This window comes from Melospiza georgiana, chromosome 5 (assembly GCF_028018845.1).
Source record: "Melospiza georgiana isolate bMelGeo1 chromosome 5, bMelGeo1.pri, whole genome shotgun sequence".
In the NCBI taxonomy this organism is placed as follows: domain Eukaryota; kingdom Metazoa; phylum Chordata; class Aves; order Passeriformes; family Passerellidae; genus Melospiza; species Melospiza georgiana.
Window position 1 is genome coordinate 46,952,983 of NC_080434.1, and position 144,179 is coordinate 47,097,161.

The 144,179-nt window shown below is 39.7% G+C and overlaps 4 protein-coding genes across 7 annotated transcripts; 2 read left to right on the plus strand and 2 right to left on the minus strand.

Moving 5' to 3' along the window:
- Positions 1–5,067: 5,067 nt before the first annotated feature.
- NMU (neuromedin U) lies at positions 5,068–19,046 on the plus strand. Of its 2 annotated transcripts, XM_058025283.1 has the most exons (10): positions 5,068–5,321; positions 8,381–8,439; positions 11,707–11,754; positions 11,851–11,910; positions 12,464–12,493; positions 12,601–12,651; positions 14,690–14,764; positions 16,813–16,866; positions 18,228–18,267; positions 18,860–19,046. In XM_058025283.1, exons 1-9 carry the CDS (start codon positions 5,180–5,182, stop codon positions 18,261–18,263), a joined length of 555 nt encoding a protein of 184 aa, XP_057881266.1. In that variant the 5' UTR covers positions 5,068–5,179; the 3' UTR covers positions 18,264–18,267; positions 18,860–19,046. The 2 variants fall into 2 exon arrangements, with proteins under 2 accessions (XP_057881266.1, XP_057881265.1); XM_058025282.1 differs by lacking the exon at positions 14,690–14,764.
- Positions 19,047–28,370: 9,324 nt separating this feature from the next.
- Positions 28,371–92,776, plus strand: CLOCK (clock circadian regulator). 3 transcript variants are annotated; one of them, XM_058024052.1, is made up of 24 exons: positions 28,371–28,439; positions 38,569–38,664; positions 40,783–40,860; positions 57,515–57,625; positions 59,855–59,945; positions 61,623–61,682; positions 62,086–62,234; positions 66,341–66,432; positions 67,756–67,845; positions 69,139–69,259; positions 70,853–70,966; positions 73,390–73,508; positions 77,240–77,322; positions 77,543–77,649; positions 78,100–78,247; positions 78,454–78,529; positions 79,402–79,543; positions 79,913–80,013; positions 80,926–81,015; positions 82,176–82,334; positions 83,673–83,879; positions 84,911–85,119; positions 85,416–85,692; positions 87,264–92,776. In XM_058024052.1, the coding sequence occupies exons 5-24, from the start codon at positions 59,899–59,901 to the stop codon at positions 87,447–87,449; spliced, it is 2,577 nt and encodes an 858-aa protein (XP_057880035.1). In that variant the 5' UTR covers positions 28,371–28,439; positions 38,569–38,664; positions 40,783–40,860; positions 57,515–57,625; positions 59,855–59,898; the 3' UTR covers positions 87,450–92,776. The 3 variants fall into 3 exon arrangements, with proteins under 3 accessions (XP_057880035.1, XP_057880038.1, XP_057880037.1); XM_058024055.1 differs by having other exon boundaries at positions 82,188–82,334; XM_058024054.1 differs by having other exon boundaries at positions 28,422–28,439; positions 38,572–38,664.
- Positions 92,777–96,816: 4,040 nt separating this feature from the next.
- TMEM165 (transmembrane protein 165) lies at positions 96,817–106,740 on the minus strand. The gene is made up of 6 exons (XM_058024398.1): positions 106,576–106,740; positions 104,770–104,995; positions 102,038–102,213; positions 101,201–101,383; positions 98,989–99,094; positions 96,817–97,717 (listed from the first exon to the last, which is right to left on the minus strand). Exons 1-6 carry the CDS (start codon positions 106,738–106,740, stop codon positions 97,641–97,643), a joined length of 933 nt encoding a protein of 310 aa, XP_057880381.1. The 3' UTR covers positions 96,817–97,640.
- A 1,119-nt stretch (positions 106,741–107,859) lies between these two features.
- Positions 107,860–115,302, minus strand: SRD5A3 (steroid 5 alpha-reductase 3). Its single transcript, XM_058025123.1, is given in 6 exon segments — positions 107,860–109,216; positions 109,666–109,788; positions 110,960–111,154; positions 111,545–111,696; positions 114,705–115,030; positions 115,033–115,302. Coding segments are annotated over 6 exon segments (1,326 nt in total). The 3' UTR covers positions 107,860–108,956.
- Positions 115,303–144,179: the final 28,877 nt, after the last annotated feature.

A 144,179-nucleotide genomic window follows, 5' to 3' on the forward strand; every position in this document is an offset into this window, starting at 1 on the left:
TGGTCTTAGGAAGGCAATGAGCAGATAAACAGGACAAACAACAGACCACAGGGATCCCATTGCTTTACAGTTTGGGCTGAGAATCTCTGAACCATTCAAACTGGAAGGCACTCAGTATTTTAGTCCATTCTTCCAAATTATTTCCTTATGGTCTTTTCCTTCAAATTTTCAAGCAAGTGCTTTCATGCTGCATCCATGCGAAGAAATTTCCTGCAGCTGGCAGGAAATTAGTTGTACCTCACTAGGAAGCTGGGAGGAGACTTTTGGTGAAGCACTAGAGTTTTGACAGTGTATTTAGCCCTGGAATATATATACTTTTTTTCTGAAGCCAGTGCCAATTCAAAACTTTTGGCAAAATATGAACTTTATAAACCAAATTTTCAGGATTCCTTCCTTTCTGCTGGATTTATGTGCATATTGTGAAAAAATTATGGAAAAGCATTGTAAGGTCATGATATGAGTTTGTGTCTCATTACAAGAGAATGATCCCATTGTAAAACCAACTCATCTCAGAGGGGTGAGAAAGAACAAAATTTTGGAAGACAGAATTACATTTTCTAAGTGTCCTTACTCATCTACCTTGACTCCTCTATTTTCTTGTTTAAGGTCTTTTAAGTTAATAAAACCTGTATATTCTGAAAGCAATATTGAGGAGAGGAAAGTGAGATGAGAGTATCTTGAAGAGTAGCCTTTTTCAAAAAAATTCATGCAATCATACTGTAGATAATTATTGCTTTCCTTTGAACAGAAATTTTTTTTCTACAATCATCAGGACTTCATAAAACAATAATCTCTTCTGTTTCCAGTTCCATGTTTGTATAGAATAAATGGTGAATGCTGGTGGAAAATATGGAAAATGATGTGAGTTTGGTGGAGAAAGGTTTATTCTCTGCGACCTGTTCCACTTCTTAAACAAACTCAAGTCCATAAAAATTACACATTTCTTCTGGGTATTCACAGGTAGCCACCATTTTGGAAAGATTATCACGTTTTTCATTAATTTAGTTACTGTCATCAGATTTTCTTTAGTCATTAAAAGGTTCAGTCATCTCTCTTTTACACAAGGAATTTTTTATGCAAAATATTCTGTAACTCTCAAAGAGAGCCCTGAACACTTGCTGCAATCAGTCCCATGACTGTTCCCTAGTGGAGTCTCTCTTAGCACAGGGGCTGGGTCTTCTGTCCTCATTTCCAGTAGTTCAGGCAAGATCTAGTTCATTAGAGGGTCATTTATGTTTTACTTATTCATAAAGGAAGAGCTGAGGCATCATCTTAGACAATATAAAAAAAGGATTTTTTTTAGAAAATACAGGCTCTATCATGCCCAATATGACTTGAGTTTTGTTGTTTGCTTTCTATTTGTAGGGAGACATCCCTAAAGACTATTACTGAGTGATTATCTCTTTGTGTTACGCCAATACTGTAATAAAAGTCCATTTACTGATGCTTATTCTTGAATTGAGACTCCAGTGACTTCTCTTTATGGATCTTTTTTCTGTTCTGACACAAACTTTGTATTCATATTAGCAATAAAAGGACAGAATACCTTGAAGAATCACAGTATCTGATCAGCCATTAATTAATTTTGAGACTTGCCTACAGAAAATTTAATTCTCTAGAACATAAACAAGTAAGAACAAAATCCATGTGCACAACTTTCCCATCTTACAGAAGGATTAACAGGTTATTAACGGACCATCTGAAGTTGTGAGAAACATCCTCATGCACACAGCGAGCCATTTCAAGCACTGCAGTAAGTGTGGAATTGAAAGCGAAGAAAGTGCAGTATGGATGAAAGCACTCCTAGTGCTTGTGTTCAGATGCAGGAGGGATGATTTCTCATAATCTTTATTGAATTGGAGTTGCAGAAGAAGCAGCATGCACTGACCTTGTCAGCGGCTGCATGTGCGTGAACGCAGCGAGTGGATGCAGTGACGCACCTCCCGACCCTGCCTTTGCACACACAGACACGATGATGCTTGCACATACTCTGCTCTTTGGTTTCCTTTCCACTAGCCATAATTAACATTTATTCAAGCAACATTAGGAAGAACATAAATATTTCAAAGAAGCTAATTACAGCATCCAAAACATCCTCCAACCTATTCGTTTAATGTGTTTTGTTCCTGCAATAGTGTAACATTAATTTCATCAAGCTATTAAACAAAACAAAACCAGATACGATAGAGAAAGACGTATTTTTTTCTCCTGTTTACAAGAATGCTTACTTGAATTTCAGTGACTTCCTTGAATAAAGACGACTGTCATAAACCATGCAAGCTTCCTATAAACTCAGATTCAAGCTTGGTGAACTTGCTCTGTCAAAATTTGCACCAATTTCAGTAGAAATATTATTTTGGTATAATATATATCTGACCTTAGTGCAAATGTACATTTTTGTTAGAAGTTATATTGTCTTTTCTAGTATATTACAAGGAGGATTATAACTATGCCCAAATCAGATTACCTTACTTATCAGGAAATGCAAAACTACCCTGATGCTCTTAGCAAAAAGGCATAGTCAAAAATTAAATGGAGTCCATACTGGGTTGGAAGTACTGGAGGAGGGTAGCCTGTAGGATTCAGACACTGTAACTCATGGCACAAACAGGGTTGAATGTGTAATGGCTACTGCTTTTGTCCATTAGCAGGAGTCTGCTGAAAATAAAATTCACATTTCAGATGAAGGATTTTCAAGCAATACAAATCCAAGCAAGAGAGAAGTTTTTTTTAATGGTAAATGGAAGACCAGAAATTTTCTACCTGAAAATTTTTTCTCATAATCTTCAAAATCTGATAGGTTTCTGTGCAAGTGGGCTCAGCAAATTTTTTCAGTTTGCAGTACTAAAACACACTGTGCACAAATGCAGCTTCTGGGCTAATCAGAGCCCTTTCACCTGAAACTAAAGTTTAAGTCAAGATGTATCTTTTTTTCAGTACTCTTAAAGCACTCTGAACCTTTCAACAGGTGCAGAATATTTACAGGTATCCAGTGCTCAAATAATAATAGACTGTAATTTATTTTATTTCACCATCTATTAAATATTTAACAAGACTGTAATAATTAAAATGCATAACAAATCAAATCTTTCCTTAGGCTAAAGCTTGGGACACTGATTCATGCAGCTGAAGCAAGATAGATTAGGGACATATCTTTCATCACTGACGACTCCCCATTTATGATAATTTCTCCAAATAAATGTGTTCTGCTTTTATTAATGAAAAAACAGAGCTAAATGCAATCCCTCAATTAAGACTGTTTAAAAAACCCTCTTTTAATTAGGCAGATATAAATACAATCATACATACAAAATATAAGCTTCTTTAGTTTATATACTGGTTTGACAACTGGCTCTCCATTGACATGAGAATTATTTCTGTCCCCAGACATATAAAGAAAAGCTTTGCTCCTGAATCTGATAAAGAAGATGCTTCTATTACTAAAAGAACTCTACAGCATCTTAGCATTCTGCTTGGCAAAGCTTTTGCAAATTTGATGGCCTATCAAAGTATCCAGGGTGGCAGAGCCCACTTTATTTCCCATACATCTGATAGAGGTGAATGCAAAGAGCAAACACCAATGCTGTGGCTATAAATTAAACTTTTGCTTTGTTTCACAGTAACAGCCACTCCTCTTGTGAGGCAGATTTACTCCACCATATACTATTTAGCCCCCAGTCAAAACCCACTGAAATGGTAAAAAAAGAGCTGAAAGTTGTTTTGGAAAACGGCAATCTACTACTGTGTTATTGTGCATTCCTTAGGAAAAACGCAGCCAAGAGAAAAAAATATGAGTGAACGTAAAAAGAAGGGGAAAAGAAACATTAAGGCAGACTCTAAATTGAGATCTCCCGTGGGAAACCATTTCTGTAGCATCAGAGCAGCACCTCATCTGTGCAGGATATTCCTGGAGCAAATGGGGAGAAAGCAGAGACAGACAGACATGTGCCACACTTCAAAGTCAGCCCTTGCTGCTGGGCTCGGTGTGAGGAGCAGGTCAGCCCTGGCCTGAGCATCTTGCTCGCTCTTGGCACTGGTGATCATCACTTGCTGGATCTGACAGCAGGAGGAACGGCAGACTTTGGGCAGCCACTGTGGTAAGCCAGACCTTGCTGTGCTTCAGGGATGGCCGGACTAAACTGCCCAAGTGCCTGAACAGATCTGCAGTCTGCGTACTTTTGACTGTCATAGAATGTAGTTGCTTTCATTATTTACAGGCACAAATGACAAGTGGGACCGAGGTCTGTAGCTGTGTTATAAGTAAAATACCTTGCTAAGCACAGTATTGGGGTTTTTAATTGCTAAACATTACCCTATCGTTGAGTTCTGTTTCGTGGTGTGGCACTACGCGTGTATTTAAGGCACAGGAAAAGTCTGGAGGCGGTCACACCTCTGCAGCCAGGGACTGCTCAGAAAATTCAGCGACCAGTCGGCGGGTGCCGAGGCAGAGGGGTGTCCGTCTGTCCATCCCCAGAGCCACCGACGGCTTCTCCCACACGCCAGCTCGACGAGATTTCCTCCCACGTTCGGCTAGCGGGGGGGGCAGGTCAGCCAGTGGCTCGGATTGCCCCGCTGTGAATCACGCCTCTCATCCCGGCGCTCCTGTTGGGACGGTGTGCGAGCCCCGGGGCCGGGACGGTGTGCGAGTGGGACAGTGTGCGAGCCCCGGGGCCGGGACAGTGTGCGAGTGGGACGGTGTGCGAGTCCCGGGGCCGCGACGGTGTGCGAGTGGGACGGTGTGCGAGTCCCAGGGCTGGGGCAGTGTGCGAGTGGGACGGTGTGCGAGTGGGACGGTGTGCGAGTCCCAGGGCTGGGGCAGTGTGCGAGCCCCGCTCCTCGGCCGGCCCCGTCCCAGCGCTCGCAGCATCCGCGGCCGCGCAGCGAGGGAGCGCTACCGTCGCTCCAACCACCGCGGCTGCTGCCGGGATCCGGGGCACTAAAACACGGGGGGTTTTGTAAAGGACGGGGTTTAACAAGGGGCCTGGAGCCCGGCCAGCGCCTCGCCTCCGTGCCTCGCAGGGACTCCCCCGCGCCGGGGCGGAGCGGCTGAGTCACCCGCGGAGCGGGGCTGCCCTCCCGAGCCGGGCTGCGGAGCCCCACGTGCCGGGGATTTAAAGAGTTGGGGCGGCGAGCGAGGGCATGCCCAGCAGAGCGGCTGACAGAGCGGAGCTCGGCGGACATGGGACACCCGTGCCACCCGCAGCGCCCCGCGGGCACCCCCGAGCGGGGCCCGAGGAGGGCAGGAGACGGCGCGGGGCTGCCCGGGGCCCCGCTGCTCCTCCTCTTCGTCCTCATCGCCTCCTCCATTTCTGCTTGCAAAGGTGAGGCTGGTCCCGCTCGCAATCCCTGCCCGTTGTCGCCGAGCAGGGTGCCCGCAGCCTTGTGGGCTCGGCTGGGCACGGCTGGGCACGGCTGGGCACGGCTCCGGGACTTGGTCTGGGCTCCTCCCGTATCCCAGCAGGATTATTCTGTCCTGGCAAAACACTCCAGCAACTTGGGGAATAGGCTTTTGTTAAAAGAGCTTTCATTTTAAGTGTCGTTTACTCTGATTTTAAAAGGTAAGAAAAGACGTGAAACAACATGTGTCACAAAATTGCAGGGCAGATTAGGATCCTCTGGCAGTCATTCCAACCTGTAGCAGTATTTATCGGGTGAGGAATCCTGAATGTTGCTATTTTTGTAGCAGGGGGCTCTTGTGAAACATCTAGCGGACTGTTTAACAAACCAGACTGTCTTTTTGACTCTATATTCCTACCTCAGATAGATAGATTAGCTGCTTAAACCTTGTAAAGTAACGTTACAAAATGCTGTGCAAGGACCATTTCTATTTTGTTTGTATTTTATTTGTGGGATTTGTTCTAGTTGTGAGGAGTTTTTTTCTGCTTTGTTTTGTTTTTTCAATATCAATAACCAAAGAAATCTAATGGCAGCATACTTAATATGTTAAAAATAAGTTCTGAGGATGTGGAAGAGGGGAGGGAAGGAAGAGGAGCACAATGGAGGGCAGTGGCACACAGTATTTCATCACTGTTCTTTCACAAATGATTGCCAGGAGCTTGTTTAGGGATGCAGTAGAGGGAAGAGAAGACATAAGATGTGAGTCCCAAGATGTGCATCTGGCATTCTACTGCCTTGAAAGAAGTTGCATTTCCTAAAGAGGGCAGAATTGAAGGGTAGGAGAGCAAATGTGCTGTGGACAGTGTCGATTTTGTAGAATGATTTCCACCTCCGTGTTCCCTTTAAATAGTACTCTTTTCTTCAATAGCACATGCTTCTTTCTTTCTTTCTTTCTTTCTTTCTTTCTTTCTTTCTTTCTTTCTTTCTTTCTTTCTTTCTTTCTTTCTTTCTTTCCTTCTTTCCTTCTTTCCTTCTTTCCTTCTTTCCTTCTTTCCTTCTTTCCTTCTTTCCTTCTTTCCTTCTTTCCTTCTTTCCTTCTTTCCTTCTTTCCTTCTTTCCTTCTTTCCTTCTTTCCTTCCTTCTTTCCTTCTTTCCTTCTTTCCTTCTTTCCTTCTTTCCTTCTTTCCTTCTTTCCTTCTTTCCTTCTTTCCTTCTCTCTCTCTCTCCTCTCTCTCTCTTGCCTTCTTTTTTTTTTCCCCTTCCCCCTATGGTTATGGTGTATATTAAAAAAAAAACTTACCGTTTCACTGTGTATGCTGTTGTGGAAATGAATGAAGTCCTGTAGGACTGCAGCCCTGTTCTGGATGGCGTGATGAAGGAACACTGCTCAGCCTTTGGAGGAACATAGTCCTAGGTGCACCAAACAAATGGGATTGCACGTGAAAGAAACATTTCTGAATATGTAGAGAAGGGTAAAGGAAAGTGAGGAGTGGGAAACAATTTATCTTCTCTGTCCAGAAGTTTATGCCACAGGCCAAAAATAAAGGAAAAAAATATAATATTCAGGCTTTCCTTCTTGTTGCACTAAGTTTTACTAATGCATGCAAGTGAATTTCTTTAGGTCTCCCTGAAAAGCCCTGGGAACCAGTCAATGGCAGAAGCAGTGTTCAGAGATGGGCAGGCAATGCTTTGGTGGGGAAGGTGTTCTAATTTGAAATGTTGCCCTGTTCCACCCTTTTAACTAGGATACTAATCCCAGGTAACACCCCAGTTTGAATACAATAATTTAAGAGCAGAAGACAACATAAGACAACTGTAGCACCTTTAATTTATTTGGCATTTTTCTTTGAAATGAAACAAAAAATTGGAAATCAGTTTCCTTGTAATGTGAACAATTCAAACATATTTTTAAAATCCCACTTCTATAGTGTGAAATTAAGAGCCTCTCTAATTCTTTTTGGGGCAAAGCAAGCATCCATAGTAATTAGTCACCTTACATCAGTGCCAGTACAAAAATGTGGTTTTGAAATCCATCCCATTCCATTAATGCCTGGAAATAAGTACTGTTGTGATTATTGTTATTAGGAGCAAATGTAAAACAATTAACATGATGGCATTTATTCCCTGCTCACTGGACATTGTGTCTAGGTCTAGATGTCCAGCACCAGTTTTCCTCCCATGGGAGTTACAGCACATCCCCTCACTGACACCATTGCGTGGTGTCTGACACACTCACGGTTTGGGGATGCTCATTTCTGCTATTGACAGAGACTCTAACAATGCACTGCTGTCAGAAATACACTGCCAGGTAAAATAACAATGGGGTAAGAGGGATATTCTGGACATTGAGCTGGAAGGGATGCTGGGACAGTGACTTCCATGCCTGCAGCCTGGGTGGGTAGAGATAGAGAAAGGAGCTCCCCCAAGTTAAGCACAGCTTCACTGCATCGTTATGCAATTAAGAACACATTTAATCTACTGAGGGACAAGCTTTTCCACATCACATATGCAAGACAGAGGAAACAAATCCAGTTACAGATGTACTGTCTATCACCTTGTCAAAACAACATGTTTGTACCATGGGCACTATTTATATGCAACCACACATTACGTAGTGCATGTTCAATTCTGCAGCTGTAGCACGTGGGAAGGCAAGAAGTAGAGTCCAGATCCTCAACTCACAGTGCATGCACTGAAGGTGAGCAGAATTCTCAGAAAACTCGAGGTTGTAGGAACTGGACTGTGATTTTCTGAGGAGGTCTCAGTGAGACCTGAGTAACTTCCACACTGTTTATTGTTCAGACATGTGAGTGTTCATATCTGCTGTGAACTTGTGATAAAGCATCCTGCTGTGTTGCTGAAAGAGAGCAGGGAAAAATCTACCAGACAAACCACAGAGCACCCAGGGTCACAGACTTCCTTGGACCAAGCAGCTCTCAGCCTTTGCAAAGGTGGAAATGTGCTAGGTATGTCTGACCTGGGACACTTACACAAATGACCTTTGCTAAGGTACAGCATTGCTGAGCACAGTTTGTGCTTCCAGGTGCACCAATGCCATCCCAAGCACTCGAATCAGATGAGGATCTGCAGCTGTTGAAAGAGGTAAGCATCATCTGCCATGTGGTATTTTCCCATTTCTTCTGTGCCCATCCTTGCTACAGTCCCACCTCACTATCCAGGGTTTCTCTTGCACAGAGTTCAGCTGTGTTTTCTTCCAGTACATCTTCCTGTATGTCTCCTATCCTGGCATCAGCAAAGAGATGAAATATCCAATTTTCCAGGTAATCTGAACAGCTGCTTCAGGAGGATGTTGAGACTAAGTGCTGAGATGTCATTCTGAGAAGATATTGTCTTGTCTCAATGGAGAGCCATGTTTGAGAACTGTCAATGACCCGGCAGACACTGTCCCTGGAAGCATCACAGTGCTCCTCACATCTGGTAGATTTATAGTCTGTACATGATACTCAGGAATTGTTTCAACTCATCCTGGCTTGCTTCTTGCATCCTCTGCTGTACACACAAGGCTGGGACACTGTTCAATCCTATTCTAGCCTCTCAATTGACTAGTCAAAGGACATTGTACTGTGTCAATTAGCCCCTCTAATATGTGGCTGCTGATTGGTATCATAACTTCCACCCTCATCTCTGAAATGAGCGTTTGTTTTGACTCTGGAGTGTGACGCATGTGTTAGCACAGGCTCTTCCCTGCCCTTTGGGAACAGATGGAGTGGCAGGGCATGACATGTGGAGAGGGTTTATCCTGCAACTTGCATGCCCTGGTGTTGCTGCAACTGTCAACTATTGTGTTGACATTTAATTTAGTAGCTTTTGATAACATTGGAAAATAAGTGACTCATCACAGGGGCAGATGCAGAGAGTAAATTTCTTCTGACTGAGACCATTACAGGAGACATTCTGCTTACTGTCATCTCCCCACAGTTCATATTGGACATAAGTTGGACATAGTGACTCAAAACCTAACCTGTTCTAGACTGGCACTTGAATGAGCCCTAGTGATGTCGTTCACCTGGGAAAAAATGGTCTCTTGGGAAGCAAGAACCTGACAACTATAAGGAGTTTTTGAAAGTTAGTTATTTACATTCTGGATTTAAAAAGCTGTTTTATACATTTCTGCATGTCTTGATAAGATTTGTTACCTTTAAGATTTGTCCCTGTAATGCCTGGAAACCAAGACAAAGGTCCTGTTGATTTCAATTAAGAAAACGGTATGCATAAGATACTAAATATTGTAAAATTTTGTAATAGAAGTAATATAAAAGTTATCATTAGAACTAGAATTATGCTGGACTGGAAAGGGTCTAAAGAAAGAGAATTAGATCTATATTTATATACCCTAAATTGACCTAGTTACTCACTCATACTAGGTCACTGAGGTTTCATAAAGTGCAAGTAAGTAATAATTCTTCCCTCTTTGCTACTTTACTAGTGGACCATTCAGGAGAGACCCTGCCTCTAAGTAAACCTGGTGTATTCCAGGAATGGCTCTGAGTTTGTAAATTTGAGAACTTTGTCACTAAGTATTTTGTTTCATTACTTGTCTCTTACTTCCTTTGTTTCTTTATGTTAATTAACCAACCCCAAGCAACTTCTAATCTACCCTTAGGCCACATTTCTAAGACAGGGGAGAAAATTTTGGAGAAGAAACATAAAATATAGAAACTATTAAATTTTTAAAAATGAATTAACAGAAATGGTAGCTTTTCCTCCATCCTTGCTTTGTCTGCAAAGGTTTTAGCTGAAAGATACAGTTGTGTTGAACAATTGCAAAGCAGTCTCTGGCTTGTTCTGCTACTGAACTGTGGTAGTTCTCTGTGTCAAGTAAATAAACAAATAAAACCCAAGCACAAACAGCCCCCAAGAGGAAACAGCCCTTTCTTTAACATAAGCTTCCAAAATTACTTCAGCTTGATTTTATCTCATTCATTGCTGACTTCTTCCTCTGTACTTTCTTACTTTGAAGTAACACTTACTCTAACACATTCAAACACGTGTAAGATGAAGGAAAAAGAGAACAGATTGGATGTGTTACTAACAAAACCTATTTGAAAAGGGAATCCTGTGAGCTATTAGTTTTTCCACTATATCTGCTAATGCTTTTTCATAGACTGTCTCTGGAGAAATGAATCATCTCTTGTTCTGAAGTGCTCAATAAGCACTATTTTTTTAAATTTCTTTTTTCCTTTAATGTTTTCTTTGCTAATGCATGTTGCTTAGGGCTTTTTCTCTATAAAAAATTTGCAAGAACAATTGCATTGCCTGCTCTATCAAAAAAAAAACCCCAAAACCACTATGTTTTTGAAAGCCTGTGAACAACATTGGCAAAAATATTTTTTTGTCTAACACTAAGAAATATTACATGGAAAAAAATAGCATATACTCATTGAGATTACTAGGATACAACTTTGAAGTTACTTAATAAAATTGTAAGTTGCTTTTTGCCATCATTATTAAACTGTGCAACTTCATTTGCAGTACTGGAGACTTTTCCTTACAGAATACTCCAAGCTTTCAGCGCTGGTAATATTATTTCTCTGAACTCAAATACCTGTTATTCCATTTCTTATTCCTTCTCTATTAATAACTTCAGTAAAAATTAATCAGCTCTTTCATCTTGGAAAAGAGACAGAAGGAGGATGTAATTAATACAAGGTTATGAACCTTAGGGAGAGGATGGGCAGGAATCACTTGTTTGGTACTTCCAAGATGATGACAGCATGGAATGAAGACAGCTTTGAAAAGACTGGTGTAGACAAACAGTAATGGTGCTTCACACAGTGTTTAGGAAACTTCTGGCACAAATTGAGTGGCGTGCATAACGTGTGCCAGCACATATCATAATCACTCAAGGGATGCATGTGTCATACACCTGTAGGGATGCAGTAATCCAATTGAAAGAGTTGTGTTTGAGGATTGATCCTTGAATCCCTTGCCTTAGTTCTGTTATTTTCTTCACAGTTTTGTATAATTCAAAGATATTGCAGAAGAGATTCAAGTTCATAGTTCATGCTGCATATGCTTACAATTATAACTTAAAATATGACTTAGTCTGAGAAGTTTGCAGTTAGGAGAAGTATGTGCTGGGTACAGAATAAGAGTCACAGATACGTATGTTTGTTCAGATCATACAAATATAAGTTTGTTGCTGCTGTTGTTTTCTTTTTTTTTAATATGGTTAAGACCCTTTCCCCCTTTAAATGCAAGGTATTTAATGAATGGACCTATAAGGATGTCTTACAATAGGCAAGCATGCCATGCCATCAGCTGCACTTACCCTTTTCTGAAAATATGCATATTTCACTTGTTTTTATTACTCTGACTTCCTAAAAAAACCTGTGTGAACTCTTACAGATAGATGAGGCATGTTCTGCTTACCTGTCCACAGACTCTCAGCCTCAGGTGAGTCAGACAGAGGTAACTACTATTTGGATACTGTTTGTTATATGTAGTAGAATTGGAAGTGTGATACCTGAGTTCCTGTTTTCTTTGTATTAGGTATCCAGTACACTGGAAGAACTTTGTTTTTTGATCATGGGATTTCTCCAGAAACCACAGGTAACACACACAAAAGGCTGCTTAGCATTTTTGAAGCCTGATCTCTTACTGTGCCATTGTCTACAATGAATTCTGAGGACCTAAAATGCAAAGTGTCATTCAGCACTGGAAGTACTTCTATCAGTTTTTACTGTGAAATGCCATGTGCCAGAATGTAACACCTTGTAAAGACAACAGGGATACATCAATGTTTGGAAAATTTTCTCCAGGTTCAGTACAAACTGTTAGGTGTTTTTATGGCTCTAGACTAGAAAAACTAGGAATTCTCAACAGACAAAGAAATTTACTTAGGAGAGTGAATCTCCTAAGTAAAGGAGATGAACAAGGGAACATCTGGTAAACACATCTGACTCTTCTAGGGCAGAGTAATCAATGCTCTCTACAGAGTTTGAAATTATTAGTTAGATTGATAAGCAAAGGCATAAAATACATCTGCCAAGGAAGAAGGATATTTCAACCCAGTACTGAAAAGATTATGTATTTAATCAAAATTATCAATTGTTCTTTTTATTTTTATGAATAAAAGCCTTTCCACCAACTATTATTCCCACAGGGTTTCGATGAGAAAGACAACACCAAAAGGGTAAGATGTCTATATATGTCCTACAATCCCACTAAAAAAGGCAAGAAAATCTTAAAACTCTTGCCCTGCTTTGTAGTAAAACCCCACTTTTAATTTTTTTTGAACAGTTCTTATTTCATTATTCTAAGACTCATGACTCGGGCAACTCAGACATCATGGTAAGTTGCATAGCCCCTCCTTATGAGTGAGTACATGTGTGCTTGTATGCAAAACCAAGGCAATATTCCTTTTTGCAGTATAGCAAAAGGAATATTGCCAACTGTATAGCAAGCTCAGGACTGGGAGTTGCATGTTTACAGCACAGAAGGGGTTTTAATAATATGGGAGAGGATGATCAGTACTGTACAGTTGTGGAAAAAAAATCTAAAAAACTCACCTGAACATTCATGGAAACCCAACTGAATCTTAATCTTGCAGTTTCAAATTTTAAGAATGAGAACAAATACTTTTTTTGGGTATTGGGACATAACACATGCAGTGATACAATGTGGACTTACAGGACCTGAGAACATGACCATAACTATTAGATACTCTTGAAAGCATTTTTATTAATTTTTAATTACACTGTATTAAGTCATTTGCACATGTCATAAATATGTAGAGCCAAAATAGTATTTAAGTCTCACTTGGACTTTGGAATATATTTTGAATGAAAAACATAGTTTAAACCATGGCCAAGAATTGTTGCTCTAAAAGTATTCTCATAAACCAACAAGCCAAGTACATGATCCAGTCTTGCTTTTGAGATGCAAACATGCTCTGTTATCTGTTATCTCTACATCTATGCACCACAGGATTTTGAGTTAAACATATTCATATTTTCTTGTTTCTTAACAATCATTCTTATATGCCAATGTCCATTTTTGCCTTGTTCTTTACATTTCTTCAGAAGCATGTGGTGTGTTTCCTAGAAAGTGACATTACTCATATTGGTGTCAGTGTTTTCATGCTACAGCAGCTTTGGAGGCTTTAATGGCAATTAATGCACAGTGAAATGAGCTATTTCTGCTGCTGCCCCTGCTTAAAAGGTTACTGCACTCCACTGCACCACCATCCTGAATACCATTGCTGCTGCTCCCAGAGATCGCTGCTCTCTCACTTTTGGTTTAGCTGTTCAGATGACAATTTTCTAGCCATTCTCAGAGGTGCTTACTTAGGTGAGATCCATCATTCTCACCTTTATAAGCTCTCTCCACTGGCTGCAAGACAGAGCCCAAGTGGTTAGCTGGGATGTTCATTAACTACTTCAATCACAGCAGATTCCTACTTTTTTTAGGTATTATGATCCTATATTGCTTACCTTAGGCAGATAGCACAAAATTGGCTACAAATAAGCAAATTCTTTTTACCTATTAAGTAAAACAGCACGTTGGTAACTCTGGTTACTTCATATATTATAATTCTCTTAATTGCATTACTTTTCAAAGTAGTATTGTAGCAAAAATGCATTGCTTTTTAAATTACATTTATATGAGTGGAAGGTTTAAATTGGTTAATGGAACACAGGTTTTTTACACTTTAATTTTTCCTGTGGACCTCTCTCCAAAATCCCACATAGCTGTGTTTTTCCAGGGCAAGTACTTAGGCTGCACACAATGACACTGTGCATAATTAGGCTGTCTGCAAGCTAAAAGTCTTGTTGAACACAAGGAATTTCATGATCAGAGCTTAGATAGAGTGACCAGTGCCATGGTTACAAATGTCCCTTGAGAATGGATTTCTACTGTACACAGTTCTTTAGCAAAAAATAAATTTTTTTGTTGCCATTTATTTTGAAGTAAAATGAACTTCTCAGTACAACAGAGGTTGAAGCTGCTAACTTCTATAGTAGAAAATTGCAGAGGTGTTAGTAGGAATACTGTATGGCAATATTCTCAGTACCACTCATAGAGACTGAACAAAATTTGAATAATTCCAGGAGTCTGTAAATGGTTCTTAACTTTCAGTTAGCAAAGGTGAAGATACACAGCTTTTCCCTCCATCACTCTGTGTAGTGTAAATATAAATGTTGATTTCTGTTTGTTGTCAAGTCAAAATGTTTAAAAAATAAGTTTTTCAATTAATCAATTTCTCAGTCTTCAGTCCTTTATTGGTGCATGTTTGGTCCATGAGTCAATACTGCAGAAAGAGACTTTTTGTGCATCATAAGGGCCAAATTCCACTGTTGCTCATGTGTGTGTGTTCGTGTCCTCTCAGTCATCTGTCCTGCATCCTTTACTGCAACTCGTTCCTCAGCTTAATGAGAGAAGACTGAAGAGATACAAACTGGACGTATGTAAACTGAAACTCTGCATGCTTATGTTCTTACACTTTGTGATTCATTATCTGTTCCAAAAATGCCCTTGTAGACCTTTCTGCTTCTATATTTTGGTTGGTCTACCCAAATCTTGATGTCAGAGAATGTTCTTCAGGAAGGGTTATCTTGCTGTCATCTTTTTTCTTCCTCATATTGGGAAGAGCAACAGAACCTGCTGTACATAAACACATCCACCTCTCTCCCTGGCTAGATAAGGAATTGAAAATGTACGTGAGTGAAGGAGGAAACATGCTCTATTAAATTCATTCTTTCTCCCCAGTTTGAAACAGCACCAGACTTTTTCACAGCTTTGATTCCTCTTGAGCCACAGCCTGCCTGATAGGATATGATCTAAGAAAGAAGACTCAAGCATTATTTTGGCTAGTCAATATAAGAGACTGAGCAAAATACCTTCTAGAGGGCAGTCATTCAAATAAAACTCTAAGTAATCATACATCTTCATGGATACATATTTTTCTGTGTACATATATACATGCAAGTTTGTGAATAAACTTGCATATTTATTATTTATTAACTCAAACAAGAACATGTAATCTTTAAGGAGGGTCTGGTTGTAAGAGAAAAATCACATTAACATAAATCACAGTTTCTCACTAGTAATTTTACTTTTTCTGTTCTGGATGAATTTCTTAATCTTGCAACAGCTGCCAATTTTGTTCCTGTTTTCAGTTTTTTTCACACATCGAATAGAAAAAGTAGAAAATATTACATATGAATACCATTAGACTCAAATGGCAATGTACAGAAAAATTTTTACCCTTTTGAAATATAAAAAATTATAGTAGTGATCAGATTATAAATCCAAGATGGGTGTTTCAAACGCAGATAATGCTAGAATTACAATAGAAATAAAAATCATACAGATTTTTTATGTACAGTAAGAAACTGAATACAATGCTATATGTGATGAATTGAAGTCAGAATTAGAATTAAGACACAAAAATTATGTGTAGTTTTAACTCTACTTCCTTTGAAAGCTTCCCTGGATTGAATCTACTTCTGTAGTTTGGAAATGATGGGAGTCATCCTGTTTTACACAATTCTCACAGCATTAGAAGAGAACAGGTGTGATTCCTTTCTATGACACTTCACCTTATGATCACTTCACCAAGAGATTACAGCAACCCAGTTTTTAGTTGGGAAATACCCCTATTGCTAGATAAAAGCCATCTTAATTTTAATGTTCTGGTAAGCATAACACTACAATGTTTTTGTTTCTCAAGTTTACTGTCTCCCCACCAGCAGGGCAGACACGTCACTTCTCTCTGATGCCAACAGAAGCAAGTAAAACACTGTGATTAAGCTTATGTGTTCTCTAATCATGAAGGTCTCATTAAAGCAACTGGATACTTCATGTTTTTTACTTATTGTATTTTAATAGAATTTCTATTGTCTTCATCATTTGTTAGCCTCCTTGCTATGTGGATCAGCAGGCAGCTGTTTCACCCTGTGTGCAGCGTGGACAGGATAGACTATCACATGTACTGCTCTTTGGCACTTAATGTGAGAGGGGTGGTTATGGCACATCTTTGGGAACAGTCTGGGGTCTTATTCCTGGCAGAAGCCCAAGCATTTCTGATATTTAAACTTTGTATTTAAACTTTGCATTTCCAATATTTAAACTTTGTATTTTTGTCCTCCTGCAAGATGCAAAAAGCAACTCTCTCTGTAGAGACCGCTGTCATGAAGACAGTCTTGTTGTGCCTGGGTAGTGAGCCCTGGAAAATCAGAGGCAAAGGCTGTTCCTCATTTCTAGTGCCATTAAGAAGCAATCTGAGCTGATTTAAAACTTCAGGTGGAATTTGTTCCATTCATATGTTCTCTTCCATTTCTACATGACAACATAGACTTTGTGTTGCTGACATGGGGAAATACACATAAAGCATTTAAGGAGTAAAACTGTATGTAGTACTGAAGAAATATTTTTTATATATACATAAACATCTCTCTGTATGTATTAATTTACAGCTGTTGTTATAATTTAAAATACCTTTTTCTTCAGGAAGAACTTCAAGGACCTGGAGTGATTCAAAGCAGAGGCTACTTCTTCTACAGGGTATGGTTTGTTAAATTTTTTTTTCTTTTTGTTTTGTGGTGAGAGGTTAAAAAAAAAGTGGAGAAATAACTGAATTACAGAAAGAATTACTGTGATTAAGGATATTTTTTTCAGTTAGACCATTCCACCCTACGAGACATCTCCAGGTCTGCTCCTGACATTTCCTTGTATTAAAATAAAGGCATTGTAGGAATTTTTTAAAAATCATATTCCTAGGTTTGTGTATACATGAGACCATTCTGTGCCTTAAGAAGTCATTGGTTATTTCGTCTCTATTTGCTAGGGAAAGTTCTAGAAAATATGGCATCTTGGAAAATCTTTGTAAAGCATTGTTCAGCAGGGTATGTTTGCACATGATATAAATGATATAATGATATAACTGATATAAATATGATTCCACCCTTACACACTATGCTAGGTCTGACCTTGCCATTTTCCTTCTGTTTTGACCAGTAAGGTAAGAAACTAGATACAGAAATTCTCATGAGACTGAATCTACTGCGTTCATCTTTTACACCATAGAGGCTTTTTCCTTCACTTTAGCAAAATTGAAAAGGTGGCAATCAGACTTTCTGACATTTCTGCTTAAATAAGAAAGTGGCTGATGGCTTTAAATAAAAATGTTGCTACGGATGTAATCAATGATCCTAAAGGTCTTTTTGCAAACTAAATTATTCTATAATTCAAATGAAAAGACCAGAGATTTGTATAGTTACATTTCTTAAGTATCAGGCTTGGATTCTTAGAGTTGTTATGACTGGCCAAATTTATGGGTAATATTAACATTGGTGCATTCATGCTTCCAGAGTAAAAGGCAAATCCATATTAAGCCCAGGAAGAAATTTTTATCAGATTTAACAGAAGTTGTATCAAGTCCCTCACTAGTGCAAAATATTTCTGAAAAACAGTACAGTAAAAAGAGAAAAAGTCCTTGCCTATATCAAAGAATACAGTCTAAAAAGAAAATCATTGAGAGTGACATGTACTTGTTTGTTGATAGCAACAAGCACATATAGTGCAATAATTCCAACAGTCAGAAAGCACATTTTAAGAAAATGCAAAAAGAATAAGGATTAACAATCTCTTGAAGTGACTTCTTACAGTTTTCTCCCCCTTATAAACTCATACAAGATAGAAAAATCATTCTTCAATTGATTTGCAGTAAATTTTAGTATATAATTACCCCCCAGAGGTAGATACAGATTAAACAATAACTTATCTTAGGTCTATCTTTGACAATAATCACAATGACACTGCTGAGAAATTCACTAATTTCTATACACACCAAATTGTTAGGGGCTTTGTTACTAAATTCTGTCAGTTTTACAGAATATATAACTTACTGAATATTTGTCTTTCAGCCACGTAATGGAAGGAGATCGGTGGGTTTTCGCTAAGGAGGTATTTATTTAATACTTTTGATCATGATCTACATGTAAATTAGTTCATTTTTATCCAAATAGACCACAATTTTTTTGTTGAGAAGTTGTCTCAGAAAGCCTTTAACTGTGTAATTGGCTTAGATTTCCACCCACAAACTTTTCCCAGATGTTAAATACACTTAGATGTGTTAATTACTTTTATCTTCAGGGGAAGTGAATATAAGCTGTAGGTATTCAGTTCCCAGAACAGAGAGCACAGAGGTGTTTCAGGCAGCAAGAAATGGAAAATATCCCACATTTGTAAACAATTTGGAAAGTACTGACGATGACAAGTAAATCTAAGGAGGAACTGAGTCAACTACCTGTCAAAAGAATGCTGAGAAGTAAACTGACAACCTGAAGGTAACTCCCTAATCTTGCAAAGATAAAAACTCACACTGAAACTGAGTGCAAACTTCAGGATTTAATTTCAATGCCTGCAACTATCTGGAGAGATGTAAAAATGTAGACCAATACTATGTTTTTCTAATGTATTTTATTCTGCCATCATTTTTAAGTGTTATATCAACTTAGAGTTATATCAACAGCTAATGCTCTATCTTATTTTTCAGGATTATAGATTCCTGACTTAGAACTAAAACTGCAGGAATGCTGAGTACATGGACATACTGTTTTCCTTACAATAATTATTCATTATTAATGTACAATTAGAAATCACTCTAATGTAAATATTCTTAAGCCAGAATCTGTTAAGAAGGTCTTTACTATCTTGATTATATTAAAAGCATATTAAAAGTATTTGTTTCCTAGTGTTATGATGTTTACAACCACATGTAATTCAACTGTAAAAGAGTCACTGTTTGCACACAACACTGTCTGTTTGCACACAATAGACATTGCCTCTAAAACCCTGTTAAGCAAATTTTCCCTTCTAAATAAAGGCCCTCAGCCAGTCAGTTGTTTTAATGAGAATGTTTGCAATCAAGACTCCTGTGTTTTTTCCGGAATATGTTGTGATTTGTGTGTTTCACCATCTGAAAAAAAAAAAAGAGAATTCCTTTTCCCTTGATAAAAGGAACCTGAACAAGTTGCATGTTTTGAAGAAATATTGTGACTTAAATTCAACTAAAATATAATGGCATTCTTTTTTAGCTATTAAGAACACAGATGCACGATGGTTCTCGTTTGGAAGAAGACTTAATTGCAAATGGGCTCACAATTCATTTGAAAACTCAAGTGCTTTTGATGGAGACTGAAAGAAAAGCTACTCAGAAGCACAAGTTACCCTTACAATCTTCCCAGCTCTTCTCTCCGAGTTTATTTTCACACCAAAATTGTGTTAAATTATGTTGTTGAGGTTGTAATTATATTGAAAGTAACTAATCACTCACAAGGAGATGATCTTTAAGTCCCTTCCAATCCAAACCATTCTGTGCTTCTGTGACTCAGTTTAGAAGTGGGCCAAAATTTTTAACATTGTATTGGCTGGTCATGGTTTGAATTGGCCTCAGCATTACTGCTCCTGCTTCTGCACTTTTGGATGAGCAATAAAACTTCAGAAGGTAGTTGGAAAAATTATGGCCTCAGAGGAAGCCAAATTGAGAAGATCTTTTCCTCTTCTTGCCCACTTGTTTTTGCTCTGCACTTTAATAATTAACACTTCCTATAACAAAATTTGTTCAATATTCATGGTTTAATTTTAATGATTTTGACTTAGTTATTTTGAAAAAGATCCTGAATTAAACATTCAATGCAGATCATGACAAGTGGTATGACATCTAACGTGTACAGATAATTAAGTTACAGAATTTCATAAGGAAGCCAGTCAGTGCAAGGAAGATTACCATTCTGAATTATTAGTAGCAATCCCCCCCTGTATTTCTGTATTTTCCTGTATAGTTATAACTAAATAAAGTCCTTTTTCCCCCCTCTCTCTTACCCAGAGTTATGACAAATTTAACTAATTTCTGAAATAAATACATATTTTTCTTTCATTAGTTCTACATTACATCTGCTTATTACTTTTCATGCATTTAAAATGCTTGGTGACTCTGGAGAACAAAGGTGGACTTCTTTTGTTTGGTTGGTTGGTTTGGGTTTTTTGTGTTTCTAGTGAAACCATATGAATGAATGAATCTTGAAGAATTAAAGGAAGCTGAAGCTGGCTTTAATGAGACTGATAGGAAAGCTATTGATATGTACAGGTGTGGTGAGAGATATCCATCCAGATTAGCAGTGCACATATCACTACTGTACATGCTCCTAAAAATTAAACTCATAATCTTTTGAATAGTAACGTCTGCTGACTCACACAACTGCCTTTTTTTACTTTCTACTCTTTTGACATCAGATAGAACTCCTGATTGCCAGTGGCACAGAGAAACAGTTTGCACCATATTTGGCTTTGATGTTCTCTTAGGGCAAAACCATTTCCTCTGAAAGCTAGATATTTAAAAGACACTGTTGACCAGGCCACAGTGGAAAGCACTGTTACACATCCTCACTTGAGCTGAGGATGCACTGAGCCATGGTGTGTTTGGAGGTGTGCTGTGTTTGAAGTGTCACAGTGTCAACATTTGTCCCAGTTACATGAGTAGGGCTCATTCTCTTTCTGCCTGATTAAAGGGTACCCCGCACTCTGCCACACCAAAGACGACTCTGCACACTAAAGACACATTCTGCTAGTCTTCAGACTTTGTGCAATGATGAGAAATGTTCAAATAAAGAAGCTCTGAATCCCATTTTCTTTCTCCTGTTTTGGATAGAGTTTTCTGTGCATTTCAAGCCAGAAAGAATGGACAATTGGTTCTGGGTATCCCATTTCTCTCATGTGCACAAAAAAAAAATAGGAAAAACAATATCTAGTGTCTCCAGTTTTGTGATAGATAATGTTTTGCATATGGGGTACTTACCACCTATATGAGGATGGCATGCCATTAAAGAAGAAAACTGTATTTTAGTGCTGGAATCAAACTGTTCAGAATTTTTAATTGATTAAGTAATTAATTTGACTATTATGAGCAGAATACATTTCTTCTTCTAGCATAGCACTCATTTCCAGTACAATATAGTTTCTAAATATATTACTGTAATAAAAATGCAAATTATTATGAATTACTATAATAATTACTATAGTTTCACTATATCATACATTAAAATTTTTGTGCTGTAGTGGTGGTAGCTGCAGAACCACAGCATCACAGAATGGGGCAATCTGGGTGAGAAAACAGTGGGTCACAGGTCCAACACCCCTGCTCCAGCAGGGTCATTCCAGAGCACATGGCACAGGATGGCATCCAGCCAGTTCTTGACTATCTCCAGTGAGGGAGACTTCACAACCTCTCTGGGCAACCTGTAGCAGGGCATAGCCAGCCACAGAGTAAAGAAGTTCTTCCTCATATTCCAGTGGAACTTCCTGTGCATCAGTTTCTGCCCATTGTATCTTATGCTATTGCTTGGCACCATCCTCTGACACCCGCCCTGCAAATACTTACAGACTTTGATGAGGTCCTGTCAACAGGTCCCCTCTCAGCTCTCTCTTCTTGAGGCTGAACAGGCCCATTCCCTCAGTCTTTCCTTATAGGAGAGATGCTCCAGACAATAAACTCGTGTGGTTTTAAAAGCCAGCAATGGATCCCTAAAAAACAGCTATTGTGTTTGGTTTGCCTCTTATTCAAAGTAGATTTCAATGACTTTTCTATTTCTTACCTCAGGAAAATGTTCATTTGAAGTTTACATTGAAGGAAGGCACAGGGGAGACCAAATCAAGTCTATAAATACCTGAATGGAGGGTATAAAGCAAACAGAGCCAAGGTGTTTCCAGTGGTGCCCCATGACAGGACCAGAGGACGTGGGCACAAACTGAAATGCTGGAGGTCCCTTCAGAATACCAGAGAACACTTTTTTACTGTGAGGGAGAACAACTGAAATGTTGCACAGTCTTCTCCCTTGGTGTTTTTCAGAAGCTGTCTGGAGATGGCTCTGGACAGCCTGCCCAAGGTTGATGCTACTTGAGCTGGAGGGTTGAATCAGGTGACCTCTCCTCCAAGCCCAGCCAGGCTACAATTCTGGAAATCTGTGATACACAGCACACTGTTCTTAGGCACAACTGGGGCACAATCAACCTTATTCAACTATTTAATAGGACTACACCAATCATTTTACTTACAGTGCCATACAGAGTCAATGTGCTTGTGAATTTGGGTTCAGAAAACTTTGGCCTTTGTATCGACTTCAGCAACTGTTGCTTTACCAGACATTCATGTGTATATTTTTGTACATAATTTACAAGTTACTCTGCTGAGTTCTGCCCAGCATTATATTGTAACTAAGAAAAATGAGGCATGCAGTTTACACAATATAAAGAAGCTAATGTGATCAAAACATTTTTTCTATCTAGATTCTACCTGTACTTACTGCTGTTGAATTGTTAAAATGACTAAAATAATTATAGGACTAACACAGTGTATCTAGTAATGTACTCTCAGAGAAAGAAAATAATTCACATAAATATGTGGAAATTGTGAACCAAAACTATGATGTACTGTTGCTAGAGTATAATAGCATTGTACATTTATTATTTTTTTTAATTTTCTTTTTGTGAAAAGCAATTCCACAGTGGCTTTCAGTTAATTAATAGCTGCTTTTAGTTCATCAAGTTTCAGTAAAACATTTTCCTTTTCTACATTGCAAGTATTTTTATAGACGAAGACTGCCATCTACTGATTATATATTTCAGTTTTCATTAATTATTTTAAAACTGGTAAATACTAGTATAAGTACTGTAATTCCTCCTTAAACTAATCTTATATTCAGAATCACACAAATATTTAGTACCTGCTCTAATTTTTTCTTGTTTCATCTCAAATTATAAATGCTTGTACAATTTGTTTGTTACTCAAGTTTCCTAAATCTGATATTGATGAATTAAGAAAATTAATTTTAATGTTATATTATTGAATAAAGATTGGCATAGATACCTTTCTAGCTCTAAAATTTTAAGACTACCAGCTCAAGAGTTACTTAAATAATTTAAGTAATTGAGATGCACTAGATATTCTTTTAAAATGCATTAAAAACATTCCAAAGATGCTTGTTATTATTTTTATTTTCTAATTAGGCAGCAGCACTTGCAGGAATGGAAATGTCTTCAGAAGAGGCAAAAGTATGTGAAGCTAAGAGGAAGTTGTGGAAAGCACTATGCAAAAGAAGCATAGAAATGCTCCAGAGGATGTTTAGGTTATAATTAATCTTTATTGGTCAAACATTCTTGCATAAGATGTAGAATACTTCAATACAAAGAATTGAACTAGTAATTAAAAAAAATCTAGAAAAATTAAATACAAGAGACTAATGAGATAGCAAATTTTTGGAAGCAATGGAATCATAGAGCATCTGACTTACTCGATTTGTTAATTCACTTTGTGAGAGTTAATTGTTCACTTTTGTTCAAACACATGAAAGACTTATTTTGCTGTGCATGCTTATCACCATGTGTGCAACCTTGCTGAGATCTCTGGGTTTCACTAAGAAAGTGGTGTTCACTGTTTTCAGGTTCTTTTCTCAGCAGGAGTGGTCTAACAGGATTATTCTACCTTTACTTCCCCTTTGACTTGAACAAATCAACAGCCTCTCAGGAAAAGTCTCAGTTATGCAAACTGAGGAAATCTTGTCAGTTTATCGACTGCCCAGTAAATTCTCTAATGGTAGCAGAAGTTGTGACAGGATGCAGCAGAAATGGCAAAGGAACTCCCATGATTAGTTCTGTGTATGTTAGCAGTTCTATTAGATGTTTTTGAAAAACACTGAGAACAAGTACAGAATGTTTAATCATTTTTTAGGTTCAGACAAGTTTCCTCTTTTCCTTCTTTTCAGGCTTTTTTGGGAGGGAGTTTATTCTCAATTGTCAGGAATCAAACATTTTTTCCCAGAAGCAAAAGGAATAGGACAACCAAATGAAATTGTTAGAATTACAGTAATTTAAATTTCAAGATCTGAAGAGAGAAAAGAGTAGCCTTTCTTGATTTTCATTTGATTTGTATAATGGAGAACCAATTCTGCATTTTACCATTGCATAGATAAGGACCTGAGGAAACTTGTAATCCCTTAGGAACGAGTATGAGTATCCCCAAAATCTCTCATCACTACTAACAAAACTGGCTCACCTGCCTTTGACCTCCAGGGTCCACAGTCCACATCAGCTGATTTAACTTCAGTCAGATACAAAAGATCCTAATTGCTCAAAAGGCTGCAGGGGAACAAGAGAAATTCTGTTCGTTTTGGTGTTATCTGTGTCTGTGTTTCTTCCTCCATTGGTTAGTTTTTGGGGTTTATATAGATTGTATTTTAAATAATAACTATGAAGATAATGAACATGGTAAGGCATGGTAAAAATAAAAATATACAAAAGTTTCCCTGATGTTACTTAAAGAGTGGAGAAATATCTATTGTTAAACTAAGATCTAGTTTAAATAAAATAAAATGTATGTTACAGATTCAAAAATGTCATTTAACTCTACAATGGACAAAATCAGTTTTAAAGACTTAGTGAAGAATGAAACTGAGGCACATTGCTTGAAGTGTCTGGTAGCTTTACTAACATATTTCATATAAGATGACTGCAATGTATTTTTAATTCAACAGTTCTTTAACAATGATCTAGGAAGAAGCTAAATAAAATTTGCCCTGCAATTCTTATATTAAAGTAGAAGCAGACTGTAGGAAAAGGTACTTGTGTTCTTTAAATGCTTCAATAACTTCAGTTATTTTACAAATAATTTACACTAGAAGTGTCATTTTATTTCCTTATTCTTTTCTAGTATCCCCATGTGTTTACTGGTTAATGATCACCTCAACCTGCTGGCCTGAAAGTTTCCAGAAGGCAAATTTCTCAAAGCCATTGCAAACTGCTGCATTCAGAATTCCAAGGACAGGTGTTTACCCACAATACTTGTATATAAACTGGTGAAATACAAGCAGGTTCATTGGGATAGCTAAACATGTGGGAAGATATCTGAAAACAGAAAGCACTAGCAATGTTTCTAAATAATTCGCATTATGAAAAATTGTTGTTGTTTGTAATCATTGGATCTAAAGGCCACTTTTTAAAGGTTGAAAAGGCATTTGATTATTTTTGAAGGGAAAAAAAGATCTGAAAAAAAGGCCAAGAATTCGTATAGAATTTGTGTAATTCTGTGGTGAGGATATTGCCTAAACACGGGTATTTTGCAATTCCACGGTAAGATATTTTATTGAGATAAAAACATGTATTGCTTGAAAAAAAATTAACTAAGATCATGTGTTCTGACATAAGTTGGTTAAAATACGGTTTTCTACTCCTTTGGTAAGCCTACTGGTGGACACCTACTGGCAGATACCACTGCTGGAAGCTTTTCTTTTCCAGATTCAGAGATAACTAGTAGCTGCACTTCAGAGACAATGCCTTATCTGCCATTATCTGCCACTTCAAACTAGAACGCTAGCTGGTAGTTTTAAATGTAAATAGGTCATCAGGGACTTTAGACACGATTGCAGAGTCCCTTCAAGTATCAAAGCTGGCTGCTGTAAAAGCAGCATTGCTTCCTCTCGGCAGCGAGCCTGAGCCTCCCTCCTACGCCCGTGGCTGCTGCCAGGGACACACGCACAGGGTGTGACAGTGGGAGCGACCGGGAAAGAGCCAAACTCCCCTCTGGTACCCCTGTCTTTGTCCAAGCAAAGTGACCACACGGTTCTAATTAAAGTCATCAGATGTGACAAAGCAGCAGCAAAATCCGAGCTAATCTGCAGGTTAAAACCAGGTGTTTCTGGTGTGGAGTCAGTTACGCTGTGTGGAAGAAAAGGCTCCAGGAATATTAGCCAACCTTGCTCTGCAAGGATTATGTGGATTGCGACAGGCTTTCAAGTCCACATCCACTCATTTTAGTATTCTGGAGTGATGTGAAATTTAGTTTCAATGCCAGTTTCCTCAAACAGACCTTCTTTTGAACAGGCCAGCGTGGATCAAAAAGGAACACACTAAGCACGTGGTCGTTCTGTAGCTCTGAAACAGATTGTGCAGGATGGCAATGGAATTTCTCTAGGAAACATGGCTATAGCTAATGGAAGTGCATTGGAAATTTCTGCATTTCCGGCTCAATGCAGTCCCACCATTCATCAATTCACAAGAAATCTGCTGCTCCCAATCTGGCATTGTTTAAAAGCTGTGCTGGCTCTCACATAGCCCGTGTGAGTGAATCAGAACTATCATTGCACAGCAAAGTCACTCTGATGGCAAGCACAGAGCAATAGTATTTCTAGGAGAAAAAGAGTTTCATAAAACCATCACATCATCTCTAAGCTGTCCTGTTCCTTCAGGATCCTATAAAATAGTGCCAAAAGAGAAGTAGCATTAAAAAAAATGACTTCACTTAGGCCACAGCTTTGGCAGAAAATCCCAATGTGTATCATCTGCACAGCTGTGTTGCCTGTTCTGATCTTGTCAAAGAATAATTTGTCACTGCAGCATTGCCGTAAGTAGGTGTTATGCTCCTATTCATGCAAGGTGTGAGATAGTGCAGCATCCCTACTTTTTCTGAAGAATTATCACTGGTTACTAAAAATCTTCTGGCAAATTTGATGGAAGTTATTTGTAGCCTCCTGGTTTCTTTGCCATATTTGCGTTCTGATAACTAGGGTTTTTTTGGAAAATAGTCCCACATTTTCTCCTGGACGTTCTACTCTTGCTGTACCCTATAAGCTCTACTACATTTCATCAAAAGAGATAATATTATTCACTTTCCTTATGTTACATTTTCCTCAACTAAAAGCTGGAATTGGAGTATTATGAATAAGTAACAAAAATAAATATTTTTACTAATGCTTTTCAGAATTCTTTCAGTGGAAAATCTCATAGTTAGCCCTTTGGGAGCACAACTGGTAAAGAAGCTCCTGACCCTACATTACCTTTTCAGTATCTAAGACTTTGGTCACAATTGTAAATCAAATGAACTACCTGAAAAGTAACCCAGAAAGGAAATCAATGACAATTTGCAGTCAAGTTCTTTATTTTATTCTAGACGCAAACACGAATTCAACTTCTATAGATACTTTTAGATACATTGCTATTCAGGTATCAACTGAAAAATAAAATCCTTTTAGCTGAGAGAAAAAGCTGGAATTACTTACACAATATTACTTACAATACACAATCCTGAGCGTTTTATTCTACAGAAAAGTGTTCGCGCATTGCTCTGCTGCAGGCATGACAGGATTATGTTTAAACAGTCGCCGCATATTATAGAACGGTATTATAAGCCTCGTACATACAAAAGGGTTGAGGCAAACACGTCTGCTCTCTGCCGCTCTGGGAATTTCACCCGTTTATGGACAGGAAAGAAGAAACCACGGACCTCCGCTGGGACGGGTTCGTTGAACCCCTGAATTTCCCGGAGAGGACCCGGGATGTCGCTTGTTCCGCTTTGGGAACGCGCGTGCGACCGCGTTATGTGCCGGGTTCACCGTACCGGCGGGGAAAGGTCTCCTTTCAGCGGAGCCCCTTCCGCGGGCTCAGCAGGCGCCTGCAGCCCGGTGCCCGCTGTCCCGCTCGCAGCCTGGCTGCCCGCCCGGCGGCCCCGCGGCTCTGCGCCTGCAGCCCGGTGCCCGCTGTCCCGCTCGCAGCCTGGCTGCCCGCCCGGCGGCCCCGCGGCTCTGCGCCTGCAGCCCGGTGCCCGCTGTCCCGGTCGCGGCTCGGCGCCGCCGCCATTTCCCGCGGCTCGGGGTGAGGTGAGGCGAGGTGAGCCGAGGTCAGGGAGGCGCGAGCCCACCGCGCTTGCGCAGCGCACGCAGCCCTCCGCCGCCCCCCTGCGCAGGCGCGGCGAGGCGCGCGCGCGGAGCGGGGATCACCTCCCCGGTGCGCCGTTCCTGCGCAGGCGCGGCGGCGGCGGCGGCCCCGGGGTGCCGCGGGTTGCAGTGCGCGCCGGCGCACGCGCGGTGGCGCGAGGCGCCGCGGCGGCCGGCGGCGGTGGGGGCTCGGCGGCGCAGGCGCGGTGGTGTCGGGGGGACTCCCGGGCCCGGGTGCTGCTGTGCCGCCGCCGCCGGAGGAGCAGGAGCGGGAGGTTCAGTCGGGCAGTGCCGGCGGGCGGCGGGCGCGGGGCTGCGCGCGGGGAGCGGCGCTCGCCGGGGCAACGCGGGCGGGCAGCGGCAGCGCGGGGCCAGGTGAGCAGCGAGCGCGGCGCGGGGCGGTGCGGGCGGACCCGCCGGGCCCCGGTGTGCGGTGGCGAGGGGAAGGCGGGGACGCGGCGCGGAGGGGAGCGGTGGAAGTTTGACAGCGCCGGCGTGCGTCTCCCGCCGCGGACCGGGGGGCGGGAGTGCAGCGGCTGCCCTTGGGCGGGCACGGCCGCGGCCGGGGGCGGGGGGCGCTCGCGGGGCACCCGCTAGGCCCGGTGACCCACTTTGCTCCTGTCACAACTCCCGGGCGCGTCGGGAGCGCTGCCCGCCTGGCCCCGCGCCCGCCAACCGGGCAGGGCGGGTGCAGGACTCCCCGGCATCCCCCGGACCGGGCCGGGCCGCGCCGGACCGAGCAGAGCCGCGGGCGGCGCCTCCCCCCGCGGCCGCCGCTCCCCGGGGCCGCTCGTCCCGCGGCCGCCGTGGGGACGCGCCCGGCCCGCCGCGGGGGAGGGTTCCGCGGCGGCCCTGCGAGCGCGGGTGTTTACCGGGCGGGAGGGCGGCGGTCGGTGCCCGCTCGGCCCCGGGCCCTCCCCGCCGCGGGACAGCTCTCGGCTCCGCGGGGCCTCGGGCTCCGGCCGCGGCGGGAGCGTGCCCCGCGCCCTCCCCGCCGCAGGTGGGCTGGAGCTGCGCGGTTGCGTATGCACTTGTAGGCTTTTTTAACCCACCTCCTCCCCCCCTTTTTTTTTTTGGTTCCGATAACTTTATTGCGATAACTGCAGCGTGTTCACGCTCGTAAAACCTGCGGGATTCCCAGTAGCCCCTGGTCCTTTTTCGAGTTCCTGCGGTGGCCTTAAAGTCAGTGTGTTAAATACTCCATGCATGCAGGTGTGAAATACGACCAGCGAGGGACTGGAAATCCGTGGTACTTCAATTTTGTGATTGGGTTAAGGTGGATGAGGATTTTTGCTTGGTTTCACTTTCAAATTCCAGATACTTTAGGCCTCGATAGAAATTGGAAATGTTTTTTTTTTTTTTTCCATGAGGAGGAGTGCTTATGTACTAATCAAACATGTTTGCAGTGAGATTTTTGTGAGGCCGTTGTTTTCATGTGCTGATAAGAGTTAACCTACCAAGGGGCACAGGGAAAGTCAGGTATGGCTTTGGCTGGAATATGAAATTGCATGTAGAGGCACAGTGGCCAACCATAGAAACTGATGCTCTGAATCCTTAAAGTAGGTTTTTTTTTTTTTAAATGACTGGTTTACAAACAGTGCTTTTGGTGGCAGTATTGACTTGACCTGGCCTGCCTCTTCCTTGCTGCAGCTGCACCAGCACAACGGTTCGTGGAATTGTGTCCCATAACTAGCTTGAGGAAATGATCCAGGTTAAAATTAACTACCATGGTTTTATGTTTTTGTTTTTTCTTTTTAATGTGGTTATATTTAACCTGTATAATTTCTCTGGCTGACAGGTGTGACAGGAGGCAAGAGGATTGTTTAAGCAAATGCTCTAGAGAAAGAAGTACTTGAGAAATACACCTCAACTGTGGTAGTCCTGGCAAAGTTCAGTATCAACAGTTGCAGTTGTTTCACAATGTTCAGTTTTACAGAAATAATATTGACTTTGTTTATAAATATCTGTGGGGTTTGGGCCTGTTATTTGAAATTGGACAGCATTTGATTGTTGTAACAGAGGGATTCTACTTGAAAGTAACTCTGCTTTCAATTGTTTTTTATAAATTAAAATATTAATTTTCATGTGTATCCACTTATGACACTTCCTCAAACTCATTACAGACATGCTTTCAGATTACCAGACATGATGTATTTGGTTTAGGTTCCTTTTGTAGAATATGGCAACTTTGTCTGAGAATTTTGTTGGTAAGGCAAGGGTTACTGCTTCTCAACAAGCAATTCAAACAGGGAAAAAAGCCCAAACTTCCGGGTTGATATTTAATAGTTTAAGGTGCCATTCAGCCATGCCTTGTTTTTTATTTCTTCCGCTTTGTGTTCTTGCATGGGAAAGTTTTAACACATTTAGGTAAAATAAAAGAATGTGAGGACAACAGTGTATTTTTGTTACTAATGCTCTCCTAAGGACCCCCAGACCTCTGCTGTAGGTTACTTTAGTCTCTTTGTACTAAGCAGTTTAAAAACTGAGTGGTAATTACCTTAAATTTAATTTGCAGGGTTGGTTAATTAGCTTCTTAGTATAGAATTTCACAGAAGTCATGAATCTTTGTGGTTGAATTGGTCTTGCAAAAGAAGTTGCAGCTTTTAAGAGCCTTGAACTTTTGCTTTTTTCCCTCCCTATTTTAAATTTCTGCAAAAAGTTGAATATTAAATGTGAGTTGATAGCAGTAGAGGTATTGTCCCCCACCTTCTCCACATGTTCTTTATACGAAATATTTTTATCAACTTGGAAAGCTGTGAATTTTTTATTAAAAATTAATAAACTTGTATTGAAAATAGTTGTGAATCAAAAATGCAGTTTGCTGCACTAGATAATTTCCTCATTTGAGAGCAGCTCCTTTATTATATATGCTTTCCTTCAGGAGATACATATAATATGTTGTCAGTGCCTCATGGTTTCAGCTTAGTTTTATAGATGAAGACTATGGATAGCTCTCCTCTTAGAGTAGAAAATTAGTATCCTAATACAGTTTTTAATACAAAATATAATTCAGAAGAAGTGGAATTTCAGCTGAAAGGTGCCTTTTCATCACATTGTCATGAGTTAGTTTTTCTCGAGGCAAAGGCTTTGGTAGATCTCTGAAGTAAAGAAAAGTTCATTTTAGTGTTTCAGCCTTTTTAAAGTACTAGCTTCTCTGTGAACACTGCAAACTGTGAAGGCCAAATGTGAAAGCAGGTGTAGAACTGTTTCTGAGGATTGGTGATGTGAGTAGGTAGTGGCATAGCAAAGTCAGTAGTGATTGTTCCTGCCATTCTTACTTTCTATTTATTTACTTTGCAAGGTATTTTTAACCTTTCAGTGTTAATGAACTGGTTGACCACTGAAGGGGGGGCACAAGACCAGGAGAGTCACCAGGCTGTTGGGAGAACAGTGGCTGTTTTACAGCAGCTTTATCTCTAGAGGCAAAAAAAGTGTGACACTACAGATAGTCACCAAACCATTCAACTGTTTCTCTCATCTTAAGCCTGTACTGAATTATTGTTAGTAGCATTGATACTCTTTTGGATTTAGTGGTCTTTCAGAATAAAAAGATATGGTGGAAGCACGTCTTCATTCCCTTAGCAGAATCTGAAATTAAAGATCTCGCTGTAGCTCTGGCACAAGCAAACTTGGGCAGATCTGTTAGGAAGGTACCTCTTTGACTTCTGTAGGTGGTCCATCTGGGAAAGGGAGCTTACTAGGAACGTTGGTTATTTTGTTAACTCAGTGGGAATCTGTAATAATTTGAAACTTTGACAGACATTACACTGTTTATTTGTTGTAGGACTTAAAAGATGTGAAGTGCAAAATCACAGAAGAGAAAAAAGACGCAGGGTTAATGCAGCTGCCCTGAAGGATTGAATTCTCTATCCCTACTGCTGCCACAAAATGCCTTTGTCATGTAAAAGCCACTTTAATTTTGGTATGCCTCACCTCTGAGTGTTTTAATTTATAGTCTTAGTGTTCTCTTACCATACTTTTTGTGTGTATTATAAATTCTTTATTGTAGCTACTTTTAGAATATATAGTCATATACATAAAATGCTTTGGTCCACTGTGGTTGTCATATATTTAATATAATGTGGAAATAACAAGGTTTCACAGTTTCTTTCAACAGTTTAGAGCAGCACACTTTGGACTCTTTCCAACTGTTGCATTTTGTCATTAAAATCAGTGAATAAATTTCCTTATTCTGTACTGATGTTCTGAGTATATTATGAAATCATCATTAATAGTATTAATATTTTATTAAATATAGATCCTTAAAAATTAGTTATATATATGAGATTCAAGAGTGATAATGACATACTTGGAGTGTGATGCTTTTGAAGCTCAATATATACTATGGGCATTCCTTATAGTCATGATAAAAATGTAGCCAAATTAGGAACAAATGTGGCTACTTCAGTGCTTTTTTGTTAAAACTCTGTGTGTGATCATCTCAGAGTACGTGAGAAGGCTTCAGTTTTGAAGCTAATGTCATTTTACCAATAATGACAGCCTGGTACCACAAGATAAGTGGTGTTAGATTATTATGCTTTAGTTAAAACACTTCTTAGAGTAAGACAGGTCTCCAGTTAAGGTAATTTTTTAAAATAAATATGTGTGACATAATTATTCTATAGAGGTCTTTCTAGAGTTCCACTAAAAAGGATATTTGCAGGTACCTCTAGGATGGTTTTGGTTTATGTTGTGTTGTGTATATGGCCAACCATATACACAAATCCATAAAATAATATGGAGGAGTCAAAATTTATTTAAATGGGTTTTGTGTGTCTAACCCCAAATAAAATTGATGTGTGTCTTAGAGGATTTCTAGGTTTTCACTAGTAAAGTTTTCCAAAGTTGAACACTGAAGTTTTGTTCTCATTCACATCTTCCAGAATCTTATCATAACCAAGCATCTTGGCATCTAAAATCTGTTTACTATTCATAAATTAGGCAATCTGTAAATTAGGCCTTCACTTGTTCAAAGGCATGTTCAAACCACATCTCAGGCACACACCTATGGAATTGGACTTGGACCAAAACCCTGTGGTGACTCTCCCTTTTGTTCAGAAGCACAAAGGAGTGAGGAGGAAGAGGCTTTGTTCATGTCTCCTGTAAAAAAAAGAAACACCCAAAATAAACAACAAACCAACAAAACTCCAAAGCCTGGAACCTCACTTTTCCATGCAGACAAATGATTGAAGTCTAATTGGGCTAAACTAGGCCAGTTGTTTTCTTGGGATATACTAGGCCAGTTGTTTTCTTGGAGGAAAAGGATATGATATATATACCTATATTCTGGCCTGTGTTCCATTTAAAATTTTGAGTGCCATTACAAACTAGGACCCAAGAATTACATCTCTTCTTTGCTGCCTTAGAGAGGCATGCATACTTCTGGTGCTGCTCTGTCCAGTAAAGCTTTACTTTTTATTTTTGCTTCCATGTTCTGAAAATTGACACTGAAATGACAAGTTAGGAGTTGATGCATCTTCCCAGTGTGATGCAGAGCCTGCTGATAAATTAGGGTTTGCACCCTGTTTGACAGACTAGAGATTTGCTTTCCAGTTTCTGTGATCCAGGTTACTGTGCCGTAACCCTGTGCTGCTGGACAAATGAGAGCACATCTCTTCCCCTCTGCTGGCATGGTTAAAGAATATATTACTCCTGCTTTGATGGGAAAAGCTTAGCTATGTGTATGGCAAGGACAGGGACCTGGATTGTGAGTACTAACCTTATCTATGTCCGAGGCCTCCAGAAACAGGTGAGGGCAAAATACTGTGTTCACTGATTGCTTATATAGTTTGTGTCTCTGTTAAGTTTTGAAAAAGTCTCGCTGAATCATGCAACTCTCCCTGGCTTTGGTACTTAAGATCCTTTGGTACTTTGGATCCTTTTTGTAGATCCTTTGTATGGAATCCCCTTTTTGTGCCCTGTTTTAGTGAAGACTCTGCTGCTTTGGGGTCTGCTACAACCAGAGCAAGCCACAGAACTTGCTAACCATGCTGCATTGTAGTGGTCTTGCTGTGGGACACTTGGAAAAGGAGGAATACCTGGGAATGGGCTGATCGCCCAGCATGGTGTCAGAATTTTAAGTACTTTCTAGCTGGGAGTAGTATTACTAGTGACCTCATCTACAAGGGTTTTCAGCTTGCAGCATGACAAGTTTGTGAGTGTATCTCCATTGCTTGCAGAAGAATGACCCCAGATCCCATAAGCACTTCATTATCTGCTGAACTGTTAGATAGATCTCCAGAAAGTTTCAGCACTTTCTTCATTGAGGCAAGTATTTGTGAATGTACAGGCCAGGCTGGCTGGTAAGAAGTGGCTCTTGTGGGAGGTTAATGTGTGAGTTTCCTAATGTACGTTAGAAACACTGAGGAAATAAATATATATTTTTGCATCTTAAATTATGATCTTAATGAAAGCATGAGATACTAAGCTGCCTAATAAAAAAGGTACTTCAAATTATATTAATACAGCTGATTTAATATTTCAAATTCTGAGAATCCTGCTGCTGTTACAAATAAAAAATAAGTCTCCATTTTTATGTTTGAGTTTTTAATGAAGTAGTTAATAATAATTTCTGGCATTTAAGGGCATTTGAAGTGTTTGGTGGCTATTTCATTGCATGTTAAGTATAATGTCAGTGACTGCCTGTTGGATTTTGGTTGTTACTGCACTTTGGCAGAACAGTGTTACAAAAGTTTAGAGGTTGCTTTGAGAAGATGGTTGAGAATACAGAGAATGTAGACTCCTGCTGGTGTGCTGAGGTAGAAGGTATGTAATTTTTCAGATTACTCTTGTTCGAGATCTGTTAAATGTTTGGATTTTCACCAGTCATCCAAAAGCCTCAAGACAGGAGAAAAAACCTGTCTTGTTTCATGTGGTAACTTTCCCACCTTAGTTCCCCAAAGCTTAATTTGAAACCTACAGGTGAAGTTGTAAAAAGATAAAAAAATATTTTGCCAAAAGCTGCTTCTTTCCTTGGCTCAATAAACAACTAGGAAATTTTCCTCAATTAAAAGCTGTAGGGAGGGAGTTGCCTTTTTTAAAGCCTAATTTCCTAAGAAAATGTGATTTAGGCTTTTGCCTTGTTCTCTCTCATTCTTTCCTTACATATTCACCAGTAGCTTTTGAAATAGTTGATCAATTGTAGCCATGTTTGTAGGAGGGATGGAAATCACAGACTATAATGTTACCACAGATTTTGGGAAAATGGGCAAGCTGGATATAGAGAAATGTGTCACTGCCCTCTCTTTAATGAGACATAATGGAATGGATTTTGGTACTGACCTGTTTTTTTAACATGCACTGGGTCTGTGTTGGGTAGGAGACCAGGAGTTATTTGTGTCTCAAGCCCTGTCTCCTCAGGGCTTGAGGAGACAGGAAGAATATTGGGCTGTTTGGAAAGGGAGGGGGACCAACAATATCACAGTGTGACATTATAGCAAAATAATAATAAAAATAATATTTTTCTGTCAGCATAAGTACCAAAGACAGTATTTCCCAAATCAGATTTCCAGTAAGCCCACTCCTCTGTCTTGTAACACAGAGTTACTTGTTGAAAAGCAGGAACTGAATTTATGTCTAGAATGGCATTTCTCGGCTTCTTTCCTGTCTGGCCTGTATTTGCATTACTTATTTATCATAATAAACAGCAGACTGAAATCAACTTGAAGATTTTTATGAAGTATCAGTAGAGAAATGTAGCATATCCTGATGGTTGATTTAGAAAACTGAAAATCTTAGTAATGCTAAAAGTGAAGAAAACTTTATTAGCTTGTGCTGCTTTTGTTTCTAGAGAATTCTCTGCTGTATAATATGAAGTATACTTGTCAAGACTCATAATCTTCACAAATTTTAATTTATTGGCTTTAAGTATTAAAATGGTTCATTTAAAAATATCATAACAGACTGCAAAATTGTTTTTTTAACCTTGTGCTTGTTTTAAAGTAGTTTTCATAGTAACAACAAATACTCTAAAGGAAACAGGGTTTTCCTCCACTGTGAGTAGAAAAGCAAGTAGCAGCATGAATCACAGCTTCCAAGAACTGTCAGAATAGAAATGCAGATTCTCTCTCCCTCTCTCTCTCTCTCACACACACACACACACACCACAAACACACACACACTTTCCTGTCAGTTTTAATGTAGTAATGTGATTTAATAAAGTTTTCTTGCCATCCACAGAAGCAACATCCATTATGTGTAATCAAGATATTACTAGCAGTTGTGTGTTTGGGAACTACTGTTCAGAGCTAGTATGGTAGTTCCCCTAATAGCAATTGTACATATAATATATATTTTCTGGAACTGTTTTTGTTGTTAAAATGTTCTACTTCATTTTTTAATATAGTCTTTTTTTCTAGCTCAGAAGCATTAGCTAAACATTATGTGCTGCCCTAGAGCTTTTCATGATGTTTCATAGATAATAAGATAGAGTTTCAGCCTTGAGAAGCTTGTGATCTGAATTTCACTGACATAGAAAATGATGCCAATGACCTCAGAAAGGGGGACAAGGATTCAAGTTAATAAGCGAGTCATAGTGAGTGAATTAAACAAATTCTCATTTCTAAAAAGATGATAAGATCGATCAGCAACAAGTAATATGAGAATATAGAAGCAAAAGACAGCATAAAACAAGTCCAAATAATACACAGATTTGGAGGAAAAGAAGCAAAATATTTTTCAGGATCTGGATGGCATAATGAGATCAGAAAAGTAGTCTGGATCAAGAGGAAGAGTAACTAGAAGGTTTAATGAAATAGAGCAGGGAAAAGATCTATAGAAACTTACAAATTATGTTCATCAGTGTAGCTCTTCTGAAGAAAAAAAGTGAGACAGGAGAATTATTTGAGAATATGACAAACTGTTTTAATCAGGGAGGTTAGGACACAAGTTCTACTACTAAGATATCTTTTTTTAACCCTTTAAGAAATTTAGCTGTCACTCAAACTTGGTTTTAAAGTGAGTGGCAAAATAACAGGCATCTGTGCCTGAAAATTGCATCTCATTCCTGTTGCTCTGTTGTTACCTTCTATTACACAATTTCTCTACAAGCTGGAGGACTTCATATGAATTTCAGTACAATTGAGAGTGGGACTGTAGAAGTTTTTACCATCAGTGGTGATTGACACACTACCATTTTATCCAAGTCTAAAGGATCACAAACTTTTTTCACTAAAATAACTGAAATTGCTTTTCCAAATTATTTTTAGTTAAATTTGTACTGCCTTTATATAGACAATTAGATTTATGGTTGATTTAGATTTAGTTACATTAAACTTTTTGTTGCCAACAGAGGAACTAAAAATAATCTTTCATAAACTGGCATAGATTTTTAAAAAAATGCACCTTAACTTCCTGCTCTATAGAATATGTTTTGCCATTTCTTATCTACATGCTGGTATTTGATTCAAATCATTGATTTTTAACATTTCATATTTCATTTGACCACTTAGAAAAATAGATATGTAGGTGTTAATGGTCTGTATTTCTTATCCAATTAGACTTGGCAGTAGATCTTCAAACATTGGCATTCTTCTTCCTCAGGCTGAGAGCTTCTTCTTTCTATGTTATATGTACTGGGGGACAAGGTGGTAAAGGACAAGGGTTTAGAAGTTCCTTTATTTTGGCTATTTTATGTCAAAGGAAATCCACCAATCCTTACATACAATGGAAGGGAATAGATTTATGTATGCCTTAAAGGATATGCTTTGCCACATGGGAGTGCTGAATGGAAAATATCAGCGGTGGGTCAGTAGCAGTAGATTTTTCTAGCAGGGTTATCATGAGTTAGATGATATTACTAAGTTGGTGCAGTTGTGTTTAAAATACAGCATGGTATGTAGTGGTACAGAATTAATGATGTGTAGGAGGTGGGGAGCTCTTTCTTTGTTGAATAAAGTGTTTGTGTATAAGAATCTCTGTTGTATAGTTAGCTTTTGCTCAGGACATCTTAATGAAATTGGTTTTTTATTTATGAGGGGAGTTTGATTGGTGAGGGGAGTCTTGTGATGTCGCATGCCATCTTCTCTGAGAGTTTCACGTTGTATGCTGAGGTAGTTCATGTGTCTTTATTGAACCATAGTACACACAGTTAAGATTTTATTGTTTCTTTCCAGAAGTTTGCATAGTGTATTATTAGTGTTCTGCAAGGTCATAATACAATCTGAAGCAACTGTAATACAATAATATTGATATTTTGTAGATGTAGTTACATCTGTAAATTTGGTGTTACCATTGGGCTATTGCATTTGTCTCACAGGTTTGGATTTCAGACAGTGCCAAAGCTATGTAAAAGGTGGTGTGCAACGATGAAGTTCTCCTTCATGAGTATTTACATCATTCTCTTGAATAGAAAATTAGAAAGTGAATTTTTTGACAATTTAGGAACGCACATGAAATTACTGCAGTGGCAGGAGAGAAAACAGAAATAGTCAAGGGCTCATCCCCAAAAGGTTTTTTTAAACAGATTGATTTTCATTAAATGATGGGTTTTTTTGTTGTTTTTCAGAAGACTGTGCCAAAGAAGACTTAGATGACATCACCTTTGGACTACTAATCCTACCCACCCACTCTACAAGGCACAATGTATTTCTAGGTAATTTAAGTAAGTATGTAGATATGATTGCTACTGGAACAGTAGTGCTTTAAACAGAAACAGCTCTTTTTCAACCTCAGGCAAGGTAGACATTCCACTTCAATTTGAGATTCAAATTAATGGTGTGCGTGGGCAAGAATAAACTTCAAATAAGCTTTTTATAAGCTTTTATCTTGTACACTGGAGCATGGAATGAAACAACTGAACTGTACCTGAGCTGCCTTGGAAACTAGAAGGAAGAAAAAGCCCAGACCTTGTGAAGGCCCTGTCCCCAGCAGTGCAACGTGCTAATGTGGCCTGTGGTTTCTGGAGACTAAGCTGATATCTCTCCCAGGGATGTGTTGCAGTGAAGAGCATATGGACTGCCATGCTCACTGCTTTTCTGAGTGGTTTTTTGTTTGTTTGTTTGGGTTTTTGTGTGGTGAGGTTTTTGGTTTTGTTTTGTTTTGGATTTCTTTTTGCAGATGCTCTTGTAGAGGTGACTTAATACCCCATTCATGTAAGGATATAACAGTAGATGCATCTTAATGGGTTCAATTATCAGTATCTCTGTTCACATGTCACTTTATTTATGAAAGGGTTGCTTCTCCCTGCTTCCTTGATTGGACACTGTGTACTGTCCAGCTGAGGATGGGCCAGGAGGTGCAGATTTTCATCTTTTTGAGATTTGTCCATGTTGTAGCTTGCAGTAAGATTGCTGATTGCTTTGTGCATCACACAGAGGGAAGCCCAGAGCAGCAGGGTGGTTTGTTCATCTTTTGAGCAACAAAGGGATTTTGATACAGTGTATCATGAGGATCCTGGCCATGGTCCTCTGTAGACTTCATGTGTGTGTTTTTATGTTTTATCTTTCTGAGTAGGTGTTATTTTTCAGATGTTCTGTTGTTTTTTTGACTGGGTCAAAATGTACACTTTTATACTAGGTCAAAAAAACCCCCAAGAAATCGATCTATTTATGTAGAACAGACATTGTGCCAAACTTGTTGAAATGGGATTATTTTGTCTTGCTGGCAGAAAGCCTTCCTGTATTCCTAGTGGCTTACAATGCATTGGAGGTGCTTGGTCATACATGAAATATGGTTGTGAATGGAGTTACAGGTAGCAGTGCTTGTAGTTAATGATGCTTGACACTTTCTGTTCCAGAACACTGGTTTTAGTTGCTTTTAATTTACTAAGACTTAAATCTCTGCTCTATGTCTCCTTCACCTAAAATTTGACCAAGCATCAGCTTGTGTCTGAGGATGAGTTTAGAGGGAGAAATGTACTGTTTTCTTGATGCAAAATGCAATGAAAATTTTGCCACTGGAAAAATAAAGCACCTGCATATGCTGGAGCAAGCACTCAAGGTTTTAGGAGAAACAAATTGTTATGCTGCAATATTTTTTTCTGCTGTCCCACTTACATTAGGCAGCATGATGGATTTCTGAAAATATGTTTTGTACCAATTCAATGAATTTCCTAAATCCATTTCATCTGTCCAAATCAGATGAGGTAGATACGTTCCAAATCCTTTTAGTCATAAGCAGACAGGGCTACTGAGCATGTTCTAGCTGGGCTGTGAGAAGTAAACAGGTCTAATCTCCTTGACTCCATTGTAGTGTCAGGTACAAACACTGAGTAAGAAGATTTTCTTCTGTACTCTGTGCTTTTCCTTAACTTTACCATGCATGTATTGTTGATTTGGTCCTTCAAATTCTGCTTCAGCAGTATATTTCCATAACTGTTGTTCATTTTTTTCATTCAGTTTTTCTCTATTCTTTGCTTTTTCTCTTTATTGCTTTTATGTGAACATTCACTAATGTCCACAAGATCATTATTTTATCATAATAATATTGATTTTTTGGACAGCACAGGCTGTGTGTGGTTAAAAGTTTTGAAATACTTCTTTTTGAGCAACCTGAAAACCTCTATGTGTTGTGCATCTTTGATATTGCTTTTCAAGTAACATTTTTAAAACATGAAGAACATATTTATTCTGAAATGGAAGGGCAATATAATATACTTAAAATTTTCAGATTATGTACATGTGAAAATTTGTATAGTGTTATCTTTCTTAAAAGGCAGTTTTTCTTTAGGAATTGCTCTAAAGAGATTTTTTTTGTTTTCATCTAAATTTAACAAATGTAGAGAGAAGCCCATTCTTTCATTTGCAAATTCTTCTGGAAATCTATTTGGATCTTGTGTACTGAACGTCAGTGAAACTAGGTAAGTCTGAATTTGAGTTTGGTTATTCTAAGCAACTAATGAATTAATTGCATGTGAAAAAAAGGTAAAAAAATCCTATTTGTAATTTACAGTTCTTGGAGAAATTCTGGCATATAACCTCAAATCTAGAGGATTAAATTATAATGTAAATTACATAGCCCAGAAAATAAAGGGCAGAGATTAAGCAATATATTCCTGGCTTTACATCTTAGGTAAAAAGCATGTATACCCCAAATATATTTTATCTACTGTTTCTTTAGTGAAGTTATTGCATTCCACAGATCCCTTGATGAGCTTTCCTTAGTATTTCTTTGTTCCTGTGGCTGTTCTCTGAGATGATATTTAGAACCAGGCTAATTTCAGTCTTACACTAGACTAATATTCCTGTGTCATTAATCTGATTTTCTCAATTTCCATACTTGGTTAGATTTAGAGATCAATTTGAGTCATTGCAGTAAGCCCATGATCATCTTTACCCCTTTTAAATTTTGAGTTAGGGGAAGTTAAATCACAGTAGTAGTGCTTACAAACCTTTCTTAGACTATACTATCTGACTTTCCAGGGAAAAAACAATACTGACACCTCTGTCTAAAAGTTCAGAGATGCAAGAATATTTACATTTCCCTTACTGTATTTAATAGCACAGGTAATAGGAGGAAATGAATAAGTAAAGGAGAGAAAGGCTGAAAGAAATAAGGTAGAAAGAAGAGAAGTAAAATATTTGAAATGAGAAAACAGGACATAAAAGATGAAGTAAATAAGTGAAGAAAAGAGAAATGAAGCCTAAGAAATAAGAATATCTAGATTTATGTCTTCTGCTGAATTCTGGCACAGAGGAAATTTTTTGTGGAACCCAGTAAATAGTCTTTTATCATGATTTTGGTTTTCAGTTGTGAGGCATTAAGAAGACTGCTTACAGAATTTTTCTCAAGTCTTTCAGTGCCATCAAGTATTCTGTTTATGACATTACATCTCTTTTGATTAGTCTGGTTTGAAAAGGTAGGGTTTAACTCTAATGTATACATTACAATTGCGATTTGGATGATTAAAACTGCTTTGGAGAAAATCTCACTGTTGTCTCCCCTTACCACTTGCTTGGCTCTGTGTGTTTGAACTACATTTCTTTCTCAGAAACTAGTCTGTGAGTTCTGCTGCAGGGGCAGTGCTGTTCTGTCTCTACTGGGGACATGGAGTTCTGCATCAATCATGAAATTCCTGGAAAAATTTGAATGGTCCATGTGATAGTGATGTTTGCTTCTGGAGACCAGATGAAATCTAATCCAAAATAAACCCTCTTGAACAGCTAGCATAGGAGTGTCAGCACCAGCTGCTTTGATCTAGTGATCCATTTCTATGGTTTCAGGTTACTTTCTAATGGGGACAGAGCCATAGTTGTTCACTTTGGTTATAGGTCAGTAGATGAGGGCAGTGAGCCTCTAAGATATGTATCCATGCTGCAAGTACAGCCATGAGTTTGGGTGCTGATTTTGAAAAATTTTGAAGTGCCAGAAATACTTTTTTTCAATTTTTGTAATATAAACTGTGTTGATGAGGCAAATAAATTCTGTAAATGACAGTGGTTCAAACTACTAAATTGTACCTGCTTTTTGTAATTCTGATGGATTAGTTGGTGTTTTTTCTGTGCTTGGATTTTTAAGTTGTTAAACAGAGGAGTCTTATGATTTCTTTAATTTTATAATTTTTGTATAGAATTTGAAAATATGTATGCTTCCCACCCCAGGTGTTTTGCTTGAGCTGCTCGTCTGCATTGATAAAACCCCAAGGCCAGTGTTTTATGGCAGTCATTAAGTAAGAGCAACACAAAAAATAAAAAAGAGATGGTCTTTGCAGGTTTTTGCAGTTATTACCCTTTTTCCTGCCTTAGCTGTCATGAATCATGACAGACTTCTTTTTTTTTTTGGCCTGGAATGAATTCCTCAGTTGTTAAGGTGTTGAAAATCTGAGTAATATTTAGGTGCTGGTGTTAAATCATTTTATCTTGAAATAGCAGTTGAAAGAGTAGTCTCCATCTGCCCTGTTTAATTTTAAGTTCAGAGTTTCCCAAGAATTTTGCATGCTTAATTGTAGTATAATATCTCACATATCTAAGCCAGTAATTAGGACTAAATTCAGCTATGTTTCTTGTTTATTAGATCTTTGCAGAATCTTGACCTTGGCTTTCAGCATTTTTTCCAGAAAATTTCCAATATTCAATGAAGATTTCTGTTGATAGGGATGTTTCAGCCTACTGTCTTTTAAAAATATAATCATTAATATGCACCCAAAACTATTAAGCTTGTAACAGCATAAGTAGCATCAGCATTTTGAAACTGTTTGAAAAAAAAAAATCACTGGCTTTAATAAAAGCAATGAAGTTATTTTCAGTATTATTTAATTTGTTGAGAATTGAGATATAAGCCTCAGTTTAAACTGAAGAAAAATGTTGAGAGTCCAAATGTGAGTTATAAGCCAGTAAGTTCTGAAGACTCCTCATTAAGTAATCTTGCCTTAAGAATATTTCACTGCTATGTTGAAGTGTTCTGTTTGTGTATTTTTTCATGTGTTTGGTATAAGTAAACTGTTTCAAGCTTGAATGTGTGCTTAAATACAATACAGCTGTTTTCATTGCCCTGTTAGCATATAGCCTGAACGTAAAATTCATGTTAGTTTCAGGATTTCCTTCAGTATTGATAACTTTTGTTGTCCCATTCCTTAGTATCAGTGTTTCATGGGCCACTAGCGAGATCCTAGGTCTTTAAAACCATTCTCACAATGTGGTGAGCAGAAGGGAATTAAATAAAACCTGATTGTAATTTTGGTTTTTGATAACTGATATATTAATTGTAAATTGAAATAGCCATAATACTTTTAAAAATATTTCTTAGTGTTGCTTTTAGGGACTTAAGTGCTGGATGAGCTGAGTCAGGTTTTGTTAATTGAGCAAAGAGCCCTGTGAGGGATAGAGCCACCCATGTGAAGGGGCCTCTGTCCCAGCAGCGAGGGTCTCTGATGGTGGCAGTGGCTGCCAGAGTGATTCCTGGATGGTCAGACAGGGAGCTTCCCTTAACCTTGGGATCTCTAGAGTGCAGAGAGGACTTTGAGGGGCAGGAAATGAGCATTCAGAAACGAGTATCTTGGTACACAGAAATAATGTTCTGTGAAAGAAAAACTTGGGAATTGTAAAAGATAAAAATTTAAAAAGTGAGGGAGGGAATTTGAAAGCATGCAAATGTAGCAAGTGTGGTCCTAAGTAATTGATATGATTTTTTTTGTTGTTGTTGGGTATTATAGATTATAGATCCCTTAACCTTGGGATCTCTAGAGTGCAGAGAGGACTTTGAGGGGCAGGAAATGAGCATTCAGAAACAAGTATCTTGGTACACAGAAATAATGTTCTGTGAAAGAAAAACTTGGGAATTGTAAAAGATAAAAATTTAAAAAGTGAGGGAGGGAATTTGAAAGCATGCAAATGTAGCAAGTGTGGTCCTAAGTAATTGATATGATTTTTTTTGTTGTTGTTGGGTATTATAGATGGTAAAAAGGACTAATAGTTCTCACAAAAATAACTTTGAGGACACATTTGAAACTTTGTAGAGTTTATATGGAGTGTCCGAATAGAATCTGAATTTCCAAAAAAGGAGCTGAGTTTTTGACCTTTCCCCATGCTTAATCTCATGCTGAACATTCTTATCTTAAATATTGTAACTGCAAAGTTTTTAAGAGCTTGGTGTAGAATTTCCTGATAGGTTTTGTCTTTCAGTCAATATCATGATCTTAAAATATTTTTGAAGGAATGGGAGACACATGACAGAATTTTACTGTGAGCATTGAATTAGTCTGCAAGGTATTAAAAGGCTTCATTATGAAAATTCCCTGTGCCTGAAGAGTAATATTCTCATCATAATTAATCAATTTAATTTCCAATGAAATTGACTAGAACCAATATTTTGAAGATGATACTGGTATATGAGAAGAAGGAATTTGTTCTTTGTCTTTTGCTGTTTCTCTGGTGACCCTCAGAAGGTGATTTCAGTAGGTTTTCTGGACTTAGCACAAGCTCTGAAGGTTTCAGAGGAGGGAGTGCATGCTTCTACTGCTCAGGAGAATAAAGGAAAAGTGAGAAAATTTGTTATCTACAAACACAGACTGTTAAAAATGTTAAATGTTAGTGTTACTTTAAACTATAATTTTTCTTTGAGCTTTGTTTTCTGAACATTCGGAAATTCAGTTGTGTTCAGTGCTCTAATGTTTGAATACTTTTCCTTTATTTCCATATAAGAATATATGCAGAGTGATTATAGTAAAAGTAAATTAAATTTTAGGTTGATTTTATATACTTTTTTTTCTGTTGCTGCATTGCTGTTTTTGATTAGTTCATGCAGCACTATCTCTTTTGTTACCAGAATGTAATTTTCTACCTGAACAAGTCCAATGTGACTGAATGCTGGCTGGTTTTATTTCCTTTGGTTCTTGCTTGTAGCAGGGCGGCAAAAAGATACTTAGCATCTATACCCAAAGTGGTTACTGAGTGTTTTGCTGAAAGTTGCTAGGGCCAATAAAACTAAACTTGTTTTTGTCTTAGTTTTGTTTATTCTTAAGCCAAAACAAGAGTTACTTCCTCTCTGTATCGATTGCAAAACTCTTCTGGTTTGTTGCTTTTTTGGGAGTTGTGTTTCTGTTTTGGTTTGGTTGGTTGGGTTTGTTTGTTTTTGGTTTTTTTTTTGGGGCGGGGGGTGGTCCCCTTCCCTATTAAGGCACTTCTTACCCTTGTGACATGAAGTACTTGTCCTTTATCTCAAGTCTTGCAACAGTAATTCCAGTTGAGCCCAGATTCTTCTGGGCTGAAAGTTCTGACAAAAGAGTAACTCCAGTGTTTTCTGTAGGGAAATTAAAATCTGGAATTCTCTAAATATAGTGTAGAGGATTTTTTCACAATGTAAGCTTGTTTTTTCAATAGCAGGTAGTTTTATTGAGGGATAAACTGAAAGATCTGGCAGGCACTATAATTCTAGAAAATTAAGTTCTTTACTCCTGCTAAAGTCCTGTTAACCATAGAAATATAAATGCAAGCATGCTAATACAGAAGTGTGTTTTGCCACATATTTTTTGGAGAGAATCATAGGGTTGGTTTGGACCTTAAAGATCATCTAGTTCCAATCCCTCTCCTCCATGAATAGGGAATGCCATTCACTTGATCAGGTTGCTCAGGATCACATCCAACCTGGCTTCGAACACTTCCAGGGATAGGCCATCCACAACTTCTCTGGAAAACCTGTTCCAATGCCTCAGCACCTTCTGAATAAAGAATTTTTTACTAGCATTTAATCTATGTCTTTGCTCTTTTAAACTGTTCCTCTTTGTTCTGTATCTGCTTGTGTAAAAAGTTGCTCTCCCTCTTTTTTAGAAGCCTCCTTCAAGTACTGGAAGGCTGCAGTGAGGTTTCTGTGGAGCCTTTTCTGCTTCAGGCTGGAGAACCTCAGCTCTCTCAGCTTGTCTTCCATAGGAGAGGTGCTCTGATCATCTTTGTGGCCTCCTCTGGGCTTGCTTTAACATATCCATGTCTTTCTTGTGTTGAGGATCTGAGAGCTGGATACAGTCAGCCCTTGTCACTGGCCTTGATCAGGACATAGAAGTCATTCACCACAACTCTCTGGCTGTGTCCATCCATCCAGTTAGTTTTCCCTCCAACAGTCCACTATTTAATTTAAACCTATGTCTCTCCAATTTGGTGAAAAGGATCTTGTGTGGGACCATGTCAAAAGCCTTACAGAAGTCTTTAGGTGACTTTGGTTGGTTTTAACCTTATCAGCTGTTGCTCCATCATAGAAGGCCACCAGATTGGTCAGGCATGATTTGCCCTCAGTAAAGCTGTGCTGGCTGTCTCTGATCGCCTGCTTGTGTTGTATGTGACTTAAAATTGCTTCCATGATCTTCCCAGACACAGAGGTGAGGCTCATTGTTCTGTGGTTCCTTGGATCTTCATATCTCCCTTTTTTAAAAAACAAAGTTTCTGTTATTCCAGTCAACAGGGTTTTTGTGTGACTGCCATGGCTTTTCAGGTATGATGGAGAGTGGCATGGCAGCATCATCTCATCAGGTCATAGACTTGCCTATTCAGTTTCATCAGGTGGTCCCAAACCTGCTCTTCTCTTACAGTGGAAATAGACCGAAATGACCATCCCCTAGTGCTTCCCATGTTTTGTTTTGTCCTTTTTTAGGTTACCTCATTCATTTTCCTTTTGTAGACCATTTTGTGGTCTTCAAAATGATGTGCAGGACTTCTGGGAAAAGTGGTGGGTGGAGGTAGGGAGGAGGTGGAGCTGCTTGTTTGGTAATTTTTGACTTGGACTGCACTTCAGTGTTGTATCTTAAAATTTTCCAACTGTCTCATTTTATGGAAATGTGAAGTCTCACTTCTTTCGTTTTGAAGATGCTTCCGGTAAAGTACACTGCCTACTCCATTTTTCAGGCAGGCAAACAGTCCACTCTTCACAAGAGCCTTACAGAATAATTTAGCTGTGCATGAGTCACCCATGCTGGGAAATTTAGGCACCAGAAGCACTTCCACAGCTGCACAGATCATGGATTGTGCAATCAACTTGTAAAAAGTAAAGTGGTGACTAGCACTAAATATTTTTAGAAGTGTTTTTACTTACATGTATGCATTTCTGTGTGATATAGATAATTAAATTTCAAATAAAATATTGGCTTTCTAAAACACCTGTCATATGTTCTTGGGTGTTGCTTTTAGCAACTGTTGTCAATTAAAAAAAAAATTATGTCCATTTGGTATCCCTGCACAATTGTGTTACAAATAGTTGATGTTGTTATAAATCATTCATGAGATTGTCTGTGCTAGCTGAAGAGAGGAAATTTAATGTGGCTGTGGAAATGAGTGGTCAGAGTGATGATCAAAGGCTAACATTACACAAACTTTTGGCTTGATCAAGGAGATTGGTAAAAGTGCTTACAAACAAAAGTAGCTGTTAGGGTGTGAAGTGCCAGGTCTCTGTAGCCAGCCATGCAATTACCTGTGTGGTCTGTGGGTATTGCTCTTGCTGTCTTTCATGTGGTAATTCTTCATCCGTGGTGGACAAATTCAGAGGAAGTACTTAGTCTTACTTCTCCCACATTCTAGGTAAATACCCTGACCACAAGTTAGGAATAAGTCTTTGTCTCCTATTTAGAGAAAACCAACCACAGAAAAGAGGGCAAAGCAAGCAAAAAAAAAAAAAAAAAACAACAAAAAAAACCAAACAAAACAAAACCACCTACAAAAATCCCTTGAGTTCATTTTGTTTAGTTGTCTGGCATGTTTTTTAGTTGTCTGGAACTGGTATGCCAGTTCCCCTTTGACCCCTCCCATCACTTTTTCATGTGGGCATAAATGAGGAGCAGTAAGGTGTTTCTGGATCTGCTAGATAATTGTATCTAAAAGGAGTAAGTTGATGATATAAAATAATTTGATGTCCCTTAAAACTGATTTAAGACTTATAAGCTATATCCTTTATGGACTGTAAAGGGCAAGGATGAAGCAGGGCACCAAGTAAGATTACAACCATGGACTTCGGCAGAGCTAACTTCTGCCTCTTCAGGGATCTTCTTGAAAGAATCCTATGGGAACAGGAGTCCAAGAGAGCTGGTTGGTATTCAAGCATGACTCCTTTAAGGCTCAAGAACAATAAGCAAGAAGTTGGACAAAGGGGGCAGGAGACCTGCATGAATGAATAAAAAACTGTTGTCATTTTTCAAGTGTAATCAGGAAATACGCAGGAAATGGAAGCAGAGGCAGACTGCTTGGAATCAATATAAAGTACTTGTCAAAGTAGAAACATGGCAGGAAGGGCCAAGACCCACCTGGAATTAAATCTGATTGAGAATGTCAACAAGGACAACAAGAAGGGCTTCTTCGAATACATAAATAACAAAAGAAAAACCTAAGATAATGAGGGCCTCTTACTAAATGGAAAGGGACCCTGGTGACAGAGGATGCAGAAAAGGTGCAGACAGTGAACAACTTCTTTGCATTGGTCTTTGCTGGCAAGACCAGCTTGCCAGAATATCTGACTCATGAGACCTGGGTAAAGGAATGTTGGAGGGAAGACTTTCCCTCAAGGAGGTCAAGGAGGATTGGGTTAGAGAACACCCAGGTGAACTGAACATTCACAAGTCTATAGGCCCTGATGGATTGCATCAGCAAGTGCTAAGAGAGCTGGTGGATACCATAGTGAGGCTGCTCATGAGAGGTCAGGGCAATCAGGAGAAGTACCTGAGGACTGGCAGAAAGCAAATGTCACCCTGCTCTTCAGAAATGGCAAAAAGGGGAACCCAGAGAACTACTGAAGAGGAAGAAGAGGAAGAACTTCTTTGCTGTGGAGGTGAACAAGCACAGGAACAGATTTTGAGGGAGTCTTTGGAGTCTTCCTCACTGGAAGTACTCCGGAACGGTGTCACTCAACCCTGTGCACTGTGCTCTAGGATGACTGTGCTTGAGCAGGGAGGTTGGATGGGGTGACCCACTGTGGTCCCTCCCAGCCTAACCTATTCTGTGATTCTGTCATAAAGGCATTGGGTGCAGAAATAATTTGCATATCTTCTTACAGACCCTCTTGGTCAACTGTTGACTTTCTTGATTTCTGAAAATTTTAGAATGGCATAATGAGAACATAGCAGGAAATTTTGACTCAAGTTTTCTCTTTCTTTATGTAAAAAGTAGAAGTGTTCTTTTGAATGTAAAAGCTAATAAATCTTAATTGGGTCGTTTTTTTCTGGTCTAGGATTGAATTTTGGAAAGATTCATTTGTGTGAATTTCATAATCTCTTTTTAGCTTCCTTTCCCAACTTTTAAGGCACATCTGCATGCTAAAAGTCTAGCAGTTGAAGTGCTCATGTAATGTGTAGGTTCATGTATTTCAGGAAGAGTAATTGAGGTGGATAGCTGAGTGTTGTTGCAGTAATAACAACAATGATAAAGTCTCATTTTCTAAACTTAAGCCTGCATTTATATCAACACCAAACAGAAATTTTGCGTGGAATGGAAGAAGAATTTTCTTGGTGTTATCTTGCTTTGAATGTGTAATAGTTATGTATGTTGAAATAGATAATTAATTTTCTCCAGGACAGTTTTCAAAAAGTAGCTGACTTTCTGTATCTATTCATTCTTCCCTTTTACTATTGGGGTAGACGAAAACCAATGTTTGACTCTGTTCTGTCTCATTTCTTGGTGAATTGCCGTGTTTATTTTCCAGTATAGGAATTAAATGTTTAATAAATTTTTCTTCTTTGGTTTGATTTGTTAGGATTCTTCATAGTATTTTTGCTTTGATGAAAATGTGAGAAACCATTTTAGAAAAATTGATTGTTCAACTAACATTTGTGTGTGATATCAAACATCTAAAATTTATAATGCTCATTTTCATAAATATGCACATTTTAAATTGGATTAATTGTATCAAAGTGTTTTTAACTCCAGGATATATATCTTGGTAGTGTTATTTTAAAGGTTTTTCTTTAAATTTCTGTTAATATTGAGAAATCATCAAGTAAAGATTTTTTTTATTGTCTGATAACTTTATTCTATAGAAAAAAATTATTTGTAGGTAGTAAATAATTTATGGATAGTTATAATATTCAGTGGGAATTTAAACTTCAGAATGTGTGTGTGTAATTTTTTCACCTTTTGAACTTCTGGAAAAAACTTGTCAGTTGTCTACCTTCTCAGTTTCATCTAAGAGACTGGAAGAAGGAAGTTTGGTTTTATTTGTTCATTGTACAAGGTACCAAGTTTACATGGGTCCTGTTAGAGAATAGCAGACTGCAGATCTTAGACCCTATCTATTGCACTTTTTTCTTCAGCACAATGAGCTTCAATTAAGGGTCTGTTCTTCAGCTGGTTAGCTGACTGCAAGTTGTATCTTCTCAGCATTCCATTAAAGGAAATGGAGATTTCCACAGGGATGTGAAAGTTTTCAGTTTTGAATTGTAACACTAGCAGGTTGGTAATTAGCTTCTCTTGACCTAAACTCTTGTTAGGAAGTACTGGTTTTGTTTTAAGCACAATTTAAAGAGACAGTAGGAGTACTTGAAAGCCCGACTTGATTATGAAATATATATTTTATTTTAGATGTGCAAACACAACACATACTCAAGTCTAACCCAGGCACCATGTTATAGAACCAGGAGTGGGAGATGTAGCTAAGATGTTCCTGCTCTTTATAGAGGGGTAATGTTTCTTGGCTGTGCCAATTTTCAAAGATAGGTGGAGCCACACTTTTAAAATGTCTTCTTTATTATTTTGTTCTTATTAAAACTGTGTGCTATGTGTGTTCTTTTAAACACATAGTTTCACAAATCTGCTTCAGTATGTGGCCAGAGCTAAAGGGATGTGCGCCTCCAGTGGGAGCCAAGGAAGGGTGGGGCCTTAAAAAAATGGGAGCAAGTGGGATCATAACATGTAGCCACTGTCTTTTTTTGTACAGACTAGTTGCACATGATTTGCAAACATTATTTCTTCCACTCACTTTTACAGCTTTGTTATTGAAGGAAGGGAATCTCTTGTAAGGAACTGTATACAAATGACTGAGAAAATATTTTAAATGAGACTACAGAAGAATAATGGCTGGTTCTGATGGCTAGGTTACTAAATGCTGCCTTTCAAATTTATCTTATAAACTTGGGTTGGTACTATTTCTTATTGTCCTTTTTGTTTTTCTGATTTGAGGAGCTTGTTTATTAATGACTCTGAAAATTTGTATTGTATCACTCTCTTTTAGTATCTTTGTTAGTAGTTTGATGGAGGCACATAAACAACACCTCAGCTGTTTGTAAGTGTAGTTAGCTGGAACCTTGGAAGGTGAAGATAATACAGCCTGGAAAGCAATGTAGGGGAAAAAAGCCTGTTAAGTGCTTCAGCACCCCACAGCCAAGGACCAATTATTAGCTACCTGACAACCTGCTGAGTGCTTTACTGGTCACCCCCAGGGAGCTGGAGGGAAGCCAGGCTCAGGCCAAGAGCCCAGATTGCTAGAGAATTCCTGATGAAGTAGCAGGTCTGAGGATGTTTGGAGAAGTCAGTTTGGTGAGTCAGAGACCAGTTCAGTGGCATACATGGGCAAGTGTGGGCCAAGTTTGAATGTATTATAAAATAGTTTAGGTTGGAAGGCACTGTAAAGATCATCTGGTTTCAATGTTTCCCTTTTTCCAGTCACCTGAAACTTAGCTTGATTGCCACGACTTTTCAAATATTAGGGAGAATGGCTGTGCAAATACATCAACCAATTCCCTCAAGACTCCAGGATGCATCTTATCAGGTGTCATGGACTTAACGTATAATCAGGTTCCTCAGGTGATCGTGAATCTGATCTTCCCTTACAGTGGAAGGGAATTTGTTCCTCTAGTTTCTGTCTTGCAGTCCATCCATTTAAGAAGCATAGGAAGAGAGGTTGCAAGCCAAGACTGAAGCAAAGAAGTTGTTGAGTACCTTAGCCTTCTCCTTATCTGTTGTTACCAGTTTACCAGCCTTGTTTAGTGGGTGTGTACACCTTCTTTGACCTTCCTTTTCTGCTTAATATAGCTATGGATGTTGTTTGTGTTATGCTTTGCATCCCTTGTCAAGTTGAGCTCCAGCTTCACCATGGCCTCCCTCATCCCATTCCTTCACAACTGGGCTGCATCCCTCTACTCTTCCCGGGATACTTGTCCTGGGACAGAGCAGAGGGATGCGTTAGTGTCTTGCCCTTTAGTTTGACCAGCAGTCTCTTCTCATCCTTGCTAGAGTCTTGTCTTCTTTGCCTGATTTCTTGTGCCTGGAGATCATTAGCTCTTGTGCTCTATGGAGGACATCCTTACAGATCTGCCAGCTTGTTGCTCTCCCTTGTCCCTGAGGGCAGTTTCCCTGGGGTTCGTACTGGCTTGCTCCAGAGGCCTAACTTTACTGCTCACCTGATTCACATCCCTCTGGGCTGCAAACTCCACCAGTGTGTAATCACTGTAGCTCAGGTAAAGGTCTGAGCCTTATTGGAGCTTTCTTGCATGCATCTTCACTGCAGTCTGGGCCAAGATTAGGGAGCTGCACTCTATCAGGGAGGGAGCTATGGGGCTATCTCTGTGTTGAGTAAGGGGAAAGAGATAGAGACGGCAGAGGAGGGTAGAAAAGTGGCTGCAGGACAGCTGGTCAAGCAGAGATCAGCCCAAATGATCTGGAGCAAAGGAGTGTTTTCTTTTTCTGTGAGCTAGAGAGATGGAAATTGCAAATGTAGTCAGTCCCAATTCCTAGAGAAATCTCTCTCCTGATGATGGGACAGTCTAATACACGAAGCATGCAGAAGAGTATTGCTTTTTCCTGTAAACCTCAGAATTAATTTTTCTATGAAGATATTATGCAGTGACTTTTGAGCAAATTTGTTTGAGCAGCTTGTTTAGGTCCATTACCTTGTTAGGGAGTAGACTGGGGCACAGTCTACTGTGGTTGTCTATGTGACAAACCATTTCTAACAACCTAACCTCTTTTTACCGCTGTTGTCATGTTTTCTGCTATTCAAGGTGACCTGTAGCCTCTTCTAGCTGCTGTGGACTGTGTATGATGGTACACAAATAGTGTGCACTCTTTCAAATGTCATCATAAATCAACTAAATTGGCAATATCACTAACTACTACCATAACAGGCCTTCTAACAGGCATTTAATCTCTCCTGTTGACTGCTTGGACTTACCCTCTTACCAAAAGTCCTTCGGTAGCAGATGAGAGACTGCCATTCAGGTAATGACAACCCACACCACCAGTCTTCTGTTCTACTGCACTTTCTCCACTATATATCCTTGAGTACTCTCTGAGAAGGTGATGGACCTAAGGAAGCTGCTCATCCACAGCAGACTACTCATGGCCACTCAAAATTTTCCTATTAAAAGCCATCTGGGATGCATCCATGATAGAAGCAGCCCTCTCTTTGTTTGTCCTCTGAAGCACTGGAAGATGAACACCTGCTGCTATAGCATGTTTTATCTCAGAAAATGACATTTCTAGGATGTTGTCATCTTGCAAGCACAGACAAAACACTTTATTGGTGTGCTAGAGGAAAGCTTGCATTATGTGACTGTTCCCAGCTGCTGGAATAACCAGCTGTTCAGCTGCAAAGTTTATGCTGAGTTCCTTGAAGTTCCTTTTAGCCCCATCTTTTGATTTTTTTCCAATTGCCCTTTTTCTTTTTTTTTGAGGTAAAAAAGGAGACATGTCAGTTTTAAAAACATAGTATTTTCACAGACAGCCTTTGATTAGCAAGAAAAGATTAATCAGTCATTGCCCTAATTTGCTCTCTGTTGGTGTATATACCATTGCAAGCAAAGGAGCAGCTACCTTGAAAGCTGCTTACTTGTTCTATTAGACCAAAATATATGTGATTAGAGAGCAAGTGCTTATGGTTTATCTGTCTAAAGGTCTCTTGCTCCACAAAATGCTATGGTTCCTGGAGAGAAACTAAAGCAGAACAAATTCTTCTTTTTCTTCTCCCCTCTACTCCACCTCCAAAAAAGAGGAAGGTAAAGAGAAAAATGTCTGGGCTGGAGGTGATCCAATGAAGCAAAAAGCAAAATGGAAAATATGAGTGATAGTGATGTTCTATTCTGGGCAGGAGATAATAGCTGGATCTCTGCTTGTCCTAATTATGGTATGATGTCCTAGTGGAGTAAAACCCCAGAAATTCATTATCCAAGTGATCAGAAGCTCGTGGAAAGAAGTATCAGGAAGGTTTATAATTGTCTTCAGGATCTCTATAATGAACAGGGCTTCTGACACTGTGCTTACATTGGGAGTCATGTTCTGCTCAGCTGTTTGCTCAGTGTGATGTTTCTGCTCTTGGTCTTTCTTACCCTGCTGAGTGACCACTCTTAAGAGCTCTGCAGGGCACTGGGTGCTGTGGCTCTGATTCCTTAAACAAGATCTTTTCTACAGCTAATCCTCAATGATTTTAATAACTATTTTGCTCCCCTGGCAAAATTGGATTATAGCAGAGAAATCATGTTGTATTAAAGAAATTAATCAATTTCTGTTTGAAGAGACTGTGGGGCTGGAAAACTGTATTGCTTCATATGTTTTTCCTGTGATAATCCTGGTGTAAAATTATTTGCCTTAATAATACAAGTCACCTCACATTATTTCTGGGGGTGGTAATGTGCAAAATCATCTAAGTATTATTTGTATGCCATGATATAAATTTTACATAAATCAAGGCATTTGTATAAATTTTTAACAGTACTTATAGAGGCATACTTATTCTTCCTCAGAAATATTTTTCAGTGTTACCATTATGGTGAAGTCCTGGAGACATAGGGATTTCAGTTACTGGCTCTGTACAAAATGAAATACAGGCCATGCATTCACCATTGTCCCACTCATTTTTCAGTCTAGTCCTGACAGAACATTTGTCATTAGCAAGACTGTACAGTAATTTCAGAGTTTGGTCAATCTTTGAATTTGTTTTCAATATTTAATATTACCAATGTGCATTCCAATATTGTTAATAAAATGGACTGAAGGTACTGAATTTTTTTCAGTCTAAAAAAATGGTATTTTTTATCAGATGGTGTTAACTTTATTACTTTATGTTGTATTACGACTTTTTACCTTGTAACTTACTGAGAACCTTTTTTATTTGGCCAAACAATAAATTGGGACCCAATAACTTATTGCCTGTCCATGAGTGATAAGTCAGCATAGTGCAGAATTTGCAGTATTGCTAGTTTTTGTAATTTTTCTACAGATTGAGCAATTTTGTGTAGTAATGGTTTGCACATCCATGGCAGCAACTAAGATTTTTGATTGAGGACCTCAGCTTCCTTTAAGATAGTAAGTTTCTAGCCACCTTGGTTACAGAAAAGTTGGTAAACATGCCTGAATGTGTTTAAAACACATAATGTCAAGACACACATAATTAATTTTTTTGGAAACTAATGAGTTATGGAGACAGAATGATGACCTTTGAACACTTGTGGCTGCCAGTGCTGGCATGTAGGCGTTTTAACCTTTCTGCTGGCTTTCACATGCATGCCATTTCTACTGAGTTAGAGATCTATGTGGTTTTGGCAACAAAAGCTTTTCCACTGTGATTAGCTTCTCTTTTGGTCTGACTTAAGCTTGCTTGTGTTCTTTTATGATATATGCATATTCCTCTCCTGCTCTTCTTAAAATCCCTTTTTGAAATATGTGTAAGAGCTCCCTTTATTGACATTATAAAAGATGGTTCTGTGATTAAGACCTGTAGAGTTTGTCGTAAGTGTGTAATTGTGATTTAAAGAAAATGCACCTCTACATACTGCAGAGAGGAGGTCTAAAATTTTCATCATTAGAACTCTGTTAGGCACTGGGTGAGAGTTGGCAGAGTTGTTCCACTCCAAGCAGTTTAAAAACACTGGTTTCATGTTGCAGACTTCCATGGGACTCATTGTCACTATTAATGTTTGCACTTGTCAAATGGAACAAAACAGAATAGGAGAGGAGGCTGTAAACACCTAAAAAAGTAGGTCAATGGGCCAGCAGGTTATTTGGCCATGCAAGAACGAGTGGCTTCATTGAATCACACTGTAATTATTTTTCTCCTCTTGGCAGATTTTTCTGCTATGCTTTAACTTTCTATGTTAATGTTTGCATCTGCATTTTAACTACTTGAGAACCTCTGTTAGGTGCAAGGAGAAGGCACTCTAACTTTTCAAATCAAATAAGTGATAAGTCTGGTGTTTTCCATAAAAGTCATCAATGAATTTACAAGTAGCATAACCTTAGTTTATAGGTTCCAGCTTCCTTTTTAGATTTTAATGTACTTTAAAATAACATTTTTTAGAAATGGAAGAAGTACATGTTGTAGTGAATTTGTTTTATTTTCAGGACAGTAAGCAATGCAGATATAAACAGGGAGAGGGAAAAAACCTGATTTCATGTAGCTTAAAAATGTGGAAAGCAGCATGGTTCAAGGGAAGTAACTATAAATGAAATGTAATTGTATAAAGAGACTGGAAGCAGGCAATCACTTATGTCAGTGCAGAGTTCTTGTTTGGAAGAAGTTCAGTTGTGAAGCAAGTTTGTGATACATTCTAGGAATTGACTTTGAAGTGGGTTTTTAAACAAAGAGTTAATGGCAGTGTTTGAGGAAGAAGCAATAATAATGCAACTGGACAGCTTTGCTAGTTGTGAACAGCAGCAGCATTCTGCACTTGCTGGAGTCCTGAGAATAACAATTTTGGAGACTTGGAGAGGAGATGTAACACAGAAAGCCAGAAGAGACCCTAATAAGAACCTGAGTGAAAAGATGTTTAAATAATGGTATATAAATACGCTTTGAAGGTAGTGTAAGTGGATGTGAAGAGGTAGATGATATGAGTGATACCAAGTTCGAAAGTGAAAAGGACATCAAGGCTAAAGATATAGGCATAAAGTGATAGCTTAAAGCCAAGATAAAACTGTGTCAGAATGTCTTGCTTATCAAGAAGTACTTTTAAGCAATTTCAATTCAGAAAGTAAAATACTTGAGCTATTTTTGATAAGCAGAATATTGCATTTAGAGATTATGCTCATTAAAACAATTACTTGTCTTTATTAAAAAAATTAAGAAGTAGATAATTTTTAAACTCACTGATTTTCAAGTTCTCCATTGTTATTTTTTGACAGTTTGGAATTTATTTTATGCTGAAGAGGATACCTCTAACTCCACATTGTTCTTCACGGGAGCCAGGTTTCATCCCTAAACCTCATACTTCAACGAGTCCCAAAGTGTAAAAGGTAAAACTGTTCTTATAATTGATAAGGTTCCCATGGCTTTCAGTTATCAACACTGATGGGCTGAGTAGCAGTGTTAAGTAGTGTCTTTTGCTCTCCAGAACATGACTGAATTTGAATCTTAGAAAATAGTCATAGTCCTTTATTTACCCAGTGTTTGCTTTCAGCTTGACTGGTTTTGGTGGCATTATCTCTGCAGTCTTATCCTTGGCATGTATAAGCACTGAGAGTGTTCAGTGTCTTGCAAATTTGGATGCAAAGAGAGAAGGGCCAAACCTTGAAAGATGAGAAACCGGTGTGCTACAGGTGCATTTCCTGTACTTTTCAGTACTTTAAACTCTCTGTCTGGATACCAGATCTAGGTTGTCGGTTCTGACACAGAATCTGTAGATTGTAATGAATGATTTTGTTGAATTCTGGGAATTGAGCACTCTGTTAAAGTGAAAAATACTGACTTTTAAATTCTAATTCTGCATAGTGAATATGTCAGTTATGTCACAAGTAGAAGTTTTCTGTATTTAGCTGTACAGGTGGTTTTCTTTTGCAGATTAGGGAAAGTATATAATTTGTCTTACAGAATTTCATGTTGCTCTTGATCCCTATAATTTTAGGTGCCATTTCTGTATCAAAATTAACACAGAGCTAGAAGTGTAATTAGTGCATAGTTGTATTAGTGCTTGCCATGTAAGCTAAATGAAAACAAGTTTATAGCTTTTGTCTTGATTGTAAACTTAGTTCCATGCCAGTCACAATAGTTAGCTTTTACTGCTGAGCAGCCTGTCTCTTGTTGCACACTTTTGTCAAAAATTCAAACAGACGCTTCTTCACATTTCACTTTTCTCATGCCATTTATGGCTGGTTTTAAATGCCACAACTCTGTTACTTGGCAAAGTAATTTGGGGAATTTATTTTGTCAGTATGGCCAGTGCAGTTGTTATTTGGAAGAATTGGAGGGAAGAAGTGGTTTGCTGCCAGTGTGTCTTCATAGCACTGGATTTTGGAGGTGAAGGCAAGGCAGAGGTGGTCCATACTAATTGAAGAAGTGGCCATTTGAGCAGAAACACCAGCACACCTTGTGGCATGCTTTGGAAGACATTCTGCTGCAGCACAGCTCTCTCATTTACTTTCCTGCTGCACTCAAGTTATGAAACGTTGTGGTGAAAAATGCTATTCTTGTGAAGGAAACCCACACAGTATGTGGCTGTTGCAGATGCAGAGATAGTTTGGTTAATCACAAGCTTTCTTCCTCAGTTTGTTCCTCAGACTTTTGCTGCTGTATTTCTTGTGGTATTGACACTGCAAGTTCCACTGGTTTTAGTACACTCAGAAACAAATCTTTTTCAGAAAATATTGAGTCACTAAATGAACGATTAAGTTTGTAGCCTGCTAAAAATTCCTGAAGATGGGCAAGTTCAGCTCTTATAAAACATGCTGCAAACAGTTGTTCCCTAATCAGTGCCAATGTTACAGTCCTGCTGCTCCATTTGAGCAGCGTCTGAAAACTGACTTTTCATATGAAAGAAACAGGTTTAATTCTATTGTTTTATGTTTGAATTTAAATTTAGCCTTTTCATAACCTGTGTTGTATTCCTTCTCTCACTCTTAATATTTTGTTCACATTCTTAACTAAAAGTCAAATGCACATCTGGAAAACTAAAAACTTCCTGTCGTGAGTAAGTGACTGCTTTTAGATATGGTAAGATTAAATTTCGCACAGTACATAGATCACAGTCTAATCAGTATCTTGTTGTTATCTTTTTACATGTCCATGATAACAGTGTGCTCAAGAAGAAGTACAGTAAGAATAAATTATAGTTTTAAAGTACTATATCCCAAGTGCTTTCTATTTGCAGTGTTTCTAAGTACAATGTACTGCTAAGTGTATTTAACATCTGTTCAGCCCTCAAACTTATGAGGGTTCTTTAGGAAAAAGTTCAGATAAAAACTAAAAGCTATATCTGAATTCAGAGTCGTAAAGAGGTCTGTATTGGTTTAGTGCAGACTTATTTACTGTAGCCTTAATAATGTTCTCTTCAACTCTGTCATGTAAAATGAGGTATTAAGGCCCAGGTTATGCTGGTAACGGAGACTGCTTTAGAGGAGGTAGGAGGGCAGAGCAGAAGGCTGGAAGAGAGGGGAGGATTAGGAGCAAATGAAAATGCTAGTATGCTTTAACAAAGAACACATTTTTTTTCCCTCAGTCACATTTTGATACTTTTTCTTCTCTTTCAGGCAAGCGTACAAATGTCTACCACAAGACTAAAGTGTGCTATGTTATGTTTTTTACCATAAGGACCCATAAAATGAGCTCCATTGCAGACAGGTATGTTTATAGATATGGAGAGTTTTGGGAGAATTACTGTTCAGTTCTTTCTTTAATAGTATTTTGTTGTACAGTTAGTACATTTAGATGTCAACTTATGCAAAAAATTAAAGAGTGAGGTTTTGGTTATTTTTGACAAAGTTAATTTGGTAGTTGCTAGATGTGTCATTTTGTAGTCACTGGAAATAGTGATTTTAATTGCCTGAGGTTAATCTTAAAATGCATTACTTGTTTTCAGCCTTGGAACAACATCTGTGCAAGCTGAGCTGATTTTTAACGTTTACTTGAGCTATTAATTTTTTCAGTACTTCAGTTTTTGATTAAGAAAAGCAAATACATTTAAATGATTAGTGTTGCTGTAGATGATAGTAAAGTGACCTGCTAACCTATTTCAAGGGAAAAGTAATAGCTGAGGTATGTTGATTCTGCTTGATTCCTTGAGCTGCACTCTCTTAGCAGCTTAGGTGAACATCTGTACTTAATATCCTGTATATTGCCACTTTTGAGACTTTAGAAAATGAAACTTGCATCTAATTTATGTCTAGTTAAACACAATTTAAAAAAAAGAAGAAAAGCAAAAGGTAAAATGTCTATAATGCTTGTTTAACTTGTCGGTTCTTGTAGTGAAATTCTGTGGCATCTCACTGAACCTTCAGCCTTTTAAATGTATGACTTGCTTCTAAAAGCTTGATGTTATGTAGTAGCATACAAAATAGTAACTTCCTAACATCACTGCTTATCATAATGTACAGTAAAATTGCCTGATGGTTTATAAATCAGAGAGATAAGATAAGCATTGTAGAAAAGTTACTTGGCTTAAGGGAAGGAAACATTAGAGTAAGAAATGTCAGGGTAGACACACAGAGGTCAGTGTGGACAGCCCTAAATAGACTGAAAGCAGGGAGAAGTTAGAGAAGTAACATGTGAAAGTCCATTATACAGCAGTTTTGGGAAACAGAAGAACAGTTTTGACTTCACTTTCAAAGCAAAAGGAAGTTAAACAAAGGAATTGTATGAAGGATGCTGAGGCATCTTTAAAGGAAAACATTCTTATTTTGGTTTTTTAACCCCTCTTTATCAGTAGATAGACAGTTGTCAAGCTAAGAAAGATATGTGATACTTATTGAGGAAGAAAATTTAATGAATAGTTACTGTTTAATATTGATACTAATTGTGTATTTATGAAATTAAATATGTGGATGAAGTATAGCATATTCCTTAGCACTCTTCCACTAATAGTATTTCAGAATTCAAGAAAAATGTATATTCAGTAATTGGAATGGAAATTGCCAGTAAGTAAAAATAAATCATATATGTCCTCTCCCATGTTTTCAAAAGGGTAAGGTAATGCCAGTAATCAAGAAGAGAGAAAACCAAATTTAAGCATTGTTCGATTAAGTGTTTGTATAGGGCTGTAAGTTCTTTTGAGAAACAGTTGTGTCAGAAATAGACTTTTTTTTGCTTTTTCTTTAGTAAATGCAAGCAGAACATAGAAGACTTAGCTTCAGGTTACTGATTATGGTCCTTGTGAGACATCACAGTAAAACAGTTGCTTTCTTGATGTAATAGAGATTATGATAGTGAATAGTCAGCTCTTCCCCTTCCTCCTTCTTTGTTATTGGACTTTAAAGGAGAGGAATTTCCACTCCAACATTTAGTTCTTTTTGTTTCTTTCAGAAATGATGGAAGCATTTTTGATGGGCTGGTGGAAGAAGATGACAAAGATAAAGCAAAAAGGTAAATTTTGAAGTTACTTAAAGCTAAGAAAAGTTCTGTACTTTTGGCTTTAACTTATCAGTGTGATTTCTAAACAATAAAATGGTTACTCTTAATAATAAGCATATTATTCAACAACATTTCTTCTACTGTGATTTTTCAGGTATATTGTATATTTATAATTTTGATTCAGTTATTGTGTTTTGTAAAAAGGATATTTTATTCCAAAGGCTTCGCTGTACTGTTCTTTGAGGAGGAAGCCATTCTTCATAAACATTGTCTGAGATATGGAGTAGGTGTTTTTGTGACAGTTATCACAGCAGAAATTCTAAAGGGGCTGTTGGCTTCAGGAACCTGGAAGTAGTATACAGCTTATAAGAAAGTCTCACAGTTTTTATAAAACATTTTCATATTTGCTTTTCAGAGTGTCTAGAAACAAGTCCGAAAAGAAACGTCGAGATCAGTTTAATGTGCTTATCAAAGAGTTGGGTTCCATGCTTCCAGGTAATGCTCGGAAGATGGATAAATCCACTGTGCTGCAGAAGAGCATTGACTTTTTACGGAAGCACAAAGGTAACAATAAATGTTATTTATAAATTCTTAATTTTTTAAGTGATAGATTATTACAAAAAATATTAAAAATATTGCAGCTTCCTTAAGGAATTTGTCAGAAAGTTGTGAAGCACTTTTGGAGAAAAATATTCTTAAGATCATCTGGGTAGCAGAGACATAACTTTGTAAAAGCCAGTACTATTTGTTTTGTCCCATAGTTGTCAATGAAATCTATTTCACAAAGAGAAGATTTATTTTTGAAATAACCTCGAAGTGTTTTGTTTTGGACCGATGTTGGTGCAAGTTGTTAAAAGTTTTGCTTCACAGGAAAACTGCTGATCCCTTTGACTGGAGAAGTACTTGCTGGAAATACTTATTTGGTTATTTAGATAAGCCTGACTTGAACAGTTGATTTGTTGCTCTGGGTTCTACATGAAGCAAGATAAATCACTGACAAGCTAGTCCCAGAGAAGTTAGTGCTCCTTCTTGTCATCTCAAGTGCCTACACACCTTGCTGCTTAAACAAAGGTGATAAGGCAGTAGGGCATTGTGGTTTCCAGCAATGTTTCTGAGTTGGTTGCTTGACAAGAGAAAGTGAAATACTGGGGCAGAGAGACCAGGAGTGTAGGCATTTTTGCTTTTTTTTTTTCCTTTTAGCTGGGAAAAAATGCCAGAAAAATCTACAAATACATTAGCTAAATTTTAAAGTTTTAAGATGTATGCATGGATGTATAAGCCACTGAGTGTATGTGTGTGTGTTGTTATTTAAAGGTCGTGTGAAATGTCAGCACGATCAATATCCTTGAACATCCTTGCTGTGCTTTGTTCCTCTGGCTGTTTGCATCAGCCCATGGTGGGATATACCCAGATATGTTGTACTGAAGTTTATTACAAGTTGTTATTTCAGTCATGAAAAAAATTCTTCCACCAAGTGTATTTTTGTTTGTGGCTGTTAGATATTATATATATAAAAATATCTCTGTTCCTGCTCCTACACTTGTTCTTAATATGGCACCTTGTGGTTCACACTGTCAAAAATAAAATGAAAACCAAAGAAAATGGACTCTTTTGCTAATTAAATAGTTTCCTTGGATAATTTCTTGCAACACATACTAACTAGAAAGCAGTAGGGTCAAAAGAAGTAGCTATAAGGTTATAAAATAAGTAAAGCTATTAAGTGGATGAATAGTTATGTAATTATCAACAATATATGTGTCAATTTAAGGTATGAGAAATGTTTTTCCATGCCCTAGCATGTCTCTTCCATTAGTGTTATGTTTTCAGTAACACCAAATGTGTACTGAATATTGCTATTAAAATTGTAAACATAACTCAAATGAAAGAGGAGGGGGATATAATTTATATGAGAATTCATAGATTTGGGGGTTTCCTTTCCAATTAAATATTGATTATGCTGTTTTAATTTTCTGAGATACATGTATCTCATGACAAAAATAAAAGCAGTATGAAGGCCCTTCTTGTGTAAAATTTATTTATTTAGGTTATAAGGCTTTGTGAAAATCAGTTCTGTTTCAAAATTAATTTATCTTGCTGATTCCTGCCACAAAACATAGAACAAATGTGTGTCAGCCAGCCAGCAGCACCAGTCATATTTTTTTCTTCAAAGTGCTTTCTGAGATTTGATTTTTTAATAAAGGGGCAAAAAGCAGCTCTGGAGATGGTTGCCTTTTAAGGCATGGCACTTCTGTCCTTCACTTGGTGTGACAGAATGCAGCTCTGTGTGACTGCACATATCATATTAAGTTCCCTAAAGCTCTGGCTGCCCGTCCTTACTAGCATTGCTGTGCAGCATTTTACATTAAAATGTTTTTGGATAAAGTGTTGGCAAAGTTCAGAAGAATATTTTATCTTCTGAAGTGCTTGGATATGTTACAATAGAGCTGAATGACCTAGCAATAAATGGATTGTTCAGCACTGAGTAGCTGCTTTATGATTGAAATCCTACTGTGTTCAGCCACCAGGATTTAACTGCATTGCTTCTGGCTCTTTCTGGACTATCTCCACATTATCCAATCTAGGTACTCTGGCACCAGCTCCAGATGAACTAGCTGAATTGGTTGTTGGCCAGTGTGGATTTCTCACTGGGAAAATATGGGAGACTAAACACACTGAAATTGTATCACTGGGAGCTTCTCTTTGACTAATACTGTCTGTCGTATTTCTTTGAATTTGTAAACAAGAAATTTTTTAAAATTAGTAAATACTGAGGAATTTAACTGCAAGTAGAATAATTGCAGGTAGTTGACTGATACTCCTACAGCCCACAGAGAAATGGTACAGATCTTGGCTTGGCTAGCAATTTCTTTAGAGAATTCTCAGTGCTGGTGTAGGCATACTTCAGATAGAGAACTTGAAGACTGAAGTTTAATGTGCAAGTTTGGTTATGCTCTTTTTGTTACCTGGCTCAGGAATGTGGCCCTGCTGTCATTTATCCATGAGCGCAACCTTCTGACAGAATTTCTTGGTGTTTCTCTGAAGGTACCAAGTGAAACAGATTCTTTCTGTTGCTTTCTGTTTGCCTCTGTCATACTTGCTCTAATGATGGAAAATATAAAAGAACACCTATACTTGTGGTATTTCAGAATGGTGGGTTAAAGGCATGAACTTCAGCTTTTATTCAACATAAACCCATTCTAGTGCAAAAGACAGTTTTTTTAATTCTGATGTAGGATGGTTATAAGGGCCAGAATGAGCCAGTGAATCAGACTTTCCCAGTTTAAAGTAAAGATTATCTGTGTTCTGTGGAATGAATGCACTAAGTCCCTGGAATTTTGCCTCCACTTTGGTGGCAGAGCTTTTCATTTTTGTGTCCTTTGACTTGCCTTTTAGTGTTCAGTATCTTTGTGCTAACTGAAAAGCTACATTTGGAGTTATGCTTAGGTTTTATTTATTCTCCAACCCACTCTTTCTGCTTTGTGCTACCATTTCAAAACAGATTGGAAGAGCCTGATTAATTTCTATGTTTTGTGAGATCTGATAATTGGAAAGTCTTATTTGTTGTTTTTTTCACCTCTTCTTGCAGCTTTCCACTTTTGGCCAGTTTCTTGCATGACGTTGCTGTTGTTTGCTGTTCTTTTAGTTAAGTCTAAAGCTCTTTTATAAAGGTTTTCCCCTTTGGTGTGGTAAACAAAATTACAAACTGCTCCAGCCCTTTGCATATTTTAACTCAATTCCAGGTTTTCTGGCTCTTTAAACCACCTTAACTAAAACTAGCTTATGATCTTTGTGCAGATTTGTCCTTTAAAAATCAAAAACCTTAAAAATTGGTTTGGTTCATTTGATTTGTCTGAATACTTAATTGCTTGTCCAAGATTGTTCTTAAAACCAGCACTTCTGTGATGCCCTTGTTATTCATCAAAACTGAAGCACTGTGAGGTCTCACTTCTTTTTGTGCTGGATCTTGGTTGATAAGGAAGCATCACTTTCAGAACCCTGGGTCAGTCTTTGCTTAGCAGCTGTTGATTCTCTCACCTGTATATGGAAGTTAATTTGTAAATTTCTCAACTCCTTCAGGAATCTCTGCTTAATCTCTACTTCTATGTCCAGGTTCATCTGTATGTTTGTAAGAGGCAGGAATTCTAGAGTGGAGTCTGTCATACAGCACTTAACAATCTTGGTTGAAAAACTACTCTTTTTTGGGTCTAACCAGAAAAGAGCAGGAAGAAGAGAAACGACAATGACAATTTTTTTTGCAAGGGTTAGAATGACAAGGATTTGCCAGGATACTTGAGCATTAGCCATTTAAATTACATAAACAGATTAGGAATTTTGGCTTTCTAAACCTTTGTAAACAACACTCTTAATAAAACATTTTATTATAGTCTCAGAGGAAAGCATAGTATTTTTTCACTATCAAAGTCCATTACTTCATTGAAGCCTGGCAGGGCTGCAACACAAACTGGTTGAAGGAAAGAGAAAACAAATTTAATTATGACAGAGGAGAAGACATTTATTTTCTTTTTAAGGAGCAATATCTGCATGTAATGAATGAACAGCAGAGGAGACTGGAGAACTTTCTGCTGTTTCTTAACTATGTATATGTAGTTTAGGGGAAAAATGGCTTTTGGAAGTGTTAATCCTTACATTGTGTATGTGTTTGATTGTAGAAATTACTGCACAATCAGACGCCAGTGAAATTCGACAGGACTGGAAACCAACATTCCTTAGTAATGAAGAGTTCACACAGTTAATGTTAGAGGTATATTATTTCTGGTTTTCTGGGGGTAGAATAATTCCTCACCAGGAGTCATTCCACTATGAAATTTTTCAGTTTGATGACATGCCTTTTATTCTCATACTTGGGTTGTAACCATATGTTTCCATGAAGATAAACCATCAAAATTCCTATATATTCAGAGTGTCAGAATTTTGTTTCAGAAAAGCAGATTTTCTTTGACCTACATTTTCAATTAAATAAACAAAGTAACAGAGCAAGTCCATAAATGAAGGTGTTTACTGTCCAAGTGGATATTTTAAATTATCAACATAAGGAAGGTACTAGAGAAAGAATTACTAAGCCTAAGTTAAAAATCCTAATTATGAAAAAGGCATAACATATCCATGTAACTTGTGAGCAATAAATGTTTTAATTTCTTTACTTGCTATTCTTTCCAAAACTTGTGTGAGAGCATTACTTTGCTGAAGATTACGTGATTAGTTGCAAAACTACAGAAAGAAACTTTAAGTATAAGCTATTTTTTCATTAAAAATGAGCATAAGTCATTTATATCTTGTTAATGAAACAATTTTTAATAATAGTTCAATGAAAAGTATTACAAATTAACAAAAACTTTTTAATATTCATTCCATAGTTAAACCTTTGCTTTGATGCACAGATACAAAAAATGTTCAGGGTTTTGGTATTCTAAAAATTTTTTAAAGAATCCTCTGATATAAGAGGTTTTTTCTAAGATGTGAGCTGTACAATTTCCTGTTTAGAAATACAGTTCTGTCATCCTTTTGTTGATAGTTTTCAACTGAAATGTGTTGTATTCAGAGGAAAGAAATTTGAGTTCAGTAGAAGATAAGGCAGTCAGAACTGTATCTCACAAGTTTTCAGTAAAATCTCACTGCAAGTTTCTTTCTTTGAGATTGGGCATATTGAGATTTTAAAATACTGAAATTAGTTTATTTTGCTGGCTGTTTTATTTGTTCTTCTCTTAGTTTTCCCACATCTTCTTGCTTCTGTCTCTAGCTCATTTTTATGAGCTTTCTGATGTCTAAAATGGTGACGGAATTAAAAATAACAGGCAGGCAGAGTGGGAGTTGGGGAAAACAGTGGCCGTCTATATATGTACTTGCTTCTGAAACCACAGATTATTTAACAACAGAATAGTATGGAAATTGTAATGCTTTTAGTGTAAAAATAAGATTAAGAATTTTTAGTAGGGAAAGGTGTTCCCATTTCTGTAATAAACGAAAGTAAAATTGATCTGGATTATTTTCTGTATTGAATATAGCTTAATATTTTAAGTATGCTCTGTTTCTTTTTTATTTAACTGCTCATTATGTTTAATTTCAGGCTCTTGATGGTTTTTTTTTAGCAATTATGACAGATGGAAATATAATATATGTGTCTGAAAGTATAACTCCCTTACTTGAACATTTGCCAGTAAGTAACAAATTGCTTTCAGTAACATATCAGTTTGTCTGTGGTTGATTGGTGTTCTGATATGAGTACTAATTAATTGTAGGCCTTTTTGGCTTTGTAGGATAGATGTATGCTTTGTTTTAATGTTTCTGTTTTTTCTTCAGCACAACTGCTTCCTACTGGTCTATCTTCTATATTAAACATTTCCTTTGGAAATGCAGAATGCAGTCAGCACTGTGTTAGAGAGGATTATGAAGTGCCTAGCATCAGTTTCAGTGTAACTGAAGTAACACAGTTGATTGTAGGAGACCCTTTAGAGTTCACAGCCTTTACATGAGTCAGAAGAGTATTATGAAAGATCTAAAAAATTGAAATTTTTTTAAACTGCTTTTTTACTTCTTTCTTGACAAAGCACTCTGGTAAATACATTGGTGCTGGTTCTACTTTTTAAGTTCAGTATATACTTTTGGGTTTATCATATTCACTTATCTTTAATCTGGGTGACATTGTTCGCTGGTACATGTAACATTCTAGTTTTTAAAGTTACCTTTGAATAATGTTACTCTGAAGTGAGGCAAATTAATTGCTGTGAGCAATTGATGAGTTAAATTGAATGCTTTTCTAGAAGTGAAGGACAAATTCTCTTTAAAGGCAAGTTGTCTGACTGGTAAGAGACAAAATAAATTCTCTTAAGGTATGCATGATAACAGTCTGAGAATTTTTAAAAACATGTAGGTAATTGTGATTTTTATTTTTTCTTATAGTAGAATTTGCCAGGTTCTCAGAGACATGTTTGTTTCTGGTTTTTAGGTGTGATTTATGAATTCTAAACATACATTTTATGATTCCTCTTTTTTGAATATTTATCCAAATGCATTTATATAATTGTTGCTCAGTTTTGCTGCATCCATCTCTGCTGTTCTCAGTTTTGTGTCCATAGCTGTGGAACTGTTTATAAAATATGGTAACTGGCAACTCATCCTCACCCAGCAGCTCATTCATCGCCCCTCAGTGGGACGGGGGAGGCAATTGGAAGGGTAAAAGTGAGAAAGCTCATGGGCTGAGGTAAAGACAGTTTAATAGGTAAAGCAAAAGCCGTGCCTGCAAGCGAATCAAAGCAAGGAATTAATTTACCACTCCCCATGGGGCAGGCATATCAGAGTGAGGTTTTTTTTCTTGGAAAGTACTAATATGTATTCCAGCCAGTGGCTTTGTTGAGTCAGTAATGAGCTGTGGCATTGTTTTGTATTAAAATAGTAGGCTTTGTGACATTGTACATCTTGAATTAATGCTTACTAAATCTTTTTCTTTCAGTCTGATCTTGTGGATCAGAGTGTATTTAATTTTATCCCAGAGGGGGAGCATTCAGAAATTTATAAAATATTGTCTTCTCACCTGCTGGAAAGTGATTCCTTGACACCAGAATACTTAAAATGTAAGTAGTTATTTTCGGCTAACCCCTGCAGGCAGCTCAGCCCCACACAGCCACTCCCTCACTCACTCCTCTCAGTTGGATGGGCAAAGAATCAGAAGAGTAAAAGTGAGCAAACTTGTGGGTTGTGATAAAGGCAGATCAACAGGTGAAGTCAAAAGCTGTCTGCACAAGCAAAGCAAAATAAGGAATTAGTTTGCTCCATCTGGTCAGTAGGCAGTTGTTCAGCTATCTCTAGGAAAGCAGGGCTATGTCATGTATGATGATTACTTGGGAAGACAAATGCCATAAACCCAGATGTTCTCCCCCTTCCTCCTTTCCCCAGCTTTTATTGCTGAGCACAGTGCCATACAGTGTGGAGTATCCCTTAGTTCAGCTCTCCCTGCTGTGTCCCCTCCCAGCTGCTGGTGCATCCCCAGCCTCCCCACCAGTGCATCAGAGTCAGATAAAGAGAAGGCCTTTGCACTGTGGAAGGGCTCCTGAGCAGGAATGGACACATCCCTGTCTTAGCAGCACTGTTCTGGTCAAAATCCAAAACAGGGTACCATGTGAGCTGCTGTGGAGAAACTTAACCCTATCCCAGACAAAAGCACTACAGTGGTTGTGTTAAAACTATCTACTTGGAATTATACAGGATCAGTTTTTCCAGTGTTACTTAAGCTGGCAGATATACACAGGGCTGTTCTTCAGCCCTGGAGAACAAAAGTGTTACTTGTGTCACCCCTGCTCTAGAGTAGAATTTTCAGTTATGTTGCCTTTCAGTCTATAAATTTCCTGTGTGACAGAAATGTTCATATTGTTTATAGAGCTTCTATTTAGACAGTTTTAGCAGTTGGCAAGTATAAATACATGGCAGGCTAATGGAGTTTGGGAGCATGTGCTTTAGTGAACTTAAGTTCAGGGCATTTTCTTTAATACAGCTCTGGTTCTCAGAGGTTTTCATGTCACTAATATTCAAGCCCTTTGTGCACAAAATCTAAAGGAGTTCTTTAGGTTAGTTACTGTCGTGCTGGTTAAAAGCAGCCAATGTTGATGCCTTATGATTTTACCCTTTATATTTTTCAAATCCTGTATAGCACTAGTGCATAACTCTAAACTCCATATAAAGTGTTAGTTAACTATTGGTCAGACAAAACAATCCCTCTAGGCCTGAGATTCAAGAACACCCTACAGCCTCAGGCCCCAAAAATTGTAAAGAAAAGTGAACTGAGGGGGGGAGCAAACTGAGGGTATATGACTTCATTACCTGAAGCTGTAATTGGAGGATTAACCCCCAATATGTAAATGGACCAAATGTATATCTATATCTGTCTGAAAACCTCATGACCATTGTCCATCTTGGGTCTATCCTCTGGAAGGCTTCTGACTGCCCAAGGTGTACCTGCTTGAAGGTCTTTAATAAATATCCACTTTATTCTCTTATTCTTGTCTAGCCTGTTATAGGTAGCCACTCCAAGGCATCACTGTAGCTAGCTGTACTCACTACACTTACAGTACCTCAGTTGTATTCAGCTTAATTATTCCTGCATTTCATTTCATGTTGCATGTGTCCTTGATCAAGCATATAGCCTATTACTTTGTTTATTTTTTTTCCAGCAAAAAATCAGCTAGAATTCTGTTGCCATATGCTGCGAGGAACAATAGATCCAAAAGAGCAACCTACATATGAATATGTAAAATTTATAGGAAATTTCAAGTGTTTGAATCATGGTAAGTAATTTCAGCAGTGTTGGAATGGAATACATAGGCAGCTCCACAGCTAAACTGGCTTGGGACCATGGTGCAAAATGTAGGTGAACTAAAATCAGGCTTTCAAAAGAAGATCTTGAAGCAGTTTTGTTAATTCTATATTGGTGTAATGGAAAGGAAGGAAAACTGCCTATCACGTGTCACAGGTCTGTGTATTTGAATGCAAAACGTAGTAATTGTGCTTAATGCTTTAAATTAAAGAAAACTAGTATTCTGTAAAGTATTGTTCAAAAGAATGTAAGAGAAATTTAAGCAAATGCTTTAACATAAAGAATCTGAGTTTAGTTCAGCGTAAGCCATATTTAAGCAGGTGACTGACTTAAAGATTAGTGGTACAGAGTACCTGCAGTTCTCATTACACAGGCAACTGAGAAGGAACATGTAGGTTTTCCCCCCATTTCAGTTCTGTGCTTCACTTGACAGGAATTACCCCTCAGGTGAGTGGGTGGGCCCTACAGTTTTCCACATTGAGTTCCTGCTCCCTTCCACTGAAATTATTTTTATTAGCGATGTGTAATATTCTTTCTCTGTACTGCATCTCTAATCTGTTTGGCCAGGTTGTGCTGACTATTTACTTGAGAAGCCTGTTTATTTGTCCAGGTGGGTTCTGCAGTGTGGTCAGTAGTAGATTCTTAGAAAGCTCACCCAAAAATATTATGAAAACCAGTGTGTTGTAAATAAATCTGTGGGGTTTTTTATCTGATACCAGTGTTTCACAAAATGAGAAGAGGTTGGGTGCAAATGCAGTTAGGTAATATTATAGGAGACACAAGAAACAGTCCTGAAAAGGCCAAATATCATATTAGTCCTGGAATGAGGAGCTGGGAAACTGCAGACCTATTGGTTGCAATTCAATATTTGGAAATACTCTGGAAAAAAATAATTAAACATATATGAATTTCAGGAAGCTAGCAGGGAATTGAATGGCAATCACTGTGGATTTTTCAGGTAGAAATAGCATCAAATCAGTTCAGCTTCCTCTACCAAAGAGTAACACACTGTGTGGATAAGAAGATAAAGCACAAACAGTGATGGACTTTTAAAATATATTTTTGTTATCATATTCTCTTCTCACAAATATGTTAGGGAAGCACTTGTTAATTGAAATTGCTGGAGGGTAGCTGCAGGAACTGATTGAAAATGTTAACCAGTGTTATTTAACAAAGTGCAATTTTAATTGACAACTTCTGGATTTGATCAGTATTTTCATTAATGTTACGAACAATGGAACATAGTTTGCAGTTATGAAATAATCCACCAATACCAACAGAAGAGTTCATCCCCAAATTTAGAAAAGAAATTAATTTGGGCTAAAAACCCAGAAAAATTGACTAAGAAATAATGCAAGTTACTACATTTAGGAATATCAAACTATATGAACAGGGATAGTTGCAACCAGTTACATAGCAGTCCTTTAGGAAAAGGAGTTACTGTGGGATGTAAACTGAACAAGTCACCTTGACCAGCCACCAAGCTGAGAAAATGAAAAAGCCTTTCTAAAATATAGTCTAAATCACATGAAATAATCCCACTGTACACTTAGCACAAGGCAAGATAAACTCTGAAGAACAAAGGACAAAGGCTAAGAAAAAAATAAAAGAAACTGCCCATTTTCTTTCTGACGGGAAGAGGAAGGAGGTGTAAGATGAAATTGCATGAAGGAAGTTCAGTAGGAGTTCTAATCTAGAGCTGAATTAAAACCACTGGGGCTTTAGAAAGCGTTCAAAGTGATTTGAAATCACCATCTCTAGACCTTAGTAAATATAAACTAAATTGATAACTGCTGGAAATGAAAGATAAGGTTACTCTGTTTTGAGGTCTTGCCCATCATTTGCCTCCTTTTGATTCCATCTCTATGATTCAATAAGTGGAATTTGTTCCCAGCTCAGTATCCTGATCCTTTCACTTCCATAATTGTGCCTTTGATTCTTCTGTTACTCAGTATGTTGTCAGCATGTGTTGCTTAAATGTGATGGAAGGTCTAGAAAAGAAATACTTACCTCAGAGTTCAAAAGAAAATAATAGCCAAAATATAAAGATACTTTTCAAGAAAGTGTAATCCAGTGATTTTTACCAGTTAGCAAGGATTAGAACCGTTACTAGTTCCTTAAAAATGCTCTGTCAGTAATAATATCATATTAGTGGTAGTTCTGGTTCTTTGGGAAAGTTACTTGATGGTCATGTTCCCATTACTACTATGTAACTACTCCTACTACTGTGGTACTATTCCTGTGCATGCAAGTCTAGATATGGAGCATTCTTCTTAAAGCCTGTTAAGTTACAAGCAAACCACAGATAAATATTGGGCCACTTCTGATATTATTGCCATTTTCCTCCATACTTACATTGCCATGTGTGTTGTCATCTCCTCTGTCTGCCCACAGTTCCCAACTCAGCGCACAATGGTTTTGAAGGAACTATTCAGAGATCACACCGGCCTTCATATGAAGAGAAAGTTTGCTTTGTAGCCACAGTTAGATTAGCTACACCTCAATTTATCAAGGTATGTACAAATGAAATCACTTTTACATCATTCTTAAATGGACTCTGAATGGGAAAACTTCAGAGAGAATGCACACAACATTTGAAATACTAATGAAGACTGTAAGGAATCCTGTTATATGAAACTGGAAGTGTCTGTTTCTTACTTCAAATAAACTAAGTTTTATGCAAAGTATCAAACGAAGTTGTGGTGAACACTAATTTTAAATAGTAACATAAAAGAGAAATATGCATGAAGTAAATTTCCAAGTCCACAGGAATATAATTTAGCAAGATGAACTTAAACAATATGAAAGATTACATTGAGATTCCACTTTCACTGGAGAAATTATTGATTTTAGTTGAAACTTGGATGTGAATTTTTTGTTGCTGGCGATTTTTCTGCAGTTTGACACAAGTAAATCTTGGAGAGCTTAATGAAAGCTTACATTACTTGTCAGTAATGAAGAGTTAGGTTTGGGGTAATGGAAATCTTTTGTTTCAGTGCAGTTTTTCAGAAACTCAGTAGTTTAAACCTACTGTTTTGCTTAGCTGCTGATGTACAATGTGAAGTTGCCTTTCCAAGTTTAGAATTGAATGCATATGATACTTGTAGTTCAATAAGTATAATCCTGTTTCTCTCCAGAACCAGTCAAAATAAATACTCAGGATACAGTACACTATAGTCTGTGATTGTGATTCCAATTATAAGTTTCATACAAATGCATGAATCAAGGTTCAGGGTAGTTTGCTATGTGACATTTGTTCTTGCAATTCAGCTTTAAAGTAATGCCATGAAATGTATGCAGCCTGATGTTAAACTACTGTAGTAGTCTGTAGTACAAGAACTCTTAACATTTAAACATTCTGCCTCTTAAGTTTAAAACACTGAGCAGTCTTGAGCTTAAGACTGTTGGTGGTAGCTTCTGAAGACATGGTTTCAAAAGCATACTAGGGAGCCTGTGGAGAAATCATATAAACCTCTTCAGTTCTGTCAGGCTGAATAGGAATTTTGTCTCTCCAGACACTATGCCAGAGAAAGTTTATTCTTTCTGAAGCTATAGAAATCTGTCATGTGACACTTTTCTTCCCATGCAGGTCTAAAAAATATTCTTCCTGTTATGCCTACAGTTGGTAGATATGTTATATGTGGGATTTTTGCTTCATTAAATAATTGTGGAAAAAAAGACCAACCTGACATTTGCAATTGCTTTTGTCTTTTAAGTATGACAGTTCATAGTAAAACTTTTATGTTTCCTACTTCTGGAAGCTGAGGAACATCCATTTATGATCTTCAAGTGACTCAGTCTCCTGCAGGCTAAAGCCTTACAAATTATTCTGTGGCCAAAGTTTCATTCTTGTACTTGAACCTCTGAGCCCTTAGTGCCCAAGGAAGCTTCCATGTTATAAAATTTTTAATATTCCTCCTAAGACTTTCAACTGATGCTGTTTATTTGGGAAATCTTTTGAAGAAGATTTACATTAAAGAGGAGGACTCAGATTAAAGAAGAAGACTTACATTAAAGACTTGATACCTTCGGTTATTATTGAGGCTAGCATTGACTAGACTTTAGCAAATTAGTGTATGTCAGGAATTTTATGATCCCAATAACTTCACTAACAAATATGTGATGCAGCCAGTAAGGAGATGTGTGTTTCAATACTTGCCTTATTTAAGGTAGAACATTTCTGCTCATCTGTCACTTACTTTCTTTATTTCAGTTGGCATATGGTTCCAGATTTTTTTTTTCTCAAATATAATTTCTCAGGATATGCAATACTTTTTGCACCTTTAAAGTTCACGTTTGTATTTTATGCATATGACTCTACCACTTCTGCAACAAAACATCTCACAAATTTTGCTCCCTAGTGAAGGCATTTGGTTTAAATGCCTTTAAAACATTTGTCTTGCATTTTGGCTAGTTGATGATTGCCTCCTATCAAGAAGGCAGGATTAATCCAGCCAAAAGGATTTTACCAGAATACTTTTTGTTACAAATGAAAGTCCTTTCTTTTCTAGATGCCTTGTTGAGAACTTCAACAAGACGCCTTGTTGAACAAGCTGGCTTCTGCCCAGGGGTATTTTACAGTGGAATATCTGCAAATTATTAATATAAATGCATTGAGTAATTGGATACTAACCTGCTGCCATTTCCTCTCTAACCATTATGTTTTTACTGTGGTTTTACTGCCTGCACTTCAGTGATTTTTACTTTTGTTTTGACTTGTGCCAAAATATTTAGATCAAAATAAGCTACAAATCAAAAGTATATCTCAAGGATATACTCTTGCTCTGTCATTTCTCTTACTTTGAGTGGTGCTTTATTAAATGCTGTAATTTTAGAAAAGTAGATGAGCTTTTGGTTGTAGGGATAGTTTCAGGTTGGAAGCTTAAGTCTTGATGACTGGAGTTTACATCAACAGTCATAAATTTGTGCCCAGAGTTGTTAAGTTCAGTGCCTCCATCTAATTCATCCATCGTTCCATCATTTTCTAAGTCATTGTCTTTAGACTTTACATTGATGAATGTGAGGGAAAAGCATTGCCTAGGTATGGTCACTTTTTCCTTTTTTAGGAAGATAACTTAGATCTATTTAAAAAACTTTAAAGTATGCAATTAAACTCCTTGGATTATAACCTGAAAGAATGAAAAGAAAGGTGGTCCCTCTGTTGGTTTTCTGCAGGACTACTTTAGCTACAGATGTTTTCAGGGCAGCAGTGTGCTCATCTGTCCACATTGTTATGAGTATTATGTCAGTGTAGCAGCAGCTTCCACATTGCAGTTTAGGAAACTTTTTTACCTCATCATCGATAGATTCCAGTGTGCTCCTGGCACTGGAAATACCATTGCAAGCTCCTGCAAATGACAAATGTGTGCAGGTGTCCAAAAAAGAAACATTTACTTATCTCTTAATTTTAATGTAATTCTTTGAGGGGTGTATTTGTGTGCATGTATTCCACTATCCATCTTCCTTCTCATAAGGCAGTACTAGAGGAGTTTGCAAAGGAATTGGCTGGCTTGGGGTGCGTGGTATTGTGACTGTCTCTGCATGAGGCACAATTCTCAGTGGGGCATATTCTCCTTTCTTGAAGGGGACAGTAGATGTTGACAGTAGAAGTCAACTGAAGTTGTCTGAATACATTTGAGTGGAATACATTTAGAATTATGTGCAGAATACCTTAAGATTCTGTTGTAATGGAAATACAGCTGTTCTCTTACTTTTCATGAGTTCTAAACATAAGAGTAGTGTGTTATTTGAAGTACATGTCTGCACTCAAAGAGATTTAGGGTACTTTGTGTTCACTAAAGGGAAGAATCATATTCCTAAACTCCGAGTAATAAGACTATTTTACTAATGTTGGGTTCTGCCCATTAAAAACATAGACTATAATCAGACTGGTGGGAATGTTTAATCTCTTCTTTTGAGTGTTACAAGTTAAAAACATAACTGCAGGAACTATGGATTTCTTCTTGTACTGCTGTGTTTGTAGATATTGCATTTGAGTTCAATCTCATTACATGGTTAGTCCATTTAAATCAACCAAGCATCAGCTTGGCATGGTTGAAATTAGATTCAGATTAGATTCTGCCTCAGTACTGTGCATCTAAACAGGCAAAACAAGGAAGCTGTCTAAAAATAACATTATAACTATTGCGGAATTATCTACTAACTTTAGGTATGTCTGAATTCTGAAAGAGCTTAGTACTAGAATAGAGCAGTTTTAAGACAGTCTTATTTTTTTCCTTTTCAGGAAATGTGCACTGTTGAAGAACCCAACGAAGAGTTCACATCTAGACACAGCTTAGAATGGAAGTTCCTATTCTTGGATCACAGGTGCAGTTCCTTCTGTGTAGTAGCAATAGCAGCTGAATCACAGTGGTGGCTGTAGTATTTGGAGCTCACTAATCTGCATTAACTGCTCATAGCTTCTGTTGGGTTTAATTTTTTAATTTTCTTTGGAGCATATACTGTAAACAAGAAAGCTTATATAATTAATTCTGATTTGTTAGAGATGTGTGTGAAAATAACATTGATTTTTCTTTTTATTAATTAGGGCACCTCCAATAATAGGTTATCTTCCATTTGAAGTTTTGGGAACATCAGGCTATGATTATTATCATGTGGATGATCTAGATAATCTGGCAAAATGTCATGAACATTGTGAGTACAACCAAGACACTAAAAGGAGCAAAGTTGTTAAATTGATCACCTGTTCTGGTGAAATTTTGTGGTATTTTGAATGAAGTGTCTTCACTCCCATTCGTTTTACATTATTATACTGCTGTTCCATATCTTCTTTTCTTTTGATTCAGAACTACAAAACAGATTTAACTTTATTTTACAATTGTGGGGTTTCATTGTGGTAAATTGGAGTGCACAGCTCTTTGACTAATACTTCTCCAGTTCTTCCAGTCCCATTTAAAAGGCTTTATAATGTTGAATAAGTGCAAAAGCTGGTGGAAAATTTTTGAACCTGTACTTGGTCATTGTCTTAATCCTGGATTTAGACATGGGTTTGGGCTATATGAACCTGGGAAATAATGTTCTTTTAATGTAATTGGAGTATTTACAACCCGGCAAGACAGTAAACTTTATTCTTCATCTTTATAGTAATGCAATATGGGAAAGGGAAGTCATGTTACTACAGATTCCTTACAAAGGGACAGCAATGGATTTGGCTGCAAACTCACTACTATATCACGTATCACCAGTGGAATTCCAGGCCAGAGTTTATTGTCTGTACGCACACTGTTGTAAGGTAGGTTATTTCTTAAAGTAATCCTAGTGGTATGGGAGCTATCTTGATGGTATTTTGGAGGTAGAGAAATTATAGCAGTGTGAAGAATCACTGGAGAACTTCTTGAGATACTTTGTAAGCAAGATGGGTTAGAGGAGTTTGGTCTTTGAGGTGCATTTTTTACATCATCTCATGATATAGCGGTTATCTTTGATTTGTTCTTCTAGTTATGCAGAAGTTAGAGCAGAAAGACGACGAGAACTTGGTATTGAGGAATCTCTCCCAGAGATAACAGCAGATAAAGTGAGTATTTTATATAACCTTATATTACATCTTCACATACTAAAAATAGTATGCAAGCAAATATATAGCAGCAAATAGTGTTTTGTCCCCAAAAAAGTAATTATTTGTTCTCTAAATAATGTGACTATTGAAAATTATCAAGGCAGTCTAGAAATGTTGTTTAACTCTGCCTGTAACACCCTTATATTTTCAGGAATTAATGTGCATGTAGTTATAACAGGTCTAACACCCATAAGTTTTTATTAAGATCTGATTTCTGCAGGGTTAGATTTCTAAATAAATGGTCTCCCTTACTTGATGTACCCATAATCTGAAAACCAAGATCAACACACCAAGAAGGAATTCACAATAGGAAAGTAGAAGCTCTTTAATTGTGTGACTCTATCTAACTTCTTAAAAGTATACAAAATTTGTCTTGAATTAATGTCCTTGGGAGCTCAATGAGTCTTATCAGCTTGTGGAGATGATCTGACATGTTTTACTCTGACAGTTCAGAGATGTTTTCCTTTGGCGGTTTCACAAGTTTAATCTGTCAGTGCTCCTAATGGAACAAACTCATCCTTTCTCAGAAGAATAAGCAGTTCACTCATTACATTGTTGTTCAGAGTGAAATGAGTGGCTACAGAAGGAGCTCAGCTCAGTAGTCAGTTTGTGGCCTAAGTCTGCATGCATTTTGGTTTCTGGGCTTATATAGCTTTGGCTTCCAAAGATAAAAGCCTCAAATGGAAACAGAGCTTACAGCCATCAAACTTCTGCATGGTAAGCTATGTAAGGGTGTCGATTAGAAACAAAAAGGTCTGAGATATTTTCTAACAGAAATATGCATTGTGCTGGATTAGATAAATATTTGTTTTTTATGTGTGTCTCTTCAGAGTCAGGACTCTGGGTCTGACAATCACATAAACACAGTGAGTCTCAAAGAAGCGCTGGAAAGGTTTGATACCAGCCCCACACCTTCTGCTTCCTCCAGGAGTTCAAGAAAATCTTCACATACTGCAGTATCGGATCATTCATGTAAGCACCAACTATTGAAAACAAAATTGCTTTCCTTATGAGGGCTTTCTCTACTTAATTTTATTAAATGCATAACTGGCAGTTAATAATTATTTTATGAGAAGTGTGCTGGTGAAAATACCCTTTGTGATGGTTCAGAGATCTGCAGACTACTCTGAAAAAGACTTCTAGAGTACAGTATCAGACACTAGTACACCCTATTTCAATCCATCCGACTGGTGGATAGTCAGGGGAAAAAAAAAAAAAATAGAGTCCAAGCCTTTACAGTTTTTTTATTCATTAAAAGCTTCCTGTAATTAGATTATTGCGTTACAGAATTGAGATAGCAATTAAGATGTTTCTTTCTGTTCTATCTCTCAACATTGTCAGCAACACCAACTAAAATGACAGTGGACACTAGCACTCCTCCAAGGCAAGGCTTATCTGGTCATGAAAAGACTGCACAAAGAAGATCATCTCTGAGCAGTCAGGTAACTTAGAGAAGAATGTTGTACTTTACAGTGGAGTTCACCTTTAAAAGCTATTATTAAATCCATATAAGCTTTATTTCTTCTAAAAACATAGTTTAAACTTTTAGAGTTTTTCTTAGAATAAATGTCTTAGAATTGCATCATCAGTATTGATGTAGTAGATTTTAAAGGGATACAATAATTAAGCATATATGTATTTAGGTTTTGTCATTAGGATTTGAAGAATGTGAAGAAATCTCTGCTTTCATTCACACGGAACTTTTTTCTGTGATTCTGGATTTTTAATACACACACACACATATATATATATGTAAAATTGCCAATGTAAATGCTATGTATGTCCCTGTAGAGAACTCAAACAAATTTATGACTAGGAATATTAGTGAATACTTCCATATCCTTTCTGAAATCTTGGTAGTATGAGAAATTGTCATGCCTCATGTTCTTGGTGCATGTTTTCCTGTTGAAATAATACATTCACTTCATAAACAGAATGTTTATTAAATATGCATTACAATATTATATATATCAATATATCTAGATTTCTTTTAATATAGAAATATAATATATAATTTTTCTAAAAATATTTAGTTTAAGAATAAATCAAAGGTGTCAAGTTCCAAACTTGTTGGAATTGAGACTTCTGAAATACTTGTTGTTGTAATTTCTGTTTTTCTGCTTGTATATATTTTTAGCAGTAGAAAAATTATGTATATATTATGTAGATAATAAATTGCTTTTGTTTTCTTAATTCTCTAATAACTAAGGTTAGATATTTCAGGAAACAATTTACTATAGTTTCTATTATATGTTCATGTAATGCTGTTTTGAATTTGACTCTTTAAAGAAATACTTCATGTCAAATATGAAGCTCATTCTCTTATGATTATGCAACAATTTTTTTAATCCTAGTCTTTAAGCTCACAGTCTCTCGGACAACCAGTAACACAGCCAGCAATATCTCAACCTGCAACTTTACAGCTCCAGTCTGGAATGACTCAGGTATGGATTAACTCAATTTATTATTTATTATTTTTTAAGCAGTCTTGTTCTCCTGCAGTAATGGGCCACCTGTGGCTTGAGTGGATGCACTGTTCACTGAGAGAAAAACAGTTTGGATAGCCAGGCCCAGAGAGTAGTGGTGAATGGAGTTAGATCCACCTGGCAGCCAGTCACTAGTGGGGTTCCAGAGGGCTCAGTACTGGGGCCAGTCCAGTTTCATATATTTATTGCTGATATGGACAAAAAGGTTGAGGTCACATCAGTGAGTTTGCAGATGACACCCAGTTGGGTAAGAGGGTTGAGGGTTGATCTGCTGGAGAGCAGGGAGGCTCTGCCGGGGATCTGGAGAGGCTAAGAAGTTGAGTCTTTAGTGCCAAATTATTCTCTTGAAATGAGCAAATTCTGTAATTTGACACTTTTGCTTTAGTTTTTTCTTCCTGTTATTTGTATGGATATAGTTTTTGGCCTTGTGCATTAGCAGCATAGATATAAAAACAGTTAAAGCTAAAATATTTTAGGGCATGAATTTAAAAATCCATCAACCCAGCTGGCAGCTTTCAGGCATATGCTTATAACACAGGGCTGCTTGGTCTGTGAAATGCTTCTGTGTAATAAGAACAGGATATATTCCTCAGACATCTGCTATAGGCCCCAAGTCAGTATAACCTTCTGATATACTGACATGGGGCCTATAGCAGATGTCTGAGGAAAAACAGAAGTGGCTAATAGTTTCTCTATGGGCTCAGCCTTCAGCTTTTTGTGACTGAGGGTATTCCCAAGTTATTTGTGTGTTTTAGCTCTGGGTGAATATTTTTTTCTAAACCGACACAATTATAATTTTTAACATGAGAGAGCTTTAACATCTACAGTACCATGTCAATTACTAAGGCTAGACACACACTTACACATGTTTGTGATTTGGACACCAGTCAGTTTCTTGTGCTGTGGAGTTCTTTTAGTTCACCAATTCTCGTACATCAGCTAAATGTTGATTCTGCTTCTGTGATGTTTTCATACGCATTAATTGGTTCTCAGATTGTGGTTTATTACTAATTTGAAGAGCGATGCTTGATTTATTTGCTTCTGTGGAGGACTGTACTTATCTCTTGTGAATAAAATGTAATTTTTGCTCAGCTTTTAATTTATTGATTGCACTACAGCCTGTGTTTCAGTTTTCAGCTCAGTTGGGAGCTATGCAGCATCTAAAGGACCAGCTAGAGCAAAGAACTCGCATGATAGAGGCAAATATTCATCGGCAGCAGGAAGAGTTGCGTAAGATCCAGGAGCAGCTTCAAATTGTTCATGGTCAAGGACTCCAGGTGAGTTATTGTATCACTTACAGGTTTCATCTGTAGAGAATTTAGACATCTGAAATGTGTCTTGGGCACCTAATTCCACAACATGATCCTCCATATTCCCAGTCAGCTGCCATCTGAGCCATATATGTCTAAACTCCAGTATCTGAAGCTGCTGTTCCAGAGGTACCTGATGTTTTGCTTTCAAATGTATCTGGAAATGCCCCAGTGTTGAGCAGGTCAAGCCTAGCTTATCACTTAACCTAAATAAATGTAAAAGGATGGAGTGGTCATTCATTCTTGCAAAGTTTTGCAGCCATTAGAATATTAATCCAAAATCTGCAAGATCTGTTTTTCCCTTTTAGCTCTGAGGATGTTAAATCTGTGTTTCTTTGCTTAAATTGTCCTATCAGGCTGAATGGCTCTACTTTGCATGGTAAACTTGAAGGAGTTACTGAGCCAGAAAGACTGAGGTCTGGAGGGTGCATTACTCAGTCTAGCAGCTGAGTACATGATTTCTGATTCTTTTTTTTCACCAGTATATATTTTTCTGTTTTTGTCATTGTCTTTTCAGCAGCTATGCTTGGAAGAAAAGAATTACCCTATTAGGTTTTTCTAGTTAAAAGACCCAAACTAAAAAAAAAACCTGATCACCTCAAACTAAGATATATTTTAAGGAAATAATTTAATATTTTCAGTCTGGATTGTGACTAAAGAATAGAAAAAATACTTCCTGGAAATATTGAGAATGTTGCCTAATTTCTGTTGGAAGAGTAGGAGTTTCTGGCGTGTGCCATTTTCAGTTGTGTGATATTTAGTGTAAACATGCCAGCAGTAGACTGCCTTATTCATATCTCAAAAGGAGAGATTCAGAGCTCTCCTTTCCATGCAGTGTGGAGGGACCTTGTTCAGGAATGTGAAAACTAGAAAAAATACTTCAGTGATACACATTCTGCCTTGTTGTAGACTTGGGCCTAACTCTTTGTAAAGAACATAATATTTTTGTGCTGAATTCTGTTTATTACAACAGTGTTGGAAAGTTCAGTACAATCATTAAGATTTCCTGTTTGTCAGGGAAGATTACATTCTTGATGCTATGCCTGGGTCTACTAATTCAGAGATTTTCTTCATCTGATTTAGTGTTACTGAGGAATGTCCTACAAAAAGGAAGTGTCATTTCAAATATGTTTTGTCTTTAGATAGTTGTAGACTACATTACTGGTTAGTCTCTAAATGGTGCTTTTTCTTTAAGAATAAATATTGAATGTTAATGTTTAGGACTCTGGAAATTAGGATTCTGATTCTTACCAGATAGAGTTGAGTCTCTGAATACTGACCCTATAACTTGTGGAATTTTTTAAGATGTTCTTGCAGCAGTCAGCTTCTGGACTCAACTTTGGTTCTGTGCAGCTTCCTTCTGGAAATTCTTCAACTGTTCAGCAGCTTACACCAATAAACATGCAAGGTCAAGTTGCTCAGACTAATCAGACTCAAAGTGGGATGAACACGGGCCATATAAATACTGCACATATGATACAGCAGCAGCCTTTGCAGAGTACTGCAACACAGGTAAAATTCTATTACTCAATTTGGATTGAATATTTGCTCGAAACCACATCTGAAACACAACAGCTTCCCTGACATTCCCCTGTTACGAATGAGTGTTTGAGATTGCTTAAAAAATCATTGGCAAGGGTATCAGCAAAAGCCTGATTTAATATTAAGTGGTAGCACGACAAAGTTTGTTGGCAAGATTCACTCTACTACTTACTGGACAGTTAAGGCACAATAAGGAAAAATCAGGCAGCAACAAAACCAAAGAAAATCCAGGCAATCAAAACAGAAGTGAACTGAGAACTGTCTGGGGGTGTGTATATGTATGTGTGTGTGTGTGTTTCGGTGCATGTGACAAAAGGACTGTGGGGGCAGAGATACAAAGGAACATGGCCTAAAAGCTTAACAGCATTCACCTTATACATTAAATGTAACAATGTTACAAACAAATAGCTCTTAACTTATACCATAAACTTAACCTTAACAATTCAGCTGAGGCATAACAGTCAACAGCATGTATCACCACAGACGCTGTTTCTTCATGCTGAATACTTCCAATGTGTTTGACCATTATGTGTATGAAGACTCCATAAACATCTAATCTCTGTACCCTTTTCCACATTCTATACTTCTTCTTGAAATTTGTGAAAAGGCAGACTAGTGATGCATTTTATCATCTTAGCAGTAGGCTAGTTCCAAATTTTCAAATAAGAAATTCTTGACATTATGTGCACATTTTACTCTAAGCTGGGCACAGAGATGCTAAAGGAGTAAAAAGATAATTTTGAATGAAAGTATGCAAATAGCTGAAAAATTTATAAAAAAAAATATAACCTGAACAGAAAAAGAGGTTAATGTAAGATAGATGTCCAAGGTCGAGTCTCATCTCTAAATCCTCAGTCAGTAGAAATACTTGTGTAAATTGAATGAAGAATTCATTTGAATAGAAAAAAAACTGGTGGTTTTAAAGTATGGACTGTGACAGTGAGGAGAACAGCTGTAGTACCTGGCTATTTTCAACTTACTATCTCAAAATTTCTTTCCAGCATAATCAACAAAATGTACTTAGTGGACACAATCAACAGTCTTCTCTTGCCAGTCAGTCGCAGAACACAGTCTCAGCACCTTTGTACAACACTATGGTGATTTCTCAGCCAACAGCAGGAAATGTGGTGCAGGTTCCCTCTAGCTTATCACAGAACAGCAACCAGAATGCTGCTGCAGTAACCACTTTTACACAGGACAGACAAATCAGGTAAATCTTCAAGACCTGTATTTAAGATGACTTTTTATAACAGCATGCATATGCAGCTGCACCATATACAAAAGGAACTATAATAGCATTAAAAAGATCATGTGATTTGTATTTCAATGGTATGGATACAACCCTTGAAATTAAACTGATCAAAGTAACATGTTTGCAGGCTTATCAAAACCCATGTTGTTATAGCAAAATATGGCTTTGAGAAATCTGCTTTTCTCAAGTGTATGTGGTGCTTCATATATTTTTTTTTTCCTGAAGAGACTCCAAATGTCTTTTTCTATTAACAGATTTTCTCAAGGTCAGCAACTTGTAACAAAACTTGTCACGGCCCCAGTAGCATGTGGAGCAGTAATGGTACCAAGTACTATGTTTATGGGACAGGTGGTGACAGCTTATCCCACTTTTGCTGCCCAACAGCAGCAGACACAGACTTTGTCAATAACACAACAGCAGCAGCAGCAGCAGCAACAGCAGCAAAGTCAGCAGGACCATCAGCAGCAGCTCACCACAGTGCAACAACCAGCTCAGTCACAGCTGACCCAGCACCCCCAGCAGTTCCTACAGGTAATGAATGTAGAGCTGTCTACAGATTTTCCCAAGTCCTGGCACTTTCAGCATTGCTAGGTTATCAGGGGTGCTTTACCTGAAAACAAAGCACTTAAATGGTAACCTGTGACTAAGCCAAATGCATGAGGTAAGTTTATTCTGTAGCAGTTCTCTAAAATCCTGTTACTTAGAGGAGAGGTGATCTTTCCTGCAGTGTTATTCCATGCATTGTCCTGTCTTACATCTTGTTTCCTTTGAATTGCTGCTCTTGATTCACTGTAGGATGAAAAAACCAGATGTTTCCTTTAAAACAGTTTATGTTTTCTTTCACTAACTTTGCATGTTAATGCAGTGAGGTATGAGAGATGATGGTTGGTCTAGAAAGCAGCACACAGCCCAAAGCAGGACATGTCCCAATAATATGAGGCATGAAATTCTGTCTGGGCTGCAGGGGAGGCTGAGCAGCAAGCAACATTTTAAGCAGAGAGTAGGGAAGAACCTTGTTTTAGTGGAGAAAGAAGAGAGATTGGGTCAAAAGAGAAGGAAGACAAACCCAATGAGTTTAGAAATAGGAAATATCTAAAAGAAACAGAAGGTAGAAGGAATTGATGGGGAAATCTGTTGCCATTTGTTGATTCCAATTAATTACTGGAACATGCATCACCCAGCATCTGTAGTTGGTAAAGGAGATGTAGGGGTGGCTAGAACACTAGAGAGGCTGTTTAGCAGGTTGGTAGTGTCTGTGTCTCTGTTTCTAAGTTTAAGTTTATACAATTTTGACTTAATTCTGGTGAAACAGATATGTGAGGTATGAAGACCTCAAAGGTCTGTGCCTACTCTAGAATTTCACTCTAGGCGAAAGCCCAGTATTTTTAATATAAACTATTTAAGTGCTAGAATTTGAAGTGAAGTAAATATTCTTTAAAAAGGACAGAAGTGCCTTTTCTACTTCTGTCACTGGGGCATCTTACAGTCTGATTGTGTAGGTGCAGCAGTTGATGTACTTTACTCTCTGCTGCAGAGCATTTCAGGATTGAGATGTCCTAGTGCATTTGTACCCATCCTTCATTGTTCTTATTCAGTAATCTTTTTTTTTGTGTTATAAGAAGAATACTGTTAAAACCAAGTACCATTTCCCACAGTAATAAGTCTCCTTCAGAGGGGATGTTGGGATCTGCAAATGCACCATTTTCTTTGACTGTGCATTTTGTCTGTGGGGAATAAATGTGATCTGTGCCAAATCATGCACTATTTTTTCATTTGGCTGCAATGACAGCTACCTACACTTACTCAAATAGATTCTTTACTCCCTGCTATGCTTTTGTGGTGTGAAATGAAGACTAATTGCCATGTATTCCTACCTATCACCACAGAAATTCCAGAGACCAATTACAGCTGCTTTATTAATTGTTCAGATGCGCTGGTTAAATGTATTAGTATGAACAAATCCTTGCATTGTTTGCGGAGCTTAACTGGCCAAATCTGAAGTTTATTTTGACTGAACCCTTATAAAAAGTTAAAAAGCAGCTGGGCCCATGTTTCTCAGTGCAGCAGGAAAAAATAATTTTTTTTTTATTTTCGTGTTTTAGACATCCAGGTTACTTCATGGAAATCAGTCAGCTCAGCTTATTCTCTCTGCTGCTTTCCCACTACAACAAAGCACTTTCACTCAGTCCCACCACCAGCAGCATCAGTCTCAGCAGCAGCAGCAGCAGCAGCTGTCACGACACAGAACTGACAAGATGACTGATCCTTCCAAAGTTCAGCCACAGTAGTGTGGGCGCTGCCTCTTTTTGAAGCAAACTGCCAGGAGGGGCTGCCCCACAAACAGTTGCACTGAAGCTACAGAGGTAACAGTATGAAGGCTTTCTAGCACTGTGGTGTTGAGATCTACTTCTAACTTCTGGAATCTGTTAAGAAAAGCCACAAGATGATGATGGGGACATGGCCAACTTTGAGCGTTGCCCCAGTTTCTGTGTTCTAAAGGATTTGCTGCCATGTTGTAATTTGTCCAGGTGAAATCTCCAAATGTGACTGAAAAGAGAGTGATGCTGAAAATATTGGTATTTTTATCAATCCTGTACATTTTTAAAGTATTAAAACGGACATGGAGCAATTGTTTTGAATTAGCAGGAAAAAATGCCAGAAATATAGTCCAAAAACCATCTAATTTTTTTTCAGATGATTACAGGACAGTAAATATTTTGAAAATGTTGTGTGAAATCCAGTTCTCTGTTGTACAGATGCTGTAAAATATTGTGTATATGTCTGCATAAAAGGAGAAAGAGCAAAATATTTTATATGATGCATGAAAATGTAATCTGTTATTTGTAGGTTTGAATATGTTTCCCTAAATTCTCACGCCATACTCAGACTAATGTTTTCCTCTGTTCTACCCTTTTGTTTACAACATGATGCATCATTATTTTCACCCTTAATGTGGGCACAAGTCTCTTGTTTGTGCTTTGTCTGTGATGTCAGGGTTTGTTTGGTGAGGTATAGTGTGTTGGTTAGTTGACTGCTTGAAGTTAAATTATTGATGAAGCTGTTTGAACTGGTGATCATGCATCAGGGTTCAGGACATTCAGATTCATAAATATCATCCATCATTTCATAATGAATTCATCATTTTATTTGAAAAATAGGAATTTGCACTGCTTTCTTGCGGATGGTTTGGAATTTTATTCCCCAAAGCTATCTTTTGATATAGTTCATAGTTGGAAATATTTATGTAAAAGGTTTAAAAAAAATGACAGTAATTTTCAAGAATGTTTCAGTTATAGGAGTAATTTGCACAAAAATATATTTACATTTAATAACCTTTTGGGCACTTTTTAACCACTTTCTCTGTGGTGAGAATTGTAACTTGTTAAACCATGTTGGAATCTTTTTATTCTCCTTCAAAAATTAGTCAGAACTAATTCAGGGTCATTTTAACAACAACAACAAAACCCATAGTGCCTTGATTTTAATTCAGGTGATAATGTTGAACATCTTGAATTACAGTGTCTTGAATCTGTAACCATTTTCAATTTTGAAGTCTTAGCACATTGTCAACCAAACTTGTGTATCTACTTCATAGATATTTCTGTATTGTGTTAATTTTAACAGTGGTCTGAGTTGAGACCATGAATATTTTTGACTGGTACTCCCCCTCAGACAGTAGCCAGAAATACAGTCTCAAAAATCTCAGATCTTTAAGGTAATACTCTTTAAAAAAAAGAAAAAAATAAAGCAAACCTTAAAAGACAGGACTCCGTTTGCAGAAGGAAATAAGCTGATTTTTTAAAATCGTTTTTGGAAGCATTTAAAGTGTGTTTTGGGGGAGACCATGATTGCATTTAACACTACCAGTTATTGATTTAAGAGCTATCACTGAACTAAGACTTCAGAAGGCAACTTCACTTTATAAAGAAAATAAAAAGTTCCAACAGATATGTGCTATTTAAGTAAACGTTGGTAGGTTTTTATGGTACTAGTTTGTGGAAACCAGAACTTGAGAGGAAAATTAACAAATGCGATAGATCTGATAATTAATTAGAAACAAAAAACAGTAAAAGCAGTTAAAACTAGTGCTAGGGAGAGAAAGCTGGATTAATCTTGAATACTAGGGAGGAGTTGAATGAATGTAACAAATGGCGATGGTCTGTTTTGTACTGTGGAACAGTTTGATTGTATTACTGGATGAACCAAACCCGCAGGAGGTAATGCCAGTTTAGCCAAGCCTTTGATGCCGTTGGTTACATTTTGGGGCCAGCCTTTGCCTCTGCACGTGTCCCAGCATTAGACCCAGTCATAAAGCAAGTGCTTGGCACCAAAAAGCCAAGCAGTGAACAAGGAAGGAGAGTGTGAGAAACACAGTACCAAAGAGAATCCGATTGCTCTCTGCTCCAAAAAGCCTATTGCAACCTGGAGCAAGGAACAGATGCCAATACCAAACATAGCAACAAACACTTTCCCTTCTTTAAAGGGATTTCTGGCATTCTTCAGACTGGGATAATTGTCAGAGACTTGTTTCTCTAAAGTTCTATGTAAAGAAATCCTGCCTTGCTCTGCTATCCCTACCACTCCATTCCACCTGTTTCTATATGAAGCTGCGTTGACTAGAGGGCTGTGCTATCACTTCTCTGCCTAATGGAAAATAGGTTATACACAAATTTCTTTAACCAATTACAATAAAAATATAGTGCTAAAAAATAAAACTGGGAGAGCTTTAATAGTGCTGTTAGAACTACTGAATAATGGTAAAATAGGTGTATTAAGCTATTATACTGAGAATTACAGAAATTAGAGATACCAGCCAGACAGTTAATGGTGCAGCATTTATATAAAAAAAATTCAGCTTCTCTTCCCATTCTCCCCTCCTCAGATACTCTGGTGTGCTGCTACAGGTCTGTCAGTAAAAAGGCTAAACTAGGAGAGAGAAATTAGATTATGGGATACCGTGGCTGCTGAAAGAGAGTAGAGAAACATATGCTTTGATCAAGAAGCTTTTTGTAGCCTCAGAGAGAGGTCATTCAATTACAGAACTACCAGCTAGTAGAGAAAGGATAGAAGATGGAGAAATTCTAAGGAACTGGAAAAATACACATTTGAAGAATTCCTGATGTGAATCAGGCAAACTTTACAAAGGCAAGTGTGTAGGACTTAGTCCAGATTGTGTGCAAGTATGGAGATGCTTTGTTCACAAGTAGTGACTAAAAAGTGTATATTTAACAGGTCTGCAGCTTTTCCTGTTGCTGAATCAGTTCCTGAACTGTCCTTGAGCTTTAGTGAGAAGAGGACCAGGCTGTTGCCTCTTTCTTAATCAGCCTTTTGCTTCTGCCTGACTCATTTACTACAGACTTACTTGCAACATCCTGGTAAATAGCACGACAATGAGTGCTATCATGCTGCAGGTTCTGGAGCAGAAGTGTTGCAGAATGACTCTGACAGAAGGGAAGGGGTCTGTTAAGGGGAGGATTGTGAAGAAATGGGCTGGTGATACAAAATGGCGTGAAGAGGATGGCATTTGCATGGAGTTTAGGAGATAGACATTGTCTGCAATGGGTGAGGCTTTGAAGAAAAGTGTCTGGGATAACTTCAGAGAGAAAAAAGAATATAGCTATTTTTATATTATATTTAATATATATTATATTTGTATATAAATATGAAAAGATTCTAGTAGGAGCTCTCCATATGCCTTCCACTTCATCTAGAAGGTTTACCTTCTGCACTATGGTTCCAGTGTGTCACCACCTTCTGTGGGCATCTTGCCTACTGCCAAACACCAAAATTAGTAACCCAGCATCCTTACAAGAAATAGGTTTCATTTCAGCTTTATGTAAAAATGAATAAAGTAAAGATATATCAGACAGTTTTTCACAGGAAAAAGAAATTATCTTAAGACTTAAATAGCACTTTCTCTTTTTGGTTGGGTTTTTTTTTTTTTGAGTAATAACAAGCACTTTACTGAAAAGACTATTTGAAAAACAGTTTATTTCTTTAGTCAGTGAAACTGTTAAAAAGGGGGCGCAACAAGGAATAACATGTAAAACTGTCAAGAGAGACATTTCTGGAAAATGTTTCTTTATTATGGTGATCCTTGAGGTTTAAAGTGCAGGATTAAAAAGGCTTCTAAAACTAGTTGCCTTTGTGTTTTATATGGCCAGGGGAGGGGATTAGGGATGATAGCTTCCTTGGAAGGAGGCTTTTTAGTTGCACAGTTGCCTATGAGAGAGAATCATCTGGAGGCTCGTTTGCCTGCTCAGTAATTCTAAGTGTCCCTTAGGATTATAAATTGTGTGAAAATGTTATGAAGGTTTAAAGATGTGGCCTTTTTCAAATGTTAAAGTCGATTCAAGAATCATTTATATTTTCAGAGATTTAACCCAGGTATTGTTATGAGTGTTTTAAATGTCACGGCATCAGGAGATGTCAAACGTGTCAGATTCATAAGCTTCTCTATTTGAAATAATTATTAAAATTAGATGTACAGTCAGAGGGCTGGAAAATGGTTATTTTGATTAAAAGGGAAAAGAGACTAGTTTTAATAATTAACCTTTTATTTTTTTACTTATCCCTGGTGGAAAAAAATTGAAGAGAATGAAATTAATTTGGATTAAAAAAGACATATTTAAACAAATCATAGTAGACGAGACAGCTGTGAGAGAACATTTGAAATTGTCTTGGTTGTCCATGAGACCGGGTAGTTGCTTTTTCACTACCATGATTTTTAACACTACATTCCTTGTCTTTTTCTTTTTTTGTCTTTTTTAAACAGGTGATTTTAAACTCTGTGATATTTCATGCTATGCCATCTGCATGAATTTTGCCAGCATGATATGCTATATTCAAAGAAAGTATACCTAAATAAAAAGGAAGGGGGGGGGAACAAAACACTGTGTCTGAAAAAAACATTTTATGGCCTAATAACAGAGACCCCAGCTATGACTGAGAGATGCTGCATTAATAGACAATCAATCAATGGGTAATTATTTATGAAACACTTTTGGGAATGGTCTTAAAGATGTAACTGCTTTGAAAGCAGTTGGTGAGCTGTCTTTTTCTAACAAGAAAGGTAAAAATATTTATTTTCAAATATATCAGATTGACTTTTGAGTTTTTAAGCAGTGTTGATTTCACAGTGTCTTGGGTTTCAGCTTTGTTTTGTATTTTTTTAACTGGCATTAGATTTATATACGTAAAAGAAAACAAACAGAAAAACCCTAGTGCCGTTCATATTGACGTCAGGAAATGTAGATACAGTTCCCTGGTGTTCATGTGACCATTACTAACTGTCAATTTTTTAACTGAATAAATGTAACTCATTTAAAATTTTGCTTTCTGTAGCTTCTAAGGTTCTAGAGGTTTTTTTCTGAGTTGCTTGATGTCAGTTTTATCCAAGTTTCACAGTGAAGCGCTCTTACCCTTCCCACGACTGTACCAAAGGCACTCTCTCTCCCCCACCCACAGAACTGACTTGTGAGAAGTTGCTTGATGTCACTTTTATCTTCTCTCCCCTACCCAGACAAATGACTTGTGAGATTTCAGTAAAATGCATACTGTATTTTTTCCTTGTCTTCTCTCTGTATCTCTTTATAAACTGATGCCCCACTCTAAAGGCTAGAGACCTCTGATTTGTGTATTTACATTACTGCCTTGGCATTTACTCACACAGCACTTGATTGAGTGTGCACAAGTTAAAACTGCTTTCATACCCCCATGTCTACAGCTCCTGGTCTTGCCAAAGGATGGAGAGCACTGCAGCAGGTTTGGTTGGGCAGAGCCCTTCCCTCATGTTCTATCATGGGCAAAACATGCCTCTCTAAATTGGTGCCACTCCCCTGTCGGGGTATTTCTTCTGCTGGTGAAATGTCAAAGAGCAATATTTTAAAAGGAGGAGAGGTGGTCTGAAATGTTGGCTGTGCCACCGAGCAAGGAAGCAGAGACTTGCATTTAGCTGCAGCCACAACTTGTTTGAGAGGATGTAGCTCCTGCCTGGAAGGGCTGTATGATAATATGTAACCTGTCAGGGTGGTGCGACCCTCTTTTCACTGATCAAAGTGTAAACATTAATAATTCCAAATTAATTAAATGTTCAGGGAAAGGAGGGTGGGAAGAAAATAGTGTAATTGAAACGGAATGCCTGGAGAAAATTATAAATACAGTTAGCCATTTTTACAGTCTGCAGTACTTTCTTTTTCTGTAATATCTTCCTCCCAGAGGAGGATACTGATCTTTTGCTTTTGAGAATTAAATAATACTTGTGCAAGCTGTAAATTACTTCTATATGCCATAGGGCCCCTGTTCCCCAGGAGTGAAACAAAATCAGCTGTAGAAGTGCTGTAGCTGTAGTTAAGAACTGTCACCACCCTCAGTGATAAGATTGAGAGCATGTAGCAAGCAAGATTGTCAATTTTCTTAAAATCGATCTTTGGAAAGAGCAGTATATTTTTCTGTAAACTTAACATGAAGAAGAGTGCTAATTACAACTGCTGCCACACCTGTAGCAATTCTTTTAAATGGTATTTTGCTGTCATGCAAGCTTGAAAACAAAACCCACGTTTATAAGAGAATGAAGCTGTTAAGTACTTGTAAAGATTAGCAGTCCAAAGGTTGGTTGTACTTCTGACTCAGGCATTAGTGATATAAATTCCAGATTTCAGCTGTTTGAGAGTAACAAAACAGCAAGAGCCTTACTAGTGTTCTTTGTAGCACAGTCTGTCACTGTCAGACCCTTTGCAAGTACATTCCCTTGGGAAGGAAAAGGAAGTAATCCCAAAGAAACATACAGCTATCCTAGTGCCCAGGTCAATGGGAAATGCTGCAGAAATGACCCTGCATCTCCCTTAGCAGAAGCCTGTAGCAACTTGCCAAGGGTGCTGACTTCAGGGGCCATACAAGGTCATCTCTGGAAAAATGCCACATCAGTACAGCAAGTGCCATTACATCATTATTTCCATGGCTCTGGAAATTAAGAATAACTCAGATTATATTAGGATGAAACAGTCTGATCCTCTTGATTTAAGATGGGATTTTGTTTTTTACATACACAGTATCTGGGACAAACATGGAAATACACTGAACTACCAACCTCTTTCTAGAAACAAAACCGCTCCCGTAAATCCGATGGCAGCGTTCCAGAGCCAGCCTGGGCAGTAGGGGCAGCTGAGGTGAGGGAGAGCCTGTATGGCAGCAGGCTGCCTCTTGCAGTGCTCAGGGAATACACACAGCCCCTCTCTCACTTCCAGGTCTTCCAGCTTGGTGTCTCACTCAGATCTCAAAGCAGCAAGCCCAGGCGCCAGCCCAGCACACACACACCTGCTGGCCTTGCCCTAGCAGAGCGGGTTTGCTGGTGATCTGGTCCTGTACTTTGGTTCAACAGGGTTCCTTTGAAAAACTTTGTCCTGGATGGAAGATTAGTTTACTTTAGTCTTGGCTTATTGCACTTTGCCATATACAGAGTAATGAGACAGGCTTTAGCTAAGAATTGGGAATAGCACCTTTGAAAATAACAACCACAAGCTTTTCTCATTGTAAACATCTCAGTTGATGTGAGAATTTTCCATCCCAGTAGAACTGACCATCATCTCCATTTGACTCCTATTGTGTGGAAGTGAGGAATTGCTGGCAGTGTGCACTCACAAACCTCTGCTGGTGCCATGTGCAGGCAGAGCTGTAAATTCCTGTTTTGGATGCTGCTTTTGAGGTTCCTTTGGCAGCAACTGCAATCAGCTGCATCTCATCCCAGCAGGGAGAGCAGCAGGATGCATGGAAACCTGTGGTGGATAGTTGCCTGTTTCCCATGTTGTAGACACAATAGTTTGCAGAGCCTTCCCTTCAGCACTTGAGCTCTCACTCACTGCATTTCACATTCTCCAGCTACAAAAGAACAAGAAAGCACACAGGATTGTGGCAATCGAGGCTTCAGCTGGTTACATTATATATAAATGCCCATACACTCTATATTGCTTATATCTCAAGTATCCGGGTATTTTGAGACAGAACAGCAGCACACCCCACTCGCTGGCAATGTGCTACAACAAGAAGTCTGATAAAAACTGCTAAAATCCAGCCCCTGCACCAGCCAAGAGGTGAGAGCTGGCCAGGGTGCAAGTCCTTTGAGACACTGTGGAGGGACAAGGCCAAGTCTGTGCTGGAAACTGCACAGCAGACACAGCACTGCTAAGAATATGTCACTGGATCCCTCCATCACCTTCAACAGTCTTTCCTTATGTTCCAACTCAATTCTTTAAACTGTGAAAAATTCCAAGAGGCACTCGACAATATTAAATCACTGTCACCAGTAGCAACTACTGAAGAACCTTTCAAAGCTTTTACTAAAATTTCACAAGCTATCTAATTTCATGCTAGACTTCCAACAAGTCAATGTTCATGCTTAAAAAAATAAAAATCAAAAAGCTACTCTAACAGCACTATTCAAACTAACCTGCCTAGCTGGTCTTTGAGAGCAGCCAAATACATTGCTATGACTGGGCAAAAGCAGTACTTGGCATCTGTGTAAGGTCATAATAGTAAAATACAGATGTGGATGTTGCAGAGATTTGTTCTGCAAATTAATGCTTACCTCTACATGCAAACTCTTGAAGAGCTTCCTTCTTCTGTTGATCCTGTGATCCTAACTTTTCATATAAAAAATAGCATTAAGCAGCACACATAAACTTTGGGAAGCTTCTACAATTAGAGCATGGGTTGGCTTTTTTCTACATGGCAAACTGGGTTGGCTCTTTGGATTTTCAGAAAAAAAATCCTGTGTCTTTTCCCAACTACACTTAAAAAGAAAAATCAGGTGGCACCACAGTTACCCTGCCTGAGAGGGATCTGTATGAACGTCCAGTGGCACTTCTGATTAACATAACAAGAAGTTATGTTAATACAAACAGAAGTTTAGGCTCTTCCCAAGGCAGATCCCTGTTCCTGCCTTGTTTTAACATGAGCTCTGCTACAAATGCACTCCCTACAGGAGGTGAAAGTCATCATGTACAGTGTGGGTCCTTAGACTGTGGGAAAGAAGAGGCTACAGCTTTGGCTACAAAGTTTGCTTCAAAAGAAAACAAAAAAGCCAAACAAACAACACACCTTAAAACAACCCAAAAAAAACCCCAAACCACCAAACGATACAGTTCCTTTGGGCCAAGACATGAACATGTAGACCTGCAGCCCAAAATGGCAGCCTGTTTTCATACCACTGTGCGTGCCTGGCATTGCAGTGCTGTGGTCTTAAGGGGTTTTCTGGAAAGAGAAACCTAAGAGAAGGATTAGGGGCTGTTCTGTTTCTGATCTACAAATGGAATGGTCAAATCTATAATGCCCCATTCGTATACTTCAGCTTCACAAAAGGGCAGGTTCATAATATTAGAAACCATGGCTACTATCTTCCAAGACTGCTGTAAGGCAGATCTTAGTGGGTTATATATAAAGGCTCAGAATCCAAATCATCATTGGAGAGCAGAGATAAGCATGCATTTCTACAATCCAGTTGTAGAAATGCATGTGCTCAACATTTTTAAAGGCTTCCTAATGCTGGCATTTATCAGAAACAAAAATAAATTTAGTAAACTTTCCTCACCTGAAGTAAACCTGGTAAACCTTTGTGGCAGGAATTATGGCAGCCATCAAAACCAAACTGAAAATAACACATTGAGACACTATGTTTTATTAATATTCTTCCAGATTACATTTCTATTCCTAAAAGGAAAAAATCAGGAATACATCTAAACCTAAGAATTCCATTACTTCTCATTCCTGGGAATAGAACATGGTTAAGTTGGACCACTTCATTACTTTCTGTATACCTTAATATTAAAAAAAAATAAAAAAGTCAAATAATACTAGCTCCAGCCAGATTGCATATTGAACACAGTAGGTTGTTAATCACCCCACATCAATTTCCTGATAAAAATCCCTGATTAAGAAGTTTTCCCTCTAAATTAAGTTTATAACATTCTCTGTTGGTTGGCTCAGCCACTGGATGGCGTAGGAACTGCTCTCAGGTTTCTTGTTGCTTAGATTATCCAGCCTCAGGCGCACCATGGAATCACCCACCATCTTTGGAGGTGGAGCCAGCAGTTTTCTCCTTAACACAGTCTGCTTCAAGAGGCCTGAAGAATCAGCTCTTGAAAAAACAGGAAAGGTGGCTGTGTGTAGAGGAAAAAAACGAGGAATTCTCAATGCTTCACAGAGTAGATCCTTGCAGTCAGCTGAGCCAGGTCCAGCAAGTGAGAAAACCACTGAAATCCCACCATGGGAGCAGGCACCACAGCACAAACAAACCAGACAATAAGCAGATCTCCAGTGCACAAGCTGTCCATAAATGCATCAGTCCCATGAATCATCTGCTATAAAAAGTTCAGTGTCTCATCTTCAGCATTGTTTAACTAGAATTCTGTACATTATATACAAGAATGCACAAGAATAACTGCTTGATGCTTCCAATCCTTGTTCTTTTACAGCAATGAAAAATTTTAAAAACCAGAGTCTGGACTTATAAATAGTGCAGAGAATGCAAAGGCTAAGAAGACAATTCCTCCTATGATTGTCACTGAAAGGAAAACACAAAACAAGAAGAAATTAGATGTCAAAAAGTAATGATCTTCCATGACACATTACAGACATTATTTTAAAAAAAATGTCTGATTCCTAAATAACCTTACTTAGAAATTCATGCTACAAGCAGTGGATGTTGTCTCCAGCTCAGTATTGGGATGCCCATATGCCAACCCACTGCCTAACTGCATCTCCAAGGATATATTCTGGCCCACAGAAGGAAACTTTGTTTTACTCTTACTTGAGCCAGTATAAAACTAGGTTAGCACCTGCTGTTGAGTATTTGGCTGTATGGCAGAAAATAGGACAGGATAGCCTCAATAATGGCCAGAGCAAGCCATCAATTGTGACTGACATATATTTAGCATTTTTTAACACATTTTAGGCACCTGTATTGAAAGAAAAAGTATAAAAAACATTAACTGCTTGCAATGGCCACAATCTGCTAGAGGCTTGGACAGAATTCTGGGAAAGCACCACTGCATATATTCCCCAACTCTTCAAACAAACTAATGTGTCCTAGAAGGATCTTTGGTTTAATCTAAGGCTATTTCTGTGGCTCAAGATCCACACTGTGCTTGGAGCATATGAAACCACTGTTAGATTAGCATTTTGTCACCAATTTCCTTGGCAAACAAACACAACAGCATGCATGTTTCACTTTTAGCACTGAAGCTGTTTTTTTACCACCTTGCAACTACAGAACAAACATTCTGAATGAACACATATAGGAAACAGCTTCACAGGATTATTTTTGGGAGCAAGAAATCTCACCACATCATAGCACTGACAGTGGAAGCAAATTGCTGCCTAAGTTAAGGAAAAATATACAACCCAATGTAACCTTACTGGTCCTGCCTGTTGCAATTAGCAGGTACGATAAAACCCATTTATGCCACACAGAGGAGTTTTTATGGCTTTTAAATGGTTGGTGTAAGTCATTAGGATGCAGTTTTCTTGCTCACATGACAGTCTAGACTCAGAACTGCAAAGGAATTTCTATTATCCACTGTCAAACAATAAATACTGACCATTTAAAATAGTACATTTCCTTCCTCTGGTCTCCTAAAAGAAGTAGCCAATAGTGAAGTAAAATGAGGTGGGATGTAAGACTCAAAAAAAATCCCCAAATAACCCAAAAGAAACCACCAGTTTTTATGGTTTTTCCTAAAGTTTCAAGAAACACTGTTCCCAAGCATGCAGCTCTTTACCCCACAAACATTACCAGCATTACATTTTTTTTTGTTAGAGTGAGTTTTCACTTACCAGTCCTAACAGAAATTTTTTGTGCTATCATTCTCCCTCCAATAACTGCTAAACCAGTACATAGGCAATGTCCCACTGTTCCTCCTACTGCCACACCATAGGGATCCTAAGGGGAAAAAAAAAGCACAAAGGGATAAATAATCACTATTGAAAACCCACTAGTCCTACAACAACCTCAGAGCAGTGCTTTGATTCCCTGGTTGTAAACTGCCAGGCATGGAGGATACTGTCTAGTGATTCCTCTACTCTGCTGCTCAGCACTGTCTTAAAGACTGGTGATAGTGAACATCAGCTGGTGAGACAGACAGACTTAAACTCAGCCTAAGACAGGCGCATACAGCATGTTTCAGCCATGCAGCATCTTTAGGTTGGTAATCATAGATCCAGAAATGGCTCTGCTGTAGTTAAACCAACAAGCAACCTCTAGAGGGAAAGTGGTAGCTGTTGAAAAACACAATATGCATCAGCTGGAAGAGCATCCACCTATCTGTAAAGCAAGAGCAAAATAAGTCCTTGAACTGCAAATGAAAGCTTTCAGCAGCTACAACATTCCAAGTTCTCTGCCCTGCTTCTCTCAGTTGTGCTCCACACTCTGCCCTGCTCCATCACCCAAAGGGGGAAGCATAAGCATGAAAGATCTGAAATCCAGAGGATAATAAATTATTTTATAATTTACTGTCAACAACAGCTTTTCACATCACGGAGTAACAGCAGCTCCTCAGTGTGTGAACAACGCAGTACATAAAGAGGTTTCTCAGATCCCTTTAGAAATTACACAGCTAAGGACAGCATGTGTCCCCTGCTCATCTCTATGTGACACTTTTACTTCCAAAAGGAAAAAAAAAAAGCTGCTGCCATCCCCTAAAGAATGCACAAAATCTCAAAGAGGCAAACAGCAAAACTGTCTAAGAAATTCTATGGTTTGAAGACAACACTCACTAGCCCAAAAGAACCAAAACCACAAGCCAGTGAGAAAAGGTGGCAAGCACCAAGCAGTCAGGTGGAAAGCACCAGGAAGGGCAGGAAGAAGCAGGGCTGGGCCAGCAGAACAAAGAGGCCCCCAGGAGTAAGACCCAGAATCCCTGGATACCCCTACAGCCAGCAATTACCTATACAGCCCTCACTGGCAGAAGGTGGATCTCATCCCCCCATTCCATCATAATTATTCACTGATTCTGAAAGCCAGGATCAAGACCTTCAATCCTTTTTTTGTTTGGTAGCACTCTTATGAACATTTCATATTCTACAGGTACAGCCCACAGGTTTTAACTACAATGCTCAGCACTTCACAAACCAGACTAAGGAGTCTGACAGACACTTCCTAAGGGGACACTTAGGAAATGCAAACCAGAAGGCAACAATCCCCTGTAAAAAGATGGGCTTAAGCAACTTGCCTAGCAAATTGGGCAGAGGCTGTAGTGCTTCCTTTTTTTCCAAGAACAATGAGATCATCCTCTCCTGCTGTTAGCTCTAAACATCTTCCCTACACTGTAACAGAGACAAGAGGTTCCTGCAGGTTACAGCCTCCTTACACAGCCCTATTTATCCCTAGGGAACATCTCAAAGTGCACCTGAAAGAAGCATAAGTCCTAGGGAAAAAAATGTAAATTATCTCAATGCATGAAAGAGCATATGCAAGCTACTTATGTTTATTAAAAGCTTGACTATAAGCCTTCATCTTCCTTTAAGTGTAATACAGCTATATACACTCTAATCACCACAATTAATATAATTTAATTTACAGCATTACATAGTGCCCAGCAGTTTAGAATTTATTGTCCTTCTATATTAAACATATTAACTCATATTTTAACAAGAGGTATCTGAGGAGGTTATCTTTCTAACAGTTTAAAGCTTGATGGAATGGAAGTATTTTTCAAGTTACCCAATTAAAACTGAATGACCACAAAGAGCAAAGAAACATCTCTTCTGTAACATCTCCCAACAGTGTAACAAACCCCAACTGATGTCAGCTGCATGACATAAAGCAGCTATTTCCAGAAATGCCAATGCAGTCCCAATAATGGAACAGTAATTTTAAGACTACACAGAGCTTCAGTGCATTTCCTGTCAGGTCTTGACACAAAACATGTGGGGCACATCAAGGCAGCAGGTGTGAATCTGATATCTCCCGCAAGAGCATTTTGTTTCTTATCCCTCTGTGGACAACCCAAAGAAGGCAGAAGAACAGCAGGGACTCTGCAGCACTCACCTCTCTGGCAGCCAAGACTATGGTTGTTAATTGGGAACGATCGCCCCATTCTGCTAAAAATGTTAAAGTAAAAGCTTGAACAAAGATTGGTGAAATAAAGTGTAGCCATTTCTTCTGAGGTATAGTGGTGCTTGGCCCGGATTCCACATCTCCTGGCCCATTTAACAGTTTAGTTCTCTGAAGCTGTGGAGGTCAAGAGAAAAAAAAAAACAAGAAATAACCATAAAATTAAAAATGTCATCCAAACAACCCAAATTAAACACTTAGCAATAAAGCTAGATATTTTGTTTCTAGAATGTTATTAGCCACTCCCTGCTGCACTATCAACATAGTTATAGTCACCATTACAAAAAAAAGCTATATATACACATACTGTGCATACATTCACACATACTGTGTATATGTGTACATCTCCACATCAGTGGAAATATACACACACATATACATATATATAGCTGCAATCAGCTCTAACCTTTGATTATTGTCAGTCTTGTATTGCTTACAAATAAAGTGTCTGACCATTAGAAGAAATAAAAGTAGATCCAAGAATAAGCTGCTGGTGTCCTCTCTGGTAGCAATGCATTGAAAACATATCAAAAACACCCACACTAAGCAGAAGGTCCCTTCTCTCCTAAGAAGCCAGGCTTGCCACAGGACTGGAATCACCTGCTGAAAAAGCCTTCAGGGAACCACTTCCATCCCATCTACCACACATTTTCTGTGTCACTTTATCAGTCACAGACACAGCTGAACACCCCAAACATGACAGTGCTGCTCTGCAGCTTCACAGCTGTAATTCTTCCACCAACTGTCACCAACAGCAATTTCATTACTTACTTCCTCATCTTTTTTTTTAATTTCTGCTTGAACTTCCTCTAGCTCTTCCTGACCTTCATCTGGACTCATTTTCAAGCCTTCCCGAAGCATTCGGATGCCAAAGATTGCAAACAGTGCTGTTGACACATAGTATGTGTACACACGAGGAATAACCGTGGTGGCATAGCCAAACAAAACTGAAAAGAAAACAAATGTGTCATTAAAAAAAATAAACATGAGCATCATAATTGTTTTTCCCACATCTAAGAAATGCTTGCTAGCAAAGTCAGCAATCCAAATATCCACTGATAAATAAATATTGCATCTTTTATTAGTTCTGTATAATTTTCTAAGCTTTTGGAAGATAACATGCTAGAAACTCCAACCATTACTGGTTATGCCAGAGACTGAAGTCCACTAAGACACAGCCAATGCACTCCAGCCAAAGCTGAGGCACTGCTGTTCCTGAGAGCCAGTCCAAACAACATTATCTTTCCCATCAAGGTCTGTGGAAGTCCTGTCTTTCTCCATACACACCATTAAACTACCATCTGTAATTGTGTTAGATTAGTCATAGTGTATCCCAGGTAATTCCATTTACATGTTGGATAGCATCTCTTTCCAATCATTTCATTTATCAGATAAAGTCAGAGTAAAATTTTCAATGAGGTAAATCTACCAGGCATATCTACAAATTATCCAGCTGGGTGTATCCATGTCTGTCTTCCTTTGCCAAGTGCACATTACTATATGTTCCTCATATTCCCCACATACACACAATGTGACCAACTTTGATCTTTATTTATATATAAAATCTTTCTGCCTATATATAAAGGCAGATCCCTCTTACAGACTGAAAAGCAACCTTCACAGCATGTCTTTTAGAGGTATTGAGGGTGATTAAACTAAGCCTAAACTAGTTCTTAAATAAGAAATGTCTATCCAGGACAAAGTACTTAGTTTTCACAAAGTAACACCACGTAGCATTTTTTGACAGAAAAAGGCCTATATAAATAGGAAGAAATAAAAAGTCCACGCCTTATATTAAAGGTTGTTTGGACCATACACTCACAAGTGTTTCTGCTACTTTATTCCACAAGCAATTAGATAAAAGGAAGCATATTTGCTTTGTGTGCTTTTTTGTACACACCTTTTTAGCTGAAAAATGCAATCAGAAGTTATTACATGATCTAGAAATAATTCTGCACTGCCACTACCAGAAGTAAGAATGAGACCAGAATTAATCAGCCTTATTACTCATAAACGCAGCACATACATAAATAAATAGCAGTGCTATTTGCAAAGTTAAATAAACCAGGAGTTAAACTAAACTTCTTTAAAAAGATTGAAAATACTGCAGTAAAACAATGCAAGAAAGCTAGACAAAAAGGCTTTTTCCTAGCATTTCTTACATATATAAGCATAGACACAGTGAAATAATCAGAACTGTAAGACAGTTTATTTTGTCAAGCACAGCTTGAAAAAATATCCCCAGTAGATTACTTGGAACTAAAGAGTTTAAGTGAGTATGTCTTTATGTAAGCAAGGTGGGCAACTCCACTCAGGAATTTCCAAACTCAGTTTGCATAAAAGAAGGGCAAGAGATAGGAGAAGGAAAGGTTGTGGGGGAGGAAGAACCAAACAACAAAACAAATTCCTTTCTGAAAAGGGAATAAATAATTGGGAACCTCTAAACTGGGGGATAAAAGCAGAAAAGGGAGCTTTTATAAGAAAGCATTAAGAAAGATTTGAAGAAATTTGTATAGAAAAAGAGAGCCATAATGGGCAGGAGAAATTACACACAATGCAAGTGGGAACTGCTCTAACTAAAGCTGCAACAGTTGCAGCAGTGTGTGTACACAGCAACAGCTACACACCCAAAAACCATTCACAGAAACACTTGCCAAGCAGCCTGTGCCAGAGAACTGGCTGTCTCCAGCGTGTAGAAACCAATCATCACTATTTCAAGGATTTCTGAAATGGGCATGGTTAGAAATGGGCACACAGACAAACTCTGCGCTGCACCTGGTCTACCTGAAGCTGCTCCATTTTAACAGCTACCTGAGTGCCCATGGCTACAGGTTCCTCAAGTGCCCCCTGACACCTTACTTTCCACTCCTGCCCCTCCATATTCCACTTACACAGCTCCCAGCACACATCCAAACAGCTCTGTGTGCAGGAATACAAGTCAGATGAGGAAAATGTGTCATCGTATAAAGAATCTTTTGCCTTAGGAGGAAAAGCTCAAGCCACTCCCACATTCCCTTTAGGCACACTAATTTAACAGGAGCAAAAAAGAAAAAAAAAAAAAAAACAAAAACAAAACAAAAAAAAAAAAAAAAAAAAAAAACCAAACCAAAAAACAAAAAACAAAAAACAAAAACAAAAAAAAAAAAAACCAAAACCAAAAAAGCCAAAAAAAAAAAAAAACAAACCAAAAAAACCCCAAAAACCAAACAAAACCTAAAACAAAAAAAAAACAGTCCAAAAATCAAAGGAAGTGCTTAGGCTCTCCATCTCATTCCCCTTCCTTAAACACCAGCTGAAGCCTAGGGAACACAAAGACTTTATTAGAGGGAAGAGCCTAAATACTCCATCTGAGATGCCACGCTCCACATGAAAAGCTTCACACTCTCCTCCAAACAGAAAACTGTGTGTATGTACTATCTGCATTCCACTTAAGGTTTTTGGATAAACACATACCCATCACTTCCTTAAGAGATAAAACAAAGCAGAAGGAGCAGCGTGCTGACCTGACAAACACGTCATGAGTCCCAGGGCAAGCATGGCTCCGGCCAGCACGGTCAGGCGGTTGTAGCGCATGGCCATGATGGCCGCGATGAAGAAGGTCTTGTCCCCCAGCTCTGACACGATGATGACCGAGATAGCAGCCACGAAGGCATGAATAAAGCCCAGGTTGGTCTTGTCAGCTGACTCTTCACTGACAACGTGGACTGGAGCAACCAGCGAGGAGCCTTTCTGTAAGAAGGGGGGGAGAGAAAGACAAAACAAATCCTAAACACTTGTCAATTAGGCTTGAGATCTTGGTACACAGAAATACAAAGCCTTGTACTTCTCCTGTCACAGCACCCTGTGTAGAGTGACATTTTAAGCAGATACACCTCTCATGTTCATTAATGACCATTAACTAGTTCCTGGCTGCCACCCACCTCAAATTGCCAGTTAGGCACTTGGCAAGAAGATCCTGCTGATTATTAAAACATTACTGCACTGTGCATGCTATTACCGGAACATGAGAACCACCATTACAACAAAACATGGTCAGCTCAGGTGCAGTATTGCTGTCTTGAAAATCCCTACCCATTTTATGACCTCAACCATGAACAGCTTTCTGATAGAAATATTAGTAAGTGCTTCAAAATAAAACTGGGTGACTATGATACCTTAGGAAAAAAAAGAAGCCCATTCAAAAATGGTCAGGATAATTTCCTTCCCTTGCAAAATCCCTGCATCTCAGACGCATTAAAATTTCATAGATTCATAGAATGGGTTGGGTTGGACGGAACCTTAGCAATCATCTGGTTTTAATACCCCTGCAATGGGCAGCAACATTTTTCACTAGACCAGATTGCTCAGAACTCCATCCACCCAGGCCTTGAACACTTCCAAGGATGGGGCACCCAGTACCAGTGCCTAACCCATCTCACATGAAAGAATTTATTCCCATTACCTAGCATACACTTTTACTGATTGAGCCCAAGCCAAATTTTATACCAGTTTCCATCAGCTTCTTCTGCACTTGCTCTGTGTTTGCTGAAAACTAACTTTAAGGCTCTCCAGTGTTGAAACCAGACCAGCACACTCCAGTTCCCACTCACTCGCCGAAGTGTTTATTCTACACACAGTAAGGTATCTGTGATCAAACACAAGGCCCAAGATCTCCATGTTCACATCCCTGACCAGGGATGGCTGAGAAAGCTTGTTCCAGCACATCCACCAGCAGAGACAGCCCGCAGCCTGCTCTGACATGACGGCTTCCCAGCATTCCACTTGCTGCCAGCAGTGCTCCAAGTTTCCTGCTGTTGATATTTAGCTCCCACGCTCTGTGTGACACGCTGTGACTTCCCCGAGTTCCTTCACCTTTTGCAGCACTCTGTGTTTTCTGGTTTGTGTATGTGACACCAGGCGTGCTCCATGTGCAACACCAAGCCACACGCCAGGAATTTTTCCATCCCTCTGTGTGATCAGTGGAACTAGAATCCCCTCACCGAGAACACTGCTGAATAAGTTTTAACGCGAAGGAATTTATATTAATTGTTGAGAGAAAAAACCCAGCAGCTTTGGAGCAGCAACAAAGCCTGCTTTCAGCTGCTTCTGCGGGGGCAAGGGAGCACTGACCACTTTCCCATGTCGGACGCAGATGTCCCTCTTTTAGCAGAAAAAGGGGAGGATGCGGTGGCCCTCCAGCCCTCCTCTTTTTCTGCTAAAAGCGGGGAATTTCGGAGCCCGACGGCCCCCGGAAGCGCAGCGCGGCGCCGGCCGAGCGCTGCCGCGGGGGGCACAGCGCGGGCAGCCGGCGCGGCCCGTCCCCGCCTCACCTCAGCCCGCGGCTCCGCTCCCTGCGCCGCCGGCGGTGGCGGCGGCTCCTTCTTCCTGCCGGGCTCTTCCTCGGGAGTGGCGCGGAGCCGGGCCGGGGCCGCCAGCAGCAGCGCGGCCGCCAGCAGCAGCGCGGCGGCCCGCGGGAGCGGCGGCGGGGACCCCATGGCGGCCGAGCGCGGAGCTGGGGGGCGGCGCGAGCCCCGGTTGAGGGCGCCGCGTCACCGCCCGCGCCGCGGCCCCGCCGCCGCCCCGCCCGCGCCCGCTTCCTGCCGCGCACGGACGGCCCGCCCCGCCGCGCTGCCGGGCCCGCCCCCGTGTGCCGGGGGGCTGCGCCCGCCGCCGTGTGCCGGGGTGACCGGGCGAGGGTCGGCACCCCCTCCCTCCTTCGGCTCCCGGCGTGGCGAAGCAACGGGCAAAGGTGGCTGCGCTGCGTTCCCGCGGAGCGGGCGAGTCCAAGCGTGTCCCTTCCCCGTTCGGGGTTGCCTGCGGGCAGGGAAAGGGCGCAGCGGCAGGGACGGGCAGCGGCTGCGTGAGGCGGCAGAAAAATCCGCATAGGAACGGCCCGGACACGTCTCGGTTTCGTTGTTGGCCAAGTGCGCAGCAGCGCTTCGTGTTTGCGTGAGCCCAGCAGGGCCCGAGCAAGGAATCACAGAGCGGGTCGGGCTGGCAGCGACAACAGCGGCCATCCCATCCGAGCCCCTGCTCAGGCACGGCCAGCCCGGAGTACATGGCCCAGGGCTGTGTTCTGAATAGCTCCAGTGAGGGAGACTCCACAGCCTCTCTAGGAAATCTGTTCCAGTGCTCAGTCACCTGCACAGAAAAGAACGTCTTCCTCATATTCAGGTGGAACTGCATGTGTATCAGTTTCTGCCCATTGCCTCCTGTCTCGTTGGTTGGCACCACCAAGGGGAGCCTGAATCGATCCTCTTGGCACCACGCCCACCTCTAGATACTTGCTGACATTGATGAGTTCCCCTCTCAGTCTCTTCTTGAGGATGAACAGGCCCAGCTTCCTCCACCTTTCCTTGTGTAAGAGAGATGCTCCAATCCCATAACCATCTCTGTTGCCCTTGCTGGACCTGCTCCAGGAACTCCATGTCTCTCCTGAACTGAGGAGCCCAGAACCCAACACAGCACTCCAGGTGATGCTCTCCCAGGTGAGCTGTGTGCCCCAATGCTCTCCACAGAGCAAGGACAGGAATGTGCTTCCTGAGGAGCAATAAAGCTATTGCTCATGTTTTTCAAATACATAAGCTCAATTTTGAAAAACCATTCAAAATAGAAACAGTATAATAAACTTTTAATTGATAGGATATACTTCATTGTATAAAAATACTTCTTATGTACAAAATAATGTGTGCATGTAAGTAGACAACATGCTGAAACACCAGCACCCATATCAGTTCATCACACAAAGGGATCATTCACACCAGTGTCATGAGAAGGATCAAAATATTCAATAGTTAAGTGCAAAAGAAGTCCCTGTGCTAAGTTACATTATCTCCCCAGTAAAGAATTTCTTTGTAATGTTTGTTAGGTACTGTCTTCTGTGTGTGCTCTGCCCTGGCAGTTCATTATATCTGTTTAGAAACCAGTGTAGTTGTGGTTATGGTCATCCTGCACAGCTGTCCCCCCTAACACACAAGGGATTCCAAAAACCGACTATAAAGACAACAGAACCACAACAAAGAACATTAATTTTCTGCAATTTTTCTTCTACTGTCTTTTTAGTCAGAGGACCTTCCACTATTTTCCCAGTTTAGGGACAAAGCAGTCTTCATCAATGAACAAAACCACTTTGGTGCAGAAGAGATAATGCAGCAAATGGGTCTGTTTATCTCCATTGCTGAGCATGAGTCACTCCTCCACCACAGCTTTCTCCATTGCATTTTGTGCTTCCAGTTGTAAAGCAGTGGCTGGTTTTCACTGTCACCAGAGAAGCACAGAAAGATACACAATTTGCCTCCCTCTGAAGTGATTCAAAGAAAAGAGACTTGGAAAGAAATATGCTTAAATATTAGTCAAGACATAAAATACAGTAGTTCAAATGATTCCCTCCTTCCATTAGTTTTCACAAATATGAATTTGGACTTGTTGCACAACAGCAAGTGTTTTATGCATAAGATATAACTATAAAAGAGAAAAGACACAATTAGCATCTCTCCACTTTGAATTAAGGTCTTTAGTAAACCTTTATTAGCTTGCATGATATGCAGAGACCTAACATTTCCTCAGAAATTGGTCACTTGGATGAGATTATCATTAAAATTATGGGCTTTTGAGGTAGAATTAGAGAAAGTGTGTGACTTTACCTTGGTTTTAATGAGCCATTAATCTCTTATATTCCCAGTTTGCATGAAAATACTTTAGAAAAAATTATCTAAAAAACAAGCGGTATAAATGCTTTTCGTTCCTTTGGGTATGAGCTGAAGTTTTTCTGATAAAACTCATGACACAAAATAGCAGCCAGTGCCTGGTTAAAAAGAACATACATCACTACACACCACCATGTCACATTGTGCATTCCAAGTGTGATGGCCATAGAAACATATATGAGGAGCTCTGCAAAATAATGAGGGCAAGAGATGCTCTCAAACCAGTCTCCAAAAGGTACACTGTGGCTCAGACTTACAACCTTTCCTGCAAGCAAACAGAATGAAATTAACTGGGAAGATGCATGAAACAAACTCTTCTTCTCACAATTACAGAACAATATACTTATTCATCATCATAATCTTCTCACAATTACAGAACAATGTGCTGATTACTCATCGTCATCCACCTCCATCTGATCTGACAGCTTTGCACTTAATGAAACAAGATGCCACCTCTGGCTGTGCAAACAGAGTATGGAAACACATCTATCCTTAAGTTGTTAGCTTCATTTTATGTTTTTCAGAACTATATATACAGACATACCACACCCTCTCCCCCCACTTCAGCCATCCAAACAGCCTCATTTATTCTACATACTACAGGAACTGAGAAATGCTTGTTTTTAAGGTATTAGAAGATACGGAAGCCTATTGAAACAACCAGAAAAAAAACAAAACCCTAGGTAAATATTTGACAGAAATGAAACATCTTACCTGATCTGCTTTTTCTAAGATTAGCTAGAATTGCAAGGCATCTGTGTTGGTGAAGAGAGGCCCAAATGTACACCATAACTCCTATGATGTGATACCAGCAGATCTGCACAGAAAGCTTTTTTCCTGAATGAAACATGTTTTATTAATATATGGCCATGAAGTAACTTCCCAAGCATCATCTCAAAACACTATATAACATATAGTGTTTAAAACATATAGTGTTATAACACATATAACATATATAATATCTCAAACAATATATATATATATATAACATATATAACATCTCAAAACACTATATAACATTTTCTCAAATGTTACGGTCTTACAAAATTCTAGTAGTGAGCCTCTAATTCCTTGAAAGAGGCTTTGAAACCCTGTATCATTTGAGTGCTCAGGTAGTAGGTCATTTCCCTTGACTGCTCTCTAATAAAATACCTAGTTATTAATCCAGCAGCTTGAAATACAGTGTGATGTGAAACGACACATAATTGGTAGCCTAAGACCTCAATATTCAACACTGTTTGTAACGATTATTATCCTAATTAAACATGTTGTCATGGCTCAGGTCAACATGCAAGCACACAGTTGTCTCCCTCACAGTGATACACATACGTACACACACATGTACCCACCACCCCCTGCCCAACGTGGTTCAAAATGCTTAAAAACTTCACCAAACTTGGCAATGACTGCCTCACAAAAATTAATCACAAGAGGAGTGCTACAGCCAGCTGATGGTTTGTCTGTGCAGGGGATTTAGCAGCTCAGTTGTGAGACCCAATGGAATGTGTTGGCAGAAACAAGTCATATAATACAATTTTCTCATGTATTAATGGAAACATTGCAGTACCAAGGGAAAGAAGACACTGCCTGAGTCAAGGCAGAGCAGTGGCAAGTTCTCCATGGAAAAAAAAGGAGGTGACCAAGACAGCTTTGCAGACTCAGTTTGTAGGAAAGATTATAACAAAAAAAACTCCTCTTTAGTTTGAGCACTGAAGTTATGTAGTGGCATTTGAGAACTGGTACCTATTACTATCCTTCACAAAGCGTACAATCTGTATCCTTTCAGCAATTAACCATGAAAGTGTGTCCCTGCCTGTGTTTGTGCATAATGCTGGCTGATTGTATGATATACTGAAATGTAATTACTTTGAACTATGCCAGGAAGTACTTTTATGTCTCATCAGTTAACACATTTCTCAAACAAGCAGCTCTCTATGAAACCATTTGCCACAATGGAAACAAATGAGAGCAAAACTGCATCTTTGATGATAACTAAGCAGGCACTTACCATTCCTGACATTAGTAGGCACTTGACACAGCACAGTTGAGCCAACAGCAATGTAGTAACCAAGTCCAAAGCAGTACTGCACGATATGAATGACACCACTGGAAAACACGCTGGTCCAGAGGCATTCTGCAAGCCTTCGACAGCTATGCAGCCAAAGGAGCAAGAGAACGAGGAGCGCAGAGAAGTGCTCACTATCTGCTTACAGACAAAAACCAGCAACTTTGAAACAGACAGGAATAATTTAACCCTGACAGTGCTTAAAAAAGACTGATGTTCCCTCTTCCCACAGCGGAATTTTACCCTCATTTTAAATTAACTGGGAAAAATATTTGTACAGGTGAGGCACTGCTGATCAGAGCAAGATTTCTTCCAGGAGGTGCTAATGGCGTTTTCTGTTAAAAGGATTGCTGAAAGCCAGCATATCCATAAATATTTCTATCTTCAATAATGACAAAGGCACTTGGTGTACCAGGAAAGTAATTTGGAGCATAGCTGAAAAGCAACCAATGAAGTAGTACTTGGATACAAATTCCATATCCAAGTTTTTTATTTATATGGCTACATTATAATTTCTGGAATACTTGCCTGTGTCCTTGCTCTGAGAATCTCTGCCAAGAGCATGGTGCATGTCCTGAATCCATGATGGGAGTGACTCTCCAAGGAACTCAGCTCGGAAAAGAGAGATCAGCAGGAAACCATTCCAGAGCACAGAAACCACATAAAAGTGAGTAAACCACCTGTGGGAACAAAAAAGGGTTTTCATTAATGTTCTCATAATTCCTTGGAAATGTAGCTGCAGGACATGCTTGTCTGATGGGGAGTACATTCCATTTTGGTGCCCACATCAAATGTCCAAGTAGAAAACTCAGGACTTCAGAGGTATCAAGCATGAATAACCACATTTTAACCCAGTAAAATGCTGCCTGGAATATCCTAACTTAGCTTACCTTACTAAGCACAGCTGCACTAAAGAGGAGACAGTGTAATCCACACATTGCAAAAGTACTCCTCAAGGCTTACAACTGACCGTCATGTACATTTTCTTTATAATTTACACCACTCAAGGCACATTCAGATTAGTTTTCTGCTTATTTCCAAACTGTTGCACCTCACAGCACTCCCGCTTTTCTCAGTTCCAGCGGGTGCATTACATGACATGTTAAAATTCATCAAAGAAACCCAGAAGTAATTGCCCTGCTCTACATTAAAACATCTTGTCCTTCTGCAAATTCAAGGTCTGCAACAATCATATAGAAAAAAAGCAGTGACCATCAACACTGCTGGGTGATTACAAGGCAAGACCACGCATTTGTTTTTTTAAGAAAACAAAGAATCTCCCAACCCCGTAATGCACGTATAAAAGCATATTGTGCATTACCAAAATGCAAGACATGACAGTCAAGGCAGGTAACTGGGCTGAGATAACAGCCTACAGCTCTTTACAATATCCAGCTCAAACTAGGTGATCCAGTATTTCCTTTTGCTTTTAAAATTAGAAGTCCTTCTGGCAGTGAAGAAAAATCAAGACTTCTGGAAACATCTGCAAAGAGATAAAATAAGTCCCATGAGAAGACGCTGATGGCCTTGACTTGACAATGTAACTACAGGCACAAAACTAGGCTGTACCTGTGTAGTCAAGTGAAGACCATATTTCTGTTGAACATACAAACTCTTCTCTTGGGGCAGTGAAGGGCTACAATGCCCCTGCTTAGAGAAACCAGTGACCCTCCCCAGAGCAGCTCAGGTATCTCTCAAGAGCACAAAAGAGATCAAGTCAGAATCACAGCACTAGCGGCATCCCTGCGTGCTCCAGAGCACCTTGTCCATTGGCAGCTGCCTTTCCCTATAGATTATGACTTCTCCTCAGTTCCTTCTGCTACCAAGCAGAAACTGCAACATTCTCTCTGCCGATTCACAACAGCAGAACTAAAATTTAAGCCCCCTCCCTCACTTTCTAAGACAAACAGAATTTGTACATTGATAAAAACACACCATCACCTCCAAGTTTCAAGCTCTTTCCCTGAAGTCCTATTACTCAGTTGACTCATATCTTGTCACTTGCCAGGAAACTTTCTCCACACATTGATTTTTGCCACCAGCACACAAACAAGCCCTGGCAATTTAAAAGAGACACACCCTTCGAGCTTTCAGCAATCCCAATTACAGTGGGGGTGTATCTGACCTACACATCAAACCAGCACTGCAGCAAGTACACGTGCCATCCCTCCTCAACGAGAGGAATTTTCACTGTTTGCCAAACCAACCTGAAATGCAACACAACATTTTACAAGACAGAATGGCAAAGTTAAAAACAAGCCCAGGCTGGTGAAAACACAATGCTTGTCTGGAAACAAGACACAGTTGAAAAGAATAGATAACACCTCGATGGCTACCTTCAAGATATTCTCTATTCCTTCGGGTAGAAGTGTTAGGGATTCACTGTCATTATTATGATTAACTAACAGAATTGCTTTGCACATATTGAGAAATTGAGGACAATTCCCTGAAAAAGCACATTCTTCAGACACCAATCTCCCTAAGCAGGGGTGTTGGGAAACTTTTGTTGGAGAAAGGTCAACTCAGACAAGAAGCTGCAGTACATAGTGATTAGGACAAAGTCTTTATGAATCCTTATTTTCACTCAGGGTACTGCACATTTTAAACACATCTCTGGGTATATTCTGTGTCATGAAGCCTGATAACCGAGATTACAACCTTTCCATGAATAACTTGCTGGGTCACAAACGTTTTTTACCTTTTCATTTGAAAGCTTTGTAGACAAAATGTGTCAGAGATTGTTACAATAGGGGAGATCAGATCTTCAGGCTAAGTAGCCTCCCAGTCCTGTCCTGCTGGCCTTGCAAGATCCTGTCTGGCCTACGTTCAAGTCAAAGACTAGTTCTAGTCATGAATCTCAGCTGATTAAAAAATAAGAAATCCCATAACATATAAAACCATATAAAAAGCTGTAAAGGGGGGTGGAGGGGCGACTGCCTCCTTCCATGATTTCACTAAACATCTATTTAATTTAATTAATTTAATTACACATCTAAACATATACATATACTTAATTTCATTTCATCAAACATCTGTTAAGGTGGGTTTGGATAATGCAGTGGTTCTTTTGCCTTATCAGAGACTGTTCATGCAAGCTCTAGATTGTTGTGCTGCCATGCTGGTATTGGCCACATTTCAAAAAGAAACCTTGAAGGGAGAAGGCAATGACTGCAAACTGGTGTAAGACAATCAACCTGCAGCATATTTGTAGAGTCACAATTACTCAGGATTTCACGTTCCCAGGTGCCTGACCTGAGTCTTGCAGGGAGATTTGTTTTGGAGACCTGGCATGCGACTGGGATTCAAGGGATTCGGTTTTTGTTCCGATGTGGAGCACACGGATTCTGTATGACCGCTCGCAGTCTCTATGCTCCTCGGTTCCCCATCTGCAGAACCAGAGTAACACTTCGCAACAAAGCTGAGCCCAACTCTATCAAACCCCGCCGTGCTCTCGGCGTGTGCTGCTTGTTCACTGCCGCGACCTCCGGCTGCAGTACCCCAGACACGGACCCGGTACCCGAGATACACACCCGGTACCCGAGATACACACCCGGTACCCGAGACACGGACCCGGTACCCGAGATACACACCCGGTACCCGAGACACGGACCCGGTACCCGAGATACACACCCGGTACCCGAGACGCGGCCATCGCTGCGCGCCGCCACGGCGGCAGGACGGGCCTCACCTCTTGGGCACCTGCAGGAGCTGCAGCCAGCCCGGGAGCTGCCCGCACCCGCGCTTCGTCTTCCCGTAGCGAATGAGGTCCTGGAAGAGGCCGGCGATCACCAGGCCAGCGCGGCCGGGCCGCGGCGCCGGGGCCCGCCGGAGCAGCAGCAGCGCTGCCAGGAAGGCGGCGGCCAGCAGGGACCAGGCGGCGGCCAGCAGGGACCAGGTGGCGGCCAGCGCCGCCAGCATCGCCCCGGACCCGCTCCGCTCCGCCCCGACCCGGCCCGGCCCCTGCCCCGGCCCCTGCCCCTGCCCCGGCCCGTTCCGCCCCGCTCCGCCCCGCCCCGCCCCGACGGCGGCGCTGTCCCTTCCGCTTCCCGTTCTCGGGAAAAGCGGGGTCCCCGGAGCCCGCGCGGCGCTGCGGAGCCTGGGCACTGCCCGCTGTGCCTGCCCCCGCGCCCAGAGCAGCGCCGGGCCGTGTTGTCTGACAGCCTTGGACGGCGTTCCCCGCCGTAGTCTGCTGGAAAAGCTGGCAGCCCGCGGCTTGGACAGCTGTACCCTTCGCTGGTACTGGCTGGGTGGGCGGGCCCAGAGAGTGGTGGTGTATGGTGCTGCATCCAGCTGACAGGGGTGCCCCCCAAGGCTCAGTATTGAGCACAATGCTGTTTAATATCATTATTGTTGATCTGTATGAGGGAGTCGGGTGTACCCCCAGTAAATTCATGGATAACGCGAAATGGGTGATAGAGTTGATTTGCTGGAGGGCAGGAAGGCTCTGCAGAGGGATCTGGACAGGCTGGATCCATGGGCTAAGAACAGTAGTGTGAGGTTCAACAAGGCAAGTGTTGGGTCCAGCACCTGGGTCACAACAACCCCGTGCAGTGCTACAGGCTGGGGGAAGAGTGTCTGCAAAGCTGCCCAGCAGAAAAGGACCTGGGGGTGCTGGTGACAGGGGCTGAACATGAGCCAGATGTGCCCAGGTGGCCAAGCAGGCCAATGGCACCCTGGCCTGTGTCAGCAATAGTGTGGCCAGCAGGAGCAGGGCAGGGATTGTCCCCCTGTGCTCAGCACTGGTGAGGCTGCACCTTGAGTGCTGGGTTAATTTCTGGGTCCTTCAGTAAAAGGACATTGAGGTGCACATTTTATATTTTACCAATGTACTTTTACTAAGCAGAGGTATAAATCCTGCCTAGATTATTTTGAGATATGACTACTTTAATCAATCCTATCAGTGAATCCTTCAAAGCAGCGCATGCACTGCTGAAGCACCCATGACGTCAGTAACATTGCTTTGGGAAAAAATAATTGAAGTTCACATTTCCTGCTAAAATGTGTTGGTAGCTCTCTGGTTCTATCTGCATGACAGGTTATAATAAATATGTTTAATTCGATATCATTTATGACAATGCTTGGTGCTCAGTCTAATTCTCTTGTAAATTCTGTATAACTGAATCCTAAATCTGGTTCAAGGATTTCATGGCCAAATGGTTTTGGTAATTAGCAGGGGATGAATATATCAGCCAGGTGGGTGTAAATCTTTGGGGAGTGAGAGGAAGGAGCTGGCTGTATGCGGGTAATTCCCCAGCTGGTGAGAGCACGGGGAAGGAGAGCATGCCCAGGCTGTGCTGGGCAGGAGGTAGGAGTGTCACCATTCCTGCATCCCAGCCCTGCAGCTGGGGAGCTCAGCCAGCAGCTGCCTTGCCATGCTTATCTCGAAGTTCTACACAGCCACATTTCCAGAGGGCTGCTGAGGTGACTGGCCCCAGCAGAGCAAGGCATGTGTAAGCAGGGGGCAGCCATGCCTGCTGTGCAAGCAGTGATGGCTCAGGAGCTGCCTGTGACAGCCTGCAGGTCACAGCTGCAATGTCCTTCTGCAGGTCCTGACTTAAGGCACCACCCTGTGCTCCTGTTCTGCACATTCCCCTCAGCTGGACATTGTCTACCCCACTCTTGCAGTGTGTCTCTCTGAAACACAGCAGATGTACCTCTTTCTTTTCAGCCTCATTTTCTTTCTGAAACAAAAAGGGGACATGTCACAGCCTTGTCTCTGCAGTCTGCTCCTTTTACAGCTTCCACAAGACAGATAAGACAAGGGGCAGCAATGGTCTGGCCTATAAAGCAAGTCCTTCCTTGTCTGAGCAGCAACCTTCGAAAACTTGAAATAGCTTTGCTCAACAATTTTGTTGGCCAGCGCAGTTGCTATTTTCATGAAATCATGGCCTAAAGACTCCTAGCTGGGTGTATGGCATGGCTCTGCAACAGTCTGAGTGGATCCATGTGTGTCTGGAGTGTCTTCCATGGCACTCCAGATACATTTTTCTGTGGAGTTTGGGCTTTGGGGATGTTTGTACAGAGAAGGACAAGGAATGTGGCTGTTACAGTGCCCCCATGAGACAGTGAAGCCAGAGTGCCTGCAGGTGTGCTGCTGGGGAATAATCTGGTGTATGACAGCAGGGCTCCAGCAGGACAGTCCCACATACCCAAAGACATGCAGTGCATCTCGCCATTTAGGGTGACACGTACTCAACTTTTTGGCACTTCAATAATCTTCCAAATTTATCTGACCCAGCTCCTTGGAGGTACAGCTCTCATGGAGGTCAGTGAACTACCAAATATTTAATATCAAATACCTCTTTCATGAGCTAAGCTTTAAGGAATGAAGACCAGGAATCTTCTAGGTGTGAGTACAAGTGTATGAGGCACTATTTCCACATGGCAAGCTGTGTTGGTAGCTGTGGTGTATTGCCTGCAGTGTTACGAGCAGCAAAGCCAGACAAAGAGCGTTTAGTAGGCATGGCCTCACACTTGTTCTGCACTCTACCAGGTCACAAATGTGGGAAGGGAGAGAATTAGTGTTTGAGAAAACTGCAGCTGTAACAGGTAGAACAGGTCTCTTTTAATATCTTAACAATCACCTTCAGCACGGATGCCACGTGGGATTTCCTCTAGGGCAAATAAAAGCCACAGCATAAATGCTGTGTCCATGGACTAACCCATGGCAGTGATCATGTGCAGAAGCTTAAAGGAAAGTGCTCTGGTACAATGTTTTGGTCAACACTTACTCAGAAATTACTTTAACCTACTGTGAAAGGTTAGCAACACTTCCCCCAGCTCCACAGTGTCCCTGCAAGTTATTGTCACTGCTGTAATAATGGGAAAACCTACAGGTGTGGGTGGCAGATTCAATGATGAAAGAATTACAACGATTTATGTTTGTGCTTGAATCCTTCCTTTGCTTGTGGGTGCTGGCCCTTTTCCTGCCATAATGCAGAGCAAATTTAAGTTACAGAGGGAGATGCTAGGCTCCAGATGGATCATTTGGAAAAGCTGGTGTTCTGCAGAGGGCTGTGGAGTTGCATCCCTGATGCTTTCTTGAGCACATAGTCAGTGCTTCCTGGACACCCAAGGCACCCTCCATGCTAGCTGGCTCCAACCATGGCTGTTGCTACAGGAAGGTGGGATCCAACCTCCAGTGTGGTCAGCTTGTTGGCTATTTCCTCAGAGTTCAGATAATTGCAGGAAGAAGGGAAGGAGTACAGCTGTGTGGCTGGGAAATTGTTTGAAGTGAAGAGGAATCAGTAGATAGTTGTCTTAAATATACTGTCTGCATTTATAATTTCAAGCTAAACTGACATAAAGATGAAAGTTCTACGCTGCTACTGCTCCTATTGTGTAAATAGTTTGCACAGCAGTAAGAGAGAGCCCTTCTTCCTAGCGTTTTTTCCCCAGTGCTGTGCAATTGCGGCTGATGGTGTGACACCATGTGCGGTGCGGATTTCCCCATTTTCAGGCGAGTAACTCCCTCTAGGTGGCACCAGCACTCTTCGGTTCCCGAAACCCGCCTGCCCTGCGCTGGGCTCCGGCTCTGCTGCCTGCAGTGCCCCGAGCATCCCTCCAGCATCCTCACGGCATCCTCACGGCATCCTCACAGCATCCTCCCAACAGCAGCGCTGCGGGGCTCCCACCTCGCAGCCTCTGCTCGCGTTAGCTGTCTGCAACAGCTGATTTTTGCCTTTGTAGGCTTTGAGCTTCGACAATTCCCGACGTTTGTGTTTGCTTGTTGGCTTTCTGTGGCAAATACTTGTTCTCAGCCCTGTCTCGAGAGGTGGAGTTCCACTCACCTAACTTTATGAATCTGAAAATTAGGTAAATAGATGAAACTATTTGCATGGGTTCCTGGTATAACTGATGGAGACAGGTATCTCCAGAGTGCCAATTTTTTTCTTCCTGAGCATAGATGTATCAGCTGTTGAGCTGTATTGTCCTCCCTGCTGAAGATCTGCTTGAGGGAAAGAGAATCTCAGAGGATCCAGAATAAAAGTTGGCATAAATTATTTCTGCTCCTGGATCTAGAGTTGATGAGTGTCATACAAAGAGGTTTTCACTAAGTTAAAAAAATTACTTTTTCCCAAAAGTCCAGGTCATGCAAGAGAGTTAACTGTAAGTGAACTTCTTTGTGTTTCCTGCCTGTTAAAGGAGACCTACCCAGACAGTTTATAGGCTTCTGTGAGACATCACTTGTAACAAAACTTACTAGGTTTTAGTATATGGAGAATGGAGAGAAAGCCTGGAAAGATGGTGTGCAAAAGCGGAGAAAGAGGATCAAGGCTGGGCTGAACCATATAGGAAAAGCTGGAGAGGTCAGACAAGAGCTGTGACAAATTTCTGTGTCACAAAGCTGGACTTGTGTGGGCCACTGTGGACCGTAATGTCTGATAGAGCTTCATTAAATACTTGTAGGGTGTGGGACAGCAAAGCTCTGCTTTGGAGATTTTCAACTTTGAATCATATTATTCAAAGGAATTTGTCTGCATGAGGAGCAAAAATCAGCATCATTTACTGGCCAGTCCACAGCAGATTTCACTGCAACTCCAGACTTACTAGAGTTATCCATCTATATTATAGTGGTTTTTTTTTATTATTTATAAGGGAGAATAGGGAAATGACTCAGTTACTCAGATACTTTTTGCTGGTAGTTTTGTTCAGACTTTTCTTTCCAACAAATATTTTTGTTTGCTAATGAAGCTCAAAAACATTGTGAGCAAAATAGCTAGACTTAGGTTTCTTGGTAATCTCTGAGACAGGATTAAATGTGAATTTAGCACAAAGACAACCCTGAAAGTAGAATTACAGGCCACTGTCTTTTAGACTTGTATCAAAATGCTTAAAGCCAGTACAGGTGAGGATTTTAAAATCTAGACACTTGTTTATAGGATATAATGATCTGTATTTAGTTGGTTGGTACTAGTGGGTCTAGAAACCTTAGCTGTCAAAACATTCTTTGATTCAACTAATCAACACAATGGGCTGAAGCCATACATCTCTGTAATTTGTGGGCAGGTAAACCAAGAAAGCCATCAGATTGCTGCATTTTGAAGTTTAAAATGCCAGTCTGTGTCTACTGGTTTTGATCACTGGCAGAATATACAGAGATGCTGTGGCCAAGAAAACATAAATCACAGAGCACAAAAAAAGCACACCTAGAAATGTGGGAAACTTACACTGAAATGCACTTCCTCCCATTCAAGGGATGAATATGTGCCCTTGACTTTCAAATTATAAAATGCGAGAGTTTCCACTGGCTGATAGAAAGCAGGAGTCAGTCTCTGATAAGTTGAGAGCTCCTGTTCAGGATTGGTGCCATGCTTCTGGGATAAACCCTGTTATAAACACTGTTATATTTGCATAGATCTTCATTCATAATTCATGCACAGGAATCCATAGACTTCAAGGTGTGACTTCCACGTGTCTGAGAGCCATGATACTAAGATACATGATTTATTCACCATTCAGCTATATTATTTGCTGAGTTTTCAGCAAACACAGCTAGCCAGTATCTTGCCAATGTAGTCAACTTAGAATCTGAGACAGTTTGGAGTTTCACCCTGGTAATAAAAGTAGCTTTATGATATGGTATTGATCTCAGATTGGTAATGTGCTGTGAAGGCTAAGTCTGGGCAAGCTGTTTGCTATATGAGCTGGCATTTGGATTTTTGAGAAACTATCATTATCTAAGGAAGTTTGTGAGGGAGAAAACTACCTAAAGCTCATAATTATCACTTGAATTATTTTGATTTTCAATATAGCTTAATGAAAAGTAAATACACCTTTAGTTAAGATTATAAGTAAGTTATGGTTAAAATGAGAGCAGGGGAGATAAGTTAAAACTCTCAGGAATGAGTCCTTAATAATTTCTTCGTGAAAGGGCACTGGTCCGTGCTACAATCACAGGGCATGGCAGGGGCAGAATTCAGGCCCTAAGAGTAGCAAATTATTATCTGACTCTGTACAAAAACCCTCAAAGGACATACCTGTCTCTGTCTTCTGTATATTTTATATTTATTTAGAAATCTGCCAGAATATATTTGCTTGCAGAATGATCAGAATTTTCCTGGAGTAGATGGATTGCATTCAGGCATGGGTTCAAAAGTAAAAGTTTCTCTCTGAGATCCTTTTTGAAACTTTCAGACTCAAATACAAGGTGTGAGAGTTCAGACACTAACTGCCTGCCAAAGGAGAAAGAGCAAGGCTGATAAAAGTAATGGAGGGCAGTTAGCTGTCTCAGGGATATCAGCTGAAGAAGGAAAGCTCTAAATAGACTAGCCAGACAATGAGAAAAGTAATAACAACATTTACATCTCACAATTGGGAAGAATCAAATTTCCCTCAAGGAAACACCATTTCTATGCTGCTTTATACACTCCAGGGACATGGATGCCATTAGTGGACTTTTCCTACACCCTCTGGGACTCTGAATGAAAACTATTTTAATGTTGGTACCTGTTTAGTAAACATAATCACAGAAACAGAAGGAATTTTAGGACATAGGTCCTGTTCTCTGGGGTGGCAGATGTTCCAGTCTATACATGAAATCGTGAACAGGAGCAGGACCCACATTTGTCATGGACTATGAAAATGATGTTACTGAGTAGCAGAAGCGCCTTCTCCACTGGGCATTATCTGGGGTGGGTACCTGTCCCTTGTATGGGAGCTAAAGAAAGTGGCTGTGTCCCAGGGGGATCACCTGCTGTGAAAAGGAACCATTAGGTTTGAAAATGCCAGGCTGCTGCCCTGCTCCAGAATGCAGATGGGTAATTTTCCCTATGTTATCAGTGCTCTGCCATAGCATGAAGCCACAGGCTAAATTCATGGATGTGCTCATACTTACTGGTGATCCTGCCTTGGGAAAGATGCAGAGATTCAATGAACCCTTACTGTCTGTGACCTGTGACTAGAAAAAAAATTCAGGTTTTCGACTACTAAGTACAGTTAACAGCTGTAAAAACAGCTGTAGAAAATAATTTGTGTTGCTAAAGGTAAACATGTCACAAGGGAAATGTAAGCTATTGATGAATATTCAAATTTTTTTTTCATTTATCCTTATTGTATAAATATAATCTGGGCAAATTAACTCTTCTTGATTAACTAATTTAGTGTAATATTGGAAAGACAATTTAACATCTTTGCTTTCTCATTAATGCCACATTGCTACAAAGGGCAAAAAAGATGCAAGGTCTGTGCTAACAGTATATTATTTATACTTGAAACTGCTAAGTTACCTTAGCAGGACTTGATCCTAACTACATCTGAGCTCAGCCTTCAGTCTGATGTGGTAAATGAGACAAACCTAGTGCTGGCTTTGCAGTATTTTCAAGTGAAGGTGCAAGAGAACGGGATTTTATGCAAAGGAAATCAGTTTTATCTGTAGCTTTTGTTACAAATCCCAGTCTAGTTCTGAATGAAATCTGGACTGAGAAGGGAATCAGTTCCACTTTAGCTCACACGTCTTCTTTTATTCTGTCAAATGCTTTGCTGTGTACTTCTCCCCTTGCTGGCATGTGCTTAAGTTTTGTACTCCTTTTTGCCAGCTGTTTGATTAATTTTTATCTTGTCTTGCTTTTCTAATTTTTTTTCAGTTACAGATTTTTAAAGGATTTTTTTCCTTGGTGGGCTTACTGACTGAAAGTCTCTAGTAAATATTCATCAAGAAAGTGTTATGTTAGTAATTTTCTCAATAAATATTTATTAGGGACTTAACACTACAACTGCCTGTAGAATTGTGATAAATACTGGCTTCAGCTGAGAGAGCAACAGTGCCTGAAGAGCACTGCATGCTGCAAGCATGTTCAGATGCAGCCAATCAGTGACAAATATCTGGTGTTTTTTAGGTAGGAGAGCTGAGATTTCCTCACCTACCATGTCTGTCATACACATGATGGCACAGGATTAGCTTCTGACTGGGGGCACAGAATTAAGAGGCAAATAATTTAAAATGGCAGCAGCCTCCCCCAGAGGAGCTGGGGGCTGGCATTGGTTTTAAAACACGTTTGAAAATGCTCTGTATCTTCACCCAGTGGAAACAGACTTCTGGATTTCACAGACATGTGAGAAGCCAGAGGGGTTTCTTGTTATACAGCTAGACAAGCATATTGGTGTCCACTTCATTGGCATCTGTGTGTATGACTGGAAGAAAATTAAAATGAATCCTGGAAGTGTTAAAGCAAATGAAAGGTCATCCACGAGTTAATTACTTGTAGTGCCTTACCTGTGTATTTGCACTGACACATGCTGCTCTGCTGCTCTCTGAACTAAGGGCTAGAAAAATAAACAGTTATGAGTGGGTAGATATGACTGAGGCAGGGGGGTCTCTCTGATAAATAATCCCTCTGATAAATAATCCCTCTCTGATAAATAATCCCAGCCCCTGTGCTCAGATGCTGGGAGCAGCTTTGGCAAAAGCAAAAGCAAAGGCACGACTTGCTTGCCAGCCCCATTGTGTGATTCATCTCGGTTCAGCAGCAGAGACAGCAGTTAATAAACATTCTTATTGCCTGGACTCAAAACAAGCTGAGGTCACATGGGGCTGGCACTGTTACCTAGGAGGAGATGCAGCCTCTGCTCTCCAGGCTGCTGTTTTCTTGGCTCTTTTAATGAAACCTTATCCTGACAGGTTTCAAACCCCTTGGACTGAGAGCAGCAAGATGACTGTCAGGGCAGTAGGGATGTATTATTTGCATGTGCTTCTGGTCTTTGTGCCAGGAGCACAGCAATGTGCCAGGAACTCAGAGCAATGTGCTTTACCCATAGCTCTGCTGAGCTTCACACACAGAATACTGTTCCTGCTGAAATCACTCCTGAAGCAGCTAGAGAAGGAAGAGAGAGAGAGAGGTGAAAACCACAATGATTTGTACCACTATGTAAACAATTTAGGTTTTCCTTTCCAACTATGCAGCCCATGGGTGTGAGGGAAAATGCAGCCAGATCATTAAACCTTCTAGGCTACCTGGCCTGAGCCAGTGCTCAGTGTAGACAGGGCACAGGACAGTGAGTGACAAATCCTCTCCTTAACTGCCACTCGTTTCCACCATGTCAGAGGGGTAGAAGTGGCCCTGTCTCCTCTGTCACTGGCAGGGATGTAAGCACTGGGCATCCTGCATGGTGGGTCTGGGCCTGAAGGGCTGGCCTCAGAAGGTGTGCAAATGCTGCCAAGAGGACAGACTGTGGCCTGCCAGAGCTCTAACTGGGCAGGAGAGTTCCTTGCTCAGTTCCTTGTTCCCTGATTCCTTTAAATTCCATCATCTTGCAGCTTACTTAGATCTTATTTCACTCTCTCCCTATCCAGCAAGGGATCAAACACAAGCTTCAGTGGCTTTGCTGAACAGGATAGAGTTAAGCTCAGGACCTCCCTAATATTAGCACAATAGTCAGAGGTCTGACTGTCGTGAGCAGGGTATGTAAGAGCTGTGAATGCCCACTGAATGGCCAGCCTGCTGCCTGTCACTCCTGCATTTTGTTGTGATCCCTGCCTGACCAGGTGTCTGGAGATGGCAGCATTTTTTTCCTCCCACCTCTGCAAAAATCATTTTTAGCAGTATCTCGTCTGCCTTCCAGTTCTCAGTGATCAGAGGGCCTGTTGGAAACTTTTGGACTCAGCACTTACTATCAAGGTTGCCTGTGGTTGAATTCAACTCCTGATCTGCTCATAAGCTCCCTGAAAATTCATCCTGGCTGAGGAAACACAGTTTTTAATTTCACTCCAATACAGACAGTTTTAGCCTGCTAAATTCCCTAGCTCACCTCCAAATTGAACCAACAGTGGCTTGAGGATTTAAGGAAAAGTATAGATTAATTCCCAGTGACCCATGCTAAGTGATGTAGTGGAGAGGCAGTTTCAGTGTTTGTCACACCTAAAAATGCAATGACAGAGGATGGTTTTCTCTGCTCAGTTCCTTTCTTTTGCATGCAGCAGTTGTTTCCACTTAGATCTAAAGAGACTTGGAAAGTGATCTGATGAATTAGAAGACACTACTTAGGAGGAAATGAAAATAAATCTTTGCAGCTCTCTGTTGCTTCCTCAAGCCTTTCTGTGACTAGTGCTAAGCTGTTATTGTACAGGATTTTTGAGATGCCAGGGAAGGAAAAACAAAGGGATTTGTGTGCAGCACGAAGTTTTCCACCCTGGGGTTTTGGATTCCTGTTTGTGGGGCTGACACGGAGCTATCCTGCTGCTGTCCCCTGCAGCAGCCCAGAGCCCCTTGCCCCTGGAGGGGCTGCTCTCACCTTGCAGGAGCCCCTTTGCCCATGGAGGGGCTGCTCTCACCTTGCAGGAGCCCCTTTGCCCATGGAAGGGCTGCTCTCACCTTGCAGGAGCCCATGGAGGGGCTGCTCTCACCTTGCACGAGCCCTTTGCCCATGGAGGGGCTGCTCTCACCTTGCAGGAGCCCCAGGCTGGCCTGTGCTGAAACTCTGGTGTGCTCCCAGAAAAACAGAAGAGGATTCTTTCTTCATTTTGTGATGGGAATGAAGAACAGGCATACATCTCAGGAAGAACTAGCACTGCTTCTTAGCTCCATTCTCTGCTTTGGCAACCAAATGTGGCTGGTGAGTCCTGCAGCCTGGGACCACGTTGTGCTAGTCTGAACATGCCATGCTACTGCTGAGCATCTCATAAAGTCTGCTACTGTAGCTTTTTAATGTGTGTCCTTCCAGAAATTTCCCTCTCTCTCTTTCTCTCTTCATGTCTCTTTTTTTCTCCTTTATTCTTCTTTTTTCTTCTTTTTTTTTCCTCGCAGCTATACAGGAAATGTTTTGGAAGGGAGAGTCAAAAGACTTAAGTCTGGAATTTTTATGTACACCAGAAACTTAAATGTGTGGTTCAAGCTGATAAACTCACCACACCTCTTTCTGTTTTCTTTATAGAATTATTACAAATATCTGGCTTGGAACCTTGATTTATGGTCTGAACAAAAGGAATATAGATGGTAGAGACATGAAAAGATAAATCTCTGGAGGAGACATAAAAGAGTTTGTTCAACTTTTGGATTGTTTCTTAATGAAACAGAATAACAGAAAAGATCAGAACACTAATTTTTAAAATGTTTGTGTTGAAGGAAGCTGTGAAACATTAGTGATGCCACATATAAAATATCACTGCAGTTGTTTTATGCCCGAGTTGAAATTGCCTGTAGGGTGCAACCCTGAGTTTCTCATAGTATTACAGTTTGTATTGCTCTCAACTGGAGGTTTTTACAGAAAAAGCACCAGCAAGCACAGAGAGCTTATGTGGTGTTTTTAAACCAGAGCTGGCCAGAATTTCCCAATAGTTTAACTGAGAAAAAAATAAATTTATAATTGTTGTTTATCTCTTATTTTTCCTGTATATAGTATTTTAAATAATTCTAATCAAAATGGGTCTTTGTGACTTCAGTTTTGACAGCCATAAACTCAAAGTCTCTGTGGACATAAAGGACACCTTCATCCCTGGAAAGACATGAGACTTCCATGAAAATTTGACCTAGAACACCTTTTTTGGGGGAAAAAAAGGACATTTACTCCTGACTTAAAAAATTTCAGTGGTGGAGAATTCCCACAGATTTTGGTAATTTTTTCCAGTGATTAGTTATCCTTACAGACAAAGAGCTTGCACTTTTATTTCTAAACTGAATTTGTGTGGCTTCAACTTCTCACTCCATGGACTTATTATACCTAGGTCTCCTGCAGATTGAAATATCCAGCTTATAGGCTCGACACATGTGCATGCACTTATGATCAAATCATCTCTGTTCTGATTTGTTGATTTAAATAAGAACTACCTATCTGCTATCTGTAGTATCTATCCATGAAAGACACATGTCCTTTATGGCTGTCCTTTGAATCTCTTTCAACTGAGCAGGATCCCTCCTTGACTGCAGGCATCAGAATGAATCCCACTGCTCTGGCAGCAGTTTAATCCATGAAACATAAAGAAAAAATCTAACCTGCCTCCTCAGTACCTATTATATGGCCAAGAATTGCACAGGGCATCCTACTGCAAGAGGACTTTAATCACTACTTTATATATACCTGAATACAGTCTAGTTTGAATGACAGTCTGTTCATTTGATCCACCTAATTTTCTGGCTTGAAACCTCAGAGATTTTGTGTGTCAAAATCATATGGCACTGAAAATAGATGAGGATAATTTTGTGAAGTCAGCAGGTTTCTACTGTGTTCACATATATAACATCACATATGTGATGTTCTAGGTCCAGTTTGGGGGTTACTTTGCCTAGAGTGGAGCTCTTTGCCTTTGGAAAAGGGGATTTTTGAAAGCAGAGATTCATATAATACACTGACTCAAGCTAACATTATGAAAAAATGGGTGCTCTAAGTTTATATATTTCAGCATCTAATTGCCAGATAAACAAATGAAGATTTACTTTCCACTGTGAAGCTAGAAGATCTGGGATGAGGAACTCACTTGCAGGTTTAGTCTGTCCTCATGTCACTGGTGAGAGTCACTGGCCTTTAGTGGTCACTGGGTGTCCCATGTGAAAGGAACTGTTGAGTCTTGGAACTACAGGCAGCCACACCATGGTGCTGCCTCCATGGCTGCTCTTAGCAGCACTTTTCCCAAGGACTCAGCAAGTGTTCTAGGGCCAAAACAACTGCAGAGACAAACCCACCCATTCATCCCCACCAGATGAGTCTACCAGAAAAAGAAATGAGGCACCTCATCAGGAACAGGTGGGGAATTTACACTGCTCCTAGCCAATCTGTGATTCCTCTGTGGCTAAATAAGATATTTGCTCCCAGCTCCTTCAAGAACACTAAATTAACTTTAAAAAGAAAAACAGGTCTGTATCCAAATGTAAACAGATTATCTCTGGACCCTAACAAATGAGATTGCAGCAAAGAATTATGTAATTCTCAAATTTGACCTCCAGTCAGTGCAAACCTTCAAGAGCAGCCTCGTCTTTATAGGGATCTATTCCAAGCTTTAAAGCATCCATGGCTCTGGTTTTGTCATGAGCACATAGTAAATGTGTCTAAACATAGCTACTGTGAATGTCTGGAAGTTACCAGTGGAGGCAGAAGCAGCTAATTGAATACAGCACCAGCAGGCATAATGAATGTGCCTTGATTTTAATGTTATGGGGAAGATTAAATATTCAAGTGACTACATCAGTATTAATTGCATTGCTTATTCTGGAAATGAAAAAGGTAAAGAATCACTAAAATTACTGTGTAAATTTGACTCAAATGAAGGGATTAAAGGTAGAAGGAAAAACGAAAACAAAGCATTACCAAATCCTTTTACTCACTTCATTTGGTAAACAAGATCTCTCTGTTCAACTAAAAAGAAATATTGATAATTATAATGTATTATGCGCCGAGTGAGTATTTTCCATTGCAACAATTATTTTCACTTAGCACGTTAATGTTGACAGAAAAAGACCAAAGGCGCCCTTGTGACTTTACCAGCATGTCATAACAAAATGAAGGCTTAACCTGTTTCTGAAGGATTGACTTTCAAGCAGGAAACTGGGCTATTTTGGAAACTTAGCTAATGACACTGTTATTTTTTCTCCTGAGTGATAAGGTTGATGGATACATACCATTTGTATTTTGCTTAATCCTTTTTCTCCCATGCTCAGGACTATCACTTACACTATAAGCTGATCAATCAATGTATATTAGTATCTAGCTCTATGGACAAATGCTCTTGCTCTGTCGTTTGCAGCTGTAAATTTATTTTGACAGAATTATCTGACACACGGTATGCTTTTTTTCCTTTGGAGAACTGTAAGGAATAAAATTTTCAGAGGGACCTAGTATAATTTGGTTTCCAAATCTTAGGGGTGAAATCCTAGGGGTACCAAATGCCTGTGTGCTCCAGCAGTCCTGGACAATGCAGCCAAAGGCTCATAGGATCTTCTTATGCTCCAGAGTATTGTCACAGTACAATGAATGGAATAGATGAAGTTTCTATAAAATGTGGAGATGTAAAGGGCAATAAATATACAGATTTATGAGATTTAGAAAGGGCACTAATAACAGTAGCTACCACAGGTGTTCACATGTTCCAGGTTTTTTCCCTGAGGTGATTGTTTTCAAGCTAGCTCCCCAAAATAAACTCTTTCAGCGAGCACACCGTAAAGGATATATTTGGATTACAGAGCTCTGCAGTATCAGTGCTTGGCTTCCTTATGGAATTTAAAATACATTTTAACTGATGGTGAAGAATTTCCAGTTGAAGAGAAGAGATGCTCAATAAAAACATGATTTTACCATCACCCGACACTTCTGCAAGGTCACGAGGGCAGATAAACAACTTCCTGCAGCTGTGGCTACATCTGGCACACGACTGAGGCAGAGAGCGTGCTTCACAAAGATAAACATATCAGGTTGTATCTCCATAGGCTCCTACACTTCTGGATAAAGCTTGGGGAACTGAACTTGGCCCTGCAGTGCCAGCAGTAATTAATATTTGAAACTGCTTTGCCACTAATTAAGCAAAGCAGCCCTGCAGTAATTTAACCCCCCCCCCCCCAATAATGTGTGGTGATTGTGGGTACCTTGCTGCCCCTCAAACCCCACTGCTTTTTCTCACCTGGAGACTGCAGCTTCAGGGGCAGAGAGCTGGAAGGGAAGAAACGACCTATGGATGTCTGTGTGGTGTGTGGGTGGGTGTTGTGTGAGAGCCAGGTACCAGATCTGCTGCCAGAATTGTCACATAAATAATTCTTGTGCTGGGGCATGAGTTCCTCATGGCCTTAGGTTTGGGGATGCTGATGTATTCTCAAGACACATTTTATTAGCCATTTTTAGAAGATAGTGTCTCTATGGATTGCTTAAGTTCAGTAGGCTTGGTTGAAGAGGATTTCTAACATATTGTGGCTCAGGTGGTTGACTTTTCCCTCAGAGGCTGTCATGGTACTTTTGGGTGTAGGGTGGGATAGCTTTTATTTCCTATCTGAGCAAACTGAAGTCAATAAATGATTGTCAGCTGATACCAGATTGAAACTTTTTGGCATATTCAAGGACACAAGCTGAGTTAGCTTTAACCTGAATAGTACTAGGTGGAAGGAATTAATGAAATTTTGCATGTTTTTTTGTATTTGGATAGTGGAATAATGTTGCCCAGCTTTCCCTTGTAACTCCTTAGGTAAATTCTATGTGGGTGCCTCTGCATGTTTCTGGAGGGAAATCCAGTCCTGGAAAGGTGCCTTCCTCTCCCTGGGCTATCCCAGGAACCCAGTTGTCCACAGAGGGCAATCCTGACCCTCCTCTGAGGCAGGAGAGGGATAGATCATTGTCCTCTCTGCTGAGATTGGGCACCTTGTGGACTAGGGAAAGGGATCTGAAAGGGAAGGGTAGGCAGTACCCAGCATTTTTATTATTTTATATATTATATTGCATTTTGGTTATTGGTTAAATGGGGTCACATTGATATGTTGGGGAGGTCACTTAGCCCATGGCTGGGAGCTGCAGCCCTGTGAGCTTGAAGAAGGACCTGAGCAGTGCCCACTGCTCTGTGCAGGAAGTCCCCAGAGAGCCTGCCTCATCCCAGGTAGTGCCTGGACAAGTCTGTCCCTAGCACAGCACAGAGGGGCCCTTGGTGGATGTGACACAGTGGGTGGGGATGCTGGGCAGACACAGAGCTCTTGGGGCAGCCTCTTGCCACCCTCGGATTCAGGGGCCCTCGGCCAGCAGCTGGCAATGGAAGGATCACATACATGTTGTACCAGCCAGATCCCTCAAAGAGGAAAAGCAGAATTCCTCCTCTGCCCTCAGCATGGCAGCACCAAGGAATGGTGGTTTGGTGGCACAACTGCCTTTTTACTTATTGTTGGGAGACACTATATCATTGCTTGCTTATGTGTTAGGAGATTGCTGGACTTGTTCTTGTAGGATGTTTATGATATATTCCATGAGAAAACTAAAGTTTCTAGGACCTTGGTCCCAAGTTTATTCTATCTGGAACTGTGTAGTTTTTTGTTTGAATCTAATTCAGTTTACCAAGTAAAGAAACAAAGTGAATGAGTTATAAAATATCTATTTTCTTCACAAAAGCCCAAGTTCTGTAACAAGCCATGCCAGGTAAGTATTTGTCCACAGTTGAGCACATCAGAGGGCGAACTGCAGGAGCTGACAGTATAGGAACCATTTGATGTTGTGTTTCTACCCTGCTTCCTGGCAGACACCTCTCAGAGATGACAGGGGAGTATCATTTTTACATGACGGTGTTTCTACCAAACTGCTGATAGAGCCCTTCACAAGATCACAGGAGGGTCCCTATCATCTGATTAGCATTTAGAGAAGCTGCTCATCTGGGAGGGAACCACAGGAGACCACAGGCTGCACCCTCAAGGGCTGGGAGAGGAAAGGCTCAATCAGTGGTTGATAAGGCTCAGCAATGATAAATCACAAACAAAACTCCAGGCTTAGGAATTCACAGCACAATCTGTCATGAATTTCCTTCCCATTCCTCCTCCCTCCCCAATATCTGATGAGAATTTGACTTTTAAAATGATCTCTGGCAGTACAAGAAATCAAGTCAGTGAGAATTGCTGAGATAGTCCTGGCTTTGATTACTTTTGTTAGTGTTCTATTTTATTTTACTTTTTTGTATATCTGTTTCTTTGTGTGTATGTATGTCTCTGGATGTATTTATGCAATATTGTAATGCTAAAATGCAAAAATCCTGTGTGAAAAACACTTGGTAACAGACTAGAAGCATTTGAAAAGAGGGACATTTGAAATCTGTTTAGGAGCCCCAGTTCCCCACTGAAGCAGACTGCAAAGCCCTTGAAAAATCACGTCAGATTTGACTTCAAGCAAAAAGACCATTTCTGCAGGAGGTACTTCTGGTGGGAAGAGTGCCCTGTGCATCAGGTTTGGGGGCTGCCACCCCTCGCTCACCCAGCCAGCAGCACTCAGGTACAGCGTGCAGGCGCAGAGGGGAGGCAGCTGGAGGTGCCCCTGCCCCTCTGCAGCTGGGGGGGACACGGAGCACTCGGGGTCTGAGCCAGGGGACAGCACATGTGGCTGAGCCCTGGAATGGCAGCACTGTTCTAGGTCTGCCCAGGACCTTCTGCTTCTGCAGCTCTTCCCCTTGTTTACCATTTCGCTGATGAAAAGGAAAGATGCAAAGATCTTCAGGTGTCCCTTTGCCCAAGAATGGTATAAATAGGACTTGACAGAGTATTCCTTCCTCAGTGAGGCACAGAGTCTCACCTGCACAGCCTCTCTCACTTTCAGGGTACAGTGAGCAGGGTAGAAGAAGGCCTTTGCTTTGTCTCTGTCTCTGGGCACAGGAGCCTCCCTGTAGACTGTGAATCCCCTCCCCAGCACCTTTTCCATGCTGCATGAAGGTTGGAGGCAAATGAATTCTCTGAGATGCCTTCCATACAAACCAGGTTCCTCCCTCTCTTCAGGGAGATGCTGGATGAGCAAACCCTGTGTGAACAACATCCCTCCCAGCTGCACATCTCCTGCCCCTCACTTCTCTGACAGGAGCACCTGGGGGTGCAGAAGTGGGGTCAAATAATCGCACCTATCCAGTTAAGCTAAAATCCAAGGAAGAAAAATACTGTTAGAAGGGACTGTGGAGAAACAAAATGGATTTGAGGGGGAATGGTTGCAAAAAACAGACACAAAAAAACCCCCCAGTTCTCTAGGAGAAAAATAATTTGGAAATTGCACATTCACTGCTGCCTAGTTTGAGGGATGGATGGTAAGACCTGCATTGAGCTTCTCACAGAACTGCTCCTTGAAGAATATTAAAATGTTGGCCAGTGGACTTGTGAAGAAATCTGTGGGTTTTAACCCTGACCTATGATCCTGGGATATTTTAGAGCACCGTTGCACTGCTTTACTATCTTAGCTGATAGGATGAACTGAAAAAAAAGCAGAATTGTCCTTTCCAAACTGACATGAGAAAGAAAACTGTTTCCAGAGGTGAAGATTGAGGATCTATTTTTATTTTTTACCTTATCAAAAATCATTGTATGACTTGGTCATACAATACATAGTCTGTTTTTTACATCTGTAACAGTTTCTGCTCCATAAGAGCAGTAGGGTACCTCCCAGGGATGCCCAAGTATGCAGAGATGCTGACACTAGGCTGATGCTGGTGCTAATAGTGTGCACTGCTTGCTCCTTGCTCTTATTAGACCATAACATGTACCCTGGGGTGTCTTCAGGCTTTTGATTAAGCTCCCTGGGACTCCAGCTTTGTAGATGGGCCATTGTAAATGCAGAGGCAGAAAAAAGATGTGACCCCCTCTGCTCCAAGGGTGGTACAGCCACCTCTCCTGGCAGGAAGTGTTCAGATGCCCTTGATGACAATGGGCAAACAGACAGTGGTTTTGTTTATTTTCCCATAAAGTGCTGATGAACAAATGAGGCAGAGGCATTAAGAAACTCATGCTGTGAGAAGAGATTTGAGTTTATCAGCTGCTTCTTGGCAGGCTAAATTTTACATAGAGTGAGAGTATAAAGCAATCCCTTCCTGAGGTGTGAGACTCTGGGGTTTTATATCATAAATAAGAAGGGAGGAGTGCTTTCCTGAGAGATTTGCTCTTTTCTGAAGTCAGATTTGAATAACATGATTTATTTTCTCTGATTTTTCTTTGGTGTAACACAATCATGAGACACATCACAACTAGCTAGTCTGGTTGACAGGTAGTAGAGGATGAGAGGCAGCACCTATGGATAAAGCACAGCCTGGAAATACTGAGCAAGATCTCTAACTAACAGGACAAACTTTTCTAGTCAACTTCATTCATGTGACAGTCTAATCTTTCTGTTGAAAGGTTACGTTCAAAACTCAGGCTGGTATTTGCTCTCCCTGAAGGCATCAGAAATGGATCAAAATATAGAATCACAGAGTATTCTGAGTTGTAAGGGACCACAAGGGTCATGGAGTCCAACTCCTAAATGAATGGCCCATGGGGAGATTGTACAGAATCATGCCTAACAAAAATAGCAGTACTGACCCTGAGTGATCACACAATTCACAGGCAGATCTCCAACCTGCCAGGTGCTGAGGGCTGAAGATACCAAACCTCATAGGTAGCACACACAAGTCTCATTTTTCCTGGTACCATCATCCAGGACATCTTTACCTATTTCAACAGAGAACTCATAGTACATGGCACATTTGGAAAGCATTCTGGAAATTGTTGTGTGAAGCAAAGTGGGATTTTGCCTCCAAAGCATCTATTGGGCAGTGGCAGCGCCCTCATGATCTCTTGTAAAAAGGTGATGCCATATGGCAGGAAGCCATTTATCTGGCTTCATTGCTGTGGGGAGTGAAAATTGACAGGACAATGCTATCTGCAGAGCTCATGGAGCTGGGTCAAATCCTGCTTACCTTACTTGTGTAAATAGTTCCCTGCATCTCAATAGCTCTGTGTTGTTACAAACTGTCCTGATTTGCACTTTGCAAACTGAGGGCAGAAATTGCTTCCAAACCTTCCAAATGGAGCTTTTCCCTCAAAAAAAAAAAGCTTTCTCCGGCCCAACCAAGTCATCCACATGACTGTAGAAACCCAGTAGTGTTTAACAGGGAGTTTTCTTTTGAAGTTTGGTTGTGTAAAACAGGAGGAAAAGCTTCCCTCCCAAGCATAATCCTGTAGTGTAAAATCAGCTTTATATTTATTTATTTTGACATTCAAACCATTCTTTTTAATCCATATGTATAAGGTCTTAAGGATTTAGGTCTTCATCTCTTGGTGATTTGCCTAGTATTTGTCAAAGTCCCCTACACAAGGGAAGTATTTTTAAGAAATTCCACAATTTAGATTTTGCTATTCCTTTATAATGGTTGGAAAGAGAAGGCTGGCGTGGGCAAAAATGTTTAAACAAAATATTCAGGGGTGGTTTTGTAGACTACACAATCCACAACACAAACCTCTTGAACTGTTGCCAAGTCTTCTCAGATTCACCTGAAATACCTTAGAGGTGGTGCAGGTCAGGTCTGAACTTCAGAAAGAGTTATTTTGTGTTACCCCTAGGGAGACCCTGCCATACTGCACCTGCCTTTGCAAATAGAACATTGGCACAGTGAAGAAGCACTGGAAACAATACAGGAGGGTACAATGGCTAGGAAATGATCCTTGAGCTCAGGATCTGCATGTGCAGTGAACTTCCCTGCTGCAGTCCTCCCATGCAGCTGTGGCCAAGCCCCTGGGGCTGCAGTTTGGACATGGCAGGGCATGCTATGACCTGATGGGATCACCCTGGGGCTGCAGTTTGGACATGGCAGGGCATGCTATGACCTGATGGGATCACCAGCACTCAGAAGTGTGGCGATCAGCACCCCAGCTTTCACCACTGCACTTCCACCACTTCCCACAGCTGGAAACTGGCTTCCACAGCTGGCAGTGCCTGGATGGATCCCAGTGCTGGCAGTGCATTATGCCTATGGCTCACCCACGAGGGGCCTGCAGTCTTTCATTGCCTGACCCTGCTGGAGCCCAATTCCTTAATTCTCCCTTGCACCAGACAACACTGACTGGGAAGAGTGAGAAGACTCATACATAGCCTTGAACTCAGAGATGTGAGCTAAAAGTTGATTTTTGAAGTGTTTTGCTTTGTTGTTTAAGTATGTAAGTATTTCTTCTGAGTAAAATGCAAAATATTATCATAAGATGGAGAAATTCAGATGTGCTCATCTGGAATTAAATGCAATCTTGATTTGTTAATTTTGGCATTTGTAAGCCTGTGTGAAGCTGGAAGAAGAGGGATTCCTGCAGATCTGTGTATTGGCCTGGCAGAAGACTAAAGAAATTGAAACAGCATAAAACCTGGGATAGGAATTAGTCTGTCTAAACCTCACACTGATCCTACTTTCTTGGACTGTCTAATCTCTCTACTGATGCCAGAAATTATAAGCATAGTTAGCAACCCACACCCACACTTTCAAGCAATAATCAAATTGCTAGAGAACCCCCCAAAACAGAGTCCCTGTCTGCCCCAGTCTGAAGGAGCCCCTCTGCATCCTCAGCTGGGATAAGCATCTACCCACCCACGTGCTGAGCAGCCGTGGTGAGTGCAGCCTGCAGCAGGCTGGGTGTCCTTCCCCCAGGCACAGCATCCCCTGGGTCATTCTGCCCCTCTTAGGGGCACCCAGGAGAGGCAGGAACACCAAACTGTCCTGAGCAGATCAGCCTTTGGGCAGGCATGCCCTCCCCGTGTGGGTGAGAGCTCCAGTTCGCTGCATCTGTGGGATCTGCAGTTGGCAGAGACAGCTTCCTCCTGCCAGGGCCTTGGTAGGATCTAAGAGCTTACTTTCAGAGGACTAACTCATCCCAGGCTTCTCCTTTGTGTACAATTGAAGAAGCTATCCACATTTGGAGAACTTTACCAGCCTGTGGCTAAATTAGGCACCTAAAGTGGGCAACCCATCTTTTCCACCAGGTGAAGATGTCGCACACAGAGCCCCTTGGTCTCTGCAGGTGATCCTTCCTCCTGGACTTCCACTGTCATCCCTGACTGCATGGCTTTGAGGCAACAATGGAAACAGACTCAGGCAACTACACTCCTCCAACTCCTGTGTGCCTGTATGAAGAAAGGCAGCACAAGTTTGGTCAGCACATTGAATTTAGCTGCATGAACGAGGCTCAGGATATCTTATTTTGGAGGTCAATTTGTTACTGACATACATTTCCATGTATCCATAAATCCAAATCTATCTAAATGCACAGCTGAATCAAGTCTGCAACATATTGTGTCCCCTCTGCTATGGTTTTAATTGGGTACTGTAAATATTTGGAAAGCCTCAGCTCCTGAATTCCCCAGCTCTCTAACTGCTTGTTTTATAAAAAGCATTGTAAAATAGAAATACAGAATGGTAATAATTGAGGGAGCCCACTCCTGCTGCTAATATTCTGGCTTAATTAAGTTACTCTGTGCAAAGATTTATCATGGCTTGGTTTTTTAGGAAAAAATTTCTCTGAATAATGAAGGAAAAATGTATTCAAAGGGATGAAATTTCTAAATTGTAATTTATGTCATTTTCATTGCGCTTTGTAACTCTTTGAAAAAAGTTCCATTGTTTGGTGTTATCAGGAATTTCAGTGGGAACTCCCTAGAGAAAGGTGCAGTTGGCTCACTAAAAGGCTTTTCATTTAAAACATTACTGTAGATGGCCCCATACATGAGATAAGGAGGGGGTGGTAAAGAGGAAACAATAAAATATGGCAAAATGTTTTGAAATTATTGTGCTGAGTTGATATTATTTTTTTAATCTCCCCTTTTTTCCCCCCTGCATTGTCATATGAAGAACATGACTTCATATTTTCATCAAATGGACAATACAAATTCAACACTCTGGGAGGAAGGGGAAGTCTTTCTTCCAAACTTTTCAAAACCTATGATCTGTCAGTAAAAGCAAATATGTGTATAATAGAGTAATTACTTGAAATTTTATTTACTGCAGAGACATGGACTTTGGTAATTCTTTCTTTCAGGTCCATATTCTGCAGAGCAACAAGAGCTTTCAGCCTGGCAGAGGATGTTCATCATTTCAGGGAAAAACGTGATATATAATTAATTATTCCTCTCCTGACTCTGTTGTGCTTTCAGTCTGTCCCTCCTTTCTATCACTTTTTAAAAATTACCATTTAATCATAAGCAGCTCATCACTGTTTGTCCCAAACAAAACAGAATAAAAACATTTCAGCATTTTCTGCTCCCTTTTCAGCTCTTGGTCTGACCCTGTAACCATACAGTTCAAGCCCAATCCTTACAGCCCAATCCTATTTTAAGAGCTGATTTCTAATTTTAGCCCATCCTGTTTCTTCAAGAGCCTTAATGTTTTATGCATTTACTCTGTACAAAGGATCTCATGCTGCCCATTTTCAGTTTGATTTTGCCCAAGTGTCAGGGTACCTGTGTGTCACAGAGCTGAAGGAATAAAAAGTGCTTGTGCTATAAATTCCCCATTTAATGTGTTCTTCATTGTATTCACATTTTGCACTGAATTTTTCAGCTCTTGCTTTCTGTTCAAGACAGTCCCACTCTTCTTTCTTGCTGCCTGAAAACTGAAGCTTATGTGAATTGATATTGAGGTCAATGTCACTTATGCTGATAACTCAAAGAAAAAAAATCCTGTGGATTTTTCAAATTAATGACAGGCTTTGCATAGTTTTGCAGAATAAAAAGATGCAAGAAAACTATTAGGTTTTGTATTTCTATGGTGAGAGAAGCATTTCAGGATTCTCCACCCTACTTGCTCCCAGACTTCTAAAAGTAAGAAGAATACAGTTTTATTTGCTTGGTAGTAGTGGCTATTATTAATATTACATGTTATTACTTGTTGCAAATGTCAACCCTTTGGATTGATATTGCCCATGTTGGAGATCTGCTTCATAATAGTAATAATAATAATAGTAGTCATCATCATCATCATCATCTCTTTTCCAGTCTTAAAATGGGGGGGGGGTTGTTTGGAAAAAAATATCACTTTTAACATAAATAATTAAATTTAAAATGTGTCTTGGTTCTGAAAAAAAAATCTGTTGTTTTTTTTTTTTCAAATTTCAAATATTCTGAGAAATAGCCATGATCTGAAAATTTGATCTAGGTGTTATTGCCAAGATCTCAGAAGAGTCTTATCTGCTTCTGCTGTTGCCATAGAGCACCTCCACTCAGCTCATGTGTTACCTGACAGCAGCCAGCCAGGGCAGGTTGCACCCAGTTTGGTCCCCAAGTTTTAGGGAGTAACACAGCAGCCAGAAGAAGTAGAAAACCTCATTAAGGCCAGGATTATTTCCACTTGTACATGGACTCCATCTTTCAGAATAAGAAGTGGAATTTAAGACTGACTTGGTATCTCACTACTCACACAGATTGAGTAGTGCTTAGGGTGTCACCAGAACAGACAGCAAGAATTAACATTTGTTCATCCCAAGATCCTCTAGTAGAAAAGAGAATTTCACTCCTCAGCTTTGCATTTAGATGAGTGATTAATGTACAGGTTATGCTATTTCTGATAAAGCAAGTGTTCCCTCCCCAGAGGTTACTGTCCTTGGGGCTTTACTTTTTCATACTGGTAGCATTTCTTCCTTCTGGAACCGAAGAAGATAAATGTAAATGGGAAGGTCAAAGATCATTGGAAATGAAAATTGAAAAAGAATGTTTTTCTTTCTGAAATTGCCACTTTTCATCTGTTTCTTGGGGTTTATTTTTCCCAGCTATATTTTGAAACATCCCTCTGGATCAGTGAGAACTTCCTTGGTGTTGCTCCCAAGTAAAGTCTAGGTACTTCTTTTGCAATTTCTTTGAGTTAAAATCAGTGAGAGAGATAGAAAATGTTGAATGGGAGGAAGAAAACTGACATTCAACCAGCATACAAGCCACACTCTAATAATGCTCAAATAGTAAGGATAAGTCAGAAAAACAGGAAGAGAAACAAATTCACTTTCATTAGGAGAACTGCAGGATTTCACCTGTAATACTATCTTCTTTCCTCGTGTTTGTGTAACTAACAGGCTCCATGTGAGCAAACAGCCTGGCTGATACCTCTTGTGGGGTGTTTGCAGCAAGGCTCATTCCCCTAAGCACACATCTCCCATGCTAATTGATTCCACCTTCCCAGAAGGGCAGGATTTCACGAGGCGAGCCCTTGGCGCGTGTCCACGGCATGCTGTGGGGACCTGCAAATCGCAGGCAGGAATTTTTAGAGTGCATCTAATGGCTCTGGCTTGCCATTAAGCTGATAAGTGTAAAAATCACTCTCCAGAGAACTTGTGACACTTGATGGTTTTCACACGGTACTTTTGTAACTTAATCATCCCCACCGCACCTCCCTGTGTGCCTGAGCTACGAGGCACAGCCTCTGCTCAATGGACCTCAGTGGCTCTGAAGGGTTTGTTTGAAGGGGTTTGTGGTGCTAGGGGATAATGCTCTGCATGGGCTTCTGTGGTTGCATACCAGGAGAGATGTTTTGTAAAATGTTAAATAATGAGAGAAGAGCGAATGTGATGTAGGACTACGGGAATGAGCAAATCTGCTGTTTAGGATAAAGATGCATCTCAAATGCCTTGATTTCCTGGGGCTTTACTTATATCATTTGCCAGGATTAAGAGAGAGATCCCTCATGTCCTTTTTCTGATTGAACTTAAGTGCCAGTACCCCAGCTCCCCTTTAGTGGAATCTGCTTTATGACTTGATTGCAGCAATGCTAAGGCATCTGGCAGCAAACACCACACTGAACGCGGAGCATGGAGCTGGGTGTTCAATGGCCAGGACAGCTCTCTGTGCTGGGACTGCTGGGGATCCAAGCATCACAAAGGTCCAAAGGAAAAGCTGCTTTAAGGTTGGCAGTACTGACTTTGGGATCTGCCTAGTTGCCTCTTTAAAATGAGGAAGAGAAGAGTAGATGGAACACAAGGTCTGGACAGGGATAACAGGATGACAGGAAAACAAAGTGAATGCATTGCCATTTACTAGAAGTTTAACTCTCTAGCTTTATTCTAGCCCCTCTGCAGCTTTCCACTCAAGGCATGGCATCACCTACAACACAGGTGGAGCAGCACTGGCCATGGTTGCAGTGGCTTTTCTCTGGAGGATGCCCCAGCAGCTCTAGTTTAGGCAAAGGGACCCATGACCTGAGGAGAAGGGGGAGACCTGTGGTGCCTGGGGAGTCAGCAGGGTAAGGAGCAAGTAGGGATGAGCAAGGAGAAAGCTCCACCATGCTGGGAGGGCTGGGTGCTGCTGGACTCTTTCTTTCTTTCTATCCTCTCCCTTTACACAGGCAGGTGTCTCCTGAAAAGACTTCTGGTTTTTTTCTCCTCTTGTCACACCTTTCTGCAGTAATATCTAAGGGTTTAGTGTAAGAAAAACTAAATATACTGCCTTTGTTCTGAAAGAAATATCCTGTCTTCATTCTTTTTTTGGATTATTTACATACCACACTGTGTGTTGCTCCATTATTAATTTTGCATAACTTGTTTTCCCAGGACTATCAGTTGGTCATATGATAAACTATGTGATCTTTTTGCCTTTTTTACATGATGGCTGTATTCTAAATTATAAGATGTTTCTTTACATTTTGCTCGCTAGTACTTCTCTCTTAAGAGCCAGCTCCCAGATTTCTCACAGAATCCATCTCATACCAAATACTCCTTCCCTGCTCATTGACTGAGGAATTGTGGCCAAGTCTCAGCTGTAAGTGATACTGCTGCTGGCAGGGCACTGCTTAAGGTGGTGAACTCGGATTCTCTTTCTGCTCTTTGTTTGTACAGTACCTAGCTGAAGGAGGATTTAATCCCTGCTGGACCCTTTATGCACTATCACACATTAGAAGCAGTGGTTCAATTGCTTCCTCAGGCTGAGTTTGTTCTTATTTGTGCAAATTGTCAGACACTGTTGAGTTTTATTAACTACAGCCATTAAGTGTGTATTTAATTAGCATGTGGACTTTCTGACAAAGCTGTGGCAATGCCAAAGTCAGCTACATTTCCATCCAGCAGTGCATGCCTCGCTGGGCACAGAGCAGGGGGCTGGGGTTCACCACTGGCAGCTGTGGGCACATCACCTGTGGTTCCAGTGTCCCCTGCTCCATGGACAGCTGTGTGCCCACCAGGTCCTTGCTTGAAATCCTGAGCTTTAGGAACAAGTCAAAACTGCCTTTGTGTGGCCAGTGCTGTGCTCCAACAAGAGCTTCAACCTGTCTCCACTATGTGAAGATTTTCCTTTCCTCAGCAAATAATGGTCAACTGGTTTCCATGACACTTGTCCTGCATAAAGCATTATTTTTATATTTGTGAAATGGCAGACCAGGGATCTGCTCTGCTTACAGAAGAGCTTATTTTCTTTGCAGCTAGTAATGACTGTTTATTTTGTCATAACAGTGGAGATAAGATTCTGTGATCCTGTTCAGCTGTACCATGATTCACATCTTCTTGGAAAGTGAACAGCTAGTTATTTTCTCCAAAATTTTTAAGCAATTTGAGGGTGAAACTTGTGTTGTGATATATGAAAACCAGAGCGTTACATGAGTGCAAATAAAAATAACTCCAAAAGAGTGATAGAGCACTGGTTCAATTATAAAATTGTGTGAGAGATGACATTTAACCTCTTAATTAGGTCACTTTGAAGTGGATATGACCTCATGTTTTACATCACCTCCACTGTAAGATTGTTTGAGTTTCTAAGTGAGGCTACTTATGACCTATCAAAATACAGTGTGTGATTATGGTTTTACCTCCAAATTTCAAATTTTCACACTCTTTTTTGACTATCTTTCTCTATACTTGACAGATTTTGAATGATTTTGAAATTCTATCTAAAGATTCCATTTATTCTGCTGTGTCTTGTGTTGCACAAGCAAATATAGTTTGTATTATTCAACACAACACTGAAAAATGTTGTACAACAAATACAAGGAAAATCCATCTAAAAAATATAACCACAAAAACTAGAATGAAAATCAGAAATTAAAGCCAAAGTAATTTCAGTTTAGCACAAAAGTAGTTTTGGTTTGATTTTTTTTTCTGGAATATCACATCCTAAAGCTCTCTTCTGTTTAAGAGATGGAGATTTTATGGAAGTTAATGTGTGTCCTTTTGGACATTAAATTGTTACTAAAATATTACTAAAATTACTAAAATGTTACTACTGGAAACTGTAAATTTTGTTCTCTAGAAGTATTTGGCGGATCAAAAGATCCAGTAAGTAGGAACAGAAACATAAGTATGTGCTGAACTAACTTTTTTTATTTATAAAAGTTATGGCTCTATGCTGCTGACAATGCTAAATTTCCCATTTGAGACCTTTGGAATTGATACATTCTTGAGGAGTTAAAGCCTCTTAGTATTCACACAGCACCAAATGGCTTATTTATATTTAAATCTGTCCTTCTTTGTTAGACTTTGTTCAAGCAATATTTCAATTTTTCACTATGTGGATAATCAGCACTTGAATAAGTTGTCCAGAAATGCCATGTAATTTCTGTTCTCAAAGATATTGAAAACTGGACTAGACAAGGCCCTGAGAACCTGATCTAAATTTTTTGTTAGGTCTGATCCAGGAGATGCTCTGAGTGGGGAACAAGATGATCTGCAGAAATCCTTTCTAACTTAAATTATTCAATGTTTTGTGCTTTTATGAGTGAGTTTTAGCACTTATGACAAATTATTGAAAGTAATTCAACAACGGTGCTGTCAAACAAGGTAAATTTGTGTTCTGAGGACGGAAGACACTTCTTCCTAAGTTTTGTGATCATTACAGCTAGTTATTCTTTCTTGTCTTCCTTCTGCTTTCAAGGGTAGAATATGTTTTGTAGTTGTCCACAGCATGACAGACACTCAAGGGATCTGGAAATGCACTCAGCTGTACACAAAAGGAAAATAATCTAAATATAGACTCTTCTATAGTTAAGCTCTTCCTGCTGGTCCTAAATTAATTTTCTTTATAAAGAGAAAGATCCTGTACACTTCCCATCACCAGATCCAGGCATAAGTGCAGTTTACATGAAACGCAAAAGAGCAGAAATCCCAAAGGAGATCAAAGCATTTTCTGGAAATAACATTGTCGGTTTTTAATTCAAATTGAGTATCACACAGATTAAATTGATGTCATTTAAGAGCAACCTTCCTCATTGCCAATGTAACCACCTGAGTAGAAAAAATAGGCATTTCTGAATGTGGATTTGACATCAAACTATATATTGCAAGCTGCAAAATTCTTAATTGCAGGCTAACACCACTTCATGGAGTCTCACAAGGTAGCACCCAGCATGTGGAGATGAGGGAGGAAAATGAGGGGTTGCAGTTGCATGTACCAGGGGAAACAAGATCTCTCTTAACTTTTTAACTCTTCTCTTTTTTTGGGAGGGGTTGGTGTTTTTTGTGGGTTTTTGTGTTGTTTGGATTTTTTGTTTGTTTTTTTTATTTGTTTTGGTTTGTGTTTGTGTTTGCTTTTTTTTTTTTGGTTTCTTTTCTTTTTTTCTTTTCTTTTCTTTTCTTTTCTTTTCTTTTCTTTTCTTTTCTTTTCTTTTCTTTTCTTTTCTTTTCTTTTCTTTTCTTTTCTTTTCTTTTCTTTTCTTTTCTTTTCTTTTCTTTTCTTTTCTTTTCTTTTCTTTTCTTTTTTTGTTTTGTTATTCATCATATAGCACTATCTGAAACTCAATGCTTCTATTCCCTGTGCTGAGGTGTGGAGTCTGGCACAGCCTCAGTTACTGCAGTGGGCTCAGTGGCCCTCGTGGGATACTCCCCATCAC

Bases quoted from the DNA above. Each gene is read 5' to 3' on its own strand.
- CLOCK (XM_058024052.1), top strand. From the start codon at position 59,899: ATGTTTTTTACCATAAGGACCCATAAAATGAGCTCCATTGCAGACAG. The intron at 59,946-61,622 runs GTATGTTTATAG...TGTTTCTTTCAG, and splicing joins ATGAGCTCCATTGCAGACAG to AAATGATGGAAGCATTTTTG. The intron at 78,530-79,401 runs GTGAGTATTTTA...GTGTCTCTTCAG, and splicing joins CAGAGATAACAGCAGATAAA to AGTCAGGACTCTGGGTCTGA.
- NMU (XM_058025283.1), top strand. From the start codon at position 5,180: ATGGGACACCCGTGCCACCCGCAGCGCCCCGCGGGCACCCCCGAGCGG. The intron at 12,494-12,600 runs GTAAGATGTCTA...TTTTTTGAACAG, and splicing joins AGAAAGACAACACCAAAAGG to TTCTTATTTCATTATTCTAA. The intron at 16,867-18,227 runs GTATGGTTTGTT...TTTGTCTTTCAG, and splicing joins GAGGCTACTTCTTCTACAGG to CCACGTAATGGAAGGAGATC.
- TMEM165 (XM_058024398.1), bottom strand. From the start codon at position 106,740: ATGGGGTCCCCGCCGCCGCTCCCGCGGGCCGCCGCGCTGCTGCTGGCG. The intron at 104,996-106,575 runs GTGAGGCGGGGA...CCCTTCTTACAG, and splicing joins GAGCGGAGCCGCGGGCTGAG to AAAGGCTCCTCGCTGGTTGC. The intron at 97,718-98,988 runs GTAAGTGAAAAC...TTTTCCTTTCAG, and splicing joins AAAAATTTCTGTTAGGACTG to TGACAATCATAGGAGGAATT.